The sequence below is a fragment of the Anoplophora glabripennis genome, unplaced genomic scaffold (genome assembly GCF_000390285.2).
Source record: "Anoplophora glabripennis isolate ALB-LARVAE unplaced genomic scaffold, Agla_2.0 scaffold228, whole genome shotgun sequence".
Classification (NCBI taxonomy): Eukaryota; Metazoa; Arthropoda; class Insecta; order Coleoptera; family Cerambycidae; genus Anoplophora; species Anoplophora glabripennis.
Window position 1 is genome coordinate 285873 of NW_019416328.1, and position 144179 is coordinate 430051.

The 144179-nt window shown below is 31.1% G+C and overlaps 4 protein-coding genes across 9 annotated transcripts; 1 reads left to right on the top strand and 3 right to left on the bottom strand.

Moving 5' to 3' along the window:
- Window positions 1-2579: 2579 nt before the first annotated feature.
- LOC108905867 (DNA-directed RNA polymerases I, II, and III subunit RPABC1) lies at window positions 2580-10056 on the bottom strand. The gene is made up of 5 exons (XM_018708917.1): window positions 9886-10056; window positions 9738-9826; window positions 9335-9676; window positions 8721-8799; window positions 2580-2851 (listed from the first exon to the last, which is right to left on the bottom strand). Exons 1-5 carry the CDS (start codon window positions 9940-9942, stop codon window positions 2786-2788), a joined length of 633 nt encoding a protein of 210 aa, XP_018564433.1. The 5' UTR covers window positions 9943-10056; the 3' UTR covers window positions 2580-2785.
- A 1624-nt stretch (window positions 10057-11680) lies between these two features.
- On the bottom strand, window positions 11681-13522 carry LOC108905873 (60S ribosomal protein L12). Its single transcript, XM_018708928.1, has 4 exons — window positions 13367-13522; window positions 13226-13299; window positions 12955-13135; window positions 11681-11911 (listed from the first exon to the last, which is right to left on the bottom strand). Exons 1-4 carry the CDS (start codon window positions 13401-13403, stop codon window positions 11706-11708), a joined length of 498 nt encoding a protein of 165 aa, XP_018564444.1. The 5' UTR covers window positions 13404-13522; the 3' UTR covers window positions 11681-11705.
- Window positions 13523-14217: 695 nt separating this feature from the next.
- Window positions 14218-19316, top strand: LOC108905872 (store-operated calcium entry regulator STIMATE-like). Its single transcript, XM_018708927.1, has 6 exons — window positions 14218-14534; window positions 14596-14740; window positions 15787-15908; window positions 15968-16164; window positions 16494-16727; window positions 18407-19316. The coding sequence occupies exons 1-5, from the start codon at window positions 14399-14401 to the stop codon at window positions 16710-16712; spliced, it is 819 nt and encodes a 272-aa protein (XP_018564443.1). The 5' UTR covers window positions 14218-14398; the 3' UTR covers window positions 16713-16727; window positions 18407-19316.
- Window positions 19317-28496: 9180 nt separating this feature from the next.
- LOC108905871 lies at window positions 28497-111166 on the bottom strand. Of its 6 annotated transcripts, XM_018708922.1 has the most exons (16): window positions 110828-111166; window positions 46630-46700; window positions 45561-45658; window positions 44797-44930; window positions 44522-44743; window positions 43828-44385; window positions 43734-43757; window positions 42812-43483; window positions 40312-40755; window positions 39567-39799; window positions 38424-38760; window positions 37787-38000; window positions 37465-37655; window positions 36961-37136; window positions 33417-33566; window positions 30426-30513 (listed from the first exon to the last, which is right to left on the bottom strand). In XM_018708922.1, the coding sequence occupies exons 1-15, from the start codon at window positions 111003-111005 to the stop codon at window positions 33456-33458; spliced, it is 3663 nt and encodes a 1220-aa protein (XP_018564438.1). In that variant the 5' UTR covers window positions 111006-111166; the 3' UTR covers window positions 30426-30513; window positions 33417-33455. The 6 variants fall into 6 exon arrangements, with proteins under 6 accessions (XP_018564442.1, XP_018564441.1, XP_018564437.1 ...); XM_018708926.1 differs by lacking the exon at window positions 33417-33566 and having other exon boundaries at window positions 28497-30513; window positions 40312-40752; window positions 43292-43483; XM_018708925.1 differs by lacking the exon at window positions 33417-33566 and having other exon boundaries at window positions 28497-30513; window positions 43292-43483.
- Window positions 111167-144179: the final 33013 nt, after the last annotated feature.

Below are 144179 nucleotides of genomic sequence, written 5' to 3' on the forward strand. Positions count from 1 at the left end.
AGAATACTATACTTTATCCACGACTACTAAATATTTTTGTTGAAGTTTTTTTTGTTTTTAGTTCGTTTTTTAACACAATTTAACACAAAATATCAAAACACTGAGAAATCTATGCACACAAACAATAATGTTGACAGGTTTGAGTCAAATTTGTTTTGTTTTAAAAGCTACTTAGATTTATGAAATGTTTCGAAAAACATGGTATGTTAAGCAACAGATATACGACACGCACAAACGAAGTCGCTGATGGCTCAGTGTAGATGCTCCTTCCCTTCCAACCGCTGGTCCAGGGTTCGAATCTGGTCTAGAAAAATTCACTTTTTTAATTTTTTTTTTATATGTACAGCACTGAATTGAAAATATTTAGTGGTTTACACGATAAAATTTAAAAAAACCGACTGTTTGTAGCAGAACAATATAATATTATAGCTAAATCAAGGAAGCATCTGACAGTAGTGATTAATGACTCATTAATCACTGCCGTGATTAATGGGTATTAATAAGGTCGAGCAAACAGACGTATAATGGGTACATTATACAATAGTCGTGGATAAAAGTATTTTATTATCTGAGGGCGTCAATCACAATGCCCTCGCGGTCCTGACGGCCTACAAACGTCAACATTTGTGAGCAAAAGTCAGTCCTTCGAGTTATATGATAGCGTCGCTACGAAGCGTAGCAATGAGGCTACATCTATCTTCCTTGAGATGCATTGGAAGGTGTTGTATATTGTATTTCCTCAAGAGGCGGCCTTCTCAGTACATCCTTTTATATAATGTGAATAAGTCGTTACCACAAATTATTCCTCTTCCTTCTTGCTAGATATCCTTCTTATACCTTTTTTAATATTCTTGTTGCTATATCCATTCCACATGTAGTTCTTCGTCCAAGTATTCTAGCTAGCAATAATGTGTTCACGATTGTTTCTGAGCTGGATGTGTGGTGTTTTCTGTAAACGGTATGCCTTAGGATGCTATTCAGATTCCTCTTAATGATGACATTAGTAATATAAAAGTATCATTCTTATTCCAATTTCATGATAAAATTGTTTGATGTATTCTGTTAATGTGGTCGGGATATCCTACTATGTTATATTCGCGAGGCCAAATGTATCATCAACCTATTTAAGCCAACACTTTGGCTTGTATATTGTAAATCATAGGTGATTAGAGTGGATAAATCATACTTTTCCAGCACTATCAACGATACGTCTATTGAGGACCTCCATGAAGCTTAGAGCTCTTCATTCCGCGTTAACCTTCTAACTGGACTCCAAAGCTTTGCTAACGGCTTCATGGCCTAATCATCAGCTTCCACTTTCTCTTTTCCAAATATTAAATGGCACACCCTTGTTAAGCCTTCATAATCACACAGCACATGGCCTCCAAAACAAGATGCTTCCTGAATCTTCAGTGTCCTGTTAGCGGTCTTACTATTATCCGCATTGATCTGCGACTTTGGTGTAGTAGGTATGCCGTTAAGTCCCTCGATGGTCTTTTTAAAAACTTCTTGGCTAGAGGTTTCTTGCCACTATTGCTAGGACTTATCTTTCACTTATACCTTCATGAGTATGAGACCTGAGGCTATAAATGAGCCTGCCCTAATGAACTTAATTCGACTTCTCATTATCATGATGCCTTTCATGTTCTTGTATATAAGTTAGAATCACGTCGTCCTGACTTCCTAGTTTTACCGAAGCATGCATGCAAACAGTTCCATACCAGCCTGGCATTGACCTAGTATGAGCTGGTTCGCATAGAGTCAATAACAATTCGCTGGTTTTTTAAATTCCTCCCTATCAACTCCGTTAAGACTTTAGCGTCAGAGTTGCTGATCCCAAGACCTTCTTGAAGGCATCTGTGTTTCATTTCGATATTTGTCCCAGGATTGGAGAAACAGCTGCTTCACCAGTCCACTTAATCTTCAGTTTCCGATGACGTGGCAATCAACCCGAAAAATGTTCCATCTATTGGTCACTGCCATGGGAGCTAACCAATAAAGCTAATAACATCTGATGCCGAAATATTTGCGATACTACAATACAAATGACTTAATAACTGATATACTGACTTCCAAGTCGAAAAAAGTTCTTGGAGTTACACAATTTTCATAAATTTATGAGAATTCCAGCAGCCAGGAAATCTATAAATCGTTATTCCAAAATAAAACGTTCAACGGATAATCAGATTATTTATGTCAATTAACTATATCTAAATTTAAACGGTACTGAAGAAATAATCGATTCTGACATTTTGTTTTTTGTTATTTATTAGAATTATACTGATGATGACGACGATCCTTCAAAACAGTTTCAACTATTAAAATATCTTTTCCCAAAAAGGTAAGTAGATCAGATAAATTCACAAGGGGTACATTTATTGACACCTTTTTCTTCTACCTGACTAAATTAATAAGAGGAAGATTGATCTACAATCGAACATGTTTTTAATATTTAATACCCAAACGTAATTCATTCATTCTTCGACACTACTCACAGGCCTGTTAAAAAAAACTGGGCTTACTGGAAGGATGATGGATTGGGCAGATAAGAAAGGAAAAAAATATATAATATACGTAAATCTCTATCAAAATGTAAATTTATTTGGTATCACATACAATTATAGACAGATGTCTTATTACCTACTTAAATATGTATACATGCAGAAACTGAATTAACGACGATAATAAACCGGCATTGACGAGGTGGACCAGTAATCATTATATTATAATTATTGGCCGGGACTCGACGAAGACCCTTATAGTTATTTAGGTGAATTAATTCATTTCAGCAGACAAGCCGGTAGGAAATGTAGCGTCCGGCCGTTTCCGATGATCGAATGATTTTAACCACCTGTAACAAGGAAGAAAACGGACTTATTTGTATATGCAATGGAGAATTTGTGCACAGGAAACGGTTTTTCTTCGGGAGATCGAGGAATTACTTATTCATTAGTCCATTATCGTTAATAATTAAATGTGTACGTGCTTTCATAAATACCTACAGGTTGTCTCACAATGAAGTATATTATTATAAACTTAGGAAGAAATAACTAAGGCCAATATTGATCCGGATATGAGCTGTTTTCGATATAGTGCTTCAAACTTTTTGGAAAAAAAATCATTTTTCTTAAATATTTCAAGAATGTGTAGTGATTTGCACTTCGAACAAGTAACTAGACCTATAAAATTAGGTAGGCTCAAAAGTAGGCCATATCAAGTTACAGGATGGATAGTACATTTAAAAAAATGTGTGTGTTATTAGGAAAATCTTCCAAGTTCTTTAAGAGATCTTATTCGGACTTATGACATCCAGATAGTAATTTGTGCAGTATTATCCTACACCTTGCGTAAATAATACATTTAGTGTCGATTTTTAAAATCTTGAAAAAAATTATTCTCTAGATTATCAGAGAAAAAAAATACTGCTGTTTAACTTGAATAAATCTAACCATTTTCGAAACATTCAGGTGTACAAATGGCAGTGCGGTTTTTCAAACATTTCTAACAAATAAATACTTTGTAAATAATTGTGTTAATTTAAAAAATGTACAGGGTACTTGGTATCTGTGTAGTACTGTATTTACTGTAACTGTAAGATGGCGAAAAACATTATATCTACCTACCCTCTGTAAATGGATATATCTTCCTTTAGTTTAGTATTACCCGCATTGAAAACATTACAAGTCGATTTAGTATAATTTTTTTTGTGCACTTTCGTGTGGGACATACTGTATTTAACAGGCATACTCGACGATTTTACAATCAATAGAAAAAAATTGTACTTTTCACGTACAAAGAAATAATAATCATTTTGGAATTTTCCTACAGACTACTATCGAAATAAATAAAATACGACCCCTGAGTTTGGAAACCGACATTAAGAAAACGTAGGGTCAAAAAAATTTGAAATTTGGACCATATATAGCGTCACTATTACTCTATAGTGTGCTAAAATTTCAGTTAGTTTCGTTAAGCCATTTTTTAGTTATTAATGAAAATATTGAAAAAATGACGGTTTTCTTCCTACAAAATTGATACTTCTTACTTTAACTCGTCATAATTTTTTTGTTAATTGATAAAAAAATTCCAAATTTTTACTGACGATAAGTCGAACTATTGTCTTTAGTACTGTGAAGGTCATTTGTCTCAAAAGCTCTTATTTTTTTTATTTTTAAGCAAAGCAGAAGGGAGTGCTATCTCCGTAAATATTGCGTTCTTTAAAAAAAGAAAAAACTGACATAGGTAGTAAATAAATGTAAACAACAATCTGAAAAAACTTAAAATAATACAGTTATAAAGGCTATACTGGTATACCCTGCATCGGACCGAGAACGTAACTGACCATTCCGATACTGTTTTTAAGAATATCATATTTATAACTGTATTATTTTAACAATTTTTTTCAGATTGTTGTTTACAATACCTATGTCAGTGTTTTTCTCTTTTAAAGAACGCAATATTTACAGAGATAGCACTCCCTTCTGTTTTGATTAAAAATAAAAAAAAAATAAGAGCTTTTGAGACAAATGACCTTCACAGTACTAAAGACAATAGTTCGACTTATCGTCAGTAAAAATGTGGAATTTTTTTATGAATTAACAAAAAAATTACGACGAGTTAAAGTGAGAGGTATCAATTTTGTAGGCAGAAAACCGTGATTTTTTCAACATTTTCATTAATAACTAACAAATGGGATAACGAAACTAACTGAAATTTTAGCACAAAATAGAGTATTAATGAGGCTATGTATGGTCCAAATTCCAAAATTTTTTGCCCCTACGTTTTCTTAATATCGGTTTCCAAACTCAGCAATCTATTTCATCTATTTCGACAGTAAGAATAAGTGAAATAATAGTTAAGATGACAAATAATTAAAAGATTTAATTTGAAAAATAAATTGAACAGAAACACCTTAATGGCAGATTTAAAAGAAAATTGTAAATTGAAAAGTAATTTAACTTATGCTATTGCTATTTCATTAACAGAAATGAAAAACCTAGCTCTACGAATACGACGCGGGTTAAGTGAATTAAAACACCCGGTTTGTATATATTATTTAAATTATCGGTTAACCCGCATGGAGTTATTTGATATTACATTACTTCGTTTCCTTTAAAATTTATTAAACAAAATACGTTAGCTGTATCTAACGGCGAATCAATAGAGTTAGCAATAAATTATTTAAGTGACCTCCAAGCTAACTTCACATAGAAATTGTTATATTAAAGTTACAGTATATTAAGTTTACTCTATTTCTTAAACGGAAATCAAAACTGAAGGAAATAAATAAAACAAAATTTTAAACGTACTTTGAATATGACAAATAAATGAAAGTCGCCAAAGAAATGTGATTTAAACTAATTATATACTGTAATAATGTACCTATAATTTCATAAGTTTTGTTAATAATTGAGTTTTTAACAGAAAAAAAAATTTTTTTTAACAGAACTGAATTTATGTTTTCAGTTAGCATCTGGTTTATCCATTATTTTTTAATAATAAACTTTGCTTTAAGTGCAATCCTGATTGAAACCATTTGTGAGAAATAACTTAATATTTTAATAGTTGTCTGATAAAATTTTGCCTACATCACAAAAATAAACATTCTTTGGGGAAATATTTTTGCATTCAAATGTAAGACAAAAAATTTGCTGTAACTTTGCGTTGAGATTTTTCAGTAGGTATCTCCCTAGCCATTAAAAAAAATAAATAAATTGTTTTTCATCAATAATTTAAATTTTATATTTGTGTTTCTGCCTAATAGAAGATTACCTGCAGAATATACTGTTGAAGCTTCTTTTAACTTCGATCAACTTGCAATTTCAAAATTATTATTATTTAATTCAACAAAGGTTAACATAATAAAAAAAAAATTGACAACATACAGGCTGTGCCACTATGAAAATGAAACTAGTGGAACTAATGCATAGTGCAAAGAATTTAATTTTGGTCTTGGTAAAATATGGAGATTCGAAGAAATGTCTTTCAATTTGTCAACCTGGTTACTAAAAATTTGAGTTTAAATTTCCTTGGAAGAATAAAAGAACATAGATGGTAATTTAGAATATCATTTACAACAAATACAGTCTGATTTCCAATATGTCGCTTTTAATAAAAATATATTTATTATGTATCTTTATGAATAAAATTATCTACTTTAGTTTAACATGGTTTTCAATTTAATTTTGTAACATTTAAAATGAAAACAAAAATATTAAAAATATGAATAAACTACCCCTTACAATAAAACAAAAAAAGTAGAAAGGAAATGTTGTGTTAGCTCATGACATTTGCACAGAATAAACGTGTTTTGACATTCCATATTTAATAGTATGTATCTGGTTGGACGTAATGATCCAAATAAAAATGTAACAAAAACTTGTATATACATAGAAAGATATAGAGCGTTATTCTTGTCAGGAAACAATAAACAGAACTGGAAAAATCTAACAAATGGTTAATTTTAGTGTATGCAAATAAAAAAAATTGTCCGAAATTTATTTACCTAACAACGCCGTCCACAAATAGGAGGATAACGAAAATATTCTTATGACCCTTACTGCCCTTTATTTATGGTTGGTAACGATTTAAAATATGTCTTAGTTCCAAAGGTAACAACTGTGAGAATGTTGAGTGAAACACTCTGTATATTTGTATGGAAGAAACTCAGAAAGAATTTAAAATTATTAGAAGTGAGATATGGTGGCCTCGACGTATTTTGTTAATATCCAAAAAAAATTACAATAGTTAATGTTCAATTCAAAGACTAATTGAACTGATACTGGTTAAGTATAGGTAACTTGTCAAATACAACTATATGAAGTAGTTAAAAAACTTTGTAGAGATAAATTCTACAAATATTTATTCAGTAGAACAGCCATATGTACCTATATTTTTCCTTCAATTCATTTAACTATTGTTACAATTTTTTATCAGCGACAGCTGGTAAAATTTAAACTGATAATATTTTGAAAATGAAGCATTAGACTGACATTTTTTTAGAGTTGATGTTTTGACAGACACATAGGGCAATTTTTGACGGAAAAGTTCTAAGATTTAGTAAATTTCAATGGAAATTTTGTCATCATGAAAGTTCTCTATGTGAACATAGAAATCATTTCCTAAAAAACTGTATAGGACCCACACCTCATTGTCAGAATGACTACTTTAACTTTCATCAATTGCCACTGATTTTCACATCATATTTCAAGGCCAGTTAAAAATAATAAAATAAAATTATTTCAAAATAATGTTATACATGGGATTACCTATAGAATTTAATAAAAAATTAAATTTACTAGTAAGCTTCTAAAAATTAATGAAACAAATAATTTCTGTGACACTAACATATTAACCTTTAAGGGAAGTGAGGCAACATTGTAGATAAAATTTTATTTCATTACATTAATTCTATAAATATAGGATGTTACAAATTCGCTTCTCACTACAGGGATCTCGGAAATGGTAAAAGATACTAAGTAGCTTAAATAGGGGCAAAGTGCACAATCAGGGGACCAACATTATGCTTCAAAAAAATCAAGTCTAACATGATTAGTTTTCGAAATATTTGAAAAAAAAAACGAAATTTTGGAGGCATTCATGACCCCCAGTACTGTACTGCCTCAGCCCAAACCAGATTTTCAGATGTTTTGTCTAGAAAAATTCATCTTCAATGTATTCGTTTCAAATTTATCTATTTTTTTTTTAGATTTCTATGTTTCTTGAATTATTGCACACTCTAAGTATCGTTAGACCCTGTGAAATCCACCTAGTTATTTAAACTATTACCATCATACGTTTCTAGATTTCTTGCATACTCAAAATTCAAATAAATTTCGACCTTATTTTGTTCAGGATATTCGTACAATTACATCTGACATGCTTTTTCACAGTTGCGGTTACAGGTATAATAAATTCCGATTATATTATGCTTATGTTCGTTTTCAACATTTTTTGGCAAAACGGAAACTTTTTTGAACATTTACTGTAATTTTTTAAAGTATAATATTCATATGCAATTTTAAGAAGTAATTTGTTATAATGAAATTAAAATTGTAATGTTTTAATCTTGATGCAACAACTTATTGAATTATGTGTGACCAGGTGATGGAGATTAAAACTCTAATAATGTTTTATTGTAACGTATATTATTCAAAAAGCTTAAAAATCCTGTTTTGCTCGAAAAAAAATCTGTCAATGCTGATAATAATGCACCTCAAAAACTAAAGAACAATGCTATTACAATATTGTTCGTTCTAGCTGTAACTCTGTTCCCTATACAAACTACCAATAATTAAATAAAGGTAATAAATTATCTGTCACTGATATATGTTATGTTATTAGGTACTACACGACATGAGATATATTAGCAAAAATATTACAATACCCATGTGACGTATATATTATTGTACTTAATAGTTCCAAATAATTACTTTCATATTGAAAAAACATACGTTTATTTTAAAATATCTGGTTATTCAACAAACTAAAGATAATATTTTTTAATTTGGTTAATGCTCCTATTATATCGAATTATTGTAGAAAAGAAAATTGAGATGTAGATAACACTGCTCCTGCACTCCCTCTATGTAGGTAAGTAATCACGTTTTATTAGCTTATAAAATCAATGCTAACGTTGGAGAGATAGGACAACTTGTTAAATCAACAGTATTAAAAACTAAGGAAACAATAATCCAAAACGAAAAAAATAATGCACTAACCTGTCCTCTTTTTAATCCAAAGTACCTGGCAACTGGATCACCTGCTTGAATTCTCATCAACATATTCTCCTTCAATTTACTGAACACTAATTAAGGAAATAATATAAAATAAGAAAAAATATTTCTAGTGTTCAGACTGATCTGGATATTGATTTTTTTGGAAAAGGGTTTCCTTTATTTTATTATTAAAATTAGTTTTAATATTACTGGCAAGATCAAAACATAAAAATATAAATACACATTTACAGAGCCTTCATAAGCCACATGACCATTAATTTTAATTGAGACAGTAATTTTATTTAGCAATTAAATTTCAGTAAATGATTAGTATAATGAATCAGCGATCACATTATCCCGAGTATAGACGCATCATTTGTAAAAGAATCATTAATATTGGTGCGCTAAGATTTAAGAATTTTTATTTGACAGTACCAGTCGTGCAATGTTGTGTTGTCTAAGTTTGGAGTTCACGCGGCTTGTAATCATTTATGAAGACTTTGTACAAATCTTTATAAAGATTATTTCAATGAACTGAATGACAAAGTTTTATCATCTGTAGCATATATAGATAACAATAACACAATATCAATTTAGCAGTTTAATAAAAAGGATACTATCTTGCTAGAAGTTCTTGTTTTTCTTCTGGTGTCATCACTACATGTTCCGGAACAAGTTCATGTTCAGTAATATTAATAAGCAACTCAGATTCCAAAAACTGTTCTAAAATATATTTAGGGGCCATATCCACCAACGATTGTTTAGCTGAAGGAGTCATGCCAGCTTGTACGACTATAATTGCTCTATGAATATTTTCATCCTGCATACGTGAACAATATGTCTTTATTGTTTTTATACCAATTTTTGAGTCGTCTGGGAAAAATACGAACATCTGATCTGTTGGGTCATCATTGTGAGCGACTAGTACAATTAAATCACTTCTTGAAGGTCTTTTTTCACTAAAAGAATGAACACATTTTTAGTAAAACAGAAAAACGTGCTTTTTATTTGTAAAAATACCTTGGTTTGTCTCCAAACTGTTCCTTAAACTGCTCCAAGGTCTGATCCAATTCATCCTGAGTCACTAAATATCCTCTATCGTGACACAACTGCAAAATAATAAATGTTAGAGGTTTTAAAAAGTTAGGTTAACATTTTTAAGAGGTACCTGCATTACTGTTTTACGAATTCTCCATAATTTGTATGTCTCAGCTTCATCATCCATTATGAACAGTAATGATTTAAACTTTTATAAGTTAAAAAAAAAATTAACAAATTTTTATGTTTACCAAATAACTTCTGTAGTCGACTTCGCAAAACTTTCAAAGCACTGAACACTGAAAATTGATTTGAATAACGTTGCGATAACATTTGCTGCTTTCCAATTGCCAGAGAACTACTCCTAATGTGTTCTACTGTTCTACATTTTAAATACACCAAGGGGTCAGGGGAAACAAACAGGAACACTTTAAGAGTAAAATGTTTCTGCTTATTAGAACACAAAAAGCTAGTTTGAAGTATTCGTGAAGTGCATCCGAAGTCACAGAGTAGGTACCAACCCGAAGTACAATTTTTGGCAATTGGAAAGTAGCCATTGTGCGCACCAATGGCCACTGAACTTGGAGCATGGACCAAATATCGCGTGTAAAAAAGTGTATATGCTGTAGAAAGGGCGATAGGGTCAAATATGTAATGTTTGGGTACTCTCTCCCTTTCTTAATTTTATTTGAATATCACCAGAATAAACAAGCGCTTGAGAAAAAGATAGTACATGGTATACAAACTTAATCTGTCTCTTTCTGTCAATCGTCTAAACGGTCTGTCAATGTACTTTCTCTATGTAATACTTGCTCTAATCCACTGAATGAGGCACAAATCAGAAACCCCCAGTGAACATGCAGCATACAAATCTAAAAGAAATGTAGACCCATGAACTGGATACACACTGGAGCGGATGCATATTCTTATGTTCATGAAGCAAATTTTTAAGATATGCAACTTTCAATGAGAGAGTTTTCTGTCTCTCTCGCATTCTTTGACATTAATATGTAGAAGTTAGGAGCGATTTACTTTTAAAACGATTTTTCTTATATTCTTAATGATTTTTTTTGCTTTGAAATTGATGTAAACTAATAATACAAATTTAAATACTAGCAACAGAAAATATACCCCACATCTCACATTTGGTCAAATTCTGTTCAACTAAAAATGTAATTATGCACCTACAAAGCCGTCTCTTTTCATTGTCGTTTTATTGAATAACGGATCTTTGATCCGGATCGTATTGTTCGAATCAATAAAAGTCGAAAGAACGTGTTTTTGAAATTGTGTTTAATCCAGAGTGTTTAGTCTACAAATAAACTGAAATACTGAAAATAAACATAACCTTTTAAATTTGATTAGTTAGCAACGTTAGCAAGTTAGTTAGTCCTGGATCTGCTAAAAATATAATGCCGACGAAGAGTTAGACCATTAATTTTTTTACCTTCTTTTGCTAAGTTGTAATCGATACAGGAATTTCAACTTATTGGCCTTATTTGTTACACAATCTTTAGGTTAGAATTTTAAGATTCAAACCAATTGTGCAAGAATCACAAAAATTTTACGATTCAGAAATTACAGTATTTTGCCAATCCTGATGTAAAAATATGTTCAAAAGAATAGCCACAGATTCCAAAATATCTGGTGAAACGGGTTATGAACTAAGTATTTGGATGAAAAGATGGCTATAAGATAATCAAAATGACCCAAAATTATGTATATGCAAGGTTCAGATTCTTACCGTTTAGTGGGACCACGTAAATCTTGTCTATACAGGAAATAGGTATATTCAAATGTATAAAAAATAGTTAGCAACCCTACTGATATGTACCATCTTAATAGAAAACAAATTAATTTTTTAATTTCATCTTGGAAATAACTTTTTAACTGAACACTACAATTGTAGGAAATAAAACTCGTAGAACTTAAAAATGATTTATTTTAACTTTATTCTTCTGGAACTTCTACAGTACCATCATTTACTTCGTCGATAACATCGTGAGGAAGTTTACTGTCAATGGTACACCCTACTGACTGAGCTGTGCCAAGAACTTCTTTTACAGTTCCTGCAAGATTTTTTGCCATCGAACGGGGCCTCATTTGCCTAGCAATGGAAATAACATCATCAAAGGTGATATTTCCACTGTGTTTTACTGAAAATAAATTAATATATAAGTACATCATCTAATAATACATACAATTGTTAAAAATTAATAGTTTAATAAGTAGTGATGGAGGCTATTGAATAAAAACTATCGAAATATTCTATAGTACTAAACTATTTGAATTATTTGAAAATCCAAAAACTATTTCAATGAAAATAGTAGAAGTTAGTAAATTATTGGTTCTACGCCTAGTGCCGCTGAATTAGTAGTCATTGGTCAATAGTCCTGTCACTGTGCTAGTTAATGTTAGTATTTAGTAGTCGACACAAGATGAGCATAAATATAACAAAATATAATAGAAATACAAAGGGTGGGTCTGGATACGTACATTGTCGGACTATTAAGTTTTAAGACTGATTTTACTGTGGCAAAGTGTGTGGCGCTATTTATGTGTGGTCAATGGAACTACATAGTGGGAAGCCTTCTGGGCGACCAAACAAATCAGTATACGTGTATCTATTATGATAATTGTCATGGAAACTCACATTGAACAGCATGCAGTAATCAAGTTCCGTTTTAAAACCGTGAAAACAGCCATGGAAACGTATCCATTATTACATGCAAATGGACTACGGTGAATCTGTATCACATCCAACTCAGTTCCGTGAAGTTTTGTGAAACATTGAGGCTGTGCGCTCTGCGCTGAAGTCCGATCGTTGGCAATATTTTCGAATCGACAAAATGTACTACTTTGTCACAATATTGTCTCAACGTTAACTGTCTTATAGATTTTTGACTTGGGTAAATAAACGTTATTTAGAATATGTAATATGACAAATATATGAAAGGCTGATAACCAGTTTTATATAGAAATTATATAAGCAAATACAAAATGGATAACTTTAAAGTTTAACAGAATATATTGTTAATCTCCTGTAGTAACACACTTAGTATTTCGTAAGCGCGAGTTGCAATAAGAGATATATTAATTTAGCACATGGAGAATTTGATAAAAATATGAATAATTTTTATCATGTACCCTGTGCGTAATTTAAAATTTTAAATGGAAAATAACAACAAGCTATACTCACTATTTTTCTGTTTCTTCCTATCACGAGGGGGTTCCTTAAGTGCCTTTATTATAAGCGAAGCTGCAGATGGTACCACAGAGATGGTTGCTTGACGATTCTGGATTCTAAGTTGAACGGTGATTTTTAGTCCCTTCCAATCTGCAGTACCTTTTGCGATATCGTCACCAATTTTCTTGGGAGACTAAAAGAGAAAAACATATTTTGTCTCATGTCAACATAACCTATACATTATGTTAACTAGAATGAATAATTTATTACTTTTTCAGCTTACCAAACCTAGAGGTCCAATTTTAGGAGCCAAAGAAGATGTAGCTCCTACTTCACCACCAACACAGCGGAGGTATACTAAAAGAAAAATATTAAATATGCATAAATAACCTAACTTTTGTTTTTAATAAATTTATAGACATACCAAATTTTATTTCATTCGGATCGAACTTTGGTGGCATTTTTAGTTAATTGGTTACACTAATTCTGTATAAAAAATCTACAGAAAGCCGATGATTTCAGATTTCTGAAATAAAACTATCGTCCACAAATTCTTTCACGAAGGACGATTTTAAAAGAAAGCTGTCAAATTGTGCGCAGCTTCATTTATCTTTCTGGCGCGGGAATTATAAAAATTATATATAATATTTATAACAAAAATAAAATTCTATTTATTATTCCTATTGTACCCATGATGTTATGTGTCATTTAAATATAAAGCCTTGTTAGAAACATGTTCATGTATATCTATTAGAAATTATGTTTATTCACAATTATTTTTAATTATGGATATAATTGCAATAATAATTTTCTTCTTTATGAAGGAAAATGGAACCAATTTTTAGTCAAGTTGTCATTTTCATATTTTAAATTTATTTTCCTGTCATATCATTAATTGAATTACCAATACATACTTGGTTTTAAAGATATTTAGCTTAGAAAGTATTAGCGAACTGGGAAGTTATATTGATTGACAAAATGATTATAACATAATTATAACATTATTGAATAATTATTGATGTTAAAGAAGCATGTAAACAGAAAACTTTCTTATTTTTTTATTAATTCTGATCGGATCAGATTATATAAACTTTAAGCAACAATCACAAATCACAAGGGCTCACTTAAAGTGAAAGTTTTCCACTTGGATTTGATTGGATATGATCTGGATATATGTCTTTGTCTATGGATATGATCAAAAGAATACGAAAAGCAATTATCAAGTCAAAAACAAATTCAGATTCAGAACTGTCAATAAAAAATAAATATTCCAAATCCAAATTCCAACAGGCTGTCAGTGTCAATTTAAGTAAAAAGTTCGCGACTGAAAAGTGCATGTTATAACACTAGTGTTATGAAATGAAAGAAAACTAAATTCTTGTGTTCAATACTTACTGATTATACAATAATGAAAATAAATTATATACCGTTTACAACTTTTCTTAACAAATAAATAATGAATACAACGAATGTTTTTTTAAAGGAGAAAGCATACTCTGGAGGTTTTCATTGCAGCAAAGATGCTCTTACGGATATGTTTGGATGGTTCCTACAAGTACTCCTGGCTTGTTTAGCTTTCACTTGCTTAATCGGTAAGTTTTATTCTTCCGTAGTTTGGGAAAAAAGTAGCAACCGTTCTCTTTTCTAAAACAGCTAAAAGATTTTGTGAACCTCGTAAGGAAAGACGGTCGTGGTTAATTTGGTTTTATGATACCTCCAAACAAGGAATGGGCGCTATGGCTATCCATCTAGCGAACGTATGGCTTGCTGGTCAATATACTGGGGATCCATGCACATGGTAAGGGGTTGTTTAAATTAAAATTAATTATTTGTTTATTATAATTTCATGTTATTACACGGAACGTTTATGCCAATATGTAAATGTGATTTTTAATTTTCTCGAGGTAATACCAGCCTGTTTTATTTAATATTATAAATTCAAAAAGTACTTGATATGTTGAGATTATTAGATGATGGCAATATATATTCAGTTGATTTAGATTAGATTAAAACTTCAATTTTGATCCATATTCTGTGATTTAAAATAAAATCTCATTTTCAAATACTTAGGTACTTTTTTATTAAAAACGTGTTTTATGCACAAAGTTAAATATTAATATTTACATTCAAGTTAATATATTTATTTTTCCCTCAGTTTATCTTTGATATGGAATTCTAGAAAGAGTTAACTGCTAACAATTTCTTAACTATACATTTTAATAGATCAGTAATAATAGAAATTTATCAATTATGATTTTTGTTTAAAAAATTTCAACCTTTAAACTACTATGCATATCAAGCATTGTATACATTGATTGTTAAGGAATAAGCATATCAAATTGCAACTTGAGTCGTACGAAATAGAACTAAAAATAGTAATATCTTATTATTAGAAACATTAATTAGTAGTTTAATAAATACATAACATAAACAAGTGAACAAGTGAATAATAATTATTATTATAATTACTTGTGATCTACCTTGACCCTCTTTGTTTAGAAAACAACTTTATTAAATAAATTATTATCATTGTATTTGTAACAAATGCATTTATATGCATTAGAGTGTATCTCCGTTATCTTATTGCTTTAGTTTTAATTAACATTTATTTAAAGGGGGGCTTAAAAGTAATCTTTAATAATTGTAAGTTATAACAAATTCACAGTTATTAGAATAAAATAATGTAGGTCTTTTAATTCTGTATAAGATTTCTCAAATCAACATTTATCTTGAATACCTACCAAAATCATTAAATATTGCACAGGTCTTTGAAATCTTTTGAATCATATCTCATACATAGTAATTTCTTTGTGATTCCTTTTTTTTTTTCATTAACAATTACAGGTATTTAATAAATTTCCTGTTGGATTCCTCATTAGGTTTATTGATAATCTTTATTGGTATACGATTAAGTCAGTACTTAGCTAGAACTAAGGGGTGGGAAGCTATAAATTTTGGTGAATATGGTAAGTGTCGGTACTTATTCTCATTGATCAGTCGTATACTCGTGAATTAAATTTCGTAGGTAAACCGCCGTCTGCGAATGCATGGATGGCTCAGTGTTGCCTCTATGTTGGGTTGATGGTAATTGTAAAAGTTTCCATAACATTATTCATGCAGTTAGACTTTTGGGAAAATGTAAAGGATTTTATTTTGTCCCCGATTCCAAACGCTAAAGTCGAACTAGCTTTTGTAATGCTCATCATTCCCTTCTTTGTAAATGTGAGTACGCATTTTTTTCTTGTGTGCATTTGTTTTTAATGACTACATGTAATCAGTTGTTTTAACAAATTTAACGATATCCACTTGAAGTACTTTGCTGATATGTATATGATATTGATTAATATGTTAATATGTAGGTGGTTTATTATATAATACATTATAAGTTTTTCTTGTTATAATTTTTTTAATTGTTAATAATTTTCATATTTATATATTCCTCAAAAATGCAAAGTAAATTTTTCCTAGTCTATTTTCATTTATATTAAATATAATTCCTTCTTTGCATTCGTTTCCTCAACACTATTACTCTTGAACCTGTTTTGTTGTAGATGTTAATGTTTTGGGTAACAGATAACTTCTTAATGTACAAAAATCCATCGAAACGAAGACGTGATAGCACAGAGGAAAGTCTGTTGCAAAAAGCTAAAGTGAAATACCGCTCTCTAAGAAGAAAGAAAAGAGATTCAGAAAGTGATATACTGCTCTCGGCTGATGATGAGCTTTTGGACTCTGAAACGGTGCCAATTGCAAGAGCAATTATTACTTAAGTTTGAGATTCTTTGGTAAGTACATCAGTTTATGAAATAACATTTTTACGGAATATTTAATATTTGTATATTTATATTTCTGCTTGTATTTTTAATACAAGCAGAAAGTTGTATGCTTGTGGACATTAAAAACTACTGCTTATGGTCCTCATAAAACAGTTTCACTAGTTTTGTTTTTTTTTGTCCACGACTGTACAAAGTATTATTTTTTTTTAAAACACAAGTATTCTTGTAATTAAACAATTCATTACATAAGTTATCATAAATTTCTTTCAGTCTAAAATGTTGTGTCCAATTTAAAATTTGTTATACTTACCTAATATTACTTATTTCGTTTAGCTGTCACTTTTTAGCATAACAAATAAAGTTTACAAAAAATGGAAAAATATATTTTTACCATATCGCAAAATTTTCAAGTTTTTGCTATCTTGTAGGTACATTTTTTTGTATTTCCAAGAGATTTTGTGTTAATTAATTATTTTATTAGTTCCATCAAGTATTTTTCGATATAGAGTTGATAATTGTAAATAATTTAATTTATTTGATAATAAAAACAAAATAGATTAGAAATCATTTTTTTTTGTACACAAAAATTGCTAAAAATGATCGATGTTTTCTCTAACATTATACATATAATTCAGTGAAAAGATAAATATAAATAAACAAATGTCACTCATTTCAAATATTCCTCATTCTGCAAATTATGAACAGAAAGTTTTTTTGAATTAATTTAATTTAAAGCTCCTGAAATTAAAATAGATACAATCATTCTAGTTTAATAGAAACATAATTTGTAGAAACTGAGAAACTTGGAATAAGTGACATTGCCTTTTTTATTGTTTTGTTATGAGTTACAAAAAAAATTGTTATACTTATTTTAGTGAAAAAAAATCGATTTCAAGTAGCACCAGTTTTTGATAGAATTTAGCTAAAAACTCATGTAATTTCATGTACAATAGGGCACCCTGTATTTAAAATAAATATAAAGAATTTGGAGCTCAAAGTAAATTATATACATATTTTTTTCCTTGAATTGATTTGAATTTTGTGTTACAAAATTTGGTCATAGATTCTTAAGACAAATTTAGGGGACCCGTATTTTTTCTTTTTGCCAATTGGCCCTCTCTTTCGGAGTTACAGCCCCCTGAAATCTGCCCCTACGAAGTCTTTTTTATATCTCAAAACCATGTTGTACGAGAAAAATTATTAGTTAGCTAGAAAGCCATTGAATTTAGAAACTTTTTTTGTCACTTGATATTTGTTTCTTAAAACGCAATGTTTATGAGGAAAATGGTGAATCACGATATGCATTCGATCACATTTTGACATTTTCCTCGAAAACATTGAGTTTTACGAAAAAAGTATGGACTGATAATTTTTAAGAATTTTAAATATGCAACCAAATTTTTTTGTCTCCAAAGACAAGGGGGCCCACGAAAAATTGTCTTAAGGGGGTTTCCCGCCAAAAAACGTAGCACCATCAGATTCCACGTCATAAAACCCCTGTGTACCAAATTTAGTGATTCTCGTACAGCAGGGTTCTGAGATATAAAAAAAAGATTATTCTTAGGGGCAGACTTCAGGGAGCTGTAACTCCGAAAGAAAGGGGCACTTGGCAAAAATAAAAAATACGGGTCCCCTAAATTTGTCTTAAGAATCTGTGACCAAATCTGATTCAAAATAACATTTTTCAGATCTATGCAGTCTTCAACCATTCCTATATGTTTTGGGTCAGCTATTTTAAACTACATATAATTAAAAACAATGTGAAGGCATTATCTCTTATCAAAACGTTTATGTAATATACTAATGTAATTATAAATATTTATCAGATAAGAATAACTCACTTTTTGTGAGGAAGTTGTGATATATATACTTAGTCATATATGATTTAAATAATTTATTGCTGAATTTTCAAATAATATAAGCCTATGTATGAACGAAAAATTGCAAACTCAAAAAATAAAATTTATTTTTCCCATAACTTTTAAAATTATGTTCAATCAAATTATTTACTGTGTTCAGCTACACAATTAAAATAATAATACCTACACTTAATTATTAATGAAACATAAGTTACAAAATGTATATTCCTTTCTAATATTTCGTAATTTAGATTAAGTACATTGTTTCTTTTTGTACATATTTGATTGGACAAAAATGTAGTTTAATTCTGCTTCATTTACATTTTCATTATGTATTTCATCACAAAATGTTTTCTAACAAGTATTTTTTTCCTGTGTGAATGAGCATAGAAAAAGACATATTTACATTTAAACTTAGTATGGCCATCGATGTAGAAAATCTTCGAAGTTGTAATAATTATTTGTAAATAGTTAAATGAGAATGTAAAATTATTTATATAAAATTCTTCTTAATTACATATTTAAAATATGTTTCAAATTTGATTCAATGCAACATATAAGCTTTGTACTTTGGTGCAGGGTAATATGGTACCAAAATACTTGACAAAGTTATATTTTGTAAAAAAAATATATATTTTTGTTGTACTTTCTCTTTGCTTGATTGTTATAAGTAGGGTTCATCTTTAAATTATTATTTTTTTAATATCTACAGGGTGTGGCGTCTTTAGTGCAGAAAAAATAAAATGCAGATTCCTAGGAATATATGCAATAAAAAAGCCTTATATAAGATATTCATATATCCACGTTTTGTCAAGAAAATTGAACTTCAATTTTGTAGAGAAGAAATAAATCTTAGTACGGTCCTGGTCAAAAAATGTCATGCCATTCGATTAACATCAGCGCACGCTTGCCGAACCGAACTTAACAGAGAGTCGAGCCTTTGCGCAAATCAGTGTTGCCAAATTAAAATGTATGAAATACACACAAAAGAGATAAAATGTTTTAATGTAATAATAAATAATTTTGGCCAGTTTAATACAATCCTCTCGTTTTAATTAAAAGGAAAAATGAACATAAAATTTAATTAGTTATTTCACTGTAAATGGTAATGTGCAATCCCAGACAAGAGGTTTGTAGAAACAAAGTACATGGTGTTACAGAAAAGACTACTATTATTTTAGCAAGTGATAGGTTGGATCACGACCAAAAAAATATGCAAACTTACCGCTATTATAACTATCACCATGTCAGGACCTTCGATAGTAGTAAACGTATTAATGTTGTCCTCGTTATCCATTGGCAATTTAGTTAAAACAATAACTTAAATTATAAAAAATAAGAAATGTCTAATAAACACTTAACGTCTAAACAGCAGAAGCGCAATCTTTTTGACACAACTTAGCAGCAATTCGCCCGCAAGTCAAAAGCGTCCTGATACTGACTGACACTCCACAGGTGCCGCGCAGAGTGCAGACTAGGTCATAGTTTTTTGCGCTATGTCAAACATGACCGGCATTAACATTTTGTCACTTGTAATTTTTTAGAAAATATTTTTGATACTCTAATCTCATAATCGCCTTATGGTAGCATATATTATTTTACTTCATTTATTGCCAAGAGTCTAGGTTTTTAATTTTCTGCATTAAAGACGCCACACCCTGTATATCTATATTTTGTATATTTTTATCTAATTTTTGTCTTAAAAGTTCAATATCCAAAAGTCTTCCATAAGTATTTTATTTCACAAATTTAAAATAATACCTAAGACTGAATTAAACAAAAAATTGTCTACGCAGGTATATGGAAATAATAGCAGGAGCAATAAATAAAATTTAGCAATGGACACTTTCCAACAAATATTTTGTTGCTATATTATTGAACTGCTACCAAATTTTTGAGTCAAATTCGAATTTGTTACAAAAATTAAAAGATTTACTCAGTTGAAACTGTGGAAAAAATGGCAAAAGAAAAAATATAACGATACTTCTTATTTCTGTCTGTCATAAATGTTCCTACAGTTTCACAGTTTTTAAGACAATTTATAAAAGACTGTGCTTCTTTCATTTAGGTATACACGCTACAAAAAGAAAAAGAAATATTTAGCGTAGTTAATTTTTATTTTAATAAAATAAATGAGTCCATTTTCAATGCATTTATCTAGAATTCCTGAGGTATTCCTCAATTTATCGATCACTATTTTATAGTTTAAATTAAAATTCTGTGTTAATTTTACCATTTAAAGTTACCATATAGTAATAACTATTAACGTATAATTTAATAATTGGGTGCTAATAATTTAATAATCAACATGCCTAGTATAAATAAATAGCAAAAAAGTTAGTATAGTCATAAATTATGGTTATTGAATACAATATGCAAAGACATTATTTAAATTTGCTGTTTGCTTTAAGATGTAGGGTTAAATGGATTGTTAAAATGTTGGTTTATTTGATATTATTAAGTTAATATATGATAATACGAGGCATGTCCACAAAGTAAAGTACTTAATTTTTTTAAAATTTCATCAAAACCGTATTTTTCCACGTAGATACCCACCGCTTCTCGGGCTCATTGTTTCACAGCAATGTGGACCTCATCATCGGTAGAAAACCATTTTCCACCCATAAACACGTTCAGACAAAACAAAAAGATGAAAATCAGAAGATGCCGGGTTAGGGCTGTGAGCGGGGTGGTTGATGATATTCCAACCAAATGAATCCAAGTGTTGCTTTGTAGCATTGGCTGTGTGATGTGCAAAGTCATGCAACAAACACACTCCCTTCATTAACATTCTCCTTTGTTCTGTAGTGGCCTCCATATTGTTTTCAAGGTTTCACAGTATCACGCAGCATTAATTGTTTCCCCCTGAGCAGTGATGTAAGTGAGTCATGTGTCCAGCGCATGACCGATATCGCGACCTGTCATGACCGTCGCGTCACATAGAAAATTACCGTGTCATGACAGTTTCTATTTCTTAAATATTTAAATTATTATTATTATTACTATTTATTACAGTAAAATAAAATCACTTTATAATGTTAATATTAAATTAACATACAGGGTCGGAAAGTCCCCATGGTTCATCGGCCGTTACGTGAGAGCGATAAAGAAAGTCATAGAAATCCGTGTGATAGAGAAAGATGGCTATAATGAAAGCGTCTAATAGTCACCGCCCATTTCGCCCTTCCACAAATAAGATCCACTTCTTATTTGTGGAAGGGCGAAATGGGCGGTGACTATTAGGCGCCTTCATTATAGCCATCTTTCTCTATCGCACGGATTTCTATGACTTACTTTATCGCTCTCACGTAACGGCCCATGAACCATGGGGACTTTCCGTCCCTGTATATTAAATATTCATTGTCAATGCGGTAAGAAGTGGGTTTATGTTCCACCTGGTGACGTTGTGTCCTTAAAACTTAACCAATGGTAATAATTTTTTGCTTTATTACTTTATACCTGTCATCTATAGCCAAAGAACATGTGTTTTTTGTGTTGCTTGTTTTGTAGTTAAAAACTTTTTTGATATTAATTTAGTTTTGTTGTTGAATTTATTAAGGCAATATTGAGATTCAGTAATTTATATTTTAGAAAAATGACTTTTATTTTGCATAGCGAGGGGATAACAACCATTTACATTTAAGTACTATTATTTTTCCTAACTGAAACTATTTATGACGTGTAATGACCGTCATGACCTGGTCATGACGGCTATGACCGTCACGAGTTTAAATGACGGTCATTTTACATCACTGCCCCTGAAAAGTCAATGAGGAGAATCCCTTTATCGTCCCAAAACACAGTTGCCATGATTTTTCGGGCAGAAACAACAGTTTTGAATTTTTTCGCTGATGGTAAAGACGGATGTCACCTCTGCATTGATTGCCTTTTCGTCTTAGGGGTGTAAGGGGTCACCCACCTTTTCGTTGCCAGTCACAATACAGTTAGGGAATTGTTTACCTTCCAGTTTGCAGTGTTCGCTTTGTGTTGATCCGTGAGCCATTTTGGTATCCACCGCACACACAATTTTCAATAACCAAGGGCTGCAGTAATGATCTCATGCAGCAGAGGTCTGCAGATTTGTGAAAAATGCGTTCATTTTGCCAAAATCGATCAACAGTCACTGTGAACCATTTCTTCAATCTTATTCACCATCTCATCAGTCACGATTTGAGGGATGACCACTCCTTTGTCCATCATAAGCATTTGTTCTGCCAGCTTTATACTCACGATTCCACTTGTACACGTTAGTACAATTCATCACACCATATCCATAAACAGTCTTGATTTCGTTAAAAATCTAGAACGACGTCTTTCCTACTGCGAAAAGATATTGAATTATCCTCCTCATTTCGCAACTGGCAAGATTCGGAATAGCGGTATTCATTTCAAAACACCACTGCAACAATAGTTCTCAACTGACTGAAACAAATGACTGCACATTCTATTCCCAACCCCTTGACCTTGAATGCAATATTGCTACTTTGTTGAACATAAAAACCACATAGCTCTTACTTTGTGAATATGCCTCTTATTTGCTATTTCTTACATGTAAATAAGTATTCTATAAGGTTACTTTTTCTTCTGGAAATATTCTTGTCTATATGTCTGTTGCACGTCCATGTATAAACTGATTTGTACTCAAATCTTCAGAGCAAGGGGATAATTTAGTAATACCAAATTAGGGGAACAATTTTTTCGAGAATCGATATAAAAGCAATATTTCTTGTGTTCTATCAAAAAAATATCAGTTCATACATTTCCTTTGCAATCTTAATCTCTATTTTCAACAAGTTTAAAAATGCATTTCTCATTGTCTGAATTATTAAAATTTATGTAATTCGTGCTGAAAGTTATGACAGCTATCCATTTTTATTAAAGCTTAATAAGTGTACTTTTAAAATAAGCAAAATAAGCAATAATAGTTCTACCAACGAAAATATTTGCAATAAATCCTGTACTTTTGACAAAAACTTTTAGCAAATGTATACAAATTATGTCTCTTATAAGTTTTTTAAGTCCCCAATGAAAAACATTTAATTTGTGTTGAAAATTAAGTTCCTTGTATTATGCTTTGTTGTATTACTTCTACCTTTTTTTATTGGGCCGTAATATGTGTACTGTTAAAATAAGCAGTAACAATTATTGTACTAGGGTTGTACCAGATATGAGATTCTCGCCAATGTGAATGCAAATATTTCAAGTTGATTTTGGTAAACACCAAAATGAATATTAACAAATAACTACAAATTAGCTATTAGAAATAAATCAATCGACTTCACTTAATGTATGTGAAAGTAAAATTATGTAGGAAATACAGGGCGTAATTTTAGTACATAAAAATACCTTGTTAACGTTTTAAAAATTATAACGTTTGTGCAAATATTTTATAAGTCAAACATTGGTGGAGATATTGGAGACGAGGTACTAAAAATCTCTAAATTTAGATGCTATTTTAGAAACTCGATTAGTACATTTGATTCCTAATTGTTTTTCATAGAAAAAAAATCTTTTCCATTTTATTTGGAAGCATCTCCTAGCATCCTTGCCACTGGTTGACATGTTGACATGATTATATACAAATTCAATGATGTTTTACCTTTACTTAAGACTAGAGCAAGTTTCTTCAGGCTGTTAAATTTCAAAGATATTTTCATAAGTTGTATTTTTCTAACTCTTTAACATCCTGTATTTCAAAAAGTAGTGTTTTTAAAATAAGTCGATAACAACTTTTTTCTTAAAATAATCACATCTGATATACTTAATCATATCTATAACATACATCCTGTATATCTGGCCCAGGAAAGAAGATAAATGAGATAATAACGAGATTTTTTTTTAAATAAAAAAACAGGTTGGTTATGTTCTTAGGATCTTGTATTTTAAATTACATATTAGCATTTGCTAAAACTATGCAACAAAACAAGCGAATGCAAAGTTTTAAAAACTGGTGCAAATAATTCACAATGTGAATACAAATACTGGAAACATCCCTAGTACCATACCAATAAAAATGTTGGAATAAATCCTGTTCAATTTACCAACCATGTTTACATCTACTAAAACAAACCTTTATCCATTTTAAAATAGTATATAATTCTTGTATTGTATTTGTTAAATAATTCGTGAATCATCGATATTATTTTTATGTTGTAATTTTATTATTTTCTCATTTATTTTTCAATATAGAATGTTTTTTATTTCCTGATAAAAATTTAAAAAATTGGTGAGGTTCTGTGTTTCAGTGTTTTTAATTTGTATGTCATAATGTTTAACATATTTGATTCATATTATTATCATGTACCATCTTAGGCCTGTATAATAAACAGCAAAGCCATTTGTCTACCATAAAAAATTATTATATCATTAAGGGGTAAGACCACTTGACTATATAATTTTCATAAAATCTATTTTTATTTTAATTGATTTAAAAGACTTCAAATCTTCTAGAATACGGGAAAGAAATTTTATACCTGGAAAAATGTTTTTTCTGTTAAAAAGAATTTGCATTCAATTAGAAGCAATTTTAAATGAAAGTACGTTATGAGCCCAGGCTATAGGCCATATAATAATTCAGTCAGGTATAATTCTAATATATTTATATAAAAGTAATATTCTCAAAAGAAAAATATTGGTAATAGAAACAAAGTATAAACTTTTAGCTTAATTACCTGTTTAGCGCACTCTTCAGAAGGCGTGCTATCCCAAATTTCTTGCAGTTTGATGTGTAGATAGTTAACTGAACGGACTGGATGTTTGTGCAACTGGTTTTTTCATTTTATGCTACAATGTTTCTATTGGCAAGAGATCTGGTCTGCTAGAGGGCAACTCCATAAAAGAAACATTGTTTCTGTTACCTACCAATATTTTTCTTTAATAAAATAGTTTAGAGAGTGTTAGTACTTTTATTGTAATATATTAGTAGTAAAATTATACCTGGCCGAACTATTATAAGCCTAGGCTTGTATAGCATATTATATCTCTAAACTTTTTTTTTCGGAACACGTTTTTTTTTTTAAACAATTCCTACAATTTTTATTCTATTCTCTTAAAATTTTGACCATATCTTTAAAATAACATTTCGAACATATGGGATTTTTGATAAGTTGATTTTAACATTATTTATTGACAAATGATTGCCCCTTTTTTGTTAAAAATTTAACTTTATTCTTCAAATGCTAGCCAATCACACAGGAACTGATGTTATCAAAATACCCTACGTATTTCTCTAACTATATTCATGTAAATTAAAAGATTTTTTTTTCCATATTCAAATTTGCGTCAGTTACACTGCATGCCGCAGAGTGACTCAAATTTAACATACGAGATTGGTCCAGCCTCCTCATTTTGTGATATTTATCAGTAAATATATTTTTTGAATGCTTCAAGATATGGTTAATAAAAACCTTCAGTATTATTGTCCTCTTCCTATTTCTTCCAATTAAAAAAAAATTGCGGAAAAATGCTGTATTTTAGCATTTTACAGTGGTGTTACCCCTTAACTGAAAAGGAAGGAAATATTTAACAGTGAGTAAAAATGCAAATTTAAAATTTATACACAGTGACTGCTGCATTTTGAAAAATTATGTTCAATTACATCAATTTACATATAAGTACAATGATAGACAATAAAGGTTCACACCAAAAATGTACGAAAATGTACAAAGAAAAAAGTAAAGGATTTTATGACCTAATAGTAGTGATTGCTAAATGAGAGATCATTTAAAAACCACTAAATTATTGGAGAATGTAATTAGTCACCTTTGGTCATTTATCGACTGATTTATTAAATAATAAATAATGTGTTTCTTTTAATTGGTCTTTTGTTATAGCTGTTTTACATTGACAATTTATTCATGAATAAATTCACGAAATTCTGCATCAATTAATTCACGAATTTATTTGTAAACAGTTTGGTTTTACACTGCTACAGACTTTGTGAATTTCTTTGACACATGAATCAGCTCTACCAACAAATCAAAGAAGCAAATAAATTTCAAATATGTCACTTTTCCACTCATAATTGTAGTGACACATATTATATAAATATTAGTTTTTGTAAGTAACAAATCAGTAAAAACAATACAAAACTAGTAGGATGCCACACAATTATTTACATACTTCAATAACATAACCTCATTACTGATCTGAGGCTGGAAATTTGTTGGGTTGGTACTTCTGAACTTCACGAAGAAATTGACGGAAATTAGAACATTTTCTAATTCGTCAAGAACTTGATGAATAAATTCATGAAGTTATTTGACAGCAGATTTGGTGTCAAATAACTTTATGAATTAATTAATTAATAAATTGTCAATGTAAAACAGCTTTTATTCTTACTCNTCAAAGAAGCAAATAAATTTCAAAAATGTCACTTTTCCACTCATAATTGTAGTGACACATATTATATAAATATTAGTTTTTGTAAGTAACAAATCAGTAAAAACAATACAAAACTAGTAGGATGCCACACAATTATTTACATACTTCAATAACATAACCTCATTACTGATCTGAGGCTGGAAATTTGTTGGGTTGGTACTTCTGAACTTCACGAAGAAATTGACGAAAATTATAACATTTTCTAATTCGTCAAGAACTTGATGAATAAATTCATGAAGTTATTTGACAGCAGGTTTGGTGCATTACACTTGTTCAATTTCTTGATGTAAGGACTTCATGAATTAATTCATCAATAAATTGTCAATGTAAAACAGCTTTTATGCTTACACATTTCAAAATTGTTTCTGCACTACCTTCTCATTCTGGCTGTTTGTCCCACAAACTGGCTTTTACAAAAATTGTGTTGTACATACCTTTTTTCCATTATTTAAAAAAATTTAAATGCTAAATGTTATCTTTGACCATATAAAATTATTATTTATAACTACATATAAATACTGATTTTGAAGGAATGATTGAAATATGTAGAGGGAAAGATTGGTCATTTTGGTCATTTTTGGTGACTGTCATCACTACTTATTATTATTATTATTTTTTCTATTGTTAAATTTCAAATGTTTATGCCATTTAACAGGAGAGTGAAAATACATTTTTAAGATGCACATAGTGTACTACACTACGTGCGTTTTTAGTAAAAATTAAATTTTAATTGTATTTTCTCCACATTATTTGAATGATCAGTTTCTCATGTTTACCAAATATTTTAGAATAAGGTTACTGTTGTAGCATTAATTAAATAAAATATATTTTTTGGTATTTTTTTTATTTTATTTTACAACTTCCTTACAAAATATTTCCGAATATACAAATATATTTTTGTAAACCTTTATTTATGCCAAAATTTACAGTTTTATTATATAACAGGTATTTTATAACTACATATATAATAATTTAGTAATATGTACAATAATAATGTTATTTGGTTTCCTATTGCCTACATTTAGAAATGAAGTGGTAAGTGGTATGTAAAGTTAATGCAGTGCCTTTTAGAGTCATACTTATTCCTTATATTCCTCCCAGGAGCACATATTAGCTGTTCTGTGAAAATCGAGTTATGTAAACAGCCAATAAACTCTCCCCGTTTCAAGTCCATGAGTTTTGCGCACAATGAAAAAAGAAACGATGCTATGAATAATGAAGCAAAATTTGAATAAGATAGTTATATTTTCATCACTATTAATTTCAGAAAAAAAATATGAATTGCTAAAAGAAAAGTGAAATTAAAATGAAAAATAAATGGCAATTATAATCCATTTTGCTTACAATTTTCTAGAATATTTTAACGTAAAGAGGTTTATCTGATACAGAATTGACAAACAAATATTCATGAAAAAATTAATATAAGCTTATTAATATGAAGAAAATTCTCAAAAAAAGTTATGACTAGTTTGGATACCCAAGAGACGATATATTAATAAAATAATTTTTTACGATTTAGTATGAAGTCTTATGAGAATGCAGATTTTTTTTGTCTTTCCACTTAGAATGCCCAACAATTGACGAACAGTTTCCACAGCAACTTGGAAACCGATATTAAAGGACCATATGACAGCTCTTAGAAATCGATTAGGTACTTGTAAGATACATAATTTATAATAATTCTCCTTCAGACTGCTGTCGTTGACTAACTTAACCTCCGTATGCGTGACAGCGGCAACGCCGTGGTTCTCGACGTAGTGTATTATTTGAAATTCGCAGGTGTGGCATATGAGTGAACGTCGAGCCGAGCGCGCCACCCAAGTGCAACGTTGCCAAATCTAAAGGCTTACTACTTTGGTCACTAGCGAATTTACAGAAACTCTCATTTGACTTTAGACGTACCTGATAAACCTCCTTAAGTATCTTTTGCTAAAAAATTAATTAAAAATAATTTAGCTATTATTTAGTATGTTCAGTTACAATGTCGAAAAGCAAAAGTATATTTTCTGTATTTGATTTTTCCATTGCTATGCAATTACCATTTCAAAATTATACCTGTTATATTCCTGGACAAAATTATTGTATCATTTTTAAATTATGTCTAATTATGACTAAATAGATTTTAATTTTATTTCAAATTCTGATGTCAATAAACGATTCAAATGTCTTTTAAGTAATATAATTGAATACATTTGTTAAATGAGTTTATTTATTAAAATAGGCTGCTACAATTTCACGGAGGAATGAGAAAAAATTATTGAATTTAAAATAGAAGTGGAACATCTGCATATATAAAAAATAATTTATTGCAATCTTCGTCTTGCTCTGCTGTTTTTTTTTTCAGAAATTAACATTAATGGTGGTATTAGGGTAATTATAATTAACTCTCTTTCCACAAAACTGTATACACAAATATCCACTATCAGTATCTATATTAAATATAAATATGTAATTAGAAATATGAATTGGTTAACAAGAAATAAAATATGATGAACTATCCTTTGTACACTGGGAATCTGAGAATTAAGTACATTCTATGAATTGCCAATTGCCATGAATAGGTTAGAACAGAAAGATCGTCACTCCGATTTCATTAAAGCATTTAAATGGCTAAAAAAAAATTTTTTTTCACGCCTCCTGCCTATGTATCATGAATGTACTGATTTCTCAAACGGCCTGTATGTTACAACACAATATAATTTTATCGAACTTTGGTTAAATAAAAATCTCAGTAACTTTGATATGGGCACAACATTACATTTCGCATAAAAAGATTATTCCATTATTTAAATTCTTTCATACATACAGCCTCCACGCAACGACCATGTAAAAAAATAGGAAAGAAGCCATATATACAAAAATAAATTAACGCAACATAAATATAGAACTTAAGGTAGTGTCAGTTGAGTCAGTTAAAAATAATATGGATTATATTTTACAATGATAATAAACTAATAAGTTGAGGCACGTTATATTCAAGTGATCACAAATAAGTTTTCTTGGCTGTAATTTCTGAACTGATTCCTTGTATTTAATGTACAATAAACAAATTATGACTCGTCTTGAACTTCTTTCTGTACATAAAGGTATTTCCTTATAAAAACGCAATACTATCGACGAATTCACTTGGGCTGGTTGTTGTAATCCACATAAACTCGCACCACTTCCCCAGAGTACTTCCTCTGTGATGGCATGAAGTAGAAATCAGGCTGCATATCATGACTAGGCCTGTTACTTCTATCGTACGCTGTCCTTGGCAAGGAAAACGTCGCCCTCTCCATGTTTGTGGAGGGATACGCCCCCCTTGGTCTTTGCAGAGACCTGGTGTCTCCCATATACCCAGCACCTGGTGGCTGGGTTGGGATGCTTGGAGGCCTGCTCTGAGGTCTCTGGGGTCGGGAATTGTGTTTGGCTGGCAAAGTTTCACTGCGTTCACGGTCATTGCGAGCTTTCCCATTCATTTGTTTCTTGTTATCCTCTGCCTCGAAAGCATCAAAAGCGTAGTTGGTGTTGGCGGAATAATCTTTCCATGCTGAATTTGGTATCAAATGGTCCTGCAATAGAACGTGGAAAAAAGTTACATTAATTTCTTAAATTAACTGCATGTCATTTAGAAGTATAGAAATTTGAAGTTACATTGAATTACTTCTCAGTCAAACATAGGCACATATTTTTTTTTTGTAAATTAACAATTGTCTATGAATTCCAACGATGGTGAGTGAGATAAGTGGGAAAATGTTATATTTAATTATAGTGAACTAAATATTTTTCAAAGAAACAACGAAAAAATATTTAAAAAACATCTTAATTTCTCACTTAACTAATATATTTTTATGATTTTATGTGACAACACAATTTTGAATAGAATACGTGTATAATATTGTGGAAATAACTAGAAAGCATTTTCAACTGGAAAAAATATTTTTTCTTTTCGGAACTCTCCTAATTCCTTCACTGGAAAAATGGCATGTTCATCTTTAGTTGTAAAATATATTTTCAGTTCGTCTTGTAGATATATGATTTTACATATATCCAATTTTATTCAAAATGAACACAAATTATTTTTTTTTAGTTGCTTTGTTTAAAATGCATGCATTATTTCATTATTATTTTCAAAATATTATTTATTAAGTGAAGTACCATTTTTTTCTAGTATTTTAAATATTTTTAAGTATTTACAAAAAATGTTGCATGGAAATTAAATTAATTGATAAGAATAAAGACTTGATGTTTTTCTCTAGAGAGAAACAATGTCACTTTCATGAGAGGAAATTTTTATAACCACAATCGCAGATACAAGCATATGAGTAATATATTTTACCGACAAGTGTGCTGGGGAATAAGTAATGTCTGTTTTTTTTTCAAATTACAATTATCAATAGGCTATTCTCCATCGTTATGAAAAATGCATCTTACCAAGCTCTTAACTCATTGTCCTTGTTAAAACAAACACCGCGTAAGGAGTTTGATGAAGAGCGGAAGAAGTGAAAATCAGAAAGCGCTAGATCGGGAGAGTAAGGCGGATGGGGTAGAACTTCACAATTCAAGTCCAGAATAGCCCTTTTGGTCATTTTGTCGATATGCATTCATGTTACAAGAGAACATTATATCGCCGATCAGATCTTTTTTGTTGAATAGCTGCATGGAGTCGCTGTAGTTGTTGGACATAGAGTACTGCGTTGACGGTTTTATTGTTTCGTAAGAGTCCGTATTAGAGAATCCTTTACCAATCCCACCAGACGCATAACATTAATTGTCTTTCAAGGATGAAGTTTTAGTCTTGTTCGCGGAGTTGCTTGGTTTTTCATCCCGCTGTTTCAAGTTCATGTACAGACACCATTTTTCATCACTAGTGACACTGACAATACATGTTGATCGATGACGACAGAACAAATCTGCTGCAATTGCGGAGTGTTGATTCTTACTGTTTTCGCTCAAAACCAAAGCGCCGAGTCTTTGAACTTTTCCCATCGAATCCAAGTGGTTTACAACTGTTTTGTGATCTCATACCATCTCCTGAACCAATTCCCTTGTCGATTGTTTTGGATTTTTGTGAGGAAGTCGATTTAATTGCTCTTCATCAAATTCAACTGAGCGTCCAGAACGATTCATGTCTTTAAGGTTAAAAATCATTTTTAAAACGCAAAAACTATCGATGGGCCGTTTGTTTATTCATCGCATCATCACCATATACGACAATTTCCCGAGATACTTGAGAGGCTTTAGCGTTTTCCCCGTCTCAATTAAAGAAAAATAAAATGAAGCAAGTGCCGAAAATAATCAATGATTTTATCAACTTGTTATTTCATTTTTCAACCAAAAACACAATTTGATAGAGCAATAAGTTCTCCTTCGAATGACGTGCCAATTTGAAAATGCGTTTAATTTTCTTGTGAATTTTTAAATTTGAAAAAAAAAAACGGAGATTACTTATTCGCAAACCCATTATATACTCTCTCTTTTGTGTATTTCCAATTAACTCTCAAAATGATGAGTTGGAATAAAGAAATTATTAGAGCGCCTCCAAATTAACGGATAAATTTGATTACAACCAGAGTATTTTTTTGAGGAAAACATTGGTCACTTCAATTTTAATTTTTTGTTACAAATTGTTTAGTAAGTATTACACACAGAATATATAAATACATAACCCGAGTAGAAATTACATCACTGGCGACTTTTTATTGGTAGTAATCATACTGTTTTTGAAAACGAAGCTTTTATGCTTAAATAAATTTGTTATCTGATTATTTAGAATTTTATGTAGATGTCAAAAGGCATGCTGTGTGGTAGATGAAAATTAATCGGTAAATGATTTTGATGTCGATAAAGTTTTTTAAGTTATCTGATGTTATTTTTTCAAAGCATTTCAACTTAAAACTGAAAAAATCCTTTCAGGATAATTGTTAACTACACTTTTTGTTCAAATTAAAGGAGTTTATCAGCAGGGCAAAGTGCCCACTACCAAAATCATTTATTCATATATTCTCTAAATAATCCTTTTATTTAAAGTATCATTTTAAGAAATTTTAGATCTGAAATCAAAAACTGAAGTTCTCGGGTTGATAGTGGCAGTGTCTCCCAATATCTCCGCTAGGGGTTGTCATAATTCAGTGAATTCTTATTTTATTTAATTAATATTTATTTCACTTGCCCAAGATAATTAGCATTTATTATTATTATTTCATTAGCGTAACATAAATATAAGTATTTCTTTTAATTTAACAGTTTATATTTTGAAAACTAAGTAGTTTAGAACATAGATTTATACGAACATTTTATCTTAAATTAATCTAAGGAATCGCCCCCCTAATATTATTGGGTCAAAAATTGGTAAATTCAAAGAGTTTAAAAGTTCATTTGTGTTACAGACAAGTACATTTTATTAGTGACAACAATCAAGTGTTTCATGCAGGAGTGCTTAACAGTGAGAGTGCAGAATATTAGTTTGACTCACCCCACTGGGCCCTGACCATGGGAAATGGCAGGGCTGCATTTACCAATGCCTAGATCGGTCGATGGTGTTCAGTGCCCAGTGGGGCAGTTCGCGTGTCTGATATGAGCCCTGATGGTAATAAACTTGATCCAGCTGCACATTGTATACCCTCTACCAGTACCAAAAAGCATGATAATAAGTTACATGATACATATACGAGTGCGTGTTTGCCTTAAAAATTAGGGTAAATGGGGTACATTTAAATTCAGGGACCTTTAGAAACAAAATTTATATGAACAAGGTGAAAATCTATGAAAATTATGAACGAAATATTATGGAATGTATTTTGAATTATAACTGAGATTGTCTCATGAATAGAAACAGGTAGTTATGAAGATACTAAAAAAAAATTACGACAATATTTTTTTACAGAAAAATACTTTCCTAATCCTTAGAAACCACCAAAGAATTTGATTTTTAAGACAAATTCAACTAATGAATCAGAAACTTGATACCTAACTCCTTTTTTTATTTTGCAAATTTCGTTAGAAATTTTTTTGTGAAAGAACTTTTGTATGTGAAGCTGAAATCAGGTCCTAAGAAATTATATATTGCCATACTTCATTGTAATAATATGATGCCTTTAATTTCGCGAGCTGTAACTGATTGATTTAGTAGTAGAAGCACTTATTTTTTTTAATGGAACCCATAGTTGGCTATGATTTAGAAAGATAAGATGTTTTCATATTTGAATAATTTTCTATTCAAATAATATATATTTTTATATTTAGCAGAAATTATTGACTGTAATAATAAGGAATTTACATTTAGTGACTGAATCAGATTATATGAAACCTGGAAGAAAGAAGAAAAATGTTTTTTTATAAATAAATTAATTTTGTTTAAAAGCCAACAAAGCCAACTACCTATATCTAGTTAGACACTTAATTATCTACCCTGTATTTCCCTTATTTTTAGAAAAAGTATATTTACGTATCTTTGGAAAGCTGAAAAAATTCTCAATCTTTCTAGGTCATAGCAAACTATGATTTCCATTACTAAAATATATAAATTTTCCTACATAATTTCGTAAATACTTATTTAACACCAGAAATACAGTAGTGGTGCTCGAGAATGTCAAGAAAATTATTATAGCACTCTATAACTCGAAAACGAATAAAGGTATAAAATATCTGATTTAACATTTCATCTTGAATTTGTGTTAAAACTCGAGATCAAGATAGTACGTTATCAGATTTTTGTATCAATAATTTCTGAGATAGTTACCTTGAAATTTCGTTGAATCTGATTCACTCTGTACAAAATCTTTCTGGAAGGATTAGTATGTAACTACTACTCTACTTATCTACTACTAGGCAGAAGTTCTATTTTTCTATTTTTTTTTTTTTTTTTTGATTAAATGTGTAGATCTCATCTAAACTAAACTAAAACTGGGTTATTTAGAAGCAAAATTGTACCTATATAGATAAAGCATTCGTTTTTACAACGCCATTTCTAAATTAATACAATAATTACATAATTATCTTAGAGCATATTATACTACATACTATATAGAGGAATCACTAGGTGTTAAAAAGTGTAGACACTGTAAAAAGAAACGTGATAGTTTGGGCACTTGCTCTCTGTCTCTTAATTTTATTTGAATATCACGAGGGAGTTGTGCTAGCCAATCACATGCCTGTGCAAGAGAGAAAAATAGTACAGTACCCAAACTATCTCTTTCACTCTTTGTCACTCCTCTACACTGTCGTCGTAAGCGTGCTTCCTCCATATTACCTACATATATATGCTCTAAGATAATTATCGTCAGACATTTCAATTTTGATTATAGAAACCCTTCTGAAAATGTCACACTACTATGTTCTAATCAATCAAATATTGTTAAGACGTTGCAAAAAAGAAATTTAGATTTCTCTTAGTGTAGATGCCCAGTATGAAATTACATTACAAGTTTTTTGACATTTGAAATGATATCCTCTTTATTATATTTGATAAACTGTTTCCATACACTTACTTTTGATTGTTTTGATAATGCTTAGATTTTAAATATTGGACTTTTTATCTAATTTTAGTTTGCTTTTCGAAACAAAGTATTTTAGGTAGTCGTTGACTAAACAATTAACATCAATGTGACATCAATAAAAAATCAGCAATGGTAAGGCTTTTTTTCAAAACTTTGATTCCAGTAAAATTGTATTGGGACATGTAGGTACTGGTCAAACAAAACAATACCTTTAAAATAATTATTTACATAAATACAGGGTGATTCACAACTTATCCAAAAAAAATTGGGAATAGATGCGGCATGAGAAATGGAGTCAATATTGTAAAAAAATTTTTTGTAAAACCCTTATAGTTTCTGAGAAAAAAATTATTGAAATTATAGCACATTAAACCACTACATAGCTGGACAACTGTAGTCTCTAGCGTCATTCGCAATACGCATGGAGAGCCATGTGACTCCTAATACTGAAATCCGTCGTTTCGGTAGTTTTTACCTGTTATCTGTGGTATTTACATCAGTTTTTTAGTAGTTAGTGTCAAAAATGGCTTGCGTGTATAACAACTCAGAGTTGATGGATATCGTTTTAATATATGGTGAAGCAAGACAACATTTGTATTATGGTGAAGTATTTGTGTTATGGTGAAGCAAGACATCATTTGTGTTAGTTCGTAGAAAGTGAGTAAGACGGACCCAAATGTGTTTACACGTGAGTGGATAAAATTTTGAACAATTGCTGTTGCAGCATCGGGTATGTCAAATGATTTTATTATTTAAAAACACAAATTAATTTTATTAATAATTAATAAAGGCAAAAGCATTTGAATTTGCCGATATAAAATAGGTGCGATAAAATTCTATTTACATATTTCTTTCCTTGCGAAAGTTTTTGTCCGTTTTTATCACGCCGCCATACCGGTCGCATTGTGCGAGGTCAGGTTTTACAGTGGACCAGTTTCCAGTGCCGTGCAGAAGTGTATTTTTAAATCAATTTCGAACTGACCTTTTTGATTTTTTCTTTACAAAATTGTATTTGTAAGGGTCCCCTGTACATCCAGAATTTTTCTTTTGGATAAGTTCTGAATCACCCTGTATAATAAAAACCGTAAATATAACCCTTTGCAAACACAATTATATTAATAATAATACTGCTATTGATGATAAATATCAATAAATATGTGATACAACATGAAAAATAAATTATACAGAAAGTTGTTCATCCCATTTTTTTTACAGTATTTTAGAAAAACGAAATGATCTCATGTGTTTGATTAAATTCTGTTGAATGTTGAACTTCATTTTATTGAACTGAAACTACATAAATTAAACAATTTAATCCACAAAAAACGAGTTTCTCAATTTCATCAATTACCAAACCAGTTCCTTAGAAAATAGCGAAGCCGCCGTTCCAAAATCAGCCACACAAAGCGATTGAAAAGCTTGCCAGGCGCAATTCAGCAAATATTAAAGTTAATGAACCTACTTGCTCTCAGTGGAGCTCGCAGTAGTCACAGCAAAGAGTAGCATTCACAGTGATGTTACCTTATGATTGGAGGACGCTTTGCTGCTGGCTTTGTAGATGGTGCAGCTGGCCTGGACGATGGCCACGAAGACGAGGGCGGCGATGCATCCAAGAACGATGTACAGCTTGGCCTCTGAAAGGTTGAAAAAGCCGTTGTCTTCGTTCGTGGAGGCGTCGGGTATGATATTTGAAGTCACTGAAAATAATCATTATTCAGTAAAAAACGAGAGGTGGTGAAAAACATATCTGGTATAAGACAACGATTTGTTATAAGTACAGAATTTACATTGTTTTCAATCAATATACATATTTGTTAATTATTAATATACTTTCCCGTCATAAAGTAAAAGTACAATAAATAAAATTTAAAAGTATCCAAAATAAATAATAGACACATAAGTATGTTGTGTTTACTGGTCCCTAATAAAAGATATTTAACTTTTAATCCTTTTTAAGTAAAATTTTCAGAAAAATATCCACTAAATATTTAAATTAAGCATGCATAAATAATTTATTTAACTCACGGCTTTGCGGTTCAAAGACCAAATATTGTGGGTCGACTTTGAGATTTCCCACGCGACCAGAGCCAATGCTCTGTTGCAGAAGTTTATGGACTTGCTCATCCATACTGTCTTCACCATCGAGGGAACGACCTTTTTCGGCAATTGCTTTGTCCAGTTGCAAATTTATTGTGGCCACGATGTCGTTATCCTCACTGAAAAAAAATATGTACTTACGTAATTATAATACTTCTAATATTGGATGGTAATTTCAGTGAGTACATTTTTGTGTTCCTCTGATGATGATGGTTAATACCCTATTGTCGGTTCAAAAAATAATACTTACGATTTTATATTTTCTACTATAATTCGCCTATATCCAGGCAACTTAGTAAAGACTGGTTTAAAGTTGTCCCCAATGGAATTGGATAGGTCTTCATACTGTAAAGACCCAGGTGTTGGCAAATTAAAGTTTTCACCCAAGTCTACCAATTTGACTTGGACATTGTAGCCCAAACCAGGTGCTTCTGTTGTGGTTAGGAATTCATCAAATACGTCATCTGAAAGAAAAACCGGGGACCATGCTTAACTTCACAATCCTAAGGAAAAATTCAGATATTTGCAAAAAACAAAGAGCGGGTTACTTTTTTAATATTTCCTTCATCTAACTTTAGTTAGAACTGTTGAAATATTATTACAAACTAAAAACATATGAGGTTCCAATTTGTTTCCACTAATTTTTGCTTTTAATGAGGAGAAGTACATACATAAAAGGTGGGTTAATAAAACAAAAAAAAAAATGTGAAAACCAAAATAACCAGTGACTACATCTGTTAATATTGGCTTTCATATTTTTAATTATTGATATATCTGTATCCAGTGTTTTTATTATTCCTGAAATTTTCTAACTTTCAAATTTATTGTGCTTTTGACTAATAAATATGACCTACATCTTTCAGCAAATAGGATTTTAGTTAACTTACCATTTCCGCAGGATCTGATACAGATCCTCTCGGAAGAAATAGTCGGCACTTCTTCGTGTTTACGGATCTTCTTGTTCACGCTATTGAAGGCACCTCCTTTGACGGGGAACATCATGAACAAGCAGTGATCATTTGTGAACGATAAGTCTTTGGGATCATTTGTAATTCTCTTTCGAAGGAAAGATAGTGTTGTAGTTCCATCAACAATCCTTCCACTCGTATTGAAGATGTTTTGGGAGGCGTCAAGGAATGGCTGAGTGTATCCAGATATCCAGGTATCCATTAGGAAAGGCCTTCCCGTTTTGTCGACCCAGCCAAGAATAGCGTCAGTTTGGGACTGAAAGATAACGGAAATTTAATCGTAGTTATGAGTGTAAAATTATTTCAAAATACATTAATGTCAAAGATTTTAGTATAATCTTTTCCAACTAGATATTTTAAATGGTCTCAATCAGTAATATTTAATATACAGTGTGGACCATTTTGGTGATGTATCTATGGGTATCTTGGAAACTATAAGAGATAGGAAAATGGTTAAATGGGGAAAGTTTTAGATTCTTCTGTCGCTAACTTAGTGGCGCTTGCAGACCGGTCCTAGCTTTTCAGGTTTTCGAGGTATTTTGAAAAAAATTAAATGTACTTTCGAAAATCGTCTGTAATTTTTTTATTTAAAGGAAATCTGAAAAAATTTTTTTACAACAGGTTTTTTTGAGGAATTTCACTGTAATTTAGATTTTTATTGCGATGTTTCGGTTGTGAGAAACTATCATCAACTTTCCTTTTTCTTGTGGGCGTCATATTGAATTTTAAGCTGAGCAAATAGAGTATTTGTTTGGCTTTTTAATGATGTAATACAAGTAAGAAAGAGTTTCAAAAACAACCTCAAAAATCAATATTTCAATATTTTTAATAAATCTGGCAACGCCGCATAATTTTTCGAAACTATTATATAATAGTCTTAAATTTTTGTAAAAGCTTATCATTAATGTCATGGTGTTGAGCGAAAAAATTATTAATTATTAATTATTTCAAGGGAGAAATTGATTAAAAAAATCTGAACTTTTGTGTATGAATAATAAAATACTATAAATGAGCGCAATTAGAGTTGAATCATCATTCTTATTAAATCCTTCTTCCACTCACCATTTTTTCGTCATTAGAAAATGCAATCCCAGTCCAGGTGTCGGTATGTTTTGTCGTTATGGTAAATCTAATGGTGTCCTTTCTCGGTATTAATTCCCATTTAGCTGAATATTCACACGTATTATTTTCAGGACTGCAGTCTCGCGGTACTTTCCAAATTCCACCACATTCTGTATTTGCGGCAGTATCGCTGGTAGCTGCTGCACCAGCTGGTGATACCATTTTTTTCTCATCTGAAAAGGAAATTGTTTATAGGTTGTTACAGTTATAATTGTCTTGTTTGCATCAAACTGGGATTTTCATCTGGTTAATAGAATCTTAACATACACATATATGGCTTATTGGTAATTTTTACTACATTTTTTTCAAAACATGAGTAAAATGTTCAAGCAAACAGCACCAAAGGAAGACATTCGAATAATTCCACAATAAGACAATTTGAAACAAATAAATACAACTTGTAAATATTGTTTGTACTATTTACCTTAACCTTAACTTAACCTTAACTTTTCAATATATTAAGTGCAATACATTCATACATTCATTATTTTTCAGATGTATTAGTAATTTATTATGATTAATGATATCAAATGCTTTAGCAAGATCCAGGAAAACTGGAAGACATTTTTTTATTAGAGTCTAAATGATTAATTATTAATCTTGTGTACAACTAATTCTATAAGAAATATTAATAAATATACATATGTAAAATACATATTTTCGTTCATTTCATTTGTTTACTTACCGAAGAAATTTAAAGCAACAACTCCTCTCTGATCCTTATGCCCATGATACTTCAGCTCATCCGGCCTGTAGAAATCTTTAACAGATGCTGCCGGTGATTCCACTCCAGATTTTGGAACATGAACGTATTTGCCCTTCTCCTGACCTTGAGCGAAGATTACATGCATCAGTTCCTGTTCAATGGAATGATCCGACGGTTCCTTTGCTTCCAATTTCTTCCTGAAGAGAATGGTGGTCACGCCATCTTTCTCAAAGCCCATAGCGGCAGTTAGATCATTTTTGCCTCCCCAGAAACTGTCCATTCTAGGAGTTGACCTGTCTCTAGTATAATAGTCTGCTATTCTGCTTGCAGTACCCCTTGCCGACCCAATGACGATATCGGTGCAGTCCATGGGACTGAAGTCATGTCTGGGCGTGTATGGGTTGAGGTGTTCGTCTGATTCTGCTGTTTTGGAAAGAGTTTAATTTTCTCGAGATTGGTTTTACGTTTTGTTTGAATTAATTTTTTCTACTGTACAGGGTGTAACTTTAAGTGGGGATCAGTTTTTAGGGAAATAGTGTTCCCCACAATATTAAACTGAATTCATTAATTATTTACATCAAATATTCGAATTATAATTCATGTTTTAACTGCATGTAAACTTTTACTACGCCGCTACTGGGCATCAATATTTACTAATCTGAAATGTTTGAAATATTTTTAATAAAAATAGTTCGTTTTTTGTTAAAGATCTGTGTTTAGTTTGTGAATCTCAGTGGCATTAATTTGGTTGAGGGTAGAGGTAGGTAACTTCTTGTGTGAAATATTAGCTTGTACTAGAGTCCAAATAGAATTTGTATAGTGCAATGTTGTGTTTTGTATAGTGTAAGTACTTTATAAAGTTATTTATTTCAATATTTACTGATGCTACGGCGTGTTTTCATTGTTAAGTTTCTTTGTGACGCTAGTGTTTGTGGTTGCATTACTTTGTTCAGTGGAGTATGAAAATTACGAATAAATGGCTAAACAAATTCAGTTTTCATAATGGAATTTGAGAAAACAAACATATGATATGTGTTCCTAATGGTCAAGCCACCGTGTAAATATGACCATCCTTTCAAAGTTACACCATATATTTACTAAAAGATTTTTGTGACTAATAGGCCAATTAAATAAGCCTTTAAATCGAAATTTTCGTCAACTTGCCTGAATTTTTGATATGAGTTAGTTTGAGGTATGTTATAACGATAAGTGACAGTAATTTTTTGTTCAACCCCCGGTCAAGGGTGAAAAAAGATAAAACAAAAGTTTTTTTCAAGATAACTCAAAACGGGTAAGGGCTAGAAAAAAAAGTTTCGTATAAAAGTTGTAAAGCATATAATTCTACATAAAAATGGCCTTTTGACTTTTCTTGTATTATTAAAATTAACAGAGTTAGGGAGGCTAGAAGATAAGAAAGAGAAATGAATGAATTTTGTAATTTTTTTCGATCTACTCTAAAAAATGTAACCTTTCTTTTCAGAGAAATATATGTATTTTTTTATTTTTAATAAGAAAGTTATAACAATTTCAAATTTGTTGCTCACCCCCCCTAAACAGAAACGAAAACCTCGAAACAGATCAATTTAATTTTGTCAATTTGTTTACATAAATCATATTTTCAATTCTTTTTGACTACATATGATTTTTTTATAAATAAAAAATATAGTTTTTCTGAAATATAAAATAAGGGTAGCAACCCCCAAACACGGAATCACTTGCGAAATATTTGTTTTTTATCATAAGTAATTTCCATTTTGTTTCATTTCAAAATATTGGATTAGAACCACAGAAATTTTGAAAAAACTGTTTTGGGGGGCGAACTTTGAGGGTGTATTTCACCCCGTATATATGTTTTCCCGCCGATAAAAAAATACGTGTCTATACATTTTTTAGAGTAGATTGAAAAAAAATACAAAAATCATTCGTTTTTCTGCTTGTTATGATTTTTTAAAATTTCTGAAATATTAACTAACATATCAAAAATTCAGGCAAGTTGACCAAAATTTCGATTTAAAGGCTTATTTAATTGGACTATAAAGAAGCAGCTAATTTATTCCATTTACCTCAGAAGAAAAAATTTTCTACCTAAATTAATAATACAGTGAACAATTTAATTTGTTCATGCAAGTACAATTTTTTTCTTTTTATTCAGACTTGTCGGAGAAATGTTTGGTATTGATAAACGCTTACCATTTTTTATAATCTATGCTGTACATTTATAAATGTGTAATGGGTATCTATTTTTTAAGTTTTTAGTATCAACTGCTACAAATAGGAAGTAACTGCTACAAGTAAAAAGTAACGTCTATCTAAATTGAAAGAGTACAACTGAGGTCCAATGCGTACGAAATTATTAGTAAATTCAGTATATTTTTTCTTAAATGTGTTGGTGTACTATGTATACTTAAAAATATATGAAAACCAGGTCAACCTATTGTTGATTTCATTAAAATAGTATTAGTTAAGTGCTTTACTATACCTGAACTACTTCCAAGTGGTGCAACATGGACTTTGAAAAAGGGTATTTCGGAAACAGGAGTTGGTTCTGGTTCAGATTTGGGCTCAGGTGTTGGATGAGGTTCTGATGAAGGTTCTGGTTCAGAAGAAGGCTCAGGTTCTGAGGAAGGTTCGGGTTTTGGTTCAGAAGAAGGTTCGGGTTCAGAGGAAGGTTCAGGTTCAGAAGAAGGTTCAGAGGAAGGTTCGGGTTTAGAAGAAGGTTCTGGTTCAGAAGAAGGTTCAGGCTCAGAGGAAGGTTCAGGTTCAGAAGAAGGTTCAGGTGCAGGTTCTGAGGCAGTTTCTGGTTCCAAAATATGTTGTGGTTTAGTACTAAACCTCAAGATATATTTAGGAGTGGAAGAACTGGAATCTGAAGCAGATACCGGCTCAGAAACTGGTTCGGGTTCTGGTTTGGATGTGGGTTCGGGTTGTGCTGATGGTTCTGATTTAGGTGCAGGCTCACCTGTTGGCTCTGAGGATGGTTCTGGTTCGGCGGATGGTTCATATTTAGGTTCCGGTTCAGGGTTAGGTTCGGAAGAGGGTTCTGGTTCGGATTTTGGTTCAGAAGAGGTTTCAGGTTCGGCAACTGGTTCTGGCGTTGCGTCTTGGTCTTGACTTTTTGGTTCTGGTTCAGAGGTAGGTTCCGGTACGGGTTCTACAAATAGATTAACAGACCAACCACCATTAGAGTCTAACATAGTCATTATTGTACTCGTATGCTTTACAATTTCGGGTGTAAATTTGTATATAGATAATACATATTATCAGTACTTTAGTTGAAATTACTAACATAGCAAAAAATATAGAGTGAAACTATTTATGTGTCATAAAGTACGATATTTTACAAAGTGCTATTTACCAGTGTAAAGTTGTGTAGCTGAGAATATTGTAAACAATTAAATTACCTTCAGCCTGTCTTTTGCTTCTTCCTGAAAAGAAAAACATCCTAGTGTCAGGTTCTTCGTAAGTAAGTTTAACTTTATACAAGAATATATTTACCTTGTTTCTTACTAACTTGGAAAGATACACTGGTCTCAACAATGTCCGCGTGGGGCGGAGCAGTTTGAATGGCAGGTGTAGGAGAAGCAGATCTTCTTGAATACAAAGATTTTTTATAGCTTTGTTCCGGTGCACTGCCAGGTTCCGGTGCACTGCCAGGTTCCGGAGTTGGTTCTGGTTCGCTGTTTGGTTCAGGTTCGCTACTCGGTTCCGGTTCAGGTTCGCTTTTTTGTTCTGGTTCACTTTTAGGTTCTGCACTTGGATCTGGCTCCGAAGACGGTTCTGGCTCGCTTTTCGGTTCACTATTTGGTTCCGGCGCTGCAGATCCGATGGGAGAGGCGTTAGAAGTGACGGGCCCAATTTGAGGAAAGTTTTTACAGCTCTTCGTTATAGTTCTAGGTCGCCACCCTAGAGCTGCGTAACTGGTGCCATTAACGACCATAACAGCTTCAAGTTCTTTGTGTTCTTTGAGAATTCGCCAGTAAAGGCGGAATGTATCACTGAGCTTCTTTTCTGTGTACAGTTCGAAGTCTATTTCCGTTGTTTTTACAGGAGATTCTGTAATAAAAGTTATTATAAATTTCGGGATTGACAGTTTATTTAAATTCTAGGTCAGTCTTGGAAGGAAGATCATTAAAGATAAAACATTCTTAAATTCCGAATATCTTCGAAAAGGAAATTACGAGTCACTCACTTTTATTACAGCCTGGCCCAAACCATCCCAACTGACAGTAACACTGCCGCTTGGGAGCTTCGGTTGCATCGATGTCAATGCATTTTCCATGGTCGCCACAGTCGCTATTCTCGAAGCATTCGTCTCTGAATTGACAAAGCTCTCCGTAGTGGAGACGATCACACTTACATCTTCCAACAAGATTTCTGCCGTGGCCACCGCAGTTTTCTCGAAATTTTTTCCCTTAAATCCAGAAATGCATAAGTTTAACGTAACAAACGATTCAAAATTCTTACTTGGCTTAACATCGACATCCGCACAGGACCAAAATTTGTAATTAGCTCCCCATTCCAATGCTTGTCGGATCAACCTCAACGTGCAGTTCTCGCAAGTGAAGTCAGTTGGGAGTTGTATTTGAAATGTCTGAGCTCTGAAAGAAAGTTCATTTAATCCAATGATGATGCAATATGTATTAATGCTTAATATGAGCCACTAAATTATATATTCGTTACGTAACTAACTGATTGTACTAAATTAACGAGGATCGGTTTATAAAATCGTTTGTGCAAAGGGGTATGTTTTGTTTGAAGAAAGAAATGCTACGCTACTGTCTTATTGTAAAATAAGTAACGAACGTTTTTGCAAGTAAAGAATCACGTCAAACACTACTATATGTAACAGAACCGCAATACTGAGAACTCTCTCAAAAATGTGATTACATATAGAACACTTTGTTTTAATATTAAAATTATGAACATTATTACGAAAATTTTAATGCACTCTTATTAGCTTCAGTAGTAAGGATCTTTGAAAACTTATATTCCTAGTAATTATATATGTTTACCGTCGTTTTTATTAGGTCTAACATTAAGATAATTATATAAAAATGTTTCCATATCACATACAACCATGGTTAACATTAATTTAAAGAAATAGCGATCAAATATACAATAGCGGTTCTCTCCGTGTAGAAACCCAAACGTTAATTAAGACTAAACTCATTAACATTAACATTATCGATGTTGCACTTCAGATTTTTATATTAATGAAATATACTTACGTTGGATCATTAGAAACGAATTCAGATCCTTGTATCGTCGGCGTTAAATCTAAAACTGGCCTTTCCAATTCATCCAATAATTGTATTTTGAACCCACCCTAAGAAAGTGAAAAAATAGAGAATTATTCCAAACTTCCAATTTGAATAATTTAAATTTGTCAAGGAATTAAATGCTGTTATAGCACTGTATTATACAGGATGTTTTCTAAAGTAGTCTAAAATATTTCAGAGGATGTTTCTTCACACTATTTTATGAAAAAAACTTGAATACCAACTATATCCAAGAATGTGCACGTAGGACTAAAAAGTTATCTGTTAGTGTTTTACGTTTGGAAATTAATTCTAGAGAAAAATAATATTATAAATTAATAGAAAAGCATTTTGTTTAGAACTAGGCAAATAAAAAAATGCCAAGATATATCACAAGTCAGGTAATCATTAACGAAGATTACAATAAAACCCACAAAATTAAAAATATCCAGTGGCATGCATACTATTTTGTAAAATAATTGTTTCTCCTCTCCTGATTTTTTGAACATATGTCATAAACAAGATCAATTGTCATCAACTATTTTCGTAAAATTCTATATATGAAAATAGAGCACATTTTTTGTTCAGAATCGATTGCAGATTCAGGAAAACGTAATCAAATTACATAAAACTAGAATATGCAAAAGTTGCGAAGACATAACCTTGAGGACAAGTTGGCCTAGGCGGTCCCTGGCGTCAGACCGAAATAAGCACCATGTAGTTTTAATGACCTTTAATAAATGTACAGTTCGCTCAAAAATTATTTAAATCCCTGAAAGAGTTTTTGAGTTATTGCGGAAAATTGTTATTATTTTTTTCTAAACAACACCCTGTAACTCAGTAAGAGTGCATTGCAGAAAAATATTTTCTAGGAATTTTAATCTTATTTGGGTCTGGTCTACTCCCTGGTAAATTTTTGTACGCTGACACTGGGACACCCTGTATATAGAGAATTATCCTTTGAAATATTTTAAATTATTGAGGGAAACCCTATATATATATTTATAAGTAAGTGCTTATTTAAATATAAAAAACTCACCTTATGTGGATATCCCAAATGCCAAGATACATTAAATTTGCTTCCCTCTAAGAAAGACGTCCTTAGATCACCTGCAAAAAAATGTATAGATAAGTTGATCAGTATATCAAAATATGTTACCTATCTACCATTAATATGCGTGTATTTAAGAAAATATTATTTTGTAAAAAAATTAAAACAGTTTGAAAGAAATTGGAGTTTCAAGAAATTCGGATTGTTTATTTATTTTTCTAATAATTTATATCTGTTAGTTTTTTGAGAGATGTTGTTCCTGTTGTTATCGGTTTATTTTTTATACAGTGCACAAGGTATAAAGCTAATTCAAATCATGTTTAAAAATTTGCTTAAATTTTCGTCTAATGAAGTTATGTACATCAGTATTTAGATATTCTAAAAAGCATATTCAGACAAGTTATTAATTAATAATTAATTATATTGTAGGGAACAACTATCCTGCTGGCTAAAGCAGTACAACTACTCTGCAGACTAAAGCTCGGATTGGATTGCTTCATAAGATGAGAATTTCAGGAAAAAAATTATACCTAATTTGAAGTAGCTTGATATACTTAAGAAAAGTAAAACTACAAAAACTAATATTAAAAATATATATAAATTTAAGAGTTTGCTATGCTTTTTAAAGGCTTCCAGTCATTGTGTTACTGGCTAAAATTTAAGTAAGACCACTAATTTAACTAAAAGTGAATGAATCACATTAAAGATTTATATACGCCATTTGCTTAAATTTATATTGATTATTATATTTATGTTATTAAAAAATAATAGAAAAATAATTTTTCCCCAAAATGTGTTCATATTAAAACGATGAGTGATCACTTGTGTTAAGTAACAACATACTTAAGTATGCGTAAACGTAAACAAACTTTCAAGGTTGGTCAAAGTTATGCAGTCATTAAATAACTACCATAATTACTAGTTTTATGATACAAGGTAAGCGACCAGTGATGGATGGAATAAGATGTTGTCCATTGTCGTTGTGTACGTTGTTACATTTATTGAGAAAGACCTCAGCCCGCGTGTCCTTTACGCTCACATTAGTAAGTCTTATCGGAATAATTACAGTCAAGGTCGTAATTACAATTATTTTTTACTATATTTGGACAATTACGTATGCTATTCATTTTGCCGTTAATTGCTATAATGTCATGTAGTCTTCCAATACTCAGTTCTAATCTTCCTCTTATTTTGTTAAACAAGTTATATTATATAATCCTCAACTCGTATATGTTGTTATTAGCATGGATTAGTGTATCTAGTTTAAAATTAAGATATTTTACAGTCGACCGCGACTTTAGAAACTCGTGGAACAGGTTCATATAGACGTGGAGATGTACCTTACAGTTTTATCTTTATGTAGCTAATAATTTAAGAATGTTAGGATCAAATCATGTTCTAGGTTGGAGCAATATGCAGTAGATTCTTTAATCTTAAAGAAAATCGACTTCAAAGTCGTTTTAGTAGTAGATATAATGTAAGTGTTCCTTTGGTTATGACTGAAATTAACATAAAATGCTTATATGAGGATCTAGGTGGAGAAATCTTCCTAAGGGGCTGTAACCTCTTAAAGGAAGTTAAAGTTAAAGTAATGTTATAGTACAAATCTAAAAATGGAAAAAAATTGTTTCTAAATTTTAGTCGTGGTTCAATTAGACGTTAATTTTACCTTAGCATTTTATATGTGAATGACTTCAAGGTTAAATTTTGTTATTTATGAATTTTTTCGGGAGTAAAATTGATTTAAAAAGTATGTTACAGATCCCACAATACATGTAAATTATAAGTTAGTTGAATTGAAAACAGGAAAACAGATCGAAGAATATTTAAAACATTTTTGTGAATATTTTTTAATAACCTTGGGAACAGTAGGTATAGTATGAAAAAAGTTGAATTACTTAATGTCGATGTTAAATAGCAGTGAATTCATAGCTTTTATAATTTCGATCACGAAAGAGTGCAGCCCGACATTTTTACGATGATGACTTGATTGAAGTAGTTCCGTCGATCGATTTCCATCGATTAGATTAAGTCTATCTTCATACATAATGTACTTAATTATTTTTGTCTATGTTAAATTTGAATAGAATATAATTGCAAATTTTACTCTGAACAGATTTTAATCTATTAATGTAAGTAAAATATTGAGGGTTCCAAATTATGCAGCAGTATTCCAGGCAAGAGCGGACAAGAGAATTATACAGATTAGGAAAGTACCGATGGTCCATCTGCCGTTACGTGAGAGCGATAAAGTAAGATATAGAAATCCATGCGATAGAGAAGGATGGCTATAATGAAGGCGTCTCATAGTCACCGCCCGTTTGCCTCTTAATAAAACTGCACAACCTGAAACATTTGCGCAACATATCTTCAATATGGACATCGAACCTCAAATAGCTATCAAATTTGACTCCTAAATCAGTTACCACGTTTACTGTTTGAAGTGTAATATTATCTATGTGGTAATATGAAAAAATTATATTCTTTCTACGAGTAAACGTAACAACTTTACATTTATCATAATTTAATGACATGTCGTTTGACTTACACCATTTCACTAATGAATTTAAGTGACTCTGAACTCGATTGCAGTCATCAGAATGCTTAATATACAAAAATAATTTTAGATCATCAGCAAACATTAAGAATCTGCAATATTTTAGGCAATTAGAAATGTCATTTATAAATAAAAAAAATAATATTGGACCCAAATGGCTACCTTGAGGGACACCAGATGACACAGTTATTTCTCGAGATTTATCATCTTTTAATATGATAATTTGAGTTCTATCAGCTAAGTAGGATTGACGCCACAGCAATAAATTACCAAATATCCCGTATTAGCTTCGCCAGTAATAATTTTTGGTTAACACGATCGAAAGGATTTCGAATGTCCGTATCTATTGCATCAACTTGCTCACCATACTTTGGACAATATAATTACTAAAAACTAATAAATAATATTGTTATAACATAAACGAATAGAATCGGCTACTAGGGACTCAAACAACTTTTCTACTACGCTAAGACAACAAATTTATTTGTGTTAGTGATAATAAGGAAATGAATAAGCCTTAATATTTTTAAGCAAAAGTGTAATTAACAGCTACTAATACTTTCCTGTGTACGTGCAAGTTTTACAGATGAGTGAATGATTATGGAAACAGCTGCTTAATTCTAACTAGCTTGTAGAGAGATTTACAACAATTAATTACAGATAACGTTCCACTTTATATAATATGCTTGAGTATATAAGGTGATCTATAACTTTTCTAAGAACTAAGATTGTAGTATAACAACCCTAGGTTCGACAAAAAATAAGTAAATGTAGTTGTGGCCAAAAATATGTGATCGTCATAAGGAATACCTACGTTGTGTGTATTTATTTTTTTAATGACCGGAAGGCGCTGGCTACTAACTTTGTGGAGGGGATGTATGGTTTAATTATACAAAAACAAAAGCAAAGTAAATACACCTAGCTTTATTATCTACATACAACAGTCCTCAAATTAAACATGTGACAAATATAATGAACAACAAAAACATCAACAACCATTTAACATAAAATGAGAGTGCCAGGCTCACCTAGAGCTCCTGTGGGGAAAGAGCATGGCAGATAAACCCACGATCGTTGCTCTTACCACCCAAATATAAATACAAAACAACCGCTAACCAAAGGCATAAATTAAGATCCTTTGCTAATGATAAATAAGACCTGTCTCATTTAATGTGTCACTAAATGTCATCTGTTACCTCATATTAGTCATACACACTTCCAAGTAAAACTGAAGAGGTTTGGTGTTAGTTAGCCGGCAGAGCCGGAAGGTACTGGAGTCCCATACGGGAGGCAATCCAGCTATAGTTGAGATTTCGGAAGATCCTTCATAACACTGGAGTCCCATACGGGAGGCAATCGAGCTTAATCCAGATTCGTTCCGCACGGGCGAAAATGTTAGTAAACTCAACAAGGCTCGTATAGACGTATGACATAAAGTGAGCACAAGAAATCAAAGAACAACCTAATCATGATAAAACAAGTTAAATGTGAAACAAAGAGGTCGTTAATGCAATATCTGGGCAGTCACGACAATATACATATTTTAACATGTAATAAATAATGAGCAATCTATAATAATAATTGTAACAATTTTATCTTAGAAAAATATACGCCCCTGAGCGTAAGACAATGAAGGCTAAACATATACAGAATTATTATCATGAAACATCTATATTTTACGTATAACGTAATCGTGGCAAAAACAAGTTAGATGTGAAACAAAGAAGTCGTTATTGTAATGTCTGGCAATCAGGACAATACATATATTTTTAACATGAAATAAATAATGGGCAAACTTTAAGTATAATTATAACAATTTTACCTTGGAAAAATATATGCCCTTGAGCATAAAGCAATGGAAGCTAAACTTACAAAGAATTATTATCATGAAACATCTATAACCATCACAATCATAAGATTACATATAACAATTAACATCAAAGTACTTAAAGAATATTATCTGCTAACTAATAACACTTTAAACGATTAACTTTTCACTACTTTGACACACTGCCCGCCGATCGTCTTACTACCGAGCTCCAACTGCCTATCTTCGACTATTTAGGCTTCCAGAATTTCCTACCTAAGTACCTGTTTTTTGTGCTTCCTTCTATCGACCGTTAATATTACTTTTTCATTTTTATAAACTCTCATGTAACAGGTGACGTCGAAGTTGATAAGACAAGTACGGTTTTGCACAAGATATGCGCGCCTTTAAAAATAGAAACAATATTTGGAGAAAAAATGTTTGAAGTTGTTACGTTTCAAAGCACTACGTAGCTGCACGACTGTGTGTTTATCTAAATGTTTGCAGTTTCAGCAGATTTGATTTGACAGATGTTTTTTAATGGAAATTGTAGCCATTTTTTTTACTTTTTAGTAATATATCAAATGCTATAGTTATTCTTTCAAACACAGGTGATACGGGGTGTTTTATACATATATAGGTAAATTAGATAATTTTTTACATTTTAATATGGTAAGGCATGAAAATACATATAAGACTATGATTATTACTTTTACAAAACTCATATCTGTTGTAAAAATATTAAATTTATTAACTCAGAAACAAATGAAGATAACAAATTTTTCATTTGACAGTCGAACTTGCCATGAAAATTGAGCTCGAGAACCTGATGTCAGATTTATCATATCTTTAGTAGTTCCTGCGATATCTTTCCATCGAAAATGGACCAGCCTGTACATAAGTAGTATAAGTTTGCCTTAATTTTGAAGTTATATAAGAATAAAGGTACTTAAATAAAAATAAAACAAATTTTGAGATGTCTTAATTAATAGTCATGTACAATTTCAAAATAGAAACGGGTTCAACGAGAGCAATAAACTCCAATTACATAACTACTCTTAAGTTATTCCTTCTAATTCCCAGAATATTTAGCGGGTTATGCATAAATATTCTGATATCATTACACAGACTGAAATATTCTGACAAGGCCTGGTTAAGAAATATTTAAACTTTTATGTAACTGTAATTTAGAATAATTACGCAACACTAGACGTTAATAAACAGTCATTTGACTTAGATTTAGAATGTTCTCACGTGTGTAACACTTAATAGTATTTTAATAGACTCTGAATGAAACCTATCAGCACTTTATAAGTAGATACATTCAAAAGTAACACTTGAGTAATAATTAGAAATTAATAATGTAAATATTTAGAGAATTGTATTTTAAAAATGAAAGGAAGCTCGGAGAGACGGTGAAAGATTGCAGCATCAAGCTATTATTTCTTTATTGAACTTATTTTGTTGTTCTTTAATTGAGTTTTAAAAAACACTAGGTATGAGAAAATGGAAAAAACAAAACGTGGTTTTATGTTTATTAAGTAGGTAATTCATGATTTTCACATCCATCTATTCTTAGTTTGTCAAATTGGTTTAAAGATAATTTGACATCTTGAATAAAAAAATGCTGATTAAATTGCGAAAATTTATGGGAGCTTTGTCATTAACCCTCAGAAAAACTACGTCACTGGATTTTCAGAAAAATTAATAGGCGCGTTTAATTTTCTGTCATATTTTTAATAAAAAAGATCTCTTGCATTTTCTTCACACAATAAACCATTTTCGAGTTATATTTTTGTTCATATTTAATTTTAAAATAATTTCTAATAGGTATTTCATGGTTTAAATTAAAATAATGAAACACCAGTAGAAAATGAAACAGATTTAAGACGAATCGTAAATGGATGTCAGCAAGTCAGACAAATGTCATAAATTTTTGAAAATGTACGACAGTCGTTGAGGCGAAGGTTCGTCGCTTGTGTTGCTGCCAATGGTGTAGACATTTTATGTCTACATGTCTATAGTTTTATTCCCAATTTACTCTCGTACAACAAATTTTATGCAGAAGTCACGAAGATATATCCTGTAACTATGTATTGGTAGTATTAGGAGAAAAAAAAAACAATTTTTAAAATTAAGTAATATGATACTTGCATCAAAATTATATTAAGAAAAATATTATATTAAGAAAAAAAATTAAGTCTATTTTTCAGTTAAATAAAAATTGTTTTATACGTATAAACAACAAAGGAAGCAACATATTTCAAATTATTCTTAAAATTAGTTACTGAAGACGTTTACTCTTCCATTTCTTCTTTCAAATTGGCTAAATACCGACTATGTAGGTGCCATAAATAATGCATTCATTTCATTTCGTCTTTACACTGATTTATACCTTGCTTTACAAAAGGAAAAATATTATTATTGCTATCAGTATTTCTCACAATTTATTAGATATGAAACGTATTGCTGTGATAAAAAATAAACAGTTTCATATCGAAACTCTTTCTTCCAGACAATAATTTTAGGTCGTGCATTTAAAGAACTGGCCATGACCAACACAATGTTAATTACCGAAATAAAAATAAATGTCACTGGTGTGTAACCACTGTAATAACGAATATCACAGTCGGGTTTGGAGTTACTGTTATTTTAACGTAAAACTAGGTATATAAATTATTTGTAACAGAACCCAGTGAGTGGCGTACTCGAGCCTATATTTTAAAATTGTGAAGATATCTTTATGTCCCAGTATATTTTCTTGGATTTTTTAAAAAATTATGGTACCTTGTTTGATCCAATAAATTGTGTGCCTATTTTTGCCACCTCTTTATACGTTTCAATAATTTAGCCATGTTAATGGTAAAATTTGAGACTAAATACAATCAGTCAGAATAACAGCAAGCCGCAAACCTTAATGAGAGAATTAGACTAACTTATCTGCAAGACAAACTATTTCTAGGTATTTAAAATACAAACACGTGTTTACTGGTTTACAAGCAAAAGATATAGCTAATGTAAATTACTTAGCAAATAGGTAAGGTAAATAAATATTTTCTAAATATGTTATAGAATGAAAAGATCCAATAAAATGATATTAACCTAAATACGTTTTATTGTAAGGTCCGGGAGTAAATCGTACATGCCAGGATCGTAGGTACCTTGTTTTCATATGACGTGATTAAAAGTAAATAAATTTATAGAAGCATAATTTTGTACACAACAACGATATGGAAGTAAAGAAACAGAGCATTTTTCCAATTAATAGAAAAATCAAAATTAAAGTGTCACAATTGAACTAGGGTATCTATGACTGACGGCAGAACAAAGGGTAACTACTGCTATGAGCGTATCTGACATTAAAAAAAAATAAATAAGTTAAAGTTCTTCTGAAAGTGCATGTATCTGCATGTATACGACATTACAAAGTCTAATAGTCATATTCTAACAGTTACTAAGCCAAAACACTACACATACAACTTACTAATAAATTACTAAGGTTGATATATCCGTTACATAAAAATTAAATCACAGTAAACTAATCAAATCAGTAGGGAAACTGACAGTCGATTTCGCAAGCGGGCGCGCATGCGCCGCCTCGCTCTCCCCACTCGTTCGCTAGACCGAGTAATATAACGCATCGCCGCTATCTTCTTTTTTACAATTAAATAGTTGAATTCATTTTAATGTTAATGTAGGACATGAAAATATAACTCTTAATGTATACTCTCTTCAAATTTCACCTCTTAATATTAATTATAATCAACGTCACAGCGATTAAATAAAAAAAAATTATCTCGGCGTCCAATCAACTTACAACAACGTTTTTTTTAAATTCGAAGAAAATAGTACTAATTAAACTATAGTGGTTACTATTTCATTTTATAATTACCTATCTTAACAATTTAATAAATATTAACATTTTTTCAGTTATTTTTAAACAAATTAAATTTGAAAAATTAAATTCTGAGTAAATGCATATGCCAATACAAAATTTAGGTACAAAAGCAACTAATGGTCGAAACTCTACAACGCCAGTGAGCTTGAGAAAAAAGAATTGAAAACAGCATCTCCTTAGATAACAAATTCCGCCAACGCCATACTAATGAAGCTTTCGGGCTGAAATTTTTACCACTTATTAAGGGTGCAAAGAGCTTAAAAAATCCTGAATCACAAGTGTCTGCGATGAAAATTGCATTAATTATTAGCACTTGAAAAAAAACGGCTATTTAGATCATTTTTGAGCTCTCGCTCATAAACGAATTGACGGAATTTAATCGGATTTTACAGGTTTCTTTAATACCTACTTTTTTTGTATAAACCTTTTTTCGCTATGAATAACAGTTTTTTTACGCGAGTCAAAAAACCACTTTTCCGTAAATTTAACCATTATAATAATAATATAATAATATCTCTACTCCTCATTCTAATTACGAGAATTAGCCCAGAAGTCGGAGACTTGTGCGGGAGAGGAGGCGGCATATTATTAATACGCAGGCCGCATTTGCGACCAGGAACGACTTATGTTGGTAGGCCCTAACCACCATTCAGTGCAGGAATGAGGGAAACCTGGAAAACCTCAATAATTAGGGGGATGGTCAAATGCCAACCGGTGTCAATCTCTCACATTGACCCAAGCCAACATTCTTCCACCCTACCATACCTGCACAGAGGGCGCCAATCCTCCGTACAAGTATAGATAATCTACGGTCACCGGCCGCGGGATTCGAAACCCGGGCAGTTCGACACATCGATTTAAGTACTGACGCCTTAAACCGTGCGGCTATCGACCGATTAACCATTGTTTAAATAAAGTTTCCCAACTAGACTCGAGTTGATTTTTGATATTTTGTTTATAACACGTTTCCGAACAATATTCCGTAGAGAAACTTCTAATAGTATTTTTTTCCTGAAAAAAGCTATAATGACTCAACTACTAGGTATAAATCGAAAACTAGAAATCAACTGTGAATTTTTAACAGTTAAAAGAATTATATGTTTTAACTATTCTCAAAACTTATTGGAAAAATCGGCATAGATAAAATACAAAACCTCAATTATCCTAAAAGTGTATGTTTACACATAAACACATTAACGTTAGCACGACAGAATGATCAGTAAGTTTAAAAGTAACAAATCAACCGCGTCTAGGAACGCTTGGTTATAAACTTTGACATTTAAAATTGAATGACATTTATAATCAATAACTTTTCTAGTCCCGTCATATTAGTACCATTGCTCAGATAAATCGTGCTTATCAAGTGTAATTTAATTTAAACAAAACAAATTTGTACTACAGCGTAAAAATCGGAGATTTTTACGTAATTAGATCTAGAAGATGCTTATGTATTCAAATACTAAGTTTGCCCTCTTCTGGATTCATCAGGGTTAACGGTGCCCATGTTTTCAACTTTAATATGTTACTATGAAATAGATTTTTTGTATAATTTTTAATTTTCATAGTCAAATTCCTATATTGCAAGCAATTTATAAGTAAAGAGTATTACAAAAGAAATATATTTCTGTTAGATTTTAGTTGGAATTAAAATCAAAAGCCGGTCCTGATTAATAATTTTATTGTAAAAGAAGTAGCATGAAAACCACTCAAAAACACCCAGTGTTACAAATCTTACATGATATCAGTGAAATTAACGAAATATGGGTCGCTATAACCATACATAACATGAATAATTAACATTAAATTACAGCAAACTCATGTGAAATATTAAATTGTTGGGTATATTAATAATTCAGCTTTTGATTTAATTCACGTTACCCACTTATTTAAAATTGCTACAGACTTGTTAAATTTATGGCAAATAAATTAAAGTTAATTTATAGTTTTAATCACACACGTGTTAGAAATAATAATAGTTCTTAAATTTTAGAGTTTTAAACATGGTAATGATAGTAATAACACTCTAAAATTACGTATCTATTTCTTAATAAAAACTATTTACCTCTCATTTCGAAGCTTACTTTACCCAATATAAAAATTTTTCTCTGGGTTATTGAAATTAATCTCACGGTAGAAGTATAATTATTACTTAAATTAGAACAAAATTGGTTGTCGCCTAAACTAAAAATATGTTTCATAATACTTCTAGGGTAATTAATATAAACGCACGCCTATATACTGAGTATTTCAATATTTCGTTGATGCAGAGAGTGACTCAGAACTCGGAACTGATGGCTGGTCGCCATTACATTTTTTTTCGCCTAGCATATGTGAAAATGAATCATATTGACCCTAAAAATATGATTGAAAGTAATATTTATCGACCCTTGGGTCGCTAAACTTATAACAACACGATTTTGAAGTTTTTCACAATCTGGACACCTTTGCTTGTCATTTAATCTAGGCGAATTAGACCAAACACATGCCTGTTTCAAAAATCAGGCCTACCTCGAATTTTATGGGTTTAAAATTTGCTACCAGGATAAGCTTGCAAAAGCTCGCAAATTTTTTTTACATTGGAAAATTAGCGGTGAAGAAATAAATGTGCAAAATTTTCAGTATTAAATAAAAATAATGAATTTGGTTGAAATTGGATGAAACTACAAGAAAGGAGTACTAGCGAAAAACTGAAAAAAGAACAATTTTTTTTTCTTTTGGTATAAGCAATATGCCGCTCGACCTCTACAAATACACAAATTTAGGCTTTTATTCTGTGTATTTTTTTACTTAATTTTAAACCTATAAAATTCGAGGTAGGCCCGATTTTTGAAAAAAACCTAATTCGCCCGGACTAATTTGCGTACTTTGACGTTTTATATAATTTTTCATTAAATGTCATTTTAAACCAAAATTATTTTTTTTATTTCTTTTGTTTAATGCATTTTCTGCCGTTGTGACATAATATAGGTACTATACAAATGCATGTAGGGGGATAAAACTCTCAAAGTAAACAAATATTCGGTCACAACCTCTGGGCGCAGATCAGATCACTGGTCCAATCAGAGTGATTTTGGTGTCATTGTGTATGTTGGTTCTGTGTCGAATTTATTCCGATCATTCAACGATTACGGGAATGGCAATGGAAAAATAGTGAACCTCTACTTTTTGATTTATTTTTATAAGATTTTGTCGATCTTTTCCAAAGCACATAGGGTAGAGATGACAATGACTTTGTAGACTGTTGTTGATATGCTGATAAAATAAATCTTAAATCAGGAATGATGTATTTATACATACCTATGCAAAGAAATATATTCTTGATGCTAATATACCACAATCTTAAACTAAATAAAATGAACATTTTCTTAATGGAAGAGATATTATTTAGTTTAAGGTTGTTAATATTTCTTTGCGTATTCGTATATAAATATACCATATATATACCAATTTTTTTTAGCGTGTGCAGTTGGTTTTCCAGTTCATTTTTTAGGGTTGTTTTGTGATTTTGGAGGTTGGTGGTGGCTATATGGGTATATTTTATTGTTTTTTCATTTTCGAGTTACAAGGCAATTCTAAATTTTCGACAATTTGGCATTGGTACTTTTGTTAAAATATAACAGAGGGCTTGTTTAACTAATTAAATAAATTCATTTAGTTGCCAGAGATGATGTGTTTTATTTCCAATATGTTAGAAGTTTCCTTGGTAGTGAATTTTGTACATTTTTTATTAGTCACCAGTTATCATCAGTATATTAGGTTCCGTTTATATTAAAAAAAATTAAATCCTGCAAAATCATTACTGGTTAACATATGCGATTAAAAATATAATCGGTTCAAGTCAAGTGGAGTGCTAATTAGAAATTCATGTTCAGGGAAGTTCGCAATGTGATTGCAATTCGAGGTTGCAGAGAACCCATTTCGATAAACGAAATCATTTATTTCCATAAATACTTAATAGGTTAAGGAATATTGCCTTAATCTAAATTACATGCAATTAATGCTAAAAGTGAAACAGGCATATGGACTGAATTAGAACGTAAAATTATCTGTTATTTAAAAACGTGTTTTGAATAAGGAACTGGATTTTACAGATATTTCTCTCAGACGAACTAAAATATTGATAACTGTTTCTGATAATAATCAATGATTTACTTATTTTAACTATGGCTGTTTTTAATTAAGAGCTATAAGAATTATGTCAATGGAGATCTTTCCAGCGAGGCAAATGGCGTGTTTAATTATCGTAAACCTTATTCAAGGTTTATCTTAATGTTAAAGGTTAGCTTCATTAATTTTAATCATAATGAAATAGTAAACAATCGTTAGGGCTATGTTGGAATATTAGATCATTAACAATTTACTATAAATTTTCTCACGCAATACCAAACAGCACACGAAAAATGTAAAATATAATATTAAAATTATGGAACGTACATAAAAAATTTAATAGTGGACAAAGATTTCTGTTGTTACGAAAATGTTTTTAGTTTTTGTGGACCCGATATATCTACTTACCATTTCGTCTAAAATCATATTTCATGTAAAATTTTCCTATTTCTGCACATTTTAATTGTAGAAATATGTATTGAAAACTATAAAAATTGTGAAGTAATACCGCTGTCATCGAAATATAATATTAATTATTAATATCTTTAAAATAATTTGAATTTTTTGTATTCAAATAAAATTATTGAATTGAACAATTTTCGTTGATACCAAAAATCTAGGTATGCAAAAAATATTTACCCTCATAGACAAAATTCTCAACTGATGTTATTGCAGGAAACAACTACTCAATTCCCCAACTAGCATTTAATTATATCAGCAATATCTATTAAAATTTTTTTGATTTTATTTTAATTAGCTTAATACCTTCACAATAAAGTAAAAATACGAGAGCTAATAATAAAATAAATATACAGGGTGACCCGGAAATGGTGGGCAATTTCTCGGATATGGATAGATAATGAGAAAATAATGTCACAAGTTCATATAAAATTTTTTCCTCCGGGCTCACCCTGTAGAGTTATTAGCTCTTGAAGTTGAGAATTAAAAATGTTTTTTTTGCTGTAACTTTTGTATTTTTCAATAAATTTTGAAAATTTTTTGGCTGGATCTATAATTTTTGAAGCTGCTTTGGATGATAATATGAAATCCTCGATAATAATTATGGGGGCCCGGGGGCAAAGCACCCCCCACCAAAATTTCTAGAAAAAAAATTTTTGTTCCACTATACCCCAAATTTTCCATCATTTTATAAAAATTTATGGTATTTTACGTAAAAAAGGTATACTTGTTGAATATCCATAAAATAGATATTTTTTGAGATAAACCCGTTTAAAGAGGAAGGTACCACTTAATTTGAGACATTTTATTTACCTAATTGAAACACAGATTAATCGTGGTTGGCTTTGACATGTCACAGTATGACGAAGGCAAATAAAGTGTCAAATTTGTCAAATACGTAGTTTTAAATCTAAGACTCGTCTTATAACTCATAATTTGTTATAAAATATGGAGTATTCCAATGAATATGCTGATATGCATTTAATGTACGGGCGGGCACTTTGTAATGCTTCGGCACCAAGAAGATTTTATCAACATTCTTATCCTAATAGAAGGATTCCGGATCGCAAAACTTTCGAACGTATTGATCAAAGATTAAGAGAAACTGGTAAAATACGATTACTATTATTAAACAAAATGGATATTAAATAAATTTTAATGTCTTTAGGTCAGTTTGCTTCTGTTACTGCAAACAAGGGTGCCCCGCGAATAGCACGTACAGTTGAAGTAGAAGAAAATATACTGTACGAAGTTGCTGCTCATCCAACAGTTAGCATTAGGTCATTATCTTCTTTTACCAATGTTCCAAAGACCACTGTTGCAACAATCCTTAGAGAACAGCTTCTTCACCCTTACCATATCCAAAAAGTGCATACTCTTAATCCTGATGATTTTCGTGCAAGAGTATAGTTTTCTCAATGGTTTCTTCAGAGACATGAGCAAAATCCTATGTTTACGAGATTAATTCTGTATACTGACGAAGCAAGTTTTGGGAGAAATGGAGTTATTAACTCCCATAATTTACAGCAAAGACAATTTTTTGTTAATGTTTGGAGTGGAATTATTGGTCCTTACTTATTGGGTCCATTTGTGTTACCCCCTAGACCGAATGGTCAACGTTACCTAGATTTCCATGTGCATCAATTACCACAATTGTTAGAAGATATTGATCTTGAAACCAGAAATGATATTCATGCACGATGGGGCGCCGCCTCACTTTAGTGCTGCATTAAGGAACCATTTAAACGAGGTATATCGCTGGATAGGTCGTTTATTGTGCAAATGAAATACGACAAAATCCTGAAATGTTATGGAGAGTGTAACAGTCTTCTGTTAAACGAGCTCGTATTTGTATAAGAGAAGGTGGAACTAATATTGAGAATTTATTATGAATTATATTAGTTACAAAATTTTGATTGTCATGCACTTTTCGTTTAGTTAGTTTAGTTAAGTCCAAATTCTCATAATTTGGAACACTGCTATTGCAAATTATTTGTCCTTTATTCTGATATGTAAAAGCCAACTACGATTAAACCTGTGTTTCTGTTAAATAAAATGTCTCAAATTAAACAGTACCGTTGTCTCTAAACTTGTTTTTCTACAAACGTCATTAAGGTATAATTTTAACGCATGCTGTCAGTCAATTTCATTTNTAAAAATGAGCGAGTATTCGTACCATCTAATTTTAAGAATATTTTCCTATATAAATATTTGCCTTTGAGGCTTTCGCTTTTAAAATACAGAGCTTTGAAAACAAGTATGTAAAGTGACCATTCGACATGAAAAAATTAAGCTGTCTTTATTCAAACTAGTGACGTAGATATGAAATAAAGTGTAGTGGATCATCATGTTATGAACAAAGTGCTATGGACGGATGAGTGTTGTTTTAGCCGTACTGGTATTTTAAATAGGCAGGTATCATACTACTTTTTGAAACGCAATAAGTCAACATAATACTAAACTAAATATGAAACATGCAGAAAACGTACAATATTATGAATTTTAAATTGCAATAAAATGCGAAAACAATTAATATCATTTGTTTTTATTAACAAATAAATAATATTTAAAATGTAAAAAAATGCCTTATTCATTCATATGTCTTAGTAAAAAGATCTATTTTTGTAGTTCGTTAAAAACACAGTAAAAGCTAGTAGGTCAAGATTCACTCTCGATAAACCTTTGTAGGTGAACGGTCATGAGCGGTCCGAAACAAGGTTTAAATAATGATTTGAAAATATTTTTATTAAGCGTTGAATGTCATTTTATTTGTGTACACTAATGCAAAAAATTAAAGGGTCAAAAGAATTTCCGAAATTTTTCCGTGATTTTTGACAGACTGTATTTAGGTGAAAAATGGTCGTGTCGGGAATTAAAAAAAAAGCGTTTTGAAGCTCTAAGATTCTAGTTTTTATATCTTTCGCTGGAAATTTTTTAGGAGGTACGGTTATCAAGCAATTCTAAGAAATAGCACAACAAAAAAATTCCACGGACTTGGCAAATTTTTTATCAGCTATCCATTGCATGGACCAGATAGCTTGTTTATTCAGCTTCAATTTCCTTTTTTTAAATTTCGATACGACCATTTTCCATTGAAATATCGGACTTTTAATGGAAAAGGATCCTTTTGTCTTCAATCATCGATATCTCGGCGACAAATGGTCGTACAGAGAATTGAAGGACAGTTTCAAAAACTGGAATAAATTTCCTATAACATTCTGCCACAACTTTTCGAAACATTTTTTTTCATCTTTTACACGAATTTAAAAAAACAGGAAAAAAGGGTAATTTATGTTTTTTTAGAAAATTGACGGCTAAATTAGAAATATTCACGAAATGACTAATGTTAAACATGACTTTNTGTGTATAATCAACTTTGTACAAAATTAGACATTCCTTTAAATTTTCGAACTATAGTACTGAGACGTTTAAACCGTAACAAGCTGTATGCGATTTACAATTTGAATAAAAATAAAACAGTCTAAGTCTAGAGCTAAAACTGAACTGGAACTGCTAAAAGTATCTGGAAAACTCAACAAGCGTGTAAGATGTATCTTGACCATATTTTTTACATGTTTTATTGTTTTTGTTTCCCCTAACATCTGTTTTCTTAACATATTTAACTAATATATACATAATTTAGAAATCATTATCATACGATCTACTGAACTATGTTTTTACAGGTATTTTTAATTTTCTGTAACACTAAAAATCAAGCTACTATTAGCTTTTTTTCCCCTTGTTCGTTATTTGTCGAAAACAGAAGTAACAGCTCTAGGCACCACTAAAAATCAAACTGACATTTATTGTCCTATTTAGTTATAAAATCTTCTACTGCGCTTCAAAATTCAAGGTCGCCGTTTGAATCCTAATACCTCGGGAATTCACCATCACTGAAATAACGATGAAGAGAGGTGAAGGTCTTTTGTAATTACGAGACTTCTGGACTCTTAGATGAACTAATAATTGCGTGGACATGCGATTAGGTAGGTTGTTGAACAAGAATTTCACTTGCCGAAGACTGTTGGAAATCAAGAGAACGCTGGTTACAATGTTGCTTAATAAGTATTATGTCTAAGGTAATCGTGTATTAATGTGTAATTAAATATAAACTAATACAAATAAAGATTTAAATATTTATTTTAAAATCTTTACTATATTAGGTATCAAAATGTATACATATTCATAACAGCCAGTGAAACAACTATTAATTGTTTAAAAGGGAAATACCAACTAAGAAGAATATGTTGATAATACACTGTGAAATACACCGACAAATTGCTTCAGGTGATTTCCTTTTTAAAAATAAGAAAAAAAAATCATGTGTACGTAGATTTTCTAAAGCTTACGAGATAAAGCCCTGCTCGATCATCGGAAGTATTTATGGTATAAAAGCAAATTGCAAGGTGTATTGCTAGAGTGCCATGAAAATGTTCTTTTCATGTTTTTATCTATGAGCTGTTTATATTTGTCTTTAAAAATAAGTTGGCTTTATTTTAAATAAACAAGTACTCGAATTTTTTATTATTTTACTTTTACAAGTAATTTTTGATTTCAATTATATTAGGAATATTGCGAATTTAATAAATTAAAAAAAAAACTATTAAAATGTTATTTTTTAGGAACACGTTTGTATAATTTAGATAAATTTAAAAAGTATAATCCGTATCTGATTTAGTTTTACTTTCTAACCGTTCTCTTACAATGTACCTAATAATTTGTCAAAAGGAAAATAAGTTTATTTATTAGATTATTTATTAAATGGCTAAAAGTATAATAGGATTCCTTTTCTTTCAGTCATTTTGATTATGAAAAAAACAGAAGTTTCCGAAATATTAACAACTTCGCCAGACCTGGCTCCTTTCGATTTTTTCTTATTTCCGAAATTAAAATCAGTGCTGAAGGATGCCGTTTTCAGAGTATCGATGACGTCAAAGCAAATTCGTCACGGACTTTAAAGGCCATTTCAAATAAAGCTATCCAGGACTGTTGCGCGAAATGGAAACAGCTCTGGAAAAAGTGTGTGTGGGGAGGGGAGTACGTACTTTGAAGGAGGCAAGGATCAATAAAGTATAAAATTATTAATAAAGTTTAAAAAATAAAGCTCGGTTATTTTCTGAACAGACCTCGTATATTATAGTGCTTACTTATAGTGTAATCGAGAACAATTATCAACTTTCTCAGTATGAGATTATTTGTGGTAAATCTAAATGTACATAAATAATTGATAAACTGATCCTTTTGACTACATAAATAATTGATAAACTGATCCTTTTGACGCAGCAGGTTCTTTATTTTAATTATTTTCATTTATTTTCAGAATGGCAGAAGTATACGCAGTTAAATCAAAAGATATACAAGAAATCGCTACAAATAAATAATTACAGATAACAAATGAAAACAATTAACAACATAATAAATCATTATCAGTATTTTCTACGATTTTTCATAATTCGTTTAGTTGTCATATTATCCGGGTTTTTACAAAATTGTTAAATCAAAAATTATATTGATTACCTATAATAAAAAATACCCATTAAAGTGTAATTCAAATGTCGATAATACGCGAAAATAAGCACTTTCCGATAAAAGTCGTTACGACTGCATAATAAATAAAAAGTAATTATTCAGCCACAAAACTGAACATAATTAAAGCGTTTAAATTATTTATTATCACGTTTCTTATTTATAAGCTTTGATTTTAATTAATATTTTAAATTCTTTTATATTTTGAAAAACACGTTACATAATATTTCCAGAAATAGGGTTATTCATTAATTTGCTGGTGGATTTTCAGGAGCAGTAACCTTGAAATTGAGGCAATAACAAAAAAAAAACTTGGTAAAATCATATTCCTCTATTGTACTCTTACAACAGCTGTATTTTGAAAATATTTTTAATTATTTCCATCAATAATGCACGCTTCTTACCAATTGTAGATTCGATTATTAATTTAATGTTATTTCTTTAAGTATTAGATACACATTTTTCTGAACTATAGAAAAATAATTAAAACGTATTATTTTTCGACTTTCTGTTTCGTGTAAATATAAATAAAGGTGTAACTAACAATACAGAATTAAAATTTAGACATTAAATCAGAATTAGATAATTAATCCCCCCCCCCCAAAAAAAAACAGTAAAAAATAACTAAATAATAATTGATATTAGTGTATTTTTAGAATATTTCAATATTGGTGTACTTATAAGTGGAGCTGTCATAATTGGCCGCGCACCAAAGGCGTGTGGATCATCAAAAAATTGTGACAGCTCTACTTATAAGTATTTTTATCTAATGAAATTATAATAATGAAAATTAATTAAGAGTGTTTTGCTTTTAATTAAATTTCCTAGAAGTATTAAAAAATACTATAAAAAGTATAATTAGATTAATATTATTTAATAGTTACTAATTTATAAGTAAGGTCTAATTTATCGCAAATTGTTTTCCAATTTCATATATACTATTAATATAAAGAAATTTTAATTAAAAAATAAGTAAAATTATTTCTTCCGCATATCTAGGCCTCGATATCAATAAATTATTGCATATTTTTAATACAATTAGTTAATAATAACGTAACGGTTGTGAAATTGTGGCATTGGTGCTGCAAAAAAAAATATAATTTCATTAGTGCGAGTAATTAGTAGTTCATATTTTTATATGTTCAATTAAATTTAGCTTAAAGTTAATCCGTGAAACTAAAATTATATTTTTACAAAAAGTTTAGAAACAAAGAGTAAAAAGTATATATTAAAGAGTATATTAATGGATAGAGAAACAGTTTTATACAAAACTCCACATACAGGGTGTCCCACAGTGACGAGACATTAGACATATTTCAGACTACTTCGATTTTAATTTTGAAAATTTGGGCAATAGTGTTTTCGGGTATGCCCTTCTCAACTAAAATAATGGCGTAAACCTAACTCTTCCGGTTATACCGGAAGTTGACGCCATCTTCGTTATTTTAAATGGACACCCTGTATATTATCGCAATTTTGGATTCTACATCAATTTTTAGGTGCATTTTCATAAAGGTTTCCTAGTCTTAAAATTAAACGTTTTTATACTCAGTCGTACTCATACTAATGGAGAGAAAATTTTACTCAATCGGGTGTGGACAGAAATTGATACATTATTGAGTAAAATTGAGTGAAATTTGAGTGAATTCTTTTAAGGTACCTATTTATAGTTTTTCGTGCAGTCAACGGATTGGCATAATTTCTTGCGGAGGATGGCTGTGAAATTTTCAGTGGAACTTCAAAACAAGCACCTAATCTGTCAATAGTTTATTGTTGTCAATTTGACACATACAGTGATTGTTTAATAGCGTATTATTTATTGTTAAAGAATGGAAAACATTTATTCAAATGCTGACATTCTAAATTTATTATTTATTCATATTATTTATTATTATATTTATTTAATATAGTTTTTACAGTATACTGGCCGATTGTGCATACATTCTGACTACGGGATCATTTCAGCTGGTCAGAATATGTCGGAAATGATATGTCAGATATTATGCAGAGCAAAATTAATTTTGGATTATGATTGAGCAATTTTTGGGTCCGTTTTCACCCTGACTGCAGATGTTACAATATACTGGCCGATTGTGAATAAATTTTGACTACAGCATTGTTATCAGCTGGTCAAAATACGTCGATGATATGTCAGGTATTATGTAGAGCAACATCAATTTTGGACTACCATTAACCAATTTTTGGATCCGTTTTCAATTACAAGACACTAGCCGGTCATGTATAATTCTGACTACAGTATCGTTTTTAGCTGGCCAAAATAGGTACGTCGGAAATGATATGTCAGATAAAGCAACATCAATTTTGGATTTCTGATAAAGCAATTTTTGGTCCGTTTTCACCCAAATATAGATTTTATAAAATACTGGCCGGTCGTGCATAAATTCCGACTACGGTATCGTTTTCAGCTCATCAAAATACGTAGAAAATTACATGTCTTTGGAGATGGTCTTTGAACTTTTTTTGTGTGAGTAATATTCTATTAATTAAAATGGTCAACCCTAAAAATTAGGAGCCAAATTTTGATTATGAGTGTGTTTTATAGATTATTGGCATCACAATGAGTAGCACTACCGGTGTCTACATCTTCCCACTGAAGATTTTTCTGTGCCACTAAATCGAATATAGCTAAGTGCATATAATTAAAGCAAAAAAAAAACATTGTCATAAAGAGGGACAACCTAACCTAGGATGAAAATCTAATAACTGCGATTGAAACTTTTGCTAGTATAAAAATTGTACTACGGCTACAGCAAAAGAAGATGGGATTACAACAACAAATAACAAATTGGAAAAAATGACAACTCCTATAACAAAAAATCTTTTATTATAACACAAGCCAATCTAGAGCCTATTTAAGGCAGGTATTTTGTTAATCAACTTCTACTTATGGCTAAATGATATTTCTCTCAGTGTACCTACATTTTTAAGCTATAGATACCGAACAATGAAAATAACTATTTTTATTACATAATTGTTTATAAATTTATTGACGGCTACAAGTATCTTAATGTCATATTTAATAACGCTTATTACTGTACTTTCAAATTTACGGATCCGTAAAGAGCTTATCAGAATTGAGGCTATCGATAACCTTTAAGGTAATTACGAATATTACACTTCACCAATTTTTATTAAGCGTCTGTGGAACCTTTCACTCAAAGAATTTTGAAACAGCCTCTTTGAATATAAGCAATGGATCTGTGCTGCGAAGACAATAGAAAAATAATTTCAATGTAGGTATCAACGCTTATTGTTCGCATCTTAGAATGAACGTGTTTTGAAATGCAAATAGGACGTTAATGGCGGCCATTTGCAAAACGGCGTATTGTTCTTGTGAGTGGGGGTTCATTAATAGAAATGACTCTTCGCCCACTTTCACATGAGCAGCGATGCAGCGGTGCTCATTTCATGCATTTTTTAATTCGATTCGCATTATTCTGTTTGCTGCATATGTGAGGTAGGCTCAAATATACTCGTAAACGAGAATCTTAATTAAAAATGTAGAGAAATCTCAATACAGGGTGTAAGAAGTTTGACTGCCATTACTTCAGCATGAGATAGAGTAATCATAAATGAACAAAAAAGTTGTATATTACAGGGACGTGAAATTAACAGTTTTCAAAATACAGCGAGTATTAATATGGGGGAGTTTGATCACAACGTGACAACAGCGCTTAACCTAACGCTACACAGTTTTTGCAAACCACGTGTGCACGCTGCGGACTTGTCCTACGGAAAAAATGTAAACAACTATTATTGTGAAACATTTAGCAAATTTCAAGACAATTGTTTTCTAGTTTTTAAATAAATAAAATAAAATGTATCGATTTTGTAGTACGTAGATAGTGTTTAGCTCGAATTTTAGTAATTATGAATTTCTTAAAACAGGAACTTCACTAAAAATATATAATTAAAGTACCCAAAGATTCACGTCGTCCAAATAATCATACGTATTAAAAATAATTTAGGTACTTACCAAAAAGCAAATTCAGTAACTTTTAAACGCACAAGTACAAAACAAACTACATATATGCTTAAAATGTCCACCACCATTTTCGATGCATGCACGACACCTTCGAATCCAATTTTCGCGTACTCGCTGGAAAACATCTCATGAAAAGGAAATAGGGGTACACAAAAAACACTCCGACACGGTCGAATCCAGATACCAACTGAACTGCGTATTGCTGAACAGCTTAGTACCTCGTGTTATCTGCCGCGCCGTTGTCACATTGCTCGATATAAATTTTATCCAATTTTAAATTTATTACATAGCTAATTATTTTTTAGAATTAAGCATAAAGAAGTTCAAAAAAGTGATAAACATTGTATTTTATGGTATTCTATGCATGCAGTTACGTCAATATTTCTTAATTAATCGAACTTTTATGCATCAAGTTGGAGATTTTGATAATTTTTTTCTCGGAAATGGTTGAGTTTAGGACCCATGTCATATAAGGTTTTTTGTTTATTTTAATGTATTCTGTCGTCTGTTAAAATTAAGGCAGTGAAACTTCTAACACCCTGTATACAGTGAGGACGCGTGGAACAAATTAATTTAAAATTCAGGGGTTTGTTTTCTGGAAAATTGCTTGGTTACGTCGATTTTTACTTCTGATTGCGGCTTTTTATGGTAATACATGAATATAACTATACAGTTACTACAGAAAAATAATTAGATAAAATAATTCTACATCATCATACAATTTGTGCCTCTTTTTTCCAAAAAATTATCAAAAATAAAATGCTAAGTACATGTAAATGCGAAGCAAATATTTTGAAACGGATTATAAAAAATAGAAATTGGCTAATTTTCTGTCATACTTTTTTAAATGCTATCTATTCCAAAGGAAACTTTTTATAGTATCGTCATTTTCTGCTGCAGCTCTAATTATGGGAGCAGTAAGTTTGATTCAGTGAAATTTAATCGAAACCAAATGTTGTGCAGGTATTCATTCCTTGACAAATAAACTCTTGTAGGAAAAAAGAGGAACAAACATTTCCATGTGTCTATAATAAGCGCTTCAGTGAGGGGAACTTTCATAGTGTGTGTTAATTAATTTGGATGCAATATTTTTTGTATTGCTTTTAGTGAAAACTTTTTAGAATCGGAATCATTTGTTGATAATTATTCATATTCCTAATTCCTTCCTCTCTTCACGGTTAGACCCAAAAAACGTTCGATGAAGAACTTTTATACTTTTATTTCCCTCTAAATTGATTTTATATTAACGATTTCCTTGACTTATTTTTTAACGTTTCTACACTACAGGTTAAATTTGTATTCAAGAATTCAAAGAATTTGTAGAAGCATTCCAAGAACTCGGAAGTTTTACTCTCGCATTCATCGTGGAAAAGGTTTAATAATAGTAATTGCAAGCAGTGAAAGTGAGCTTTTATTTTATTTGGATAACGTTTCATGCGGTACCGCTATACGTATAGGCAGATACTAGCGGTATAATTTGTAAGAGTTTCAGAGATTAAAAATAATAATTTGTTTCTACATGGTGTCCCACAATATTCACTAAAGAAAATGAATAAAAATTTACTTCTGCATTATATGAAACAATATTTCTATGGCAAAATGTGCTCGATCATAAATTTTCTTGATTCTAAGTTGCCAAATGTCGCTGTTTTCAATAATTGTACATAGTATGCCTTAGGTATAAGTAATTTATAGAACCTAGATAAGTATCAACGGTCATTTGTTCTGGTCACCATATTTGTTATACTTGTCTTGTTGAGGAATTTGAGGAATTCTATCAATATTAAGTAAAAAATAGTGTTAAAATGTCACACAACTATACTCAACTCACTATACTCAAGGGATAAGTATAAATAAAGTGGAAAGCGAGATGGACTTTTCAAATGATGAAAAATATTCGTTTTTCAGTTGATATAAATACATATTCAGAAATGAGTAGTCATATTATTTACAACTTATCCAATTAAATTAATAAGGAACAGCTGTATGGAATATGCCTTTTTGTTCCAGAAAACAACAGAACTTTTTTGTTCAGTTAATTAAAGTTTTTTTTTGACACACCATTAAAATGTCAACATTTCACGACAGTTACCACACTGTATGTCTATTCAGATGTAGGCCATTAGTTTGATAGTTTTTTTATGATCTGTAAGTAGATAGGTAGGTACCTATTCATCTGCATAACTTCTTTAATAATTTCTTTATTGCAGAACACATAAAAAAGGACATATTCTTACTAACTATGTCCTTAATATGTCAAAATATGAATAAATGAACGCTTTGGTGTAAATACTTCAATCAGTATGTAAGACTATCGTGGAGACTCCGATGATCGAGCAGGACAAAAACTTAATAGAAAATGCACTCATCACCGCAATCCACTTAAACATGTATTGTATACAGTGTAGGAAAGCGCCGATGGTCTATCACAAGTTACGTGAGAGTGATAAAGTAAGACATAGAGATCCATGCGATAGGGAAGGATGGCTATAATGAAGGCGTATCATAGTCACCGCTCGTTTCGCCCTTGCACAAATAAGTGGATCTTATTTATAATTATTCAAATAATGAAATTAAATTTATTTAATATCAATTAGGAATGAAGATTTTGTGTTGATATCGAATTTATTTTCAACAAATACTATTTGAATTTTGTTAATTATTATTCTATAGAATTTTCTATGACTTTATATATTGTATTTTTCAATCTCCTTTTGCTAGCTAGCGGTTTCTTTTACGATTTTGTAATACTTTGTGCACAAAGTTACCTCTATATATGTCTTGTTGATATTTTGTACTCGGCCTGGATATTGTCCTGGAATCCTCGTCTTTCTGCTCTTAATGGATATCCAGAACCTGCTGCTGGAATCATCGTCTTTCTGCAGTTAACGGATCTCCGGAACCTGCTGCTTACGTTATTTGTCTGGAATCTCGTTCTTGAATCCTCGTTTTCTTGTTATTGCTGGAAAGCCGGAACCTGCTGCTTATTTTATTCGTCTTGAATCTCTTTCCTGGAATCTTCTTGCAGTCCTCTTTAAACGACTGGACTTTTGAGTCCTTTTCTTGGCTCAACTTTAAATTTTCTTTCTACTGGTTGACTAACTTTAATTTTCTTACTCTTTTCCACTATACTACTTATCTGGGTTTTTCCCACTTTTTTTCTTTGAACACCTCTGACAAAATTATCTCGTAACTAATCAATAAACTTCTCAATTTTTATTTTTCCTACTCTCTTGATTTTTTCTTCCTTGTTAGGGCCTTTTCACATATATGCCTGTTCTATTAAATGCCGTTTTCTTTTCCACTTCACGTCACTTCACTTTATACTTTGCAATTTTACAATCATATTCTAGTTTATTTACAAAAATTTTTACTTATGTTTCAAAATATTCCTTACTTCTATATTTGTATTTGCCTCATATATATTTTATGACTTGTGGATCCAACTTTATTTTTGACATTTCCCTGGCATTATCATCCTATTGATATATAAAATTTTACTTTAGACATTAATATTTCTTAATACTTATTTTTCTTATTTTTAATACTACTATTAAATAAAACTATGATATTTTAGCTTTCGTTTGATATATGTCACTTGCTATTACTAATTAATTTTGATTATGTTTTTCCAATAATACCTTTGGCATGTACGCTATTTGACCAAAATGATAATGTTTTTTNAGAAATACGTCCAATTTTAGCGAAAAAAACAATTCACTTTTTATAAACCATTCATTTATTAATATTAAAATAACCTATTTTCACTGAAAAACTGTTAGTTCACATTAAGCTAAGATATATTTCTAATAATCTTATGTCATCTACATCTTAAAATATGTAGATTAATAATAAAGAGGCGAAATGTGATATTACACTAAAAATAAATTAACATTCAAATAAGATTTATTACAAAACTATGAACTTATTATTAGTTACTTTTCACAATATATATGCTAGGCAATATCCAAAACTAGGATTAGTTCATGGCAAACGATATTTATTTAGTCCAAATAAATCCTTTTTTCAGTGTATTTTAGCTTTCGTTTGATATATGTCACTTGCTATTACTAATTAATTTTGATTATGTTTTTCCAATAATACCTTTGGCATGTACGCTATTTGACCAAAATGATAATGTTTTTTATACTTAAATCTTTGAAATTTATTCTGTTCTAGTAATACGACTCTAATAATAATTCACAATAACCTATTTAATACTAACAATTTTTTTTTAATCAAATATTTTTCTAAGTTTTACAACAATTATTTCAACCTTTCTCTTCACCGTATTGTATTCAAGTAAAATTTTAATTTAACTTTTAAATTGCTCTCAATAATCTGATTTCATCTCAATATATTACATTTTTTTTTAGATATTTCAGAAGTCAACCAATCAGCGATCGCATTATGCCACGTGGCTTGCGGTCATTTATGAAGGTTCTGTATATTGCTGGTCAATTTCGGGGCACCCTCTATAATCTCTGTTCTTTAATAATCTGAAATTATAAAAGTATTGGGTACAAATGTCACCTTAACACATACAGGTATTTTTGAAAGGAAATAACGAAAATGTGGCACATGCGATAACCTGTTCCTTTATCCGCCTAAGTAGTTATCAGATTCCATACAAATACCTTGTTATATAATTCCCGACAACCACATACCTGCCCGAATTAACAAGAAAGTAGCCTAAGGCTTACTTGTATCAATATTAGATATAAATTAGCGTTATTTCCTTATCGGTAATTTCTCTCAACAAAGTAAATTTATTATACAAGAAGTTACTGGGTGGGTAGGAATTGGTTATTATATTTTTTATGCGCATTTAATTACCAACATTATTGTAATTGTAGATGCTTACGCTTCTCATTGGAAAATCTCTGGTATTTGCAAAAATAACATAAATTATACGGGAATTATTGAGAAAGTGTTACTAGGTATTTCTATGTACTAATTATTAATTAAATAGTGATAGTGATTAATTAGTGTATTGTGTGATAAATAATCCATTGTTTGCTATTTGATTTGATATAAGTAAGTTGTTGTCTACAGGTATTTTATGCTTTGTGATTAATACGCTGAGAAATATTTCTTTTTAAATCTAAAATAGCAATAAATCCCACAGAGAACAGGAACATTAAAATAACGTTTATTGATACCTCAACTTTCAGTTGAATAAGAATTGAAATATCTCTCTAATCAATCTAGAAAAAATTTACTAGAATTTTTTTTTTACAATATTTTAGACTTTTTCAATATCGCAATAACCCCAATTCGGAGCTTATACATTACAACTCCATAGTTTGAAGTATACACATGTGAAATTATTTCAATGAGTCAGTTTAACGTTTCTTCCCTTGACTGTACTTTCACCATAATAATTTTATTAAATTTCCCCTGTTTAATTTTAAGAAATACGTAAGTGTGTAAGTTATATTTCGTTTCTTTAACATTATATGAACCAAAGCTGCGTTGTTTTGACGTCTTTAAACTATAGTACTAGGTATTATTTCTTTTAAATAGTGTATATTACGATTATATTTCTATTTATTTGAAGTTATTTGGCATACCTGAGTTTTTAAATGCTTTTAGGTACTTACTTATACAAACAAATAAAAAATATTCTATTCACGAATTATTAAGTTTTTATTTGCTGCTTCCATAAATCATATCACTTAAAAAAATCGAAAAAAATATATGTCAACATGTAATTCTAAATTGTAGATAATTATCCTTTAAAAAGCATGGTTCTATTCACATAATATGTGACTTACTTGAATTTATTGCTAGTTTACCTATCAGAGGTAAATGTTTGCAAATTAATTTTAGACTTCCGTGTGTATGTATTAAATACCTTTATCCACGACTATTGTATAATGTACCCATTCATTAATCACGGCAGTGATTAATGAGTCATTAATCACTACTGTCAGATGCTTCCTTAATTTAGCTATAATATTATATTGTTCTGCTACAAACAATCCGTTTTTAAAATTTTATCGTGTAAACCACTAAATATTTTCAATTCAGTGCTGTACATATAAAAAAAAAATTAAAAAAGTGAATTTTCCTAGACCGGATTCGAACCCGGGACCCGCGGTTGGAAGGGAAAGAGCATCTACACTGAGCCATCAGCGACTTCATTTGTGCGAGTCGTATATCTGTTTCTTAACATACCATGTTTTTCGAAACATTTCAAAAAAACTTCAACAAAAATATTTAGTAGTCGTGGATAAAGTATAGTATTCTACTCCCGTATAATGGGTATTATTCACTCGGTGATTTAGGCCACTCGCCTGCGGCTCGTGGCCGTAAACTTCACCTCGTGAATAATACCCATCATTATACGCTCGTTGAATAATATACTATTATATCATATCCATATTTACAGAAAGATTATTTACTGAGGCAGATGTGCTGAACCATCTCAAAAGACTTCGCATTGATATGTGCTGCTAGGCCTTATGGCCTTCCAGCATTTGTACTGAAATATTGTGCTTCAGTTTCATCGCCATTATATCTTATGCATAGACACTCTCTCAATACTTCGATTCGGATTGGCTGAATGCATCATCTATTGCAATATTTATAAAAAGTAATAAGACTGATCCTGCTAATTATAAACAAATTAGTGTGATGTGTGTATGTCTCAAAGTTTTGCGCAAATAATTAATAATAATACTAATAATAATAATACACATACCACGACATTTTCATTGATTCACAATATTTTACCAACAACGCAACATGGTCAGGTCCACTATAATCAACTTACTCTCTAGCCTAAATTATTGGTCTTTTTCCATAGATCACGGATGTCTAGTTGATCTAATCTATTTAGAGTTTGCAAAAGCCTTTGATAGAGTATCTAAGATCATCTTGGAACTCGTGGCTAACTTGGATTGGTTTGGAGTTCGTGTTGGTTATGATTATTCTTCTCTTCGTGAAGTCTACTCAGGTGTGCCTCAAGGATCCGTTTTGGGCCCAGTGCTGTTCCTTCTTTATTCATTTGATCTTGATAATATCATAATTGCATATCATTCTTTTTATTCTGATGATACTAAAATGTATGGCAATCCCTTAGATCAACATGACCTTATTAGAGTAATTTTAATGATTGGAACACTGACGTAGTACCTGGTCTACCTTTCAACACTGCGAAGTGTACAGTACACCACATAAGAAATAGGAATCGATTGTAAATATTTTATCAACCTCAGTCTTTGTTTCGAGCATAATAGGTTTCAACCTCTGCTCATTTAATCAGTTTAATAATAATATTTATTATAATAATTATCTATTAGATATTGTCTCAAAAATAAAATTTCAGAGTTGGTAGACATATAATAATTAATTAAATTGTTAGTTAAAGTTTCAAAATATGTTTATATTCGGCAAAAAATAATTCCATAGGATTCGATGGGCCACATTGCATACCTTTTAGTTTTTATGGATTGTATACAATTGCATTAAGATATTTTTTTTAATTTAATTATTTCTGGTAATACAGAAAGAGATATTTTTGCCCACAACCTCCCTCATGTTACAAAATAAGACCAAAAGGAGGCACTAATACCTTATATTTCAGTTAGCGCACTGAATATGCTGGAGACTCCGATAAGCAATCAGTAAATGAACCTAAACAATGAACTGATCAACTGTGATGTAATCCAACTGTGTATATACGTATAGTATTTTAAGTTAAGTTACTTAAAATTTTATTGCGCTTCATATTTTACATACTTATGACGCTTGAATAATGTATATGTATATTTATAGACACTAGCCACTACTTATTTATTCAAATTGATCATCTAAGCTTGTAAGGTTAGGTATGTTGGAAATAAAATAGCCAAATCCGGTTGTTACCAATTAGATTGTTTATAACAAGGAATGTGTACAGCTTAGCGTGTTCGGAATTGTCATTTATAATAGAAATTAATAAAGTTAACCATTCGATGATATGACTGGTGCTGGAGAATTGCACTGCCGACATCTAGCGGTGACAATGACTAGTGATGAAATTTATAGAATAATTATTGTTATTTAAATAGAAATACATTTACTGCTATACTTACAAGTAGAACATGATTAGAATCATTGATTTATACGCAAATACATTTAACTTAAGACCTACAAAGAAACAAAGAAAACTATAATGAGCCCGACAAGTTTTGGTTGGTTGTATTGACCACCCTTTTATTAAAATAATGTACCAAGGTAATAATGATTCTATTTGTTAATACCATTGTAATAATGTTACTGATGTTATGTAGAAATGTTTTAATGACAATGAAAAAAATGTCTTGCATTCATTGTTGATCATGAAGTGTTTAATACAACGTATCGTTCACAGCACAATTCTTTATGTACTAAGGGAATTTTTCTTGTTAGTGTTAAATTATCAGATGCCAAGCTTAATAAAAATTATTTAGCTAATACGGTTTTAGCCACCTTAAGCCGATGCGCTATTAGAACAAAGCGGTATTTTCTTACGGTGAATAGGTACATTTTTTCTAGTATCTCTTCCACTACCAATTAACGGTTAAAAGTAATTTACTCATAGTTGCAAGGATCCAAGTAAAAATTAAAAAATTAAAAATAGCTAGACACTTTTTTGGCGCGTAATAGTAATAGTTGATACGCAGACGAGAGAGTTACGTAGTACTTAGTCATTTTGTGTCCAACATCGCAAAATGAACGATGCGTTGCTCGTCTATTTTATCAGTAATATAAAAATAACCAACAAAGCTTTGATTGTGTCGTATATACACTATGCGAAGGAAAAATATTTTGATGTAAAAGATTACAAGATTAATAATATGCATATGAAAGTGTGTCTATGTGTAGTGCCACATCATCAGTTATCATCTTTGGATTGTAATTTTTGTTTCTTATTTAAACAGTAAAAAGCGAGGGATAGTGAAACTGTCCAGTTATAGATATCTCATTTTTTACTTGTAAATATGAAGGCAAAGTTTATGCAAAGAATAATTAAATCTGGAGCCTATTTAAAACAATTATTTCGTTCTTTCAGCAATTTCTACTTATTGCAAAAATATCTTTCTCTCAGCATACATTGAAGCAATACGACGTGATAAAAATTAATTGTGTTAACACATAGATATTTGTTAATTAAGTATGTCATCGTTGTGTTTTTACTTGGTGCTTATGTCATAGGCAAGTAATAATTTGTATACAAAGTGCAAAATCAGAAAAAAAAATGATGAATACTTACTAAACGCTCTTGAATAATGCCTTTATTTTTTGTAATTGCCATAGTATCAATGAAATACATAGAACTTTGTGACAACTATAAATATGATTTACATAGATTATTTGTCTTGAAAAAAACTAGAAAAAGGATACAATTATTGTTACAACAAAGTGACTATCTAGCTTTATATTTTTTGTTCTCATTTAGGCAGTAAATTATAAAATTATATGTAGGTGAGTAGGTATATTTTGTTAGATGACATTTTAAGGCAATTTAATCATTTTTGGATTTGTTCAAATAGTGTGCGGAAATTAGGAAAATAACATTTTAAGGAGTTTTTTATTTACCTTATTTAGTCAACAAGAATCGTGAACATAAATATACTAAGAGGTAGTGATCTTATAATATTCCACTACTACCGTCGAAGAGGAATAAGTGAAAACATTTGCCTTTTCTGTTTATGGGATTATATGACTTTAACATAAATTTGAATCTTAGGCAAATTTTATACTTAAAATGCAATAATAATAGTTATTATTATTATTATGTTGCTGATATTCTAATTAATTTTGTTATTTACGGTTATTTGTACAAGGTATGGTAGTGTTTATGAAGAAAACCAAAACATAGAGGTACTTGTCTTAATGTCATTTGTATTACGTATAGCTCTGTTTAAATGATGCACACGGTACATTAATGCAATGACAAATATGCTATTAAATAGAATGGTATATTATGACAACAAATTGAAGCATTTATTGAATATCCAGAAGTATCATTGCAATGACTTTTTTCACTCTATTCATGTAACCCCTTCGTTCTATGAACTTCGGGAACCTTATATGAGGTCTGTTCAGAAAATAATTGAATTTTATTTTCTTAAATTTTATTATTAATTTTACACATTATTGGTCATCGTTTCTTTGAAAGTACCCCCCTCTCCTATTCACACACTTTTCCCAGCGGTGTTTCCATTTCGCAAAGCAATCCTGGATAGCTTCATTTGAAATGGCCTTCAACGTCTGTGACGAATTTGCTTTGATGTCATCAGTAGTTTGAAAACGGCGTCCTATCAGCACTGATTTTAATTTCGGAAATAAGAAAAACTCGAAAAAATCGTAAGGAGCCAGGTCTGGCAAGTAACGAGCGTAAGAGAAGACAGTAATCTGATTTTTGGCATGAAACTGACGAATTGACAAAGCTGACTGTGCGGGTAATTCAAAAAGTTCGATTATTTTCTGAACCGACCTCGTACATATAAATTTGTACTACAGCTATATAACTCTATTGTAATAAAATGCTTTTCTCAGCCTACTTTCCTATTTCTTAAACATAACGAGTTACGTTCTTTCAGTGTATAATTCGCTTCGTTGATTGCTTGATCGTTTATGAGTTGCAATTACTCACCGACCTTTATACCTAAATAACGAAATACCACCGAACGGCTCGTGTACCACTTCGAGCAACTGTCCCGCTTTTTTCAAGTTTATCTGCTAAATTTTGAGCTTCCATTATCACCGCGTTTAATAAAAATTGTGGTCACAGTCCGGCGCGCCTAACCATATCTCGCAAATGGAGCGCTGTCGTAGTTTTTGCCCAAGTTTTTGCTGGAATTTAAACGATCTTCTAATAACCTACTTTTTTAACCGATACGCTACTTTTAATCGATAAATTGGAATTAAAATTCGACGTAAGCAGCGGTTGTTGCCGTTTCTAAATTGTCTCACATAATGGACGTGTTCTGTTAATAAAGTTTTAATAACGAGGCACCGAAAGTTACATCGGTACTGAGCTTGTTATTGTTTAATTACTTATTGTAGAGTGGTCTAAATGTCAGCTTTAGCTTTAGGCGTTGTATTAAATATTTCAAGAGAAAAACATCTGCTTAATCTTAAATGGAAATTTAGATCAATGAAAAAAGGGTTAAGTTGTTTTTCTAAGAGTAAGGCAGGTATTCAGTTTGGGTCATAAAAAATTAGATTAACCAATTAATTTTTTTTACTAGATATAAAAGTTGCTTCACGGGAATGCTTTGTGGTAAAGAAAAGACTATACCAGGTTGTTGTTAATAAAATATTTTGTTCATTGTAAAATCTTAAATTATTATACTAGAAATTTTTAATTTTGTAACATTTTCTGTCTGTCATAAAGTTTTAAGACTGGATGAGCGAAATGTGGAGGAGCTCCATCATGCTGGTAGCACATTCATATTCTCAAGTTTATAGGAACATGTTTATAAGACCATTTGTGATTCATTTTGTAAAAAATTGATGTTATGGTCTCCTGGATGTCGATTCTCCAAAAATGAAAAGGCCAATTAAATAACTATCGATCATACCGGACCACACGTTTATCGAAAACCTATGCTGAAAATTACTTTCGAGTGTTGCGTGAGGATTTTCGCCTGACTATACGTGAGAGTTCCGAGCATTAGTTATGCCGTCACAGGTGAATGTTGCTTCATCCGTAAAAAGTATGCGGGATACAATAAGATGATTATTATGGATCCATCGAGAAAACTCGATACGCTTAGCATAATCTTTCGGTTGAAGGTGTTATACTCTCTGGTACATGATACACACGGATATACCTAAGTCTTGCTGGTGGAGCGTTTTTATTACTCTTTTTGTGTAATGCCCAATTGAGTAGTAATTTTTCATGAGCTGGTAGTTGCATCATTTTCTACTACCATCGAAATAAATGAAATAGACCCCTGAGTTTGGAAACAGATATTAAGAAAACGTAGGTGCAAAAAAATTTGAAATTTGGACCATATATAGCCTCACTATTACTCTATTGTATGCTAAAATTTATTAATGAAAATTGATACCTCTCACTTTAACTCGTCGTATTTTTTTTGTTAAATTGATTAAAAAAAATCAAAATTTTTACTGACGATGAATCGAACTATTGTCTTTAGTACTGTGAAGGTCATTTGTCTCAAAAGCTCTTCTCCTTTTTATTTTTAAGCAAAACAGAAGGGAGTGCTATCTCCGTAAATATTGTATTCTTTAAAAAGAGAAAAAACTGACATAGGTAGTACATACATAACTGTAAACAACAATCTGTAAAAAAATTTGTTAAAATAATACAGTTATAAATATGACATTCTTAAAAACAGCATCGGAATGGTCAATTACGTTCACGGTCCGATGCGGGGTATACAGTATAGCCTTTATAACTGTATTATTTTAACAAATTTTTTCAAATTGTTGTTTACAATTATTTACTACTAGAGTCAGTTTTTTCTTTTTTTAAAGATCGCAATATTTAAGGACATAGCACTCCCTTTTGTTTTAATAAAAAAAAGAAGAGCTTTTGAGACAAATGACCTTCACAGGACTAAAGACAATAGTTCGACTTATCGTCAGTAAAAATATTTGGAATTTTTATCAATTTTTTTTGCCCCTACGATTTCTTAATATCGGTTTCCAAACTCAGGGGTCTATTTCGATTAGTAGATCCAGAATATTTTCTACTTCTAAACCTTGTCGATGAGCTCGTTCAAATATTGGAAATACATTTATTTCACGACATCTGTGATGTGAAAATCGTTTATGATATTCTTCAACAGCACCATCAGCTTTCCCATTACAAAAATAATAAACAAACACCATATAGTCCAGGAAAATTAGCATTTCACCTCGGAATTGGATAAAGAAGATTCGATTTTGATGAGACAAAGTGCCTTCTCTTCGTAATTGCATGTAGGTCAAAGTCTACAACGTCTCATGTGGCGCTAATTTGTTTATTTTTTAATAATCAATTATTTTTAACAAATTAGCGTATTTCGGATATTACGTGGGTTGGAAAAGGCCAATTTTGATGCGGTAGAGCCCATTCTTCTTCTGATTAGTTGTACCTTAACTTTGGGAGACTCCCACCGATATTCATTTGTTTATTGATTTTTATTCGATCATTAAGAGCAAATTAAGCAATCGGACTGGGAGAGGGGGATTTTCACGCGGTAATCGACGCTCTTCTCGCACTTTGATTACAAGGTGATCCAGAACCACTAAGGGCAGACTGATTTTCATTTGTTGATTGATCTTCAATGAATTAGTATATACAAATTCGGGCTGTTATCTGTGAGCTGGACGAGAAAAGTCTGATTTTTATGGAATAAGTCACTTTTGTCATTGTCTTTGATCATCATCCGGGATATTCAAAACCGTTAAGGTCCGAATGATCTTCATTTGTTTCTTTTTACTAATTAATCATTATAAAAAATTGCACGTGCAATCTGTAACTAAGACTTAGAATGGATAATTTTTAATCAAAGAGAAGTGGATAATATTTATTCATAATGATTCATGTTCTATATGGTCTTCAGCTTTTTGAGAATTCACTTCCTGCATTAGGGTCTTGAACTTTCTATATAAAACCACGTTCATCCCATCCAAATCGGCTAGACCTACTCCCGACCGCAGATAACACGTCTAATTTGTTTATAACAATCAAATAAAAACCGATAAACAAATGAAGATCGGTGGGGGTCCTTTACAGTTAAAGTACAACTAATAAGAAGAAGAATGAGCTTTACCGCATCAAGATTGGCCGTTTCCACCCCACGTAATATCCGAAATACGATTATTTGTTAATAATAATTGATTATTTATAAATAAACAAATTAGCGCCGCATGAGACGTTGTAGACTTTGATGTACATGCAATTACGAAGAGAACGCACTTTGTCCCATCAAAATCGAACCTTCTTTATGCAATTCCGAGGTTCGTCTAATTTTCCTGGACAAATATTGGCATACTCTAACTTTGAATAACTTCTTGGCATTTTGTAACACTTTGATCGTACAAACGTGTAATTAAATATTAAACTATTGCAAACAATTACACCAACCCGAAAACAAATGAAAATTGCAAAACAACATTTGAGTTTTTTTCTTACTATTGTGACGTAAAGAATCCATTCCTGGAGTTTGATACGATTCTTCCGATTCACCCTGAACATCAGATTGATTCAAGGGTAAACTAAAATAATGAATATTTTATTGGGAATTTACCATCAAACTTTCCGAATAACTATTACGCAGGATGTCCAGCAATGAAGCTGCTACACATTACTAGATTCAAGAACAAGACAAACAAAAACACGTTTTCTGTTTGAAAAACTATACGATTTTTAAATTAAAAAAGTTACTTATCATAAACCTGAGGCAGTTTTTATCCCCACCCTGTCAGTTACGACATTTTCCAAATCAAATTTTTAAGCAATTGTCTATCTGTATTGTTGAGATTATCGTAGTACAAATGTCTGAAATTTCGTTTATTTATTCCTACAAGTTTCAGATTGTACAATTTTTGAAAATATGGTTATTATAAAATTGACATCCTGTATAACTATAAGTATATAAGTTTATTCAAAAGTAGAATGTTAGTTTTATTTTAACTGTTACCATTGCTTTATGATATAATAATAAATAAATAATTTTTTTTTCAAAATGCTTTTCTAAATTGGAAGTGAAGACAGCAGAACTGCGAAAAGGGAACTATTTGTAATAATTTCTAAGAAAGCTGTAGTTTGAACTACTAATAAATTAATTAAAATCATGTGCCTTTAGATTGTTCGTAGTTTTCAAAAGATATTTACTATTTAAATTGTTGAGAGTTTCCGTATAATTTCTTTATGCAAAAACCTCACCTTGATGATAGATATTCATTTTTATGCATCACAGTCAGACAGCTGCAAGAATGTGATAATTGCTAATAAAAAAGTAAAATCATTTCCAACGCAATTAAAGTGATCGTTTTTACGCATGCAACCTTGAAAACGCGGATTTAGAAGTAACTAGATGTTTAATCGACTCCTAAGATCGGACAGAATCGTAACCATGGAAATTTATTATCCTGTTGACAGTGCAAGACATGTTGAGATTTCGAAATTGATTTCTAATCTATTTTAAATCAAAATCGTGACAAAGTGGACACGTTTTTAATTTACGATTTATATGGAACTAATGCGTAACTTAATTAATGTAGGATATAGTTTTTTTTAATGTAAATTTAGTACACAGAAATTAAAAAAAAACAATTTTCTACTACTCCAAATTCTCAACCTATGTATACCGTGCAAGATGACCGCATATTTTTGTATCTTATTTTTATATAATAAAGTTTAATAGTAGCTGAAAACAATTTTCAGTGTGTCTTGGTAACGTTGATTAAAAATTATTTCTAATATATTTTGAGGTCATCAGCAAATAAAATTTGTTGCAGTCCGTAACTTAGACCAAATCATTAATAAATAAGCAAACAGCAAAATACCTAAATTGGATCCCTGAGGCACTCCTGAAGTTACTAAGAAATTTATGATATAAACAATTTTAGTAAAGGAGCTTTCAATCCAATATAATATAATTTATCTTTCAATATGTTTGAAATTGTTCTGATAAATCATTATTGGTAATTAGAAATAGAATATGTGGTAGTATACAGGGTCGGAAAGTCGCCATGGTTCATCGGCCGTTACGTGAGAGCGATAAAGTAAGTCATAGAATTCCGTGCGATAGAGAAAGATGGCTATAATGAAGGCGTCTCATAATCACCGCCCGTTTCGCCCTTCCACAAATAAGATCCACTTCCACTTGTAATTCAGCGACCGGTGGTCATCTTTGTTTTCGTCGTTTGCCTTTTCTGTAATAGATGTCACTACTTATACAATTCCGACTTCGTATTCCGATATGTTAATACAATCCGTTAACAGAGGGCAGCACAATTTGTCTAAGGTGAGGCGCAGCCCTAGAAAGAGTGATGCCAGATCTACAGATTTTTTTGGAATTGGGGAAATAGGGAATTTTGCTTTATTTCTTGGGATTTTTAAGTCATTTTAAAAAGTATACTTAAATAACAACTAAATGAACTTTAAATGCAGCTGAGCACTATACTCCATTTGAATAACTTCTCAGTAGGGGAAACAAGGTCACTAGATTTACAAACAGAGGTATCTACTAGCTACTGTAAAAAGTTTTCTTTGTTACGCGTTGTGCTGCCCTCTGTTAACGGATGGTATTAACATATCGGAATACCGAAGTCGAAATTGTATAAGTAGTGACATCTATTAAAGAAAAGCCAAACGACGAAAACAAAGATGACCACCGGTCGCTGAATTACAAGTGGAAGTGGATCTTATTTGTGGAAGGGCGAAACGGGCGGTGACTATGAGACGCCTTCATTATAGCCATCCTTCTCTATCGCACGGATTTCTATGACTTACTTTATCGCTCTCACGTAACGGCCGATGAACCATGGGGACTTTCCGAACCTGTATGTATACCTACTGACTTCAAAAACCTTAGTAAAATTGATCTATATAACTATATTTGTGTGAAAATATTGCAATAGGTCTATATTTGACTATATTAATATTATCTCTACTCTTGTGTATGGGTGTATGACATATTTTTGCTAAGATCCATCAATCAGGGAAATTTGAGGTGCATATCGATAAATTAAACTAAATAAATAAAGGTGTAATAAATACATTATAACAGTATTCCAATTAAAAATTAGGAATTAGATCATGTCCTAGCAACGTTCTGTTTACAAATTTTTTTAATGGTTTTCATGATATTTAACTCATTTCGTACTTGAAATTAGATACGTTGTGTCAATTCTATGGCATTAATTAAAAAAATAAACATATTAAACGTAATACTTCCAGACATTCATTGTAAGACCGCTTTGTATAGTCATACATATTATTATATGTTAATAGTTGTTAAATTTTTATGGCGAACATATGTATTAAATAAAGCTGTTCCTTCAGATGGGTATAATGAAGAAAATTTTAAATGTACAACAATTATAAAATAAAGCAGACAGATGTAGTATTGCTAAGTGATTTTTAGAAATAGTGAAATTACCAATTAAATAACAACAGTGTCAATTTTAATATTAAAGTAACCTGTATATGACAATTAGTTTTCATTATGAATATGACACACCTTAAACCAGAAAGAACATGTGTTCGCATTCTTTCTGCCGTTGAGAAAGTTTTGAATATGTTTTGGAGAAATTTCGCACTTAAGTTAACGGTAAGAATTTATTTAGGCGTATTGATTTTATGACATAATACAATCATAAAAAAATATTTACACGTAGGTACTTTACTTGATGTTATATTTATTTTATCAATTTCTTTTCAAAAGTCAATGATCAATTCCTTTGTTTTTACAACTTCACACGGTTGAAGAAGGATATCATCATATTTCTTATTTATTTTTTATCTTTCCACGTGGAATTTTATTAACGCTAATAGTAACCTAATGCTAAACTTGATTTCATAAATATCAAGTATTTAATTTTATATTTTCACTAAATAAATTTTATACATACTTTCCCTTTGATGTAATAGGTATACTATATTTTATTGATTCTACTTCTGCTTCCTTAGATATTATGCTGATCACTATCAACTTGGTAAAGTATTAAATTAGTAGAATTCTGTCATTCTTGTTACATAATTACCCAATTAAAAAAATTTACAAGCGAAAATAACAATATACTAATTAAGTGTAGACTAATTTAATATTCTTTAAGATTGTTTCCACATTATATAACATTTTAATTGCTTATAAATACGTAACCTATAAAAAGAACCGTAATGTTAATAATTACTAATATATAATAAAATATAACATTAGGTCTGTTTTGTAACTTCAAAAAGAAAGTTTTTGTTTAAAACATAAACTTTGCGTGAAAAAAAAAACATTCTTCTATAACAAGCAAATATATAATTTCATTAAAATCAAAGAAAATATAAGGATTATTACGAGTATTATTGTTTGGGCATAATTTAAGCGGTTTATAGTTTAGTAATTTTAGTTTAAATCGCTTATTATACAGAGTGATTAAAATTGAATGTATAGGACTATTACAAATGCAATTTTGTAAAAAAAAAATCAAAAGAGGCAATTCGAAAATGATTTAAAAATACACTTCTGCACGGCACTGGCAACTGGTCCACTGTAAAACCTGACTTTACGCAAGGCAAAGCATGCAGTCGGAAACAGGCACGGTGGCAAAGTGTAAAAAAATGAACGGACAAAAAATTGCTTTTGCCGCTATTGTTATTATTAATTAATAACATTAATTTGTGGTTTTAATTAATAAGATAATTTGACATACCTGGTGATACAACGGTTCAAAATTTGGCCCATCGACGTGTAAGCACATTTGGGCCCGTCTTACCCAATTTCTACGAACTAACACAAATGTTGTCTTGCTTCGCCATAACACAAATGCTTCAGCATAACACAAATGGTGTCTTGCTTCACCATAACTTCAAACGATATCCATCAACTCCGAGTTGCTATACACGTAAGTAATTTTTGACACTTGAAAAACTAAAGTAAACACTATCACAACAACTAAAATCGGATTTCGGTATTGGGAATCGCCTAGGGCCACATGAGCTAATGACGCTAGAGACTAAAGTAGTCCAGCAATGTAAAGGTTGAAAATACTACAACTTCAATAATTTTTTTCTCGAAACTATAAGTTTACAATTTTTTACGATATTGACTTCATTTTTCATGATGCATCTATTCCCAATTTTCATTGGATAAGTTGTAAATCATTCTGTATATCTTTAAGTAAATTATCTAATACAAAATAATGAGCCTTAGACATCTGTGGAATGAAGTATCGGTTGCAGATGTGTGCCAATTTACCTTTGATATAATCCTTACCATATTACGGATATAACTATCGATGATGTAATAATTAACAACAACATTAACTAATGAACTGAAAGAAGAGTATGCTATGCAAATCACTAAAAAAAGACTGGAAGACTGACAAAGTATTTATAAAAATTAAGGAAACATATAATAAATTAAGAAACTGTTAATAGGTACATATGTAACAAAAAAAATAATGTTCAAAATAGAGACGACAGAAATTTGTGACCATAAGCAACCCGTGAGTTCTAACGGGTGTTCTAACTGGACATCGTCAGTTAAGGAATTGTGAATTGTGTGACTGTCCTGCCTAGGCCTACTAAGGCCTAGAGGAGATGCTCCTCGCCACATTTTTTTCCTTATTATAATTTGATATTTAAGGGTTACTGCTTCTTTATGGTAAAGATTACAAAGGTCCGAAAAAGTCTGATTGATCCCAAATTTTCATTTAAATACTTGTTACCAGGTAGTCTTTGGTAGTAAGAACTATAAATATTTTTCTACATCTCGAAATTTTAATTAAACGTTCTTTATAATTTTGTGTGCTGAATTAAACCTCTGTTTTATATTAAAGTTTATTCACCAAAGACCTCAAATTTAAACATACGTTTTAGATGTCAAATTTGTTTAATTGGACACATTTCTGCAATCTTTTATGTGCAAACATTATTGTTATAAGAAAAAGCTATAACTGAGAAACATAATACAGAACTATGTTATAGGCACATCAGACAACTGTACAATTAAAAAAAATAGAATATAAACTAAGAAAGTGCTTAGCATTCTTATGTTTTTACAACTCCTACATTCGTCATTTTTTATTTATAAGGGTCTGGCATCAATGCATAACTGGTTTTCAAACTATTTTACGAACTAAAAGATTGTTTCATGCTTCAAAAATTTTCTGCATGGGAATTTAACAAGCCATTGTCTCCTTCGAAATGATCAGTGACTAATACGTTTGGGTTTTACATTACCAATTCTTGGTAACTGTTCATCATTTAGTTCTTGTGTGTTATTATCCAAAATACTATAAGCACTTTGCCGATTGATGTGATGAAAAGTTTCCACTAAGACTTTTCAAGGGAATTATTACACCACCCATGAACCAAAGGCGAAAGGAAGAAATATAAGGAACATGTAGAAAATAATCTTCAAAATAATTTAGGTGGAAGCGTTTTTTTGGGCGGCTGGATATGTCCCTCGCTACAAATTGAATCAACACAGATCTCTTTACTTAAAAAAAAAAAAAAAATATTGCTTGATCTCTATTGAGTAAGGTAACAAGTGTTACAAATTTCTTGATGAAAATGTTATGTTATTTTACAATACACTAGAAAATTCGTTTTATAGTTTTTACTTGATAATATTCATTCCCCTTGTATTCAGTAGTTATTTTTTTTTTCAAAATTTGTTCCTTCTACATCCTCCTGTAATCTGTAAGTGATTTGACTAAAACCGATACCGCGTGTTGGCAAACCGTGTAGGCACGCATAGTTGGGGATTATCTCAAGTTTCTATATATTATGATTCACTACAAGAATTCAAGGTCGGTTAGACTGCATGTTGGCATACCAGGACCAAGCTAAGCTGGTAAAAGTGGGCGGATAAGGCTTAAGTCAGCTAAAGCTACTCAAACCCACTAGATTCTGCAATCCGTTAAGGCTTAGATTCTTAATTCAATTACACGCTTCCACAGAAATTCCACTGTAACTCGGTTTTGCATCATGCGTCGAATCGACGCAGCTCTGAACGCAGAGTTAATGAAATTCTTGTTTTAACCACAGAAAGATATTAAACAGAAACACATGTAGTTACGTTATTGTATTTTGTTCGCATTAGCCAAAGAGAATTAAATACCAAGGCAACGCAATGTAATATCTTTTTAAAGTTCTATTTAACAGCAAAAATGTTTTTGCATGGACAATAAAGGAAATAATTTCTATTAGTAAAAAATATGGACCAACAGTTTCCATGTGTCACATTTTTAGTTCATTTAATTTGATGGATGTTAAGAATAACAAACCTGAGTTTTTTTAAAAACTATTCCCTGTGTTTCTGCAAAACTATAAAAGGTGACTCGACATAAATAACTCCAGCATACCAAAAAACCTTGGCAAAAATAGTCATATGTCTAAAGTTATGCTGGGAAAAATAAAGAGAACTCGAAAGAGAATAAGATGTCAATTTTGATACATAAGGAAGTTGATTACATCTATCTGAAATATTTTCTATGATGAAGAAATGCCATAGGTATTTCCTATTAAAATATATCCGTTATAAAGTAACAGTCCATACTGATACACAGCGGACAAAACCAATGTCACAGATATTAAAGAGTAATTTAATGTAATTTTGAATCACAATTGACTTTACTAATTCACTAGGACTGATGGTATTGTTGTAGTACTGTTATTCGTTTGTTCTTTGAGCTGTATATTAAAGATTGCATTGAAGGAATCCATAACGTATTTTATTGGTTTTAAAGTCAATACCTAAATATCACCACATAGTACTAAATACAAATCTACGTCTTTTTACTCTATTCTAAAGTTAATTCAAACAAATTACATTTTTTTCTTTTTTCTTCTTTTTCTTTCTAAAAAACCTTATCAAATGAAATCAAAGAATATTCTTCTATTCCAGAAATCTAGGTCTAAGGTTTCTAACTACTGATATTGCAGGAAACACCTAATCTATGGTCTACATGCTTTAACTAGCATTTAATTACACCAGCAATAGATAGTAAGCAGCTAGTAATAAATAATTATCCATGTGATAAATATTATTAATACAAAAATACATACCTGACTTAAAGAAATTGTTAAAGGTTGTAATCTTTTAATGAAAGATGTATTTTTGTTTTTCAACCATCACCAACACGTTAAAAAAACAGTTACTATAAAGAGATATTTTTGGTTCCACATTTTATGTATTTGGGATTGTTGCTAATATCAGCAGTTAGGAATCTGTGGAGCTTAGATTTTTGGTATGCAGGAACATTAAATAGTTTAGAATTTTTGTTGAATTCGTTTGAACTCGCTTAACATCCTTACAATAGAGTAAGAATACAGGAGCAAATAATAAAATCAACAAATATACTTCTTCTTTAGTACTCTAGTTGTTTCAAAAACAACCTACCTACCTAGTTGAATTCCAACACTAAATTGTGATAAATCACCATTAAAATTAACTTTCAAATTACCCTCTTCTGAAATTCACTACCTGTTCTACTCTACTAACTTCTTGACTCAATATTATTTGGTTTTCCCCAGCGCATCATCGACTTCCTCAATTAAAATTTTAGACATGTAAATATTATTTCGTAGATCAAAAATCAAAGTTACTATTAGGGCAAATAGCAGCCAATCACTTAATGAAATATGCATATATAAACGACGTTTGAATACTAAAAACAGTAAACCAAATGTAAAACATTGTCATACCAAAGTAAACAGGAGCTTTTAAAAATAACAACAAACAGTTTTTTTGGCCAAATCGATTTATTTCATTCATAATAGTCCCCTTTCGGTTCAACATAGCGATTTGTACGGTCTAAAAGCATGTCGCATGAGTGTTTTAGATCGTCGCCCTCGATGTCCTTCAGGATGTCGGTACAAGCCTTATAGATGATTTCTACGTCCACGAAACGCTTTTTCTGAAATGGTAAAAGTCGCGCGGTGCCAAGTCAGGTTAATACGTGGAGTGGTCGACAGTTAAAATGCGACTTTAGACAAAAAAATTGGTGACAAGCGTCGATCGATTGATGACGCTATATAGTGCAACAAATGCTTTTTTCTGCAGGATATTCTGACCGAATACAATGCACCAAATGCTTGAAAACGCCAAGATAGAATAGACATGATGACAGATTTTGAAGGGCTGTTCTATGATATTCGGAAGTAATTACTATTTCCAAAAAATATTTTATTTCTGTAGAAAATAAAAGGTTTAGTAGTAAAATATTCACATTTTAATTTCAAGTCTAAACTCACGCAAAAACGGTCACCTGTTCTTTGTATTTCAGCACCAATTTATGCATGGATAAACTTTTGATCACAAACATAGTCTTTTTGATATTTTATTAACTCGCAGTTGTTGAACTTTATTTTCTTTCCTTCTTTTCAAGTACCTAACGTTTCCTGATTATNAGCCAATCACTTAATGAAATATGCATATATAAACGACGTTTGAATACTAAAAACAGTAAACCAAATGTAAAACATTGTCATACCAAAGTAAACAGGACTTTTTAAAAATAACAACAAACAGGTTTTTTGGCCAAATCGATTTATTTCATTCATAGTAGTCCCCTTTCGGCTCAATATAGAGATTTGTATGGTCTAAAAGCATGTCGCATGAGTGTTTTAGATCGTCGCCCTCGATGTCCTTCAGGATGTCGGTACAAGCCTTTTAGATGGCTTCTACGTCCACGAAACGCTTTTTCTGAAATGGTAAAAGTCGCGCGGTGCCAAATCAGGTGAATACGGGGAGTGGTCGACAGTTAAAATGCGACTTTAGACAAAAAATCGGTGACAAGTGTCGATCGATTGATGACGCTATATAGTGCAACAAATGCTTTTTTCTGCAGGATATTCCGACCGAATACAATGCACCAAATGCTTGAAAACGCCAGGATAGAAAAGACATAAAAATAAATATGTACGTTTTTTATAACTCATGAATCATATTTCATTAGATAAACACACAATTTTAGTGATTCTTGGTTACTGTCATCATGCCTGTGCATTAGCGGTTTGGTTCGGTGGAACAAACTCTTTGTGGACAATGCCCTTGGAATCGTGAAAGCAAATCAACATTGTCTTCACTTTTGACTTCTCCAAATGAGGTGTTTTGGGATTCGGCTCGTCTGGCGCCTTCTAATCGGCACATTGGTGCTTGGTTTCTGGATCATATTGAAAACACCACGTTTCATCTCCAGTCATAATGTGGTAAAGAAAGTTTTGGTCCTTTTTGGCCTCCTTCGAATGTTGAATACTGAGCAATTTTTGGTCGTCAGTCAACTCGTGCGGAACAAACCGTGCACACACTTTTCGTTAGCTCAAATATGCAGCCAAAATGAGATAAATCGATGTTTTTGATATGCTGAATTCCAATTCCATGAATTTCAATGAAGAATTTGGCTGATCTTTGATGAATTCACGCACAGTGTTGATGGAATCTGCGGTGATCACGGATTTCGGTTGGCCAACATGTTGCTCCTCATTTATGACAGTTTTTAAACCGCATGAACTCTGACACTGGATAAACAATCATCACCGCAAGATTGATTTATCAACGTTTCGGCAAAAGTTTTACCAAGTTTAAAATATAACTTAATATTAGATCTTTGTTCGATGCTCATTTTTTGTACTGATGACACAAACATACTGTCACTTCAGACGCAATAACTCCGGTTTTATTCGTCCAAATGTCATGTTTACTGATGAATGTAGTAAAGGACCAATGTTTTGAAAGAAATCAACAATAAAACTAGATCATGATTATTTTTCATTCGTGTTTCTAATAGGTTTAACACTTTGGACAAAGACCAGCGCAAAATTCGCCACGGTACATTAATTAAGCATTTCTGCTTTTACGCATTACTCTTTCAGAAAGAAACACATTATTTATTTTATCGCGGTTAAATTTCGTGTTGTTAATGATGTTACAGTTAATAGAGAGAATAATAGAAGACAGTTTCTCTAAAGGTTCATCAATACTATTAACCCTTCTCCATACAATTAGTTCTTTACCATTCATTGGATGAAATTTATGAAAAATTTGAATATTTGAACTAGAACATTCAAAGTACCGTAATAGCTAACGGGTTAGCAACAATTTTCTTTTGAGATGAACATAATAATAGTAATATACTTTTAGTCCGGTCAAAATTGACATTTCAAATAACGAAAATTTCGACACAGCTAAATTTTGGTGGAGACCTTGGGCACAACATTAGAAATAAAGTGTAAAAAGTCCCCATCGATCCCATGTGTGCTAAAAAAGTTATTCGGGGTCAAAGGTCAAAATTTGCGGTTTTTTGTATTTTTTTCGAAAACGGTAAGTTTTATCAAAAAAGTAGCTCAGACAAAAATTATAGATCTTAAAATTATCTACAAAAATGGTATTAATATTTTTTTTTTCTAAAAATCACCATTCCTGAGCCATCGTGATTATAATAGTTGAAGGAGTCACGTTTTACATGATATGCACACATTTCCACACCACCTGTGAGGTAGTGTACTTTGGCGCGTTTTTTAACGTAGTTTCCCCGGTAGGCCTACTCCACGAACTGTTATGATGGAATTTTCAGGGACAATACTCTTTTAACTGCATGATGAATGATGATTATTGATATTGATATTGGTTATTGACTTTAACTGTAGTTCTGATTTCCTTTGATATTTTAATCTGATTCATACTCTTCAAAGTTGACTTCAACAGTCATGTCTTCTTCGATTTCTTTTTCTTCTTCATCCTCTTCTTCTTGCTGGATATTCATAAATTGTTCAAATGAAAATGAATCAGCCGTCTCTTCATCGAAATCACAGAATCTTCGTCTGTTGTATTCAATTGGACATTTGAGCAAGTCTGGCTTTGGCAATTAGTACACACTGGAAAACACAGTAACCCTACTTTTCTACAGCCACATTTAGCACTACAACCTTTTTTGCAATTGCAAAAAATAGTGTTTAAGAGTTTTTCCGGAGCAGGTGGGAGTAAAGTTTGAATCAGTTCCAAAGTATTATCTGTTAATTTCCAACCCCAGTCTTCTGGGTTCAGTTGATTGTCTAGCCATGTCTGAACTTGATAGTATATTCGATACAAGTGTTGATTAGCAGAAGCCGATGTTGAAGGAAGACAAGATAGTTGTACTTGTTTCTTGTTTCGTGCATTTTTTACAAAAGTTAAATATCTACAGGGTGGTCCGAATTTTATGCAGGAAACTTCGAGGGCAGATAGATTTCTTTAAAATAATATGTGATTGCCTTATAAACATTGGTCTGGAACAGCCTCGTTTTAGAGATACAGGGTGTTGAAGTTGTTAATAAAAATTGATTTTTTATTTATATCTGCGGTATCTATTAACCGATCTCAATAAAATTTGGTACAGATAATGTATGATAGTAGGCCTTACCTACATTCCTTAAAATATGAGCATCAAAGGTTCAACTAGTGGTGTACAACTGGACAGGGATCACCCCTTTTTTACAAAAAAAACTACGCCATTGTATTTTTTACAAGTCATTGTAACTGATTTATATTCTAATGGACAAAATACGTAAAAAATGTAACTTGAATTTTTTCCCTAAGATTTGCCGTTCTAAAGTTATTCGTACCAATACAATCCCCTTGTGGCAGACACTTCTAATCACAATATTACAAGAATATTTATGTTTATGCTTAAAAGTAAGTGCAATTTGTAAGCACATCAACAAAATTATTTACACTCCTTTCTACACCACCTGTGAGGTAGTGTTCCAGGCGTTTTTAGCTTTCCCTGGAGGCCTGTTTATAAATAAGAACAATTTAAATCAAAATAATAATAAAATATATTTACCAAGCAACAGCAACAAGAAACAAAATTAACGTTACGTATTTACAACAATTATTGTTCAAAATGCGAACCACCCACATCGATACAATTCTGACATCTTCTATTAATGACATTAATTGAAGCTAATATTATTTGGTAGTTTTCTTTTAATTCATTACACCCGTCTTCTATTCGTTGCAGTAGTTGTGGTCTTGTGTTTGTTGGAGTAGAATAAACTAGATAAAATAGATTTTCTTGTGATTAAATATGCTATATGATTGTGAAAATTCACTACTCCCCGCCTTCGGTAAATGTATATTTATTATTATTTTCCACTCTACAGGTAGTGTGGAAACGAGTGTAAAGAATTTTGTTGATGTGCTTACAAATTCTACTTACTTTTAAGCATAAACATAAATATGCTTGTAATATTATGGTTTGAAGTGTCTACCAGAAGGGGATTGTATTGGTATGAATAACTTGAAAACGGCGAATCTTAGGGAAAAAATTCAAGTTACCTTTTTACGTATTTTGTACATTAGAATATAAATCCGTTACAATAACTTGTAAAAAATGCAGTGGCGTAGATTTTTTTATAAAAAAGGAGACGACCCCTGCCTAGTTGTACACCACTGGTTGTATCTTTTGAGCTCATATTTTAGGGAATGCAAGGCCTACTATCATAGATCATTTATACCAAATTTTATTCAAATCGATTAATAGATTTCTGAGATATAAACAAAAACTCAATTTTTTTTAACAACTTCAACACCCTGTATCTCTAAAACGGAGCTGTTCCAGACCAATGTTTATAAGACAAACAAATATTATTTTAAAGAGATCTATCTGATCTCGAAGTTTCCTGCATTAAATTCGGACCACCCTGTATATTGATCTATACAATTAATTTTTTTGGAGCTCCATAAACAGCAAGGAGAAAGCGAATTCCTTTTGTGATTATTGTTTGAGGTGAAGAATCAATTTCTGTAAATACTTGAACATTGCTGGTGTAGTATCGCAGTCGGTTATCGCATGTAAAAATAAGATATGGTTTTGGTATTTTGGATAAGCAGATAAACTTTTTGAAGAATATATTTCTGTTCGATGTTGAGCCTTTCCAGGTTTTAAAAAGTATATAATTTTATCAGTTGGAGTACTTGCAGTGAGTAGTATTAATAAGTCAACATCTTCACCTACTACAATAGTTGTATTTGTTGCATTAAATTGTTCTATTGCTGTTTCAATTATAAGGACATTCGCGTCATTTTGACTAAGGGACTGAGTTTCTTTTGGGTGTATATTCTCAGAATAGTATAGTTTATACATATAAGAGACACAAATAGGCATTTTTACTTGTGTTAAGTGCCTAACTATGTATACAGGGTGTCCGATAAGTACCTCCTAATCTCTCGGGAGTGTATAGGGGAGGTCAAAATAAAACTAGTCCTTCCTATAATTTTTTTTCCTAATGTGCCCCCTAACGGAGTTATGGGGGGTCAAAGGGGTACCTAGAAATTAACGTTTAGGGTTATAACTTTGAAACCACCCTGTATATTTTAATAAAATTTTCGTACGTTGTATTACACATGGAGCTCTACGATTTGATGCTAAAATCAACTTTTTGCTATTATCAGGTGTCCAGAAACGGACTGGCCCTATCACAATTTTTCTCAAAATTTTGACAGAAGTAATTTTATCAAACTGAAAATATTATTATTAGATACTCTGAAGGTTTTTCTTTAAAAATGGTACTCTTTATTTATTTCGAAAAAATGAACGGTTTGCGAGATAAATCGGTTTTGAAAAAAATTGGTAACAAATACAACAACAATTAAAATTTATTTTTTTACAATAAAATCATTCCCGCTAGTGCCAGCCTACAGATTCACCATAAACATTTACTGGTGGTGAATTAAGGGAATGAATAATGCCGTTTCTTGTAAAATCAACATCTATGACCAAAATACATCTACAAATTATTATTGCTCTTGTCTCCATGGAGTTCTTTTCTATTGTTTTCGTTGTTAGACCCTGTTGATTTTAAAGTACTTGTCAAAGGCGCGTGACAGAATAAAAATTCAATTTTATTGTGGTATTCGTTTTAAGCCGTTAGAAATAACATTTAAAAATGGAAGAATATTCCTGTGCAGAATATGCTGATATGCACCTAATTTATGGGGAAGCATTATGCAACTCCGTGGAGGCAAGAAGACTTTATGAGGAAAGGTTTCCGGGTCGACATTTGCCGAGTCCAAAAACTTTTGAAAGAGTTGATCGTAGTTTAAGAGAAACAGGTAAAAAAAAATAGTGAAAAACGTTAGTGAAACTAATTTCTTCCGAATCCTTTATTTAGGAAGCTTTTTGCCACGCCGTGGTGGAGCAGGAGCCCCGAGGAGAGTACGAGACCCTCATGTAGAGGAACAAATATTGGAAGACGTTGCTAATAATCCTTCAAATAGCATAAGGAAGCTTGCGGCGCAAAACAATGTTACAAAATGGGCTGTACATGAAACTCTGAAAGAACAATTGCTTTACCCGTACCACATCCAAAAAGTACATGCTATGTCTCCAGATGATTATCCAAAAAGACTTCAATACGCCAATTGGTTTTTACAGCATCATATTCGGAATCATAATTTTGGTACATCTATTTTGTTCACCGATGAAGCAGGTTTTACAAGAGACGGCATAATTAATTCGCATAATCTACATGTCTGGGATGAAGAAAACCCTCACGCTTTAGTTCAAACTCGCTACCAACAAAGGTTTATGGTGAATGTGTGGGCTGGCATTATCGGGAATCATTTGATTGGTCCATTTATTCTGGAGCAAAGACTTAATGGTGCTCTTTATTTGCAATTTTTAGAGGAAAATCTAAATATTTTGTTAGAAGAAGTGCCCCTTCAAATAAGAACTGAAATGTGGTACATGCATGACGGTGCACCACCCCACTTTGATCGTTTAGTACGTCAACATCTGACGAATGTTTTTGGTGATCGATGGATAGGTCGAGGCGGACCTGTATTATGGCCACCTAGGTCGCCCGACCTAAACCCATTAGACTTTTTTCTGTGGGGTCATTTAAAAAATAACGTTTATTCAACACCCGTAAATAGTAGAGAGGAACTTCTGCTGAGGCTAACACAGAACTGTGACCATCTCCGCAATAATCACGGAATATTATTTCAAGTGCACCGGGAAAACATTCGTAGGATTAGAAAGTGCATTGGAGTACGGGGTGTTCATTTTGAACATCTACCGAAGTAACATTTAGGTACCTTTGTTCATTGTTGAATGTTCTTTGTTGCATGTCTTGTAAGTAAGTTATGTTTCAACTGTTAGAATCGCGATATCTCAGGAATGGTGATTCTTAGAAAAAAAAGTATAAGGACCATTTTTGTAGATAATTTTAGGGTCTATAATTTTTGTCAGGGCTACTTTTTTGATAAAACTTACCGATGGGGACTTTTGACATTTTATTTCTAATGGTGTACCCAAGGTCTCCACCAAAATTTACCTCTGTCGGAATTTTCGTTATTTGACCACTATTTTTATGACTAATTTGACCGGACTATTTGGCATTATATCGATCCGTAAAAAGAAACTGTACTTGTAATTAGCAGGACTTGAACGAATACAGTCGACTCAATTATCCACTAATTATTGGTGCTACGCATTATTGGTAAATAATCAGATATAATCTGTGTGACGGTAACCTCCGCGTAGTTTTAGCAAAACAACGTTTTATAATTTGTACAATTATGTATCTAATTAGTCATGCATTAAAATAATATAATGGTAGTTACAAATTATAAATAATTGGAAAACAATAGACGGTTGCAGCACCTGCAACCTAAAAACTCACTTGTGCGGGATGGATGTTTAATACCATCAGGCACTGCAATCTAATTTGATTATACATCAAATACCTATAGTTAGCGCATTAGATCAATATCCCCTGAAGGTTTTTATCGTTAATATATTTTTTTCACTTTTCGATTGTTCTGTTTTGTTTTCAGTTGAATGTTTGCAAAATGAATCTACCTAATTATTCATGGTCCATATTGTTAGCTGTCTTCTTTTTATGATCTATTATTAATTTTAAATATAAGAATGGTTTATTTCCATATTAATTATATTTTGACATATTGTTTGTTTTTTTAACTAAATTGGTCCTTGGATATACATCTCTAACAGATGGATTTTTCTGTAAGGACAGTTTAATTTTCCAAGGTAGCCACATTGTCTTCTATATTGTCGCATGTTTGAATCACCTGATTGACATTTTCTAAATTTAAATTGATGAGGTCATTTAAAATATTGAGCAAAGCAGATTCATGAACTGAACTTTTGCTCTTGCTTCAACTGATTCTGGAGATCTCGACAGTCAAACATGTATGACAAACCAAAAGCAGAGGAACACGACGTAGGCTGCCTCAGGGAAAGTCACCACATATTCTACATGTGTCAGAAATGAAGAGAAATTTTATTTTAAAGTCTACAAGGCCTAAGGCCCTCTAAATCCCTGAAGATTATGTCAAAAAGCCAGTGAATGTATGACCAATTGCTTCGTTTGTTGCTCAATGCTTTACCATAAAATTCTGCACTAACGAAGATGTTAATAAGGCCAATGTCTTGAAGACAATTTAACTATGAATTCCACTTACAATTCATGTTAAGACGAGATGGTGTTAAAAATCAAAATTATCAACGCAAACATTGTCACGAACGGCAATATCAAAGCTAGTGGGGAAGATTGATAATTCCTGTGAAATGATGATGAGCCGTAGATGCAAGTAAAATATATTTTTGCTACAATTATAAAAGTATCCATTAATCAACTTCTTGATATTTTTCTTTCCAGGTTTTTTCTTCTTTTATGTGTGCATTACAAAGCACATACTTAAGTACCTATTCTATGAAAGTAAACCGAAAGACACCTTAATATACGTTATATAACCATTCAATTTAATAAAATAGCACTTTAATTTCGCAGCTTCGTTTGTAGAGGTATTCAATAATATGCATGTGTTGCTAATCAATGCATACTCTTCTTGATTCTATGTCATCAACACTCCAAATGGATGCGGATATTTCACAACAATTAGATACAAAATTGGATTGGTAAAACCGTTGTTTATATTCTGCAGTAGCAATTGTATTACAATTTCGTCGTCTCCATATTATACAAGGTGAGTTATTGATAATGGTACACAGCTTAATAGCAAATTGTTAACGTTAAAATATAGCGATTGAGCCAAACATGCCTCAATCAATTGTTGCTCCTTTTCATTCTACAAGGTGTTAAAGTTGAAAAAATATTTTTGATTTTTTGCTATATTTTATGTATGGACCGATTATTTTGAAAATTTGTAGTTTTTCGTTTTTTGAAGTGGCAAATACGAATATTATGACGAACAGTATTGGGGCGTTAGTTATACTGCAATATCAATATAAAAATATGTCTAACTTTTTGTATTTTACAATTTTGAATTTTTTAATAAGAAATGTTCAATTCTAAGTAAAAAATGCATACTTGTTACAAATCGTTAAACTCAACCATTTTCGAGATACAGATGTTTTAAGATTTTTAGATTCGGTAGGAATTAAATTAGAAAATTAGTAGGTCTTAAGATACCAAGTCTGAATTAAGAATTAATACAAACATTACATACAGCAACTGAAATTTTTATTATGCATATCTTAATAAATTATTAATCGTAAAATATTCTCAAAGCAATCACCAGCGACTTCAATGCACTTTCTTAGCCTTTTATTTAAATTTTGTCTGACATTGAATACAGTTCTAGGTTGATTGATAATATGAACCGATTCTTGCATATTTGTCTACAGTTGTTCTTGATTATTAATAATTTATTGTAAAAGTAAAAATCCAGTCGATTTAAATCAGGGCTACGTGCAGGCTAAGGTCCAATCCAACGGTGCGGGGAATTTCTATTAAGATATTCTCTTACTTCTCAGGTATAATGTGCTATCAATTTGTTATGTCAATGCCTACTACTTTGGAAAAATTAATTTTTTAATTTAATTCTCGCGAATCTCAAAAACTTAAAACGTCGGTATCTCGAAAATGGTTGAGTTTATTGATTTGTAACGAGTATACCTTGTTTATTTAGAATTGTACGTAGTTCAATAATTTCTAGTTAAAAAAATCAGAATTGTAAATATAAAAAGTAAGACATATTTTTATATTAATAGGACAGTATAACGAGCGCCCCCTAGATGTCGCCACAACACTGTTTGTATATTTATATTCGCCACTTCAAGAAACGTAAAAATACAAATTTTTAAAAGAATCGGTTCATACATACTGAAAATATAGCAAAAAATCGAAAAATTTTTTCAACTTTAACACCCTGTAGAATGAAACGGAGCAACATTTGGTTAAGGCAAGTTTGGCTCAATCACTATATTTTGACATTAACGATCTGCTATTAAACTGTGTACTATTATTAATGACTTACCCTGTATTTTAGTTAGAGATCGCTTAATTGTTATTTGAAATTACCTTTCTTAAATCTTTGCCGGTGAAACAAGTCGCCAAAGTTTTGTAACCCTTTGAAAACGAAATCAAAAGCAGATTGCCATTTCCTTGTACTTAAACAGTTAAAGCAATTTTGTAATTGTAATAAATTTGTGTGTCTTACCATTTAATTGCGTTAGTCACAAACAACTTCATTACTTTTACTTTTCCATTGTACTTGTTCTCAAATACCGATTCATCTGTGGATACCCATTCTGAATTGGGTAAGTTGTGCATTTTTTAATTAGTTTTTGTTTGAAAGAATTCCGGGTATATCCTTTCAAATCCTTGCAAAATTACATTGCCGCGTTGAACCAATTTGGCCAACACAGGATACATTGATTTATCTTTTTGGTTATTGGTCAGTCAGTGATTGATTGCTGAAATAGACCATTCAATAACGAAATAATTAACAACTAATCAAGTAAATATTTTGTTAATCTAATTACTGTATTTTAACATATCATTTGTCACAACAAAAGAAGATACCTACGTATTTTTTTTAAGTTGTCTTTATAGCAAAAAGATCGCATTCGATTTGCTACGAATAGTGTCATTAGAGATCAATATTTAGTTGTAATATTTACTCATAATCTGCTTATAACCATGGGCTATCTCCTACCAAAATACATAATAAAACTTAGGGAGAAACTGACGCCATCAGCATTTTCTTCGGCTCATTTTGATATTTTAAGAAGAAGTTTTCTTATTAGAAATTTTCATTAACTTCTTGACCAACCTTCAACCTTTCTAATTTTATTTCTAAAATATATTTTTAGCTAAAGATTAAGGAGATATTGTTTGTCTCACAGTTATACTTTATTTGTATTTGTATTCAATGTAACAATAGAGAAATATAAGTCTTGCTGGGTTTATAAGTCTTTACTGAAACCACCTGCCTTACCAAGTTTATATTGTACAACATCAGGTAACTGAGTACAGTCTCTAAAATTAAAAATACACCTGCACATCACGGGAAAAACAATGGAAGAGTCTATTTATATTCTACACCGTACTTATGATAATTAGGATCCTTTTACTGAAGAATGACCAAGTAGATACCACAGTAACAACTTTGACAAACTACTTTTATTGTATTTAATTTCAACCATGAGAAATCATTGCGCTAATACGCCTAAAGTAAGATGGCTATCGAAAAATCATAAGACACAAACGTTTTAAGGTTTTTTAAATATATTACAGTTAAGAAAAATTAAGTATACAGGCTCAGTCAAAAGGTCATGGCGAAACAAAGTTGCTTTTTATTTAATGGAACACCCTGTATATTATTCCATATTTCAATTCTTCTAGAAATTCTAAACAACATTCATATAGCACATATATCTAAACTTAACCGTTTTGATTTTGCGTTTGTCTACAGTCTACAGTCTAGATTACAAATTAAAAAATAAATTACTTTTCTTCAAAATTTGTCGTTGTTATAATCAAGAAACGCAGATCTGCTTCATTATAGTTCCAAAGTCATCGAGGGGACAGTAATTTGTTATATAAACCTCCTTTCTCTGCTAACCAAATAAGTAATCAATAAATACGATGGAAAAAGTATAACAGTGTTTATTGTTACACAACGGGAATCTCTAACAAAGTGTTTACAATTAGATTTTTGTTGCGATGTCCTAGATCGAGATTGGCGATAAGTTTCATCTAAGATGAGAATTAATGAAGTTCCTTATTAAACACGATCGATCCAATTTAGAAAATTTTTTGGTGAATGAAGCAATTATTTATTTGTATGGGGTCAGTTACTCTGAGCTTTTGACTTCATTTATTTATTTATTTATTTATTTATTTTTTGAGATGAATGCCTAATACATTTCTTTGTTATTTGTGATTGGGTTGCTTTTCTAAAGATACATAATTCTGTGTATTTAAGTAAGTACAATGTTTAAATTACATATTACGAAAACACATTTGTGCAATGCACTAGTCACCACTCAAATGTTGTTAATTAGTGGAAAATTGTTGTGGAATTATTCATTATATAATACTTTTATTACAATATCTAAAAACATTTCCATGTCATTTTGTCTAATACCTCACGATAAACATTGCATTAAATACCTACAAGTTGTTTTAAAACTTTGAAACCTGTATACGAATTCTATAAAAAAATTATTAGAGATAATTATATGTTAATTGTATAGTAATTTTGTATATAGAATAAAAAATTAAGCCAGTTAAAATTTTTTTTAACAAGTTACTCAGTGTACAAATAAATGAACTTGCCAATCGTTGTAAGCCATTTCCGCTGAACATTAGAATGATTTGTTTTAATTAATTATTTATTTATTATTATTATTATTATTATTATTATTTTTAAATGACACCTCTTCCTGACGAAAGCGTTAGAAATTATTGAAAATAATAATCAAAATTCTTTTAATAAGTAAACTTTCAAACAAGAAATGCACTGACAGAAGCGTAAGTCTTAATCAGGGTGTTATAACTTTGATTTTTTAAAAGGTTATTCATATTTGAGTACCTTTACATTTACTTCCTCTTACAGTGTCCCCTTCAACTGCTATAAACTCTTTGCATTTCCCATTGACCTGTTTCTTTAGTCACGATAAAATTATTACCTATTATTTTGCCATAACTTCCTACATACTTCAGTATTATTTACGCTGCAAATCAAGGAGATACTTTTAGCTATGATTTAAATAATATAAAATGTAAACATCTGCATAACGTGCATAAATTACGCAGTCACAGTTCATCAAACGGAAACGCGTGAAACTTACACCGAATTTTTTTTTTCGATATTGACTTTCGATATTTCTCATGCCGCATCTATTCCCAAATTTCTTTGGATAAGTTGTGAATCACACTGTATATAGCAATGTTATTTGTCTAAATGAGGTGCTATATTATTTATTTATGAAGTTGCATCTTCTATATTAAAAAAATAATAGTAGGTAAGTAACTAATTAATTATATTTTGATATGAAAAGTTAAATAGCTTTTAGACATTGAATTTTTGTTTACAGTATATCGGAAACTATCATTTACTAGCCGCAATTACTTTTCTGTTAAATTTCTATTCGTTGAAGAAAATGAAAGTATTGACTGAGGTTAAAACACTTTGTGTGTTTCATTTAAGAAATGAAATTAGTTATTGTTACGCTTTTATTATTTTTTTATAACTGACAATGAGAACGAAGTTTGAAGAAATCAGGAACTGTTTGCAAGTTACGGATAAAATAAAGTTTAAAGAAGTGATCGATGAAAGATAACTGTTGAAGCAACTTCATTGTATTCTATGTTTGGAATTGGAAGACGATTCAATTTTTATGTTTAATTAATTATTTGACAGCTGAGAGAATTTATAAAGTTCCTAGAACTTGTAAATCAAGGTATAAAGAATCTGGAAAAACTAAGTCAAAAACTATGAACTGAATGGAGGACAGTAGTTTTATCTTTTCCTCTTACCCGTTGGAAACTATTACGAATATTTTTAGTCTCTTCCCATATAAATAATCAGTGGCGGCGCGTGAGCATTGATTGGATGTGTTCTGCTTAGGGTTGTTACATTTGTTGAATTGAATTCCGGGATATTAAGTGCCCGGAGTCTCTAAATGGCGCCGCAGGCGAAAAATTTTAAAATTTTNTTTTGACATTAACGATCTGCTATTAAACTGTGTACTATTATTAATGACTTACCCTGTATTTTAGTTAGAGATCGCTTAATTGTTATTTGAAATTACCTTTCTTAAATCTTTGCCGGTGAAACAAGTCGCCAAAGTTTTGTAACCCTTTGAAAACGAAATCAAAAGCAGATTGCCATTTCCTTGTACTTAAACAGTTAAAGCAATTTTGTAATTGTAATAAATTTGTGTGTCTTACCATTTAATTGCGTTAGTCACAAACAACTTCATTACTTTTACTTTTCCATTGTACTTGTTCTCAAATACCGATTCATCTGTGGATACCCATTCTGAATTGGGTAAGTTGTGCATTTTTTAATTAGTTTTTGTTTGAAAGAATTCCGGGTATATCCTTTCAAATCCTTGCAAAATTACATTGCCGCGTTGAACCAATTTGGCCAACACAGGATACATTGATTTATCTTTTTGGTTATTGGTCAGTCAGTGATTGATTGCTGAAATAGACCATTCAATAACGAAATAATTAACAACTAATCAAGTAAATATTTTGTTTATCTAATTACTGTATTTTAACATATCATTTGTCACAACAAAAGAAGATACCTACGTATTTTTTTAAGTTGTCTTTATAGCAAAAAGATCGCATTCGATTTGCTACGAATAGTGTCATTAGAGATCAATATTTAGTTGTAATATTTACTCATAATCTGCTTATAACCATGGGCTATCTCCTACCAAAATACATAATAAAACTTAGGGAGAAACTGACGCCATCAGCATTTTCTTCGGCTCATTTTGATATTTTAAGAAGTTTTCTTATTAGAAATTTTCATTAACTTCTTGACCAACCTTCAACCTTTCTAATTTTATTTCTAAAATATATTTTTAGCTAAAGATTAAGGAGATATTGTTTGTCTCACAGTTATACTTTATTTGTATTTGTATTCAATGTAACAATAGAGAAATATAAGTCTTGCTGGGTTTATAAGTCTTTACTGAAACCACCTGCCTTACCAAGTTTATATTGTACAACATCAGGTAACTGAGTACAGTCTCTAAAATTAAAAATACACCTGCACATCACGGGAAAAACAATGGAAGAGTCTATTTATATTCTACACCGTACTTATGATAATTAGGATCCTTTTACTGAAGAATGACCGAGTAGATACCACAGTAACAACTTTGACAAACTACTTTTATTGTATTTAATTTCAACCATGAGAAATCATTGCGCTAATACGCCTAAAGTAAGATGGCTATCGAAAAATCATAAGACACAAACGTTTTAAGGTTTTTTAAATATATTACAGTTAAGAAAAATTAAGTATACAGGCTCAGTCAAAAGGTCATGGCGAAACAAAGTTGCTTTTTATTTAATGGAACACCCTGTATATTATTCCATATTTCAATTCTTCTAGAAATTCTAAACAACATTCATATAGCACATATATCTAAACTTAACCGTTTTGATTTTGCGTTTGTCTACAGTCTACAGTCTAGATTACAAATTAAAAAATAAATTACTTTTCTTCAAAATTTGTCGTTGTTATAATCAAGAAACGCAGATCTGCTTCATTATAGTTCCAAAGTCATCGAGGGGACAGTAATTTGTTATATAAACCTCCTTTCTCTGCTAACCAAATAAGTAATCAATAAATACGATGGAAAAAGTATAACAGTGTTTATTGTTACACAACGGGAATCTCTAACAAAGTGTTTACAATTAGATTTTTGTTGCGATGTCCTAGATCGAGATTGGCGATAAGTTTCATCTAAGATGAGAATTAATGAAGTTCCTTATTAAACACGATCGATCCAATTTAGAAAATTTTTTGGTGAATGAAGCAATTATTTATTTGTATGGGGTCAGTTACTCTGAGCTTTTGACTTCATTTATTTATTTATTTATTTATTTTTTGAGATGAATGCCTAATACATTTCTTTGTTATTTGTGATTGGGTTGCTTTTCTAAAGATACATAATTCTGTGTATTTAAGTAAGTACAATGTTTAAATTTCATATTACGAAAACACATTTGTGCAATGCACTAGTCACCACTCAAATGTTGTTAATTAGTGGAAAATTGTTGTGGAATTATTCATTATATAATACTTTTATTACAATATCTAAAAACATTTCCATGTCATTTTGTCTAATACCTCACGATAAACATTGCATTAAATACCTACAAGTTGTTTTAAAACTTTGAAACCTGTATACGAATTCTATAAAAAAATTATTAGAGATAATTATATGTTAATTGTATAGCAATTTTGTATATAGAATAAAAAATTAAGCCAGTTAAAATTTTTTTTAACAAGTTACTCAGTGTACAAATAAATGAACTTGCCAATCGTTGTAAGCCATTTCCGCTGAACATTAGAATGATTTATTTTAATTAATTATTTATTTATTATTATTACTATTATTATTATTTTTAAATGACACCTCTTCCTGACGAAAGCGTTAGAAATTATTGAAAATAAAAATCAAAATTCTTTTAATAAGTAAACTTTCAAACAAGAAATGCACTGACAGAAGCGTAAGTCTTAATCAGGGTGTTATAACTTTTATCTTTTAAAAGATTATTCATATTTGAGTACCTTTACATTTACTTCCTCTTACAGTGTCCCCTTCTACTGCTATAAACGCTTTGCATTTCGCATTGACCTGTTTCTTTAGTCACGATAAAATTATTACCTATTATTTTGCCATAACTTCCTACATACTTCAGTATTATTTACGCTGCAAATCAAGGAGATACTTTTAGCTATGATTTAAATAATATAAAATGTAAACATCTGCATAACGTGCATAAATTACGCAGTCACAGTTCATCAAACGGAAACGGGTGAAACTTACACCGAATTTTTTTTTGCGATATTGACTTCATTTCTCATGCCGCATCTCTTCCCAAATTTCTTTGGATAAGTTGTGAATCACACTGTATATAGCAATGTTATTTGTCTAAATGAGGTGCTATATTATTTATTTATGAAGTTGCATCTTCTATATTAAAAAAATAATAGTAGGTAACTAATTAATTATATTTTGATATGAAAAGTTAAATAGCTTTTAGACATTGAATTTTTGTTTACAGTATATCGGAAACTATCATTTACTAGCCGCAATTACTTTTCTGTTAAATTTGTATTCGTTGAAGAAAATGAAAGTATTGACTGAGGTTAAAACACTTTGTGTGTTTCATTTAAGAAATGAAATTAGTTATTGTTACGCTTTTATTATTTTTTTATAACTGACAATGAGAACGAAGTTTGAAGAAATCAGGAACTGTTTGCAAGTTACGGATAAAATAAAGTTTAAAGAAGTGATCGATGAAAGATAACTGTTGAAGCAACTTCATTGTATTCTATGTTTGGAATTGGAAGACGATTCAATTTTTATGTTTAATTAATTATTTGACAGCTGAGAGAATTTATAAAGTTCCTAGAACTTGTAAATCAAGGTATAAAGAATCTGGAAAAACTAAGTCAAAAACTATGAACTGAATGGAGGACAGTAGTTTTATCTTTTCCTCTTACCCGTTGGAAACTATTACGAATATTTTTAGTCTCTTCCCATATAAATAATGAAATAAGTAAATAATCAATTTATAGATCAAAATCGACAATTTGAAACATGTAAATTCAAAATTTAATATTCTTCAGATTTTATTAAGATTTGTTACGGCCGATTTCTTATAGTTCACGAGATATTCAGATTTCAATTTATTTGTTGCTTATTTGCTTTAAAAATGGATAATAATGACATATTTAGAACCAAAATGGATTTTGAAAATAATGTTTGAGCATCGTTTAAGATTATCTGAATAATAGAAAAAAATGCAAATAAATTTCTTATCAAAACAACCATAATTCTTAAGAAAACATAATCACAATGAATCAGTATACGGCATAGAAAACGGATAGGTATCAATAGTTAAGTACATAATTTACAACAAAAAAAAACAAATTTTTCAAAAAAATACTAAAAAAACTAATTATTGTTCAAATCAAATACGTTTTTATTAAAATTTTCACTATTTTAGCTCAAAAGAAAAAATAGTCCCTTGACTATTCCATATGTGTGTTAAATGTGTAAAACATTATTTTTACCATTTTTAATTGAAAAAAGTTAGCACTCTTTTTTTAATTGAGCAAACTATATACAACAAAATCTAATAAATAATAATAATAGAATCTAAAACAAATTAAATTTTGAATCTGCTTGTTAAATGTTGACAAAGAGTTCCAATACTGCGTGTGCAGAGCCACGTGGCCCCAACAATTCCGAATACTGAAATCCGATTTTACAATTAGTATTAACGTCGTTGCGATAGTGTTTACAATAGTTTTTTAATAGTTAGTGTTACGTGTATAGCAACTCGGAGTTGATGGATATTGTTTTAATTTATAGTGAAGCAAGACAACANAATTAATTTTATTAATTAATAATAACAAACGCAGCAAAAGCAGTTGAATTTGCTCATATAAAATAGGTGTTATAAAATTGTATTTATTTCTTTCCTTGCGAAGTTTTTGTCTGCTCATTTTTTATTACAGTTTGCCACTGTGGCGGTTGCCTTGTGCAAGGTCAGGTTTTACAGTGGACCAGTTTCCAGTGCCGTGCAGAAGTGTATTTTTAAATCATTTTTGAACTACCCTTTTTGATTTTTTTCTTACAAAATTGTATTTGTGAGTCCCCTGTACATCCAAAAAATTTTTTTTGGGTAAGTTCTGAATAACCCTGTATTCTATATTTGTTTATCAAAGCACCTCTCAAATTTAAAAAGAAATTTAAAATGCTTTAAAAGTATAAATGGTGTTGCACTTGAAAAAATTAATTTAATTAATAGTACACCCTGTATAATCGAGAATATAATACAATTTTAAGATATGCAGAAATTCATATACCGCTATTTCTATTAAATTTATCGATATTATTAAAACTACGTAAGAATACGTCTTAAATGAACGGAACAACCGGTATAGACTTTGTCCAAAAATTTGTGATCTTAATTTTATTTGCTTTAAGATGTTTTTTAATATGCACGTTTGCAATATGCACAATGTTCCGAAAACCTTAAAAGAGGCACCTTAAAGGTAGCTATATGTATCAACGAGTCATTCTGAGGTCTATGATATGTATAAATCACCGATCGATACTAATTTGGACATTTATTTGAATGCAGGTTACCTTTGGGCATGCCACAAGGAGCCTTCGTCCTGGAACTGTCCAAAAAATCCAAGTCGTACTTCCTAGCTGGAGGAAAAATAAGAGCCACATGACCAACTGTCGGATAAATCCAGAAACACAACACTAGAAGCACACAGGCCAGCTCTAAGACACATTTGGGTACCAACTTCGGCCCCATATTGCACTCACTATCCACAGCAGACACAGGGATTTGCAGATCCTAGCATAACAGCTCACGGAGTAAACCCTCACGTCTACACAACACTTAAGAACTGAAACTTAGTCATCGGCTGGTCTCGACCTCACTTCCACTTCTCTAGGTACTTCTCGTTTCACTTCTATCGGAGTGTATGGGCTATCTGGCGATATTGCTCGGGAGAATACTTGGCCGTGCCTGCATTTTGTGTTGTTGAGATTATTCGCAACTTTCTATTGTAAATATGAGCCGCCCCGCCGTGTTATTATTGTAGGTTTTGAACTCTTCAGGAAATAGCATGTAGTCATAGAAAATATTTGAACTTAGAGGATTATGCGTGTAGTGAAGTGAATTATTTCAAACAGTCTCTATGATATGAGGTTAATTAACTAATATGAAATACTTCTGAGGTTAGTGGATCCTCGAGGCGAAGCTGGGGAAACGTACAGGGTGGCCAAACGAAAACGAAACAGGGCCATTTTCAGGAACTGCGCCAAGATTGTAGAAAAATGCTCAGACCCGTCGATTTTAGATTAAAAGGGGACATTCTTTGCTGGTATTTTTGACACCGCCACTTTCACCCCCAAGCAAGGGTAAGCATCACCCCAAAATATTTAAATGGCATTGGGAGTTGAATAATATTTCTTTTGAAAGTTCTTACAATTCTCTTTACAACATACCTTAAATTTTATAATTCCGCCCAATATTTTGAAAAAAATTTACATTTTAAAATTTAAATTATGTTTAGTTGCGTACTTACTACTTAGTTGGTTAAATGTTCAAACTGATGACCGCCCGCTTTCATATAAGAATAAAGATTTTGTTCGAAACGTTCGCGCACATTCCGAAGCATTTCCGGAGTGATTCGACGGCATTCGTCGACGATTCTTTGACGCAAATCTTCCAGCGACGCTGGCTGTGTTTTATAGATTTTACTTTTTAGGTATCCCCACATAAAGAAATCAAGAGGCGATAAATCCGGTGATCGTGGAGGCCACTCAATACTGCCTCTTCTCCCAATCCAATTCCGTAGAAAACGTTGGTCCAAATACTGACGAACAATCAACGCATAATGCGGAGGAGCATTGTCCTGTTGAAAAATCAAATCATCTTCATACTCTGGAACATTTTCAATAATATCAGTCAAGGCATGGTTAATAGCGTCTTCTAGTAATTGCAAATACATTTGACTAGTCAAATTACCAGGTAGAAAAAAGGACTCGCCAGCTGGTTACCGAAAATTCTAGCTCATACATTTAATTTTTCCAGTTGCTGTGTGAAAAACTCTTGGGTTTGAATCGAACAAACAGCGGCAATTGTGACGATTTACCGTCCCGTTCCATGTGGAATCCACTAATTTTACGTTCATTCATTTCTGTTTTTTACAATTGTGTTTTATTTACGAAAGTGATAATTAATCGCCTAAATCCAATGTAACGCAAGAAATACTAAATTTATACCATTGGCGTACTTAACTCGAATGACTGACATTTTTACCTTACTAATTGTTTGTACATAAGTTTCAACTTTAAAATCAAAATTCTTAATAAGTATTGGGCGGAATTATAAAATTTAAAGTCTGTTGTAAAGAGCTTTCAAAAGAAATATTACTCAACCCCCAATGCCATGTAAATATTTTGGGGTGATGCTTACCCTTGCTTGGGGATGAAAGGGGCGGAGTCAAAAATACCAGCAAAGAATGTCCCCCTCTAATCTAAATTCGACGGGTCTGAGAGTTTTTCTACAATCTTGACGCAGTTCCTGAAAATGGCTCTGTCTCGTTTTCATTTGGCCACCCTATATTTTAAACGTAGGTACTAACAATTGATAGAGAATTTGACTTTGAACAAAAGAATTCATATGAACATACAGGTAGATCATAAATTGCTTCTTGTGTCGAATTTATTTATTTTTTTACCTTTTTATCGTGATGTCTAAAAAACAGTAAGTACTAACGAAATCAAATTTGGTATGTATTGTGGAGACGTAATGTCCTTTAAAAATAATCTGCAATCGATTCACTACAACCATCAGAGGCGTGGTAGACGGGTAGTCAGTGCCCTTTTTAATATAATTTCTACGCCTATGAGTTTTTTTTTTGATATTGCATGACATTTCTGACGTCGCTGATCAGTTTTATACGAACAGCAAAATTCTCATAAAATTCAAGATTTCTGTGTAAATGGCTTAAAACCCATTTGTTATACACAAAATTTTAGTTGGTTCAGACAGATCTAATAAACGATAGACTTCTTTGGTGCTAAATAACTGTTAGTAACCTACAAATAAATAACTGTCAGTACAATTATCACATTGTAAATAAAATGAATAGGTAGAGAAGGTCCTGGATCATAACTAGAGATCGGAAATGTTAGGACGGCTGCAATGTGGTACAGGGTTGGCTGTAGGGCTGGCTCTTTTTTGCATAATTTTATTTAAACAACACAAGCGTTGTCTTCTTATAACTTTACATTATTAGAATATACAGGGTGGTCCCGAGGTAATGGGCCAAAATTCAGGGGTAGATTTCCGAGGAAAAAATATTGTGATTTAACCGAACTTACCCTAGTCCAAAAGTTGATAGTTAAGAAGTGTGTCAAATGTAAAATATTATTTTAGTTTATTTTCATTTATTTCTTAATAAATGCAAATATCCATACAAAATTTTGTGGTTTGAGGTTCTTTGGGTAGAGGAATTATTTGTTCACATTTTGGTTATGGTTCATAGAGATCGCTAGCTGCCGTAGATTGAATGTGTTGACAACGACATAACTTTTTGTACTTTAACGTATCTCATTATTGGTATCAAATTCTTATTTTCCAACTTGTTTTACACAAAAAAGGTATACTTTATAAATGTAGTTGCCTCGCACCGTTTTCGAGATATTTGGCTTTGAAACTTCCAATGCTAATAGTTGAAATAATTAAAATAATTTAGAAATGTTAAAAACAAGGGTTTATTTAGAATAAAAATTGTGATGAACAATAAAATACTAAACATTAGTAAAAAATATGCCTTCTTGACAATAATTGCTCAAAATATCCACCTCTAACTCCATATACTTATCAACGCGTTTATTAAAAGATTGTATTATTTTAAAGTAAATCCTTAACGCGAAATGTCTTTGCAGCATTTAAAACCTGCTGCCAAAGTTCTTCCCAGGTGTTTATAGTTTATTCATAAACAACTGATTTCATGTAAACCCAAAAGCGGAAGTCTCGGCATTATTTACGTTTATGTACATACAATTTAAATTGTAAGCTAAGATATAATTTTAATTAGGTACGAATAATACTTAATGGAAAGTAGCATACAAATGACAGCAGTAAGACAAGCGGAAAACGTCAATTATTTGATTTTCGTCCAAACTTAAGAAATTTACCGCTAAATTAATAATATGTACCTACTTACTCGTAATTTAATTCAACACCATTGGAAGTTTCAAAGCCAAATATCTTGAAAACGGTGCGAGACAGCTAGTTTCATAAAGTATACCTTTTTTGTGTAAAAAAGCTGGAAAATAAGAATTTAAATACCAAAGAGATACCTTAAAGTATAAAAAGTTAGGTCGTTTTTAACATATTCAATCTACTNTAACTGTTAGTAACCTACAAATAAATAACTGTCAGTACAATTATCACATTGTAAATAAAATGAATAGGTAGAGAAGGTCCTGGATCATAACTAGAGATCCGAAATGTTAGGTTGGCTGTAGGGCTGGCTCTTTTTTGCGTAATTTTATTTAAACAACAACACAGGCGTTGTCTTCTTATAACTTTACATTATAAGAATATACAGGGTGGTCCCGAGGTAATGGGCCAAAATTCAGGGGTAGATTCCCGAGGAAAAAATATTGTGATTTAATCGAACTTATCTTAGTCCAAAGGTTGATAGTTAAGAAGGGTGTTAAATGTAAAATATTATTTCAGTTTATTTTCATTTACTTCTTAATAAATGCAAATATCCATACAAAATTTTGTGGTTCTTTGGGTAGAGGAATTGTTTGTTCACATTTTGGTTATAGTTCATAGAGATCGCTAGCTGCCGTAGATTGAATGTGTTGAAAACGACATAACTTTTTTGTACTCTAACGTATCTCATTATTGGTATCAAATTCTTATTTTTCAACTTTTTTTACACAAAAAAGGTATACTTTATGAATGTAGCTGCCTCGCACCGTTTTCGAGATATTTGGCTATGAAACTTCCAATGCTAATAGTTGAAATAATTAAAATAATTTAGAAATGTTAAAAACAAGGGTTTATTTAGAATAAAAAATTGTGATGAACAATAAAATACTAAACATTAGTAAAAAATATGCCTTCTTGACAATAATTGCTCAAAATATCCACCTCTAACTTCATATACTTATCAACGCGTTTATTAAAAGATTGTATTATTTTAAAGTAAATCCTTAACGCGAAGCATTTAAAACCTGCTGCCAAAGTTCCTTCCAGGTGTTTATAGTTTATCCATAAACAACTGATTTCATGTAAACCCAAAAGCGGAAGTCTCGGCATTATTTACATTTATGTACATACAATTTAAATTGTAAGCTAAGATATAATTTTAATTAGGTACGAATAATACTTAATGGAAAGTAGCATATAAATGACAGCAATAAGACAAGCGGAAAACGTCAATTATTTGATTTTCGTCCAAAGTTAAGAAATTTACCGCTAAATTAATAATATGTACCTACTTACTTGTAATTTAATTCAACACCATTGGAAGTTTCAAAGCCAAATATCTTGAAAACGGTGCGAGACAGCTAGTTTCATAAAGTATACCTTTTTTGTGTAAAAAAGCTGGAAAATAAGAATTTAAATACCAAAGAGATACCTTAAAGTATAAAAAGTTAGGTCGTTTTTAACATATTCAATCTACTGCAGCTAGCTCCCTCTATGAACTTTAACCAAAATGTAAACAAATTTCAATTCCTCAACTTAAAGAACTCCAAACCCCAAAATTTTGTGAGGATATTTGTGTTTATTCCTTAATAAATGAAAAAACACAAATAATATTTGACGTTTAACACCCTATATCTCTTTAACTATTAACTTTTGAACTACGGTAAGTTCGGTTAAATCGCAATATTTTTGGTTCGGGAATCTACCCGTGAATTTTGGCCTATTACCTCTGGATCACTGATATACTGATGAAACGGAAGAATACGAAGATAATATCTTACCGGAAGTTTAGGCAAATCCAGAAATTAGCGTAAGGCGATTGTTTGCAATGTATCCTGAAAATAAATCCTGATATCTTTTTACGAAAGCCTCAGTTCTCAATAAACTGTAAATATAAGACAAAAGAATAAATTGTATAAGCGTTCTGCTAGAATGAAAATACTGGCGACTCAAGCAAATTCATAGAACTTAAAATATTCAATTTACCACAAGTTATAAGACAGGGTACGGTAGCAACGTTTAAAAGGGACTGAACGAATTTTTTTAAAGAAATGTATGTATTATCTATCAGAATATTTTAGCTTTAGTTAGGTGTTAAGTTTATTTTTGTATGATGTTCATATAAAATAATAATTAAATAAACTAGTTTGGTTGAATTTAATCAATTGTTAAAATGAAATGTTAAATAAAAAAGATTCAGTTGTAAAAAACAAATAATATTATTTCAGTAGATTTGTGTTTGGTGGATTCTCCTAGTGCTGAATTTAAAACTATAATATAAGATAGTTTAGGTAATTACTTAGTAATTGTGCTTTTATAAATTTCGAATAAAATTACTTAGATAGTTTTTGTTAGATATTGGGCATGTGCTCATCTAAGATCCCCAGATCTTAAAGAATATTTTTCAACATAAAGAGTGAAGAAAATTGTAGTTTTTATTATTCCATGGCTTCAGGAAATCGCAATTGACGCAATTTTCACGACTATAAGTAAATTTGGAACAAATCCTGCATTTCTCTATTCGAACAATTCTGCTGTATAAGGCAAAAAGTGTCTAATTAAAGCTCAACTTAATATTGCAACAAACAAACAATGCGCTGGAAAGATAAAAAACCTGATAAAAAACTTATGCATAATCTTGATCATCAAATGCAAATCCAACACCACCCTGCTTCCGTGAAAAGCTTAACTACTGTGAATGTAATTAAACAATAGTGTTGAGAAACAGCAATAAGACAATAACCCGTTTTGCACAACTAAAGAGACATACATTTAAATGCTGTAGTTGCTAGTCGCGCGGCAGTTAGAGGATTCTTGTGATGAAACATCGCACGCACCTGATACGAGAAAAATGAGATCTCCGCGGAATTCTTCAGGTGCTGTTATGAAATCGACTTTCGCCACACACGCCTTTCAGACAAGTGTCCTAGATTGAACTGAGAGTTACGTGTGGGGTCTGAAACGTCTTCTTTATTCTCCGAAAGAGCAGACATATTTTAAAGTACTTCTAGACAGTTTGTTTCTTCTTCAAAATAAGTGGAAAAATCACTTAGATAAGATCGACAAATGTTTCGATACCATGACACAGGATGGTAAAAAACCTTAGATTGATCAAAAATAAGAAAACTATAACCTTTACTAGATACTAAAATAGCCCTTTATTTGAATTGTCGATAGTGATATTCGTACATTCGGTCAGATTCCTGTTTAATTGTTTTTATTTACCGTCTCCTTAACGAACTTTAACATACCGAAGAACATTCACTTGTTGAATACTCCAAAAGGGATGGCGTTTGTTTAGCTTTGGCGAAAATTTGACAAATGACATGTTTTCGAACTTACCGATATGCACCATCCACACGATATGGCATTTGTATATGTTAGCATTGCATTATTTGACAAGTTACCGCTTCATACTATTTTTTAATGCTTCTTTGGTCACTGATTTTAATAGATACACGTTTACAAGTTTTAAGTTAAATGAAAATTTTACATTATACCAAAACGGAATCCAAAAATGTAGCGACTAAAGTTATGTTTTAAATACTTAAGGAGGTATATCGGGTTTACTAAAATGCACAGATATACTTGAAATTTATATAGCGTATTACCCAGTGCTCCCTCTGTGCGTAATATTTTTTGAAATTTTTTTTTAATCTAGATTTTGAGATATTGTTGTTGAAAGTTGTTCATTTTAACAAAGGTTTATATGGCGAAGATGGACGGTGCAGCTCTTTTTTGCCCATAACTGAGAAAAAAATGTAGAAACTGTGAATAAAAACTTTTCCATAGATAGTACACAGTATTATCTTATTTTTGACGTAAAACTATTGTAAGATTTGAACATAGTACAGCTGTATTAATTGGAAACAGAAACCAATAATTTCATTTCTGTCTGACTTGAGGATTAATGTGGCAACGTCGCAATCAGCTGACAGCAAGGAGGGAATACATTTGAAAGACTTGATAAAAACGAAATTGATTTCAAACATATACATTTTTCCTAAATCCCATGTACATTGTTATCAACAATAAATTATCCACAACAGATGATTTTTTGTAATGTTTTTAAAAAACTAGATTAATTAAAAAAGACTAGGAAGCTGTGATATATTTATTGGAATAAAAAATACAGTTGATAAATCCTTTTAATATATTTAATGGTTTATAAAAACATCGTAATCATTACCCAGCAATATTTAGGGTTACATAAAGTTTTCTTTACTTGATTAATATAATTAGTAATACTTGAGATAAAAGCATTTGTACGGAATAACAAAGGAACATAAATATTTCTCAGCAAACTTTATATCTAAAAAATTAGTTATAGTTGCAAAACTTTTGTAACATTACTAAAATAGAGATGAAAAACACGAACAGTGAGTAATAATGTAATTTCTATCACATAACCTTCAAAATTGCTTCCAACATTTTCTTTGACTTGGACGAGAGATGAGCGCGAGTGTCACTTCATTTCTTTAGAACTAAATTAACATAAATTTTGTCATATGTGGACTCCATAAAGTTACCAACAAGTTATAGATTTAATTTTTTTGTCGATCAAATAATTTGAAACTATCACGAAATTACCAGTATCTTAACTTTCTATACCGCTCAAGATATTGCCTGTAAGTGTTTAATCAAGGCAAATCCGTGCTCATACTGATCATTTATTCTAAAAGTGCTTATTATTAAACTGTAAAAAAAAGACTACGAGTATTCAAATACTAAAACACGAGGAACCATTAAATATGAAACTTTGTATGTTAGTGTTAAAATTAATCGATTAATTATTTATTTTTCGCAACTAGCAACTATGTCTATAAATACATGCGGGGCCAAATCGTTTTAACTTTTAAAGTAAGATACCGTTTCATTGCTATACAATAACAAAATGTAGTAAACAATTAAGTCGGTTACAAGAGCGAAAAGAGATCGTATATGTGTTGTTACGCTATCCGAAGTTAGTCAAGATTCGGTTTCATATTCCAATAATTATCTCGTCTGTAATTAGTGCTAGTTATGGCGCACATTTGTAATTATTTACTGTAAAACGTAATTAAGCTACGTTGTATAAAGAAGGTTTAATTGGGAACAATGTTGGTTTAGCTTCTGTGAATCCTAGAAGTAAAGTGAAAACGTATTTGAAGATTTTGTTTTTTAGTTACTCAGTACGATCATTATAGTGTTTTGGCATTTAGAATGGCAAATTATTGACAACAAATTTTTACACATTCATGATTCAGTACCATTTCTATTTTTGCTTCGACTTTCAATGTATCCATGGTCTTTATCCATAGTCGCCTAAGAATAAGAATCATCAACCAATTTTATTGATAACAATTCTGTTAACAGTGATGGAAGCAACGAAAATTTGTGCACTTTCCCTTTAAGAACAACATTCAACTTCACCGTATTAAAAAATAATACCTGCATAAAATTTTAATAAACATGACTTATTTCATTTTGTCTGTAAGTCAATCATCGACGAAGGTAGTCACATGTCACAAATTAGTATAGTTACAGGGTGTTTGTAAATAAGTGCGAAATATTTTAGGGAATGGTTGCCGAAGTTATTTTGTGAAAAAAAGTTCATATAAACGTAAGTCGAAATATGATTCATTTCTGAGATACAGAGTGTTTAAGTTTTAATTTTTATTAATTATGATTAAATTTGATGGCTGCATTTTATTTAGAAATATTGACAGCAACCTACTAGACAATGTATCAATAGAAATTAAAAATACACAACTTGCAGTAAAGTATGTTTTTTCCTCAAAAATCGGTGCATGCTACGAACAAAAATGAAGAGATTAATTTCATTCAGAGTTGATGGCGAATTTCTGAAAAATTATCAAAATGGGAAAAAGTCAATGGCGTACGATTTTTTTTATTAAAAAAAGGTTGTGGTATTCTCGCACGAACCCAACTGATGCAAGTAGAAATATTCGGATCACCCCAAAAATGCACATTTATCCCTCCAAACCGTTTTTCAAATTTCAAGTCAATATCTTTAAAACTTTAAATAATTAACAAAAATAAATAAAAAATTTTAATTTAAACACTGTATCTCGGAAACGAAGCATATTTCGACTTACGTTTATATGAACCTTTTTTCACAAAGTAACTTCAGCAACTACCTCCTAAAATATTTCGCACTTACTTACAAACACCCTGTATATCAGCGAATATAATGCAACTTTAATTATGCCATTTTTAACTTGAGAGCTCCGTTTTTAATTATAAGATGGAATGAGATGATAAATATCCTCCTTAATTTTTTCCTAAGCACGCCTATGATTAAGAGGTACTTTTTATTTGTAGATAATATATTTCTAATTCCTTTCTCTATTTTGTTTAAATTATAGCAGTTTTTTAATATTATTAATCCACACTCTGTTCAGATTTTCCATGTGCTCATTAACGATGAACTGTGCTTAAGAGAAGTGTCCATCGATAGTATTGAGCCGCATATGTTTCCATATTATTCTTAATTTTAATAGAAGTCTATTAAAGGAATATAATTCTGAACAGAGAGATATTCTAATCATTTTCCGAAATGACAATCCTAATAACAAACCAATAAAGCGACCCTAAATGAGGAATGTTGATGGCGGCGGTATTCTTTTGATGTACATCGAATAATATAATAACAATAACAATAATTATATACTCGTACCACGTGCAAAGAATTCAGACACTTCTCACGTATCAGAATATAGACGCAAGACTAATTTTTGCAACTGTTAAGAAAATAACCGAGATTCTCTTTTTATGGAATATATTTTGTTTTCTAATGCAGTAACGATTTCGCGTGACGGAGTAACTTATATTCATTTCATAACACCTATGAGCGAATGAAAATCCGGCATCCATCATGTAGCTACCATCAAATGAATTTTAAAGTCTAAGTGTGCGAACAGTTTTCTTTAAATCTCGGATTTCCTACCACATATACTTATTAAATGTCCAGAATATGTTATTTATTTTGCAAAGCAAATTAACAGATTTTCTTGATGAAAATTTTTCTTAACCGCTAAATTGGTGCAGAAAACAAGATGCTTACAAGATACTTACTTTACAAGATACTTTAAAATACTTTTTACGAATTGCAAATTGTAAGCTTAGTTTAATGGTAATTTGACATTTCTGTCACACATCTAAAGAGATTATTTTAATTTCGAAAACTAAGATGTGTAGCAAAATTTCACGAGGGAACAATTAGGAAAATAGCCATTATATTGAAAAAACAGTACCTGTCACAGTACGTTAGAAAAAATTGAGCAGCCGATAGGTACCACCACCACCACTACCACCATCTCCATTCCTCCGTTTGCACTTCGATATTTTTAATCAAACTTACTCAAAAATGCGACGTAGGCTATTGACTATGTACTTTAGATAGGAACTACAACGTAACAGAAATTTGATTGTTTTATATGTTCAATTGACCCCAAAAAATGATAAGACCGCGGAGTGCTACCTTTTAAAAGGGTGCGATTTTGAGAATGAAGTAAGAAGATAGTATTTTCAGTCTTTTGAGTTTTACTCGAAAACTATGAATTTTTTCTAAATAATTGTTAACAGAAAAGTTGTAGCAAATTGAATTTCCAATCGAAATGAGACCTTTTGAAGTCAAAAAAATTATGCCCAAAAAACGAGTAAAAAAAACGAAAAAATGCGTATTTTTTTCTTTTTGGTTTTTGGCCCACAACTTTTTTCTGAGAGGAGTTAGGTATAGGCATTGCTTCACAGAAAAAAAAGTTAATGCGTTTTCCTTTAAAATAAGCCTTTATAGAAGTACCTACGACTAATAGAAACCGAGATACATTGGATCAAAGTTGGCTACTTTTTGGATTTTTGTCCAATTTTTGCCCTTCTTTGACGTTTAAATAAATAATAATATCCAATCACCTAGAAACTTATTTTAACTTTCACATTCACAAAAATAAATTTATTAGACAAAATAATACCGAAAGTAATAAAAATTTTATAAAAAGAAAAAAGTATCGTTGGTTAAATTGACATATCTCGGTTGATTTTAATTGTACAAACTTCTACCAGGCACCATTTTAAAAGTCTTGAAACTAGCTTTCATTTGAATAAGGCATTACATATACCTAAATTAACTCAGAAAAAAAGTTATGACGAAAATCGTCAAAAAAGTGCAAAAATAGGACAAAAATCCAAAAAGTAGCCAACTTTGATCCAATGTATCTCGGTTTCTATTAGTCATAGGTACTTATATAAAGGCTTATTTTAAAGGAAAAAAACATTAACTTTTTTTTCTGTGAAGCAATGCCTATACCTAACTCCTCTCAGAAAAAAGTTGTGGGCCAAAAACCAAAAAGAAAAAAAACGCATTTTTTCGTTTTTTTTTACTCGTTTTTTGGGCATAAAAAGGGCATTTTGGGCATATAAAGTCAAAAAAAAATATTTTGACTTTAAAAGGTCTCATATCGATTGGAAATTCAATTTGCTACAACTTTTCTGATGATAACTATTTAGAAAAAATTCATAGTTTTTGAGTAAAACTAAAAAAAACTGAAAATACCATATTTTTACTTCGTTCTCAAAAACGCACCCCTTTAAAAGGTAGCACTACGCGGTTTTATCATTTTTTAGAGTCAATTGAACATATCAAACAATAAAATTTCTGTTACGTTGTAGTTCCTTTGTACCCTCTTTTTTTGACATAGTCAATAGCCTAACGCCACATCTTTATAAATATGTACAAAATTTCAACTCAGATATGTTTCAAAATAACGGAGTTATTAATAAATATCATTTTTAAAATCAGTATCTCGCCTAAATTAAAAATGACATTATGAATAATTAACTAACGGCGTGACCTACTAAATTGTGACACCCTGCAGTGTTAGGTATTTCATTCATAATATTAATAAAACATACAAAACAAAGACATGATCAAAGTAATCATAAATTTTTACCGCGTCGATATTACTGCAATGGTATGTTGAATACCTATGAAAATAGCACAGAGACTTATAATCCTCGTAAACATACAACGGAATGTTGTAGCAATAAAGAAATCAAACACACTGTGTACTCTCCCATATTTACTGTAAATTATAGAATACTTAATTATCGACTTGGTATGCATGAATAACGGTCGGCACGCAGATACATTTCATTAAATATTTATAAAGAAAACCGACTTCCACATCTACATCAGGGCATGACGAGGTGAATTCAAATCCGAGTTCTTAGGCATCCGCATTACTCCATTGTTAACGTTTTAATAATTCATCCCACTGTTATATTTGCAATAATGCAATTATTAATAAATTAATATTTTATAGGCAATATTCTGCTATTGGATTTCGTAAGCAGGTTTGTTGCAGTTTAATTATTTGTGAAATAACTGCTAGTGGGACAGCTTATAGTTCCTCTGAATGGTATGAAATCAATTTTCACGCTTGTTTTCCATGTCTTTTTCAACAGAACTGCATGTTAAGAAATTATTGAAAATACATACATACAGGGTGTCCCTGAAAAGGATGGACAACGCTTGACCACAGGTTCTTTGGATGAAAATATGACTATTTAGCCTAACTTACCTATGTACAAAAGTGCACGCCTACTGAGATATATAGCCTTCTAAATATAGAATAGATAACCTAGTTTTTTTCAAATAATTTGAAAACTATTTTTCTTAGAAACTTCAAATGTGGTTCACATATTTTTTTATATAAGGGCAACGTAAATAAAATTGGTGATAATACATATACAGGACGTTCTCTTTCTAGTGCCTGTGCGCCACTGGCTATCCCGTATTTTTTTGTATGTACGCCAGTGAAGCCAAAATTTTAAAAAATAAGCACTATTTTAGAAGATTTTTTTGCTCTTACAAAATTTTGATATCGTTTATGGATTTCGAGTAAAATTGGCATTTTTATACATTAAATACATATACAAAAATTCCGATTAGTAAAAAATAATTTATAACTACAGCGTCAAAGCAGAGAATAATAATGAAAAAACGTCACATTAAAAAAAGTAACTACACATTTTTAATATTAGTATTATCAATGAATAAAATAAAAAATCAACACTAGTATTTTAAATAAACAATATCAACTAATAATGTAAGAAAGTCAACATTAACATTTTAAATAAAACTAAATTGATATTGTAATCACATTAAAATAATGTTACAGTAAATGCTCAAAGTGACTTCCTTGTTTTTAAAGGCAAGCATTAATCTAATTAAAATGAAGTTTATCCATTAATTGTGCATTACCTCTCATAGCATTAATTTCATTTTGTATTCTTTCCCATAATTAGTTTTCTGTATTTACTGAAAAGTTATACACTGTGGTCCTCAACGCTCCCCAAAAGAAATAATTACATGGGTTTAGATCCGGGGATCGAGGTGGCCATTAGGATAGTAACCTGTAATTGGTCTTTTAATACTCTATTAACGGAACTTTTTGAAAGCCAACCTCTGCTGCTAAACGCCTAGTATTTACTTGTTCACGATTTAATGTTACAGGTAAAAAATGTCCTGTTTCCTGAAGGCATCTCTCCGCATTAGAAAATGTTTTGTGGTTTAGAATTCTTCGATCAGGAAATCTTTTAACATATTATGTTCGAACAGTAGCACGACAATTTCCTTCAAACCCAAAACTAATAACATAGGTATCAGTTTGTTCAACAAAAGTATAAATTGCAATAAAAAGAAATTAAGCTAAAATTAAATCACACCTAGCTTGACACTGAACCTTTTAATTATTGTTATATATTTGTTTCTTTGTTATATGGCACCTCGTACTAGACTGTTCTAATTATCTTAAGCTGATTTTATGTTATTTAATGTGTAAAAAATGCAAATTTTACTCGAAATCCATAAACGATATCAAAATTTTGTAAGAGGCAAAAAATCTTCTAAAATAGTGCTTATTTTTAAAAATATAAATTCTGTGGTCATTGGTATGCACACAAAAAAGTTACGGGATAGCCAGTGGCGTACAGGCACTAGAAAGAGAGTATCCTGTATATGTATTCGCGCCAAATTCTACATTTACATTACCCTTATATAAAAAAAATATGTGTACCAAATTTGATGTTTGTAAGAAAAACAATTTTCAAATTATCTGAAAATAAATAGGTTATCTATACTTAAAAGGCTATATCTCAGTAGGCGTGCACTTTTGTATATAAGTAAGTTAGGCTTAAATAGTCTTAATTTCATCCAAGGAACCTGTTGTCAAGCGTTGTCCATCCTTTTCAGGGACACCCTGTATACAGTGTGGGCCATTAGTGTGAAAAAGTAAAATAACTCCCTTGTTATTCAAAATACAGAAAATAAATTTATATAAAAGTTGCACAGAATCAAGAAACCTAAACTACAAAATATGAATAATTTGAAATATACAGGGCGATGAGTAAAAAAGGGACGCGCCAAATAACATTTTTTAAATGGAACACTGTATATTTTTAAACATATGGATTTCTGAGAAAATTATATATATGGCAATATAAACATTTTAGTGCGGTGTTGTCAAGTTTTGTAGAAAATTCTTCGAATTTTGAAAAAAACATGACCTCAAAGAAGTTGTATTAACTTTAAACTACATACTAACACTTGGAGTAAAAATATTTGTCAGAATTATAGGCAAATGTTAGACAAAGGCTCCTATATTAGCCTAAACCTAATTTTTATTATTTTCAGTCGCACGAGATGGCTTTGAAATAAACTGTCACATTGTGTCAACTTGTCAGTTCATAATTTATCATTCCATTTTGAGTCCATTTTATTAGTTAATATTTATTAGTTGGTATTCTATAAAATAATAAAAATTAAGTTTTTACAGAAACTTCTTAAAAACTAACAATTTTAGGTATAGAACAAGCTTAATCAAAGTTGAAGTGGATCGATATGTGAATAGAACAGAACAATAAAATACAGAATGTTCCATTTGAACAGTTTTAGAAACTCATGTTTGAACTTTCTAAAAATAATCGTATTATAAAAAATGCCGTGTATAAAATATCGATATTAGCTAATACAGGAGCATTTGTTTAACATTTACCTATATCTCTGTTTAATTATTTTGTTCAAAGTGTTCAAAGAAGTTGAAAGTTAATGCAACTTCTTCTAGGTCATGTTTTTTCCAAAATTCCATAAATTTTCTACATAACTTGGCAACCCCGCACTAAAATGTTAAACTGTTATATTGCCATATACAGAATTTTCTCAGAAATCCATATGTTTAATGTTCCATTTAAAAAATGTAATATTTGACGCGTCCCGTTTTTACTCATCGCCCTGTATGTTTCAAATTCATTTTGTAGTTTAGGTTTCTTGATTCTGTACAACTTTTATATACATTTTTTTCTGTATTAGTAACAAGGGGGTTATTTTACTTTCTCACACTAATAGCCCACCCTGTATGTGCACATTTATCCATAAAAAATAATTCTATCATTAAAGATTTCAGTCTACTAAGTTCATACACAAGAGATATTCAGCTCAAATTTGAAACGTAGGCTAACTTAAATTATCTGCATCATTAGCCATGCCTAATAGTCGTCACGATCTACAGAGTGATACTTTTTACGGGGGTCGGGGCAGCTTTCAGCCCCCCAAACTTTCTTCCGGTTCGCCACTGGTCTTTTCTATATTCAGGATATAATTTTCTGTTTAATTTAGAAACTATTTAGGCTCTTGCAATGTTTTCGTATTTGCTGCCGTTTTCGAGCAAAAAAATAAAAAATGATTTCCTGTAACTCGCCTAATTAAAAGCCGGATTTAAAAATCCTCTAGTAGGTTCTGATAATAATTATTTTGTTTGAGTAATTTTGATCTTTAATTTTTTGCGGGTTTCAAAAACTACTTTTGTCTACTTAGATAATTTATTATGAGTTAAGAGGGCTCTATAGCAAATGGGCAACCAGCAATACTTTTTTAAAGATTTTATTACACAGTTTGTCTAAATATGAATTAATGCACAAATAATAGACTTTCCCCCATTTTAATGCAGATTTTCTATACAATGGACTTTGTCTGAAACTCAAATTACTTTTTGGTGTAAAGAAATTTGTAATTTACGATGTCGCTTGTTCAAAAGCGGCAAATTAAATGTTCCTAAAAACTTTGCGGAACCCTTAGCCGAAGATGAGGAACCCCCAGGGGCCCGTGGGTCACAAGTTAAGAACCGAAATCCTCTGTTAAGTAGAGGATTTTGAAATCCGGCTTTTAATTTAGCGAGTTACAGGAAATCATTTTTTATATTTTTGCTCGAAAACGGCAGCAGATACGAAAACATTGCGAGAGACTAAAAGTGTCTAAATTGAATAGGGAATTAAACCTTTGCCAGTGGTGTACCGGAAAAATTTTTGGGGGTCTGAAAAGAGGCCCGACCCCAGAAAAAGTATCTCCCTGTAGATCGTGACAACTATATTAGGAAGGACTAATGATACACGTGATCTAAGATAGCTTACGTTTCAAATTTGAGCTATATATCTCATAAACTGTAGGCGATACAAATAAAAAAACAGAAAAGATTGAAACTTTAACACCCTGTAAGGCATGGTAACGAATCATTTACGGACTTATGTTTATATGACTAATGTCGCGCTAGGCGAAATAAATTTTTAAATAATATTGTATGAAAGATGTACTCTGCGGACTATAATCTCATTCATAATTCATTGAATTGCACGGGCAATATCTAGATAGCCAGACATAGACCGATTTTTAATTTATTAGTTCTGATCAGTTAGTAGGTAAGGAGAACAATTCAACTGTACGTATATTAATCTACAGACATGTTTTGAATATGGTTGTCATATCTTATTTAACTGATTTTTTTTTTAATTTTCCCATAAATATAAAGAAAAAAACGAAAACTATGCCACTAATAAGAAAATATCCACGAGGTGGTAATTTAGAAATTAAATATTGTACTGGAACCACATATTTTTTTCCTGCATTTTGTGTGTTATTGTGTTAGCAAGTAAAGAATTTCAGTCCCATACATTTCCATTTTTATGCTTGCAAATTACATACAAATGTTCCTATGAATATAAACTCTTGCACTAACTACGCTATTATGCCCACTGCAGACATACTGTCGGAATACAAATTCCAATCGTGGTAATTACCAAATCTCCAATCACGTAGGTATCAAAGCCACGAACAAATTCTTACGAGTGCGTATCCTTTCGCCTATGCCAAGTATGTGGCAATACGCCACAGCACACACCTTGATAATTGTTATTATAAAATGCCTGCATCAATAACATGCCCATTCACTGTTTTCAAAATGAGATAGGACGCCACTTAGCGAATTGATTTCGCTAATGTGTGACCGAGCTGAGGAGCTGATGCTAATGATTTATTCATAAAAATGAATATCGTCTTGCGCAAGGTTATATTTATCAGTACGAGATGAATCACGCTTATTGTACAATTAGAAGTTATTATCAACGCAGATACCTGGGAATATCTTCTAATGATCAAGTATGCGTACATGTGCTGACCTTCCAAAATCGTATTTGGTTGAAGGTGAAAAATGTGGGTTTGAGATGTGTGGTTGACAATTCACAATTTCGTGATGGCCCTGCTCCTATCTCTGTTCTAATTTTGAATTAAATTTCCGTTATTTCTTATTGGCTCTCAAAACTTCTCTGAGTTGTAATTTCTATAATCCACTGAGTCTTTTTCTTATTGAAATTATTATAATACGCAATGCTTTGTGAGATCAAATATTAAGTAACAATGACATTTGAAATGTGATAAATGGTATATGATTATTATTATTATTATAACTCACCCACACTCAAAAGATGTCTCACCTGTGGCATACAGATGAGAACTAATAAGTTCGAAACCTATGTCTTGTAACCCTCCTGGCGAATTATTCTAGATATTTACTACGAGCCATATCAACAAAGTAAGAGTACTGAGAGTCTGATGCGCTGTGGTTTTTGTTTTCGACGAAGTTGGTAACACTGAATTCAAGGTCAAGCTGTTGGGAGCAAAGCCCGCTCTCATTTGTCTCAGTCAGTTGAGAACTGTTGTTGTAATGGCCTGTTGAAATGAGTGTCGCTATTCCGGATTCCGCCATGAAAACAATTCCTTAACTGTATTGTGACTGGTGACGAAACGTGGATCATCCATTACATCCCTGTGACGAAAAGACAACCAATGCAATGGCAACATCCATCTTCACCATCACCGAAAAAATCAAGACCGTTCTATCGGACCGAAAAATCGTGGGAACTATGTTTTGAGTCCGTAAAGGGATTCTCCTCATTGACTTTATGCTCCAGGAGAAAACAATTAAAGGTGCGCGGTACTGTGAAATCCTGAAAACACTACGGAGGGTCATACAGAACAAAAGAAGGGAAAAAACGGAAATTTTAACGAAGGGAGTGTGCTTGTTGTATGACAATGCACGTCCCTGCCCAGCCAACACCACAAAGCTACTTCGGTTGGAACATCATCAATCACCCCGCTCACAGCCCTGACCTACACCTTCTGATTTTCATCGTTTCTTTTCTCTGACGGTGTGTGTTCATGGGAGGAAGAAGGTGGGATATTTTCTGACGAAAGTTTCAGAAAACTCATCCCTCGGCTCACAAAGTATGTACCTCTCTGAATATGTAAATTTTTCATCAATATATTATCGTTTCGATTTTTTAAAAATTCAGTTCTCTTTGTGAATATGGCTCGTATATATTAGGGATATAATTCAATGCTAGTCAGGACGTTTGGCCTGTACATTAATTGTTTCCCACAACATTATTAGTTATATGGTACACATTATATTTCGAAATTCCTAGGTAACAAAATATGTTAGCAATAAAGCTATTCGAAAGTACCACATTATATAGCAGAATAGTAATAATAAATAGAAAATATATGAACAGTTGGTGTCAGTTAAAAAATAAACGATTTCCTTTTTTGCTATGGATATTTAATAAAGGCGATGTGTATCCTCCATGGTTAATGTATATGACTGCTAATTTCAGTAATTATCTTTTTGTACATATTATAACTACTTCTGCGTTATCATCTATAGGTTTTCATTACGATATCTACAGAACAATACAGTTTTATGAAGAACATACCATCGCGTCGCTAACCTTGTTTAAAAGTCTCAATAAACAGTTCGTTTGAATTAAGTCGATCGATTTCTCTTTAAGAACTCTAATGGATTGAGAATTTAACATATTTATGCCAATCATAAATATGTTGAAATATGTTGAAGTCATATATACATCGGTACTATTATATTCAATTTCATGGGTTCATGTCTAAAAGATTCATGCAAAAATAGTATGTTACTCAGGTATCTATTTCGAGCCTACTTTTGTGCACAATGTTTATTGCATACACATTTAACATACAAAATCTTAATGGAGTGCGCTGTTTGTTGTATGCTGCTGACCCAAAACAGTTTATTGAAATCAAATTTGAGTCGGTTTGTGCAATTCTTCAGAAAGCATTAAACTGAGATAAATCTCTGGTATGTTAATAACAAATTTCCTTTAAATGCAAGCAATTGCAATACTGTGACATTCACATGTAAATTACATTAGATCTGACTGCAAAATTAAGATTTTCTTGGTGCAAAGACCAGAATTTTAAGAGACACTTGACGTTCTATTTAATGGAAAATTATCTTTCAAATAATATATCGAAGTACTTACTCAGTCTTTTGTGAGGTAGAAATTGAAATATGCATCTATTGTCCGATACCGTATTTACATTGTGCATATTGGGTCTAGAGGTTACACTAAATATTTTTACATCGTTTAGAGTCAGAAAATATACAGGTACGTTAAGTTATATTTTTATTAAGTTTTTAAGGATTCTGTTCTAGATAATGAGTAGTTAAGTAGTTCTAACCTCAATTTCACACATTTCCTCTAATGAATTTAGTTAAAAGTTGCTGCGTCAACTCACCTTATACTGTAAGGTGAGTTGACGCACGTATGCGTAAGGAGAGTTGGCGCAATAATAGACACATCGTTTAAAATTTTATTTTGTCAAAAATGTTATAATTTATCGTTGATAGCATACCGACAAAATATAAAAGAAATGGAAACGTTAGAAGAGAAGAGGGGACAATAGAACAGTTGTCTTGAGCAATCAGTGCTATCGATAGAGATGAGATGGGTATCCCTGAAGCAGGTCGCGAATTCGGTAGCCCGAATGCACTTTGCGACGCCGAAGGAAATGTGAAGACCTCAAACTAAACCGTTTGGACCTTCAAGTACACTAGGAGCCCACAATAGGATAAATTAGTAAAGCAAAAGTTGAAAACACATGGATTTTTACCTACGAGATCCTTTATGCGCTTTATGGCTTTTATACAATTTCAACAGAAAATTTCGCAAGGCAAGCTATGTATGCATGGTTAGATTTTTTTTAAGAAGAAATAAAGAACAATATGAAAACAATTAGGTTTCGTTCAGAGTATATGCTTCTTTGTCTAACTACAATAATGAGTATTTATATTTATTATTATTAATAAATTTCAAAATAAACCAAAAGTAATATGAAGTTTTAATACAAATTTATGAAAAAAATAAAAATGTGCGATCGTTTAACATACTGCGTTATCTCTCCTCGATACCTAAGGTGAGATGACGCAGACATCAGAAAAAAAAATGTTAGTTTTTACCAAAATCTCCGACATTTTGTCATATTGTCATATTTATATATATTATAACTTAGTAAGCTCTTTTAACGCAATCTGAAGTTTTGCTCTTTATTTTCAATTTCACATGTTTTATAATTATTTTAAAAAATGTGCGTCATCTCTCCTAGATTTACCCTATTATTAACGGAATAATATACTCTAAAAGAGGTTTTTCACACTATATTCTATTTGCACGTTTTAATATTCATGCACTGGAGAAACGTAGAACTACTCATCGGTTATCTTTTGTATAAATAATAATGGTGTCTATATAAAATTTACATTAAATTGTCAAGATTTTCTTTTCCCGCATATAATATCTTTTTTTATATATATTTTTTATGAAAAATTATTTTAGTTTAAAGTAAATAATAAAATAATGTTTTGAGAGTTTTTAGTGATTTTAAACAGTTATACGTTATATATCATTTCCTGTTTAAAAATGTACAAAGCATATTTATTGCTGGTAGTTGTAAGTTGCAAATAGATAATATGTATAATAATATATTTATATAATACTGAAAAGTGAAACAAGTTTATTTTCCTTAGACTTACTACAATATAAATTAATGAATTAAACATTAGAATAATAACAGAACTGTTGTGAAACAATTATTTCCTATCTGGATCAAAGCAGGTCGATTGTTAATACATAACTTTCCGTCGTGTTACGCAATTATGTTATAATAGGAAAGAAAGAGGAAAAAATAATAAACGTTCCTCTGAGATAAAGTAATTATAGAGATTAGGATCACATTTAACTGAGATTAAAAAAACTAAGATAATTTAGACAATGACTTGAGCTCTATTATCACATCTGGCAGTTTTGATAGGTAGGTACTTAACCTGTTAAAAGAAATGTAGGATCACGAGCACTTAATAAATTAGAAACTTTCTTGGGCGTCTAATTTAGGTTATCAGAGTGCGATCTGAAACTGAATCTGTTTTACAAATGTCAATGAATTTTTTGTGTAATGTTCACTTAAGTTCATCTATTTTTTACACATAGTATTGAATACAAGTGTAGAGCTGGCAACTATCCTTTTGGTTGATAAATTCAATAAATATGAATTGATCATCTTAAAAATATTCACAAATAATTGGCTGTGAATGCTGTGATATGTTAATAATGTAATCCAAAAATCCTCGTAAATGAAATAAAACGTCAAATCTTTATTTTAGATAATACAAAATAATGAAGAAGGTACTATTTACTCAATCAACTACATTTATAACAACCATCTTTTATTGATTTGAAAATTACTAAATATGCTACATACTACATTCAGAATTATTATTACTTTTCAAGTTTCGGGCTATATCTATTAGGTATATTTTTTATTGTAAATATACACAAAATATTTTATTTGCAATAAATTGCACTTTATCTTACAAGTCATTACATTACTAAAGAATTTGAGATAATTTAACTTATTTTCCTCCTTTATTCCAAAACGCCTCGCCTCATTTAACTTCCAATATCTGAAAGCATATTTTAGCACTGTTATAACTCTACAAGGCTCAATGGCGCCACTAGGCAGTGTAAACCGGGCCACCCAGAATTAGCGTGGTAAGTTGTATCAATGCACTGTTAGCGTTGCCAGTTTCAAAGGAAACTAATTTACTAAAACAGATTGCTTTTGTATGGCATAGCAACGTGTCATTTCAAAGTCACCATAAAACATTCAATTGTTTTTGAAAAAATATTTTTTACATGATTTATTAAATATTAATATTGGTACGTAGATACGTTACTAATGTTAAATGAAACTAATTTATGTTTTAAAATAATTACTTCTTCCATTTAAAAAAAATATACATAATAAAAGATAAATAAAAATACTAATGTACCAATCTGAGTGGTTTAAACATTTTTTTAAATTCTTTCACGTTTTTACAGACAGTTATGTATTTTTTCAATCAGCCTATGTATTTAATTTTTGAATTTGTGTCCATGACCTCTGGCATTGCCTAGTTTAGCTGAACTATACTACTACAGAATACTCTTTTTAATGATTCAATCACTTCAGCAGCTATTCGGTACTCCATAGTAAACAAAACAACAACAAAATTAAATCATGAACTGTTTAAATTTAAGCAGAATCCTATTCTTACGAAGTGCAACGGAAGTTAGCCTCCACTGTTCAGTTAAAACTGTGTATTGCTGCTTCTGAAAATGTGCTACTACCCGTTGACTTCACACCTAGTATGATGTGACGGGATGGTAAAGAGTAGGTAAGACGCATAGTGATGGATATTTGTTTAATTCTTATGTAACTATCTTCTTTCAACGTAGTGAGTAATATTCATCACCTCTAGATAACTCAGTAAAAGTCATAATGAGTCGCTACTGGTTAATAACGAAAAAAAATTGCCGGTGTGCTGCTTCTATTGTTTGCTAATATGTAGGAAGGTCTCTTGCACAGAAATTGACGTGGCGAGCTAGTTTCTACTGTAGCGTCAATATTATTAAAACGATAAAGTCGATGTTCTTCTTTGAAACAAGTGAAAAATACTGCCTGTCAAGAAATTTTAAAAGGGAACCACCTTATGTATTGTTCCAATACAGAAAAATATATAAATTTCCACTAATCACGGCACCAGTATCAAGTCGCTACATAATAGTTTTATTAATAATTTATAATTACAACATTGAACTTGTGTAGATTTTCCATTTTAAAATAATTATGTATTTTACCTACGTTTACAAACAGATTTCGTTAAACAGCCGTATGTGAAATCAAAACAGTTTTATGTCGTCAAAATGTCCTCTATAAAAGAGGAGCAACCGTTTGAAATTTTAATAAAATACATAATTGAATAAACTATAGGTAAATTATTGTCTTGAATATAAGGAACCTTAAAAAGAAAATTTTAAATTAGAAACAAGCCATCCCAAGTCTAATTAATATTATTGTCTAATTTTCATTTATTTTCTACTGTTAAATCTTCTAGTTTGTTGTATAAGCTAAACAACTATTAAATTTTACACAGATATAATTCTCATAAATGTATATTTTCTTTTGAAGGAATCCAATTTATACAAGGAATTGTAATATGTTAGGAACACATTCTGTCTTATATTTATGTAGTGTTATCAGTAGACATCGGAAACTTTGTGGAAAGAATCAAATAAATAAAACGATAGTAATATATTACTATACTAGTAAGGGGCAATGCGCGTAGTAGCAGAAATAGGCTAAATATGTGGTCAAGCAGTGTGTCGCTCGATGCTCACAATACATAATATTAGTGAGTGCATAAAAAACAGGTGCCATACACTCGACCAAGCAAAGCGCGTCCCTCAGCAAAGAACTTTGTTTGTTTACCGGTACATCAGACCGACAGGGACCACTAGGGTGCTACTAGATACGTATCGAATAAATTGATAGATGCGAAGCTTCAAATTAGAGGCAGACATGTATAAAATTTTCATCTGACATTACTAAGAAACCTATTGATTTTTTTTATTAATATTTCAGTTAGGAAAGATAGCTGACAGTTTAATTTATCTTTGCAAATGGAAATCTTCACATCCAAAGTGCCTTATGCATACATGGATGGTGGAAATTTACACCAAGTTTAGATAACTTCAAACCATCAAAGTTGTTTTTTTCAAACAAATAAAAAATATTTTCAATTTTCTTTACATTCACATCAAATTCGAGATACGACCTTGCTAATGCACAATTCTGGCTATGATGCGGATAGTGGGATTACTAAAATATGAAGTAGTTGATGCTTCTCCTCTATTAGTAAAAATGGCATTCATTAAAAATTTCGACTATTTTAGATATGCGTTTGTGATATCGGGTTAATGTTGAACGATCTATTCGTGTTTGAAATGGGTAATTATTTTCTACAATCGCTTTCCTTATGAGTAAGAATTTATTGTTTTGTTAACTTTTGCTGGTACTTATTATTACGTGCTATACCTGAATATTTTATGGTAAGTTCCATGTGAAACGCTTAGTGAAGAAGAACTTTTTTGTTTCATACTATTATGCAAATACGTATATATTATAATGTAAGTGCAGTGCAGTTATAAGAAGACAACGGTTGTGTAACTTTTGTTTGAATAAAATTACATAAAAGAGAATCCGGCCTATAGCCAGCCCTGTACCACATTGCTGCCGCCCTAATATTTCCGATCTCAAGTTATCAGGTAATTTTCACCTATTGAATTATAGTCATGTATTCTTGCTAAAACCAAAAAATGATATGACAAGCAAATTCTTTTTTATATTGTATCAATATGATGTAGTCTTATGCTAAAAATCAAACGCCTTTAACTGTTTCCTAGACCTATCATTCTTAATTTTAATACACGCTTTATCCATTTAAGGCTGAAATATTGCAAGCCTGGTCTCTGAGCGGAACACGTAAAGAGTGAAATCGTTTTTGCCGGTCGATACTGACTTCCTGCATTGCTTTCTTGACTCACCAGAATCAACCGGAACCCACGGTTTCTTTAATCGGGCGATTGTCGTTAATATTCAGTATGGTGTTATAAAATGCGGCACTACATCCGTATTTTGATTAGGATAATAAATCGAAGTGTAAAGTACTATTGTTCAAAAATGGTACTAGAAGTAACGGGATGCCTCCTGATAATACTTTTATTGCAATGACAATGTTTTCAATGTACAGGGTGACGCAGAACTAATGGTTGGGCGCCATCACAGGAAAATGGAAGAAACAAATAGGAAACCGCTAGCGAGGATATTTATATCATAACGTTAATAGTATTTGACTTAAATTCCCATTTTAGTAATTTTATCGAAATAAGGGCTNATTGACCGGAAGGCGCTGGCTACTAACTTTAAAGAGGGGAAGTATGGTTTAATTTTATAAAACAAAAGCAGAATAAATACACCTAACTTTATTATTTACGTACAACAGTCTTCAAATCAAACAAGTGACAAATAGAAAGAACAACAAAAACATTAACAACCATTTAACATAAAAGGAGAGTGCCAGGCCCACCTAGAACTCCTGCGGGGAACGAGCATGGCAGAGAAACCCACGATCGTTGCTCTAACCACCCAAATATAAATACAACACAACCGCTAACAAAAGGCATAAATTAGGATCCTTTGCTAATAATAAATAAGACCTGTCTCATTTAATGTGTCACTAAATGTCACCTCACTCGAATTAGACCTACACACTTCCAAGTAAAACTGAAGAGGTTTGGTGTTAGTTAGCCGGCAGGGCCGGAAGTTAATAATAACAACAATAATAACAATAATAATAGGTAAGGTACTGGAGTCCCATACGGGAGGCAATCCAGAGCAATTCTTTTTTTGTATTTAATTATTCTTTTTTCAGATTCGTTCCTCACGGGCGAAAATGTTAGTGAATTCAACAAGGCCCTTATATGCGTCTTGACATAAAGTGAGCACAAGAAATCAAAGAACAACGTAATCAGGACAAAAACAAGTTAGATGTGAAACAAAGGAGTTGTTATTGCAATATCTGGGTAGACACGACAATATATACATATTTTAACATGTAATAAATAATGAGCAATCTTTAATCATAATTGTAACAATTTTACCTTAGAAAAATATACGGCCCTGAACGTAAGACAATGAAGGCTAATCATACACAGAATTATCATCATGAAACATCTATATTCATCACAATCATAAGATTACATAGAACAATTAACAACAAAGTACTTAAAGAATATTACCTGCAAAGTAATATCGGTTAAACACTTTTAATTTTCCACTATTTTGTCACACTGCCCGCCGAACGTCTTGCTACCTATCTCCACACTGTTCTCACTTCTACTATTTTGCCTCACTGCCCGCCGATCTTCTTACTCCCATCTCCACACTTCAACTACCTATCTTCAACTATTTAGGCTACCTTCCAGAATGCCCCACCTAGGCGTTTGCTTTCTTGCACTTCCTTCTACCAACAGTTAATATTACTTTGTCATTATTGTGCAACACCCATGTAACAGGTGACGTCGAAGTTGATAAGATAAGTATGGTTTTGCACAACCCTACTTCCAAAAGATATAAAATGATATGTACCTAAATATAAGTATAGAAAAATACTGGTTCAATCAAATATGTTATAGAATTTATTGCATTGCCATGGAAAATAAAATATTTTCAGTATTTTCATTCATTATTGACTCTCATTTCTATAAAGTCGCACTGCCAATTTCGAATCTTTCCGAGCTTTCCCCCCAATGATCAGAATTACATCTACTTTTGAGTATAGCACAAAAGGAATGACAACATATTAATTAGTACTGGATATAAACATTTCAGGTGTCTTGGGACAACGCTGATGAAATCAGTGACAGACGATGGATTCACTGGTTTTCTCTATACATATCACGTCATATCTTTTGAACGGGAAGAGATATCGAAAAACTTTTTTAATAAGAAAGATGTACACTTTCGATGGTTGGTAGACTTGCCAATATGGAATTTTAATTTTTATACCAAGAACCCATAAAGATATCCTACTTGCCCCCTTTTTTGGGGGTCATCTGTAGGTACATAAGAAATAATAAAGGTGAAACCAATATGAGTAGGGAATCTTAGGGACGAAAATAATATGATATGACAGTAATAACGCCAAAACCGTGAGAATTAATAAACTAAGTCGTCTAAATTTACATAGTATGTTAAGTTCTGCTTGTTTATTGTTTCTCTAGTCGCCATAGCTAAAATTGAATCGTTAGCAAGAGTAGTAATATACAAGGTGTTTACAAGCCTGGAGAGAGGATTATTAGGTAAGCGATTTAAGTTACAGAAATGGTCGAAACTGTAAAACTTATACAGGTATATTTTGTAAAGGAACAAACAACAAAATATGTATGCCGTGTCCTGTGTATCTGGTCCCTGCTACTTACAGAATTACCTTTGATTTCCTTAGCCTTAGGACGAGCCTTGACCAGCTCTTGTTGTTCTCGGACTAGGTTCTGTGGGGGCGGACCTGCTATTAGAATACGTAGATCTGCCCTGCTAATGTTTCGCTGCTACTGAGTCGATTCAGTAGCGGCGAAGCATTTGGGGAGTCACCACTGAGAATGTCGACAGTGAAGAACGGCGAAACATTTGGAGCCGTTGAATGCGACCCCCTACGGAACGTCTCAGAGAAACACCATTACCCGAGGAACGGTTCTGTCCGTAACGGCCCAATAAAAACCGAAATGAATATCAGGGCGGGCCTACGGGTTCTAATAGCTGCTCTGCCCCTACAGAGTCTAGTACGAGAATAAGGGCAGATCGAAATTCCTAGCTAGGCTAAGAAAGTGAAAGGTAATTCTGTAACTGACGGAGACTTGGTGTACTGTCCACGACATAACAATCCACAACACTATCGTATTTTAAATATTATCACTGGCCTGAAAGGCTTAAAACCACTAAAGAGAATTTTAGTTTTGTTGTAAAATTATTAACGTATATTTATGTATTTCAGCTTTTTCCTTCATGCGACAATAATTATTTGAAGTACTACTCTTGAGTCAATGGAAGCTTCGAAATCAGTGAGCATTATTTTCGAAAAATCTGAGAATCTATCATCATCGTTTATTTTCAATTCTCTCAAAAAAATTTCCGGATGTTGTCGTCTATCTTAAAAAATGTCTTCCGCAAACGTCTTTTACTTCTTAAATTCAGAAATATGTAAATTCCTGTAGTTGTTTCACTTTGGAATATATTCTTTTAATCATTGATGGCTGTTAAAAGACGAAGCTTCGAAAAAATATGAATGGTCTGAAATTTGATTCCGTGGTAGTTGACAATGGATGAAGAATTTCTGGGCTGGTTGCCACATTATCGATTTAGAATTCTTGGTATTTTGGAGATATATCACTCATTAAGAAACTATCAAATACTTTCAGAATTTTTTCTGAAGAAGATAGCGATACACCTCTCAAAACAACAAGAAATCTGAACCGACGAATTGACAAGTTTGGAACTTGTTCAATCATTTTTTTTTGCTTTCTCTTAGTTATTGAAATCAATTTGGAAGAACACAAATTAAAAATTGGAAAATAGGTACTTTGAAAACCTGTTAAATTTTTTCGATTCTTCTTTTCGAAACATATGCATATTTCTAACTTTGTTCAACTGGAGTATTCGTGACTAAAATCAGCAGAAAACAGTTCTAGATTGTCGATAAGTTACTACCAAACATTAGAACAGTCAACAACGTTTACTCTTTAACGGTGTAAAAGTCAAAGAACATTCATGATTACGTGATAGGAAAGGATTCTGTTTCCGCATAGTCAGGTGGCGTACATACAAACGCGGAGATCATCTTATTGTGGTGAACTGTTTTTTATAACAGTGTTAATCAGTTTTAACTGAATATATCATAACTAAATATAATAATTATTAAACCTCATGCTGATTTTTTTTTTTTCATTTTTAACTCTGCGTTCCTATTTTAATAAAATTAATATAATAGTAGTTACAATATCAGTAAAACTAATTTTGTTATGTTGTTTCAGTAAAAGGCATTTATACTTGCTTAAGGACACAAGTGTAATGTTTAATTTCAAGACTGGTGCAAAGTTAAAATAATAGGTAAGAGTTGTTTAAAATATGCATAGTGGACATACTTACATGTTCATCACAATTAACGTCGCTGCTAGATATACAGGATAACAACTCTGTTTTTTCTTGTGGAACGTGCCCTATTTTTAAATACGTATATTGTTAATGTATTTTTTTCAGGATTACGTTGATAAGAGATAGGTAGATTGATCTTTAATGGTACGGGAAATATTACCAAACGAATGTAATATGAAAAAAGGTAAGTAATTGTACAAATATACTTTATAAGAATATACTTCAAAATGTCTAACAATAAATCTAAAAATGATGATATTACAATGCCCCTTGTAATATTCCAAAAGAAATGTATAGTGATTAGAGCTGACATTGTCGCACACTAAAGCTTGTCTAAAGATTTATGCCATTGTGAAACAAAGTTACACCATCAGGTATGTTTCTTCCTTGTTTCAGCGAAACTTTTTATATGAAGAAAATGGAATAGATGTTTTTATACGTTTCGTAAAACTCTTTTCTATTAAAAAAAATACCTCTCTGTTTTGTTTTCTACCTGCATCATACACCTTTTATTTGTTAATAATTTTGTAGCTACTTAACGTTAAATTCGTTTTTCTTAGTACAGTATGAATTGTTTGCTGTTTTTTACCCCTAATACGCTCCACATAATTACACACAATTATGCACCAAAAGACAACCAAAATCGCAAAAAAATGAATAATTGGTATATAACACTGTGACTAAACCGACAGCTAGGCAGCTCGCAAGGCTGACTATCGATGCCAATGGCTAGTGGATAAATTGTTACAGATTAATAATGACACTTCTAAACATTCTATGTACCTAATTATAAAATAAATTATTGTACACCTAAGTACAGAAAACGTTATAGTACATTTACAGTTAACAATGTGAAATCCACCTTTTTTTTGAAAATAATTTTAATTAATTAGTATTTTTAATGAGTTTTGTAAGAATTATCTAAAGCGGCAAAATATAAGTTCTACTTGTACTATAATGTCTATTAACAAAATAAAGATGAAGCTCTACCTAATATAAAGCTTGTACGAAGAATATAAAAACTTCTCTGTTATATTGAATACATCCTTATCTTAAAAACAATCTCAATTGTTGTAGTTTAGGTATACTGATCTGAGGAGGAAATATATATAAAAACAATTCAATGTCGTTAGGAGATATAAATCAAACAATTTTGAATGTAAAAAACTCTTCCTGCCAATAAAGGAAACTATAGTCACAATTAAAAAACGATTTCATTATTGAAATTTTTAAGAATTTTATTTATAAGATGCTAGTTTTTTCTGATAGCTTGCAATTGCATTATATTTTCGTCCTCGTTATGAAGCCTTACATTTTTAATCGAGTATTTTCTACATAATTCAACGGGTTTCAACCCACGCGAGTAACATTAGAATATATTTACACCAAAAAGGACACCGCCTACTTGATACATTCATTTCATATACCAAACATAACTCAAAACCTTTGAAAGTACTTATAGCATTTACCAAGTCGCTCTAGGAAAAAACGAACAAATTCTACCAATTTTTGTTTTAATATAAGTTACCTTCCGATTAATTTTATATTTATAAAACAGTATATTCTATAAATACTTATAATTTGGCAGGATATGACCTTCAGCAAGGCACAAAAGTGAAGGTTAAATTTTACTCCGAAGTAAACCCCAATCACACTCTTGAGTATAATTAGCATTTTGGCCAAAAGTTGTTAAAGCTATATTTACCTTTATTCAAAATTAAACGCTTTAATGTTGTTAAAATACCATTGGTAAAATATTATTTTGCAAATGAAATGTAAACCATATATGTAATTTTTAGTTTCCCTTTTATCAGACTGACTCACGTTTAAGACGATTATCAGTTGGGAGTTAATTTTAGCTACTTATTTTATTGACATGACTAATACGAATATTACTCAAGTATTTCATTGCAACAAATTTCTTATTTGCCACATCTTATTCTTCACGTTGAATAAAGTACTTCACTATTATTAGTCTGGCAAAATATATATAATTTCTGTCTTATCCTATATTCCAGTAAATACCTACTTAATTTGATTAATGCAAATGATAGTAGTCGTACATACAATGCTAGCATATACATATGTAGATGAAACCAACAAATCTGAAAACTGCAGTATTTTATCTCTCGTTCTTCCTAATCAGACTATTAAATTATTATTATTATTATTATTATTCATTCGCTTTTTTATCAGCGACTATAATAAGTGTTATTTCCAAGAAAAAACCTCGTTAGTTGAGAGCAAGAAAAAAATTTAAAAACAAAGTTGGAATCGTTTTTTTTTAATATACAATAAATTAAAACAATTATTAGTCACGCCGCTATTCGTCATTATATCAATGAATAATATTTTATGTTAGGTATACACCTGACTTAAGAACTTGTTATTATGTACTAGAATACTTTTGAAGGTTAACTGGTATCTGAATAGGTAAAACCTAACACATTCCAGTATTTCTTCAATATATAGTATCTGTTTTCAGCATCTGTTTTAAAAAATTGTACCTAAGAATATAGTAAACATTGTAACAAAGAATCAGTCTAAAAGACGAAGAATTAGAGTAATTATCAAGTAGTCCGGTCAAATTAGACCAAAAATAAGAGTGAAGGTACATAAATTTACAAGCTGAAAGTGAGTAAAGTTGTTCAAAACATAATTAAAAATAACAAATTAAAATTCCTCATCGTTCCGATACGGTAAGTTTTATCATAAAATTATCTCATTGTCAGACAAAAATTGTAGATCATAAAATTATCTATAAAAAATGTATACTTTTTTCCTAAATGTATACTTTTTTCCTTTTTCCGTTTCTGAGATATAACGATTCAAAAAGTTGTAAAAGTTGTAATCGTCATAATATGCATAAGTACGACACGTATATACATCTCTGAAGCTGTAATATAAGTAAAAATATTTTTCCATCGGTGATTGTAACTTACACTTAAAATATAAAATATACATAAGTATAACTATGAGAATATCAGGTAAAATGAAACCCAACCCCTTAAAAACTACCTGCTTAGATAAGTATCGATATGCGTGTTTCGTTAAAAACACTCCAAATAAAAAACAAGTGCAATTAGCTTGTCTTCCTCCAACCTCAGTTGCTGCTCATCAACATCTTTTTCGGGTATATTACCAAGTTCAAGGGTGGCTTGGTTATCAGCTAGACCCAATTCAGACTTTACTCCCACCTGCGCCGGTAAAACTGCTAAACACAATTTTTTGCAACTGTAAAATGGGATGCAGTGCTACATGTGGTTGCAAAAAAGTTGGACTGTTTTGTTCTCTGGCATGTACAAATTGTCAAGGCCGGTCGTGTTCTAATGTTGAATCACCAACAGTAGAGGATTCGTTTGATACCAACGAGGACACATGCGATACATCACTATTGACGCAATTTACTTACACCCAGAATGAAGCAGAAGAAGAAGAAGATCAAGGAGAAGTATTTGAAG

What these genes read in the sequence shown, in the direction of transcription:
- LOC108905867 (XM_018708917.1), bottom strand. Translation starts at nt 9,942, where the DNA reads ATGGATGATGAAGCTGAGACATACAAATTATGGAGAATTCGTAAAACA. An exon ending in CAAGAACTTCTAGCAAGATA is followed by an intron (nt 8,800 to 9,334) that starts GTATCCTTTTTA and finishes ATTAGTGTTCAG; the next exon opens with TAAATTGAAGGAGAATATGT. An exon ending in TTGGATTAAAAAGAGGACAG is followed by an intron (nt 2,852 to 8,720) that starts GTTAGTGCATTA and finishes TCCTTGTTACAG; the next exon opens with GTGGTTAAAATCATTCGATC.
- LOC108905873 (XM_018708928.1), bottom strand. Translation starts at nt 13,403, where the DNA reads ATGCCACCAAAGTTCGATCCGAATGAAATAAAATTTG. An exon ending in TCCGAATGAAATAAAATTTG is followed by an intron (nt 13,300 to 13,366) that starts GTATGTCTATAA and finishes TTTTTCTTTTAG; the next exon opens with TATACCTCCGCTGTGTTGGT. An exon ending in TAGGAAGAAACAGAAAAATA is followed by an intron (nt 11,912 to 12,954) that starts GTGAGTATAGCT and finishes ATTTATTTTCAG; the next exon opens with TAAAACACAGTGGAAATATC.
- LOC108905872 (XM_018708927.1), top strand. Translation starts at nt 14,399, where the DNA reads ATGAATACAACGAATGTTTTTTTAAAGGAGAAAGCATACTCTGGAGGT. An exon ending in ACTGGGGATCCATGCACATG is followed by an intron (nt 14,741 to 15,786) that starts GTAAGGGGTTGT and finishes TAACAATTACAG; the next exon opens with GTATTTAATAAATTTCCTGT. An exon ending in TCATTCCCTTCTTTGTAAAT is followed by an intron (nt 16,165 to 16,493) that starts GTGAGTACGCAT and finishes GTTTTGTTGTAG; the next exon opens with ATGTTAATGTTTTGGGTAAC.
- LOC108905871 (XM_018708920.1), bottom strand. Translation starts at nt 111,005, where the DNA reads ATGGGGCCGAAGTTGGTACCCAAATGTGTCTTAGAGCTGGCCTGTGTG. An exon ending in GGATGTCGATGTTAAGCCAA is followed by an intron (nt 44,744 to 44,796) that starts GTAAGAATTTTG and finishes TCTGGATTTAAG; the next exon opens with GGAAAAAATTTCGAGAAAAC. An exon ending in TGGGCCAGGCTGTAATAAAA is followed by an intron (nt 44,386 to 44,521) that starts GTGAGTGACTCG and finishes CTTTTATTACAG; the next exon opens with AATCTCCTGTAAAAACAACG.